Below are 136102 nucleotides of genomic sequence, written 5' to 3'. Positions count from 1 at the left end.
GTGCCAGCAACCCCTCCCCAAAAAGGTACATATTACTAGCCCTCACCTCTTTATGGTCTCCTTTGTATGGTTCTTCACTTTTTATGTCAGTCCTGGGACTTGAACTTGGGGCCTAGGCTCTGTCCCTGAGCTTTTTTGCTCAAGGTACACTCTACCGCTTGCACCACAGCTCCACTTCCAGCTTTTTAATAGTTAATTGGAGTTGAGAGTCTCGCAGACTTTGTCAAGGCTGGCTTTGAGCCATGATCCTTAGATCTCAGCTTCCTGAGTAGCTAGGATCACAGACGAGAGCAGCTGGTGTCTAGCTTCATGTGGTTATTTTCTCTAGTACCTGGAGAATGCTCTGCAACAGCTTGCAGAATTCATTCTTGCTTCAGAAACCAGCGTTGCTATTCGAAGTGTGCCATGGGCTGCATACTTCACTGTCTGCCTTTATTTCCTCCTCTATAGCCTGAAAGACTTTCTCTGGGCTGACACCCCATGACTGGAAAAGTCAGGGGTCAGCAAAGCATATCTGGGATCCCGCTGTTATTAAAAAGAGGGAGGTTGCACCTGTGTGTTTGAAAATTCACAGAGCGACAAAAACAGTGACCTGAAAAGATATTCCCACAAATTCTTTTACTGAATAAAGAGAAAGGACCTGAGCGGAGAGAAAGGGAAATTAAGGAACTTTCACAATAAAATACGTGTGTGTGTGTGTGTGCATTGTTCAATGTTTTCAAAATTAATTTAATACTTGGTAACTAGCTGGGCGCCAGTGGCTCATGCCTATAATCCTAGCTAGTCAGGAGGCTAAGATGTGATGATCACGGTTCAAAGTCAGCCCAGGGGGCTGGGACGGTGGCTCTGTGGTAGAATGCTTGCCTTGCATTCATGAGGCCCTGGGTTCGATTCCTCAGCACCACATAAGCAGAAAAAGCTGGAAGTGGCACTGTGGCTCAAGTAGTAGAGTGCTAGCCTTGAGCTGAAGAGCTGAGGGACAGTGCCCAGGCCCAGAGTTCAGGCCCCATGACCGACAAAGACAAAAACAAAATCAGCCCAAGCAGGAAAGTCCATGAAACTCTTATCTCCAATTAATCACAGAAAAAGCTATAGCTCAAGTGATCTAGCAAAAGGAGCTGAGGGACTGCGCCCAGGCCCAGAGTTCAAGGCCCAGGCCCAGAAAAAAAAAAAAAAGTGCTGCACCTGCTGGCAGAGCTCTGCGTCTTCCCCCTTGAGGTCCATCAGGATGAACCACTGAGTGAGGATTTGAGAACATCTCAGGAAGGAACCAGCGGCAACTTCAGACCATCTCTGCTTTCTTTTTTTTTTTTTTTGGTCGGTCGTGAGGCTTGAACTCTGGCCTTCTGGGTTTAGGCATTGTCCCTGCGCTCTTCAGCTCAAGGCGATAGCTCTACCGCTTGAGCCACAGCGCCACTTCCAGTTTTCTAGTGGTTAATTGGAGATAAGAGTCTCACGGACTTTTCTGCCGGGCTGGCTTTGAACCGTGATCCTCAGATCTCAGCCTCTTGAGTGGCTAGGATCCCAGGTATAAGCCACTAGTGCCAGGCTACATTTTTTTTCCTTAGGGCCAAGATACCTACACCCCCTCTGCTAACCCAGATGCCTCAGGAACTGTCTCCTTCCCATCCTTCCTCTCAGAAATCCACTTGCTCTTTGTTAATTAAGTTTCCTTCCATGGAAGGTGAGATCTCCCTCAAAGAGAATAGATGTGAGCTGGGCTTTCTTGATACCATGTCCTCTGCCCCAGGCTCTAACACGACAATTTGCCTTTGCCTACACAGATATTAAGTAATCTCATAACCTTATAAGCCAATAGGAGTCCTTGAAGCTGCTGGAATCCATCCTACACTGAGCCCCACCCACTCTTCGGTTTTTTTTATACCTATATTCATCTTCAGATTTAGGTCATAGAGAGAAGCAGCCTTTTTTTTTTCTTTTTTTCTTTTTTTTTTGGTGGGTTGTGGGGCTTGAACTCTGGGCTTGAGCGCTGTCTCTGTGCTATTCAGCTCAAGGCGAGCGCTCTACTGCTTGAGCCACAGCATCACTTCCAGTTTTCTAGTGGTTTTTATTGGAAGTAAGTCTCACGGACTTTCCTGCCCAGGCTGGCTTTGAACTGTGATCCTCAGATCTCAGCCTCCTGAGCTAGGATTACAGGCGTGAGCCACCGGCACCCGGCTGAAAGCAGTCTTTTCTATCAGTCACCATTTTGTACTTTTCTATTGCTTGTATCTCCTGAGATTGTGTGCTCCCTGACTTTCAACTAACTGTAACTGTCAGCCATGTCAAAGGTGTGAGTCCTTATCAACAGGGTTAAAAGAACAAACACTATATTCTTTCTAGCTTCCTTAAATCACCCCACCAGGGCTGGAAAGGTGGCTCAGTGGTAGTGCATGAGGCTCTGGGTTCTATTCCTCAGCACCACATAAGCAAAAAGAAAAAAGCTGGAAGTGGTGCTGTGGCTCAAGTGGTAGAACGCTAGCCTTGAGCTGAAGAGCTGAGGGACAGCAGCACCCAGGCCCAGAGTTCAGGCCTCACGACCAGACCCCCCCCCAAAAAAAAAAAATCACCCACCACTCTGATCGATGATCACAAACAGAATGTGAGATGGACTCCTACTGGAGAGGAGGAACAGCACATCTTGTGTCAGGATAGGACAGAAACCCAGTGGGCCGCCCCATGCCTGCTCGACTGTGGGTACAGTGGCTATACACTCTTCTGCACATGTCACTTGCCTTGTCTCCTTTGTCTCTTGTGTGTCTATTTTCTGACACTGTAGGCTGTTAATACAGCCAGCAATAAGGATAGAGACTGCGTCTTATTATTTAATAACACATCCATCCTCCAGTTTCCATCACAATGTCAAGCACACACAGGTGCTTAATATCTACCTGAACCAAAATCATCAGTACACAAAACCTACCCCATACACAAGAAGGAAAAAGAAAAAAGGAAGGGATGGAGGGAGAGAGAGAGAGAGAGAGAGCGCACACAGCATACAGTGGTAGGCAAGAATGAAGAGTGGAGAAGCCAGACAGGCTGGGCTGAGCCTCTGGTGATTATCTGTTACTCATAAGTAAATGTTTTCCTATTCAAAATAAGAGTAAGAACACTTACCACACAGAAATCAGGTGAGGTAGTGCAGAGCCCTGCAAGGTGCCATCCATAAACAACTTGTGGTTATTTTTATGCAGTGCTCTGTGCTGGATGTGAGATCAACGCAGAGATGACTAACATAGGCAAAAAATAAGAATAAAAAAATAAGCCCACTGATGCCTGACAAAAACAGGCACTCTAATTTGTATGAACCCCAGTGGAGGGAAGACCATGGGTGAGGGTTCTCCAAGCTGGCCAGGGAGGCCCTGAAGGACAAAATTTTATCCGTCCTTCTTTCCCTTCTGGGCCCTTGGCACCTGGTTAAATCTGACCTGACCCTGTGAGCCGTGCCAAGTGTGTGTGGCATCTTTGCAGCTCAGAACTGCCTCCTCTCCTGAGACTCCCTTTGCAGCTGCTACCAGTCTCGAGGACCCTCCAAATGGCTCTCAAGTGGTAGTAAAGAAGGCCATGGCGGCCCTCATCTGCCCTTCAAGGCAGAATGACAAGGACCGAAGCCTCTGGTTCCAAGATGAGTATTCCACACAACATAGAGCTCTGGAGCCTTCACCCACTACCCTGAGAATTAGCCCTGCTTCCAGGATATGCCGGTCCCTTCCCTGGGAAGGGCTGGAGCGAGTCTATACAGATACTGCTGCTATCTAGGACACCCTCGCCCCCAACTTACTCCCCCTCCATCTCCACAGCCCTCAACAAAGGACATTCCCAAGCCACCACTTCTAAAACCAAATCTTTATTCTCTAGTTTGAAAAGGAAGGTGAGTGGTTGTTCAGTTCTGATCCAGAGACAAAACAAAGCCCAGTGGGTAGAAATCACAGGAAAGCAGAATCTGATCATTATTAAGGGAGAATTTCTAACAATTATAATTATCCTACGATAGAACCAGGTGCTCAAGAGGCGACACTATCTGTCGACCCAAGAGCTTGGTTGGTTGGAAGCTGGCATCAAACCACTGATAACCATGGAATGGAAACTCACCCAGGCCCTGCCCAAAGACACGCCGAGCCGGAGGGAGCGCAGAGGGGCTGGGAAAGCAGCCAGGGAAGTGCTCAGCACAGGGACAGACCTTAGCTAAAGCCAGACCAGACCAAGGAGGAGAGGATCGGGCTTCGGGAGCACGTGTGGGATCACTGGCTTGCATACCACAATCAGTACCTGGGTGTCTTCGCAGGGACACCTAGGAAGGCGGCAGCGAGGAGGGGGAGCGGTAAGGGCGGCTCCGGCTCCCCGCCCCGGCGGCCTTCGCGGGCAGCAGGTTTCCCCCACGTGTCCCCAGCCCGTCCAGGTTCCCTCCCCGACCGTTCATTTCCTAAGGACTCTACCCCACCCACCTACTTCCAAAAGTGACCTGAAGTAACTCCTAGTAAAGACTGGGACATTAAGGCGTTAACACCAGAGGACGGAGAGGCTTCCTTCCGGCTGGCGGCTCCTCTAGCCGAGGGCTCTAAGGGTAAATAGAGCTGCTATTGCTACTTTTCCGGGGCGCAGGGCCGATCGTGGGGACCCTCGGAAGCCCCGGCGGCGGGCAGGCCCGGCCGCGCCCGCCGGTCCGCTCAGACGTCGTGCTTCTTCTGGTGGGCCAGGAGCCGCTCCTCGTCGTCGAAGGTCTGGCCGCAGATGGCGCAGCAGAAGGCGCCGTCGCGGATGTGGCTCTTGCGGTGAGTGATGAGGTTGGACTTCTGGCTGAAGCTGCGGTCGCAGTCGGGGCACGCGTAGGGCCGCTCACCGGTGTGGATGCGCCGGTGCGACACCAGGTTGGACTTCTGGCTGAAGGCCTTGCCGCAGTCGGGGCAGGCGTAGGGCCGCTCGCCGGTGTGGATGCGCCGGTGCGCGGCCAGGTAGGGCTTGTGGCGGAAGGCCTTGCCGCAGTCGGGGCACACGAAGGGGCGCTCGGGCGCGTGGTCCCGCCGGTGCGCCGCCAGGTGGCTGCCCTGGGAGAAGCGGCGGCCGCACTGCTCGCAGGCGAAGGGCCGCTCGCCCGAGTGCACGCGCGCGTGCGCCGCCAGGTGCGTCTTCTTGCCGAAGAGCTTCCCGCACTCGGCGCAGGCGAAGGGCCGCTCGGCCGAGTGCTGCCGCTGGTGCGCGCGCAGGAAGCGCTCCAGCCGGAAGCTTCGCCCGCACTCGGCGCAGGCGAACAGCGTGGAGGGGGCCTGCGCGAGCGCCCCGGGGCCCGCGGGCACCGGCCCCACCGCCGCCGGCTTCTCAGGGGCCGGGTCTGCGCGGGGCCCTGCGGCGGCCGCCGCCACCGCCGCCGGCAGCTGGGGGCTCCGGGGGCCGGGGCCCGGCGGCGCCGAGCCCTCGGATCGCCGGTGGATCTTGCTGTGCGACAGCAGGTTGGGTTTGTGGCGGAAGCGGCGGCCGCACTCGGTGCACGGGTAGGGCTTCTCCCCCGTGTGGATGCGCCGGTGCGAGGTCAGGTAGGGCTTGTTGGTGAAGCACTTCCCGCACTCGGGGCACTGGTGCGGCCGCTCGCCGGTGTGCACGCGGCGGTGGGCGATCAGGTTGGGCTTGTGGCGGAAGCGCTTGCCGCAGCAGGCGCACTGGAACGGCCGGTCCACGGCGTCCCCGCCGGGCCCGGGGGCGGTGACTGCGGGCCGGCCCCGAGGCCTCGGCCCCAGGGCCTTGGCCGCCGCCTCTTCCAGGGCCTCGGCCACGTGCACCCGCTTGTGGGCCACCAGCTGGTCCCACTGGGAGAAGCTCCGGCCACAGTTGCCACATATGAAGGGCCGGGCCTCGGGGGCCGGGGGGTGACAGCGCCGCAGGTGAACGCGGAGCTGCCTGTGCCGCCAGAAGCGTCTCTCACACTCGGGACAGGCGATGGGCCTCTTGGCGTCCGCGTGCGCCCGCAGGTGCAGCGCCAGGGCCACCCAGCCTCGGAAGAGCCCGCCGCAGAGGTGGCAGGCGAAGCCCGGGTCCGAGGTGGCGGCCGCATGGACCTGGCGGTGCAGCGCCAGGAAGGGCGCGTGGCGGAAGCGCCGGCCGCACTCGGGGCAGGGCAGTGGCAGCTGGGCCTGGCAGCGCCGGGCGTGCAGCCACAGGGCCACCCAGCCGGGGAAGTGCCGTCGACAGTGGGCACAGCGATGGACCCTGCGCGGGGCTTCGACGCTCGTTCGGGCCGCCGGAGCTCCTCGATGCCTCAGCCCGCTGGGCTCCTTCTCCGGGGCCTGCAGCGACTCCTGGGAAGGCCCTGAAGGGAGCCCCGGCTGGGTTGGGCCCATGGAGAGCCTCCTGCAGCGCTGTGCCAGCATGGGTCCGGCCTCTGCGGAGGGGAAAAGAGAGGGAGTCACACCAGGAGCCAAGGCCCTGCCCCAGTTCTTCCCCTACGACCCCGCCCCAAGGGCGGCCAGGGCCCTACACCAACCTAGGCCCTCTGTCTGAGTGCTGTGTATTATCCCAGTCTTGGGTTTCTAGGTAACATTTCAAGCTGTGTATCTTCTACCTTTATTGCCTTGGAAACTTGCATTAGGGAGAGAGATTGGCACTTCCTAGCTTCCCTCCCCTCTCCCCAACGCAGATACCCCAGCCCTAGCCATCAAATTTACCACAAAATGCGGTCACACGTCTGATAGTGCCAGACACAGTTTCCAAGCTTTCCTGCTGCCTTCTTGTGTCTGCTTCCTACCGCCCCGTGGCAGCTTGTGAGGCTGGCGGATCAGACACTGAGCTCCCCGTGTGAGAGAAAGCAATCTTTTTCTGTCAAACTAAAATGTCTCCATCTTATAACAAGTCACCAGGCTGTACTGATATTTCCTGGTACTGATACTTCCTGGAATTATTTGCGTCTTGACTTCCACTGTAACTATCATCTGTGTTATTTGTAATCAGCCAGCAATGTCAAGGGTATGAGTCCTTAACCAATGGAGTGGAGTTAAAGAATAGGATCCCCCTTCCCCAGTGCGAACTTTTCCATTGACTTTACCAACCTTTTCCAGATGCACGGGTCAGGGGCCTGTCCAGCCAGCCATGACCTCCAATAAGGTTACATGATAGCCCCTCCCCCAACCAGGGGCCTTTCACTGACAAGAGTATTTTCTAACTTCCTGTATTACCCCATCACACTGGTAACCAACTGTGAATAGAATGGGAGCCTGACTCTTTGACCAGGAGGGGCAGCTTGGGTTCAGATAAAAACTGAGCAGACCACCCTACCTGGTCTGTCTGCCTAACTGTGGGGAGAGTGGCTACACATCCTTCCATGCGGAAATAAACTGCTTTGAGGAGATCTATCTCCTTTCTCTCAATGTGTCTATTTTTTTCCCCTGACACTGGAAGGTCACGTGCTTTCCAACACCTGCTGGATGAAACAAATCAAGGAATTAAAAGATAATGAGACTTGCCACACAGTAACCCTAATAGCACAAAGAAGCAGGCCTGTCCTGGAGGTCCGTGTTCTTTCCTTTAGAATACCCGGTTGTGCAAACATCTTCCCAAAGAAATGGCCCAAGACATTGTGCCACGCCACAGCAGAGGCACGGGGCGCGGGCACTTCCGGGGCAGCAGCTGCAGGGCAGGGAGAAGAGCCTTTCTCCAGGACAGAGCTGGGGGGAGCTGACGCCTGTCCCAGCACTGCCGACTGCCAGGCCACTGCCTGTCCAGACTGCCCACATTCTGCCACCTGCCCTCTCCACCCCCGCAAGATTAGGGAACTCTATCCAAGGAACACCCACAGCCGGCGGCTCTGGGGGCCTTGATCCTTGGCTCTGCCTCCCTGGGGCGCGAGGGATTGTGGAGGCGAGAAGGGGGGGGCGAAGAAAAGATTATAATCCCTGTCCCCCGGCCCCGGTTGTGCCCCCGCCTGCCAGGGGCTGTCCCGAGTTTAGCTCTTCCACAACTCAAGGGAGTCCAGATTTCTGGAATCCTCCTGCACAGAGCGAGGGCAGGGTGTCAGTCCTTAGGGGCTCCCTGCGCCTACCCGACGCTCCCCAAGGACACAGCCTGCTCCGGATCAACTGGACAGAGTGGGGGGGGGGACCCCAGGCTGTGTAAAGGGATCCTTCCCTCCTGGGTCAGGGAGGCCTGGGCGCTCTGGGTACTTTGGGAACGCAACAAAGGGCAGACTCTACCCTGGAGACTGCAGAGCTGAGGATGAGGCTTTTTCAAGCTCCCCTGGGGATACTCGGGCCGCTGCAGCCGCAGCAGCGCCGGCTCCGAGAGCCCCTTGATGTCTGAGAAAACTGTAGCAATAAAGCCACCCCTACCCCATGGCAGAGGCCAGCCTTACCTGTGGGGAGGGGGCAGAGGGCACGTGAGAGGCCGGGCATCGTGGTGTCCAGGCTAGCCCAGCCTCGTGCTCCCCGCCAAAGCCACAGGCTTCAGCCCCCCCCTACCCCCGCGCTGGCAGAATGACCTCAATGGCCACTGGGCGAACGAGGGCGGCCCTGCACGGAGCAAGCACGCCGCCGCCTTTGAGGGCCGCCCCGCCGGCCCCGGGAAGGTCACCGAATGGTCCGTTCGGTGGCCGAGGGCGGGCGGCGAGCCCGGGGCCGCGGCCCCTCCCCCACGCGCCGGGGGGAATTCCAGGCCCGCTTCCCACGCGCTGCGCAGGACGCGCCGGGGGCCCCGGCCGAGGGGGCCGGGCGCCCGCACCCCGGGTCTGCGTCGGCGTGGGTCCCCGGTCCGCGCCCGCCCACTCCACCGCGGGCCAGGTCGGGCCCCGCGCAGCCCGCGGCGCCCGAGCGCAGGTGCGCGCGCCCCGCCGCCCCGCACGGCCCCGCGCCCCGCAGGTGGCGCCGCCCCAGCCGTACCTCTCCCGCGGGCTGAGCCCAGGCGCGGCGCCCGTCCATGGAGCCCCAGGCCGGCCTCCAGGGCCCGCTCCCGCCGGCCGCGGCGATAGCGGGGGGGTTCGAGTTCACAACCGCCAGGCCCGTCCCGGCCTCCCCCCCCCCCCCCCCGCCGGTTCCCAGCGCCACGTGACTACAGGAGCTGCGGAGGGTCAGTCCCGGGCGGGCGGGGGCGGGGCGCCGGTCACCCTCCGCGCGCCCCCGCCGGGGCGGCCGGCCGCGTTGCCATGGAGGCCGCGGCTCCGGCTCCCCGCCCCGGGCCGGGGCGCGAGTGGCGCCACCCTTTGTCCCTGGCCGAGGACGCGCCCGCGTGGCCGGCCTGTGGTCACCGAGTCCGGGGCGCTCGCTCCGGAGCCTGCCGGGAGGCCCAAGGGGCGCCGGCCGTCCCCGGAGCGCTGTCCCCGGCGGCGGGGCGGCCGCGGAGCAACGGGCAGCGCGCGCCGGACCCCGGGCTGGCCGCGGCGCACCTGGGTCGGCCGCCTCCGACTTGTTCCGGAGCCCGCGGAGGAAAGGCTCCGAGCGGGGGAACTTCGAAGGCCGGGGCCTGCCGAATCCGCGCGGCCGAGTCGCCCAGCGCGCGGGGCCTCCGGCCGGGGCCGCGCGCGGCTCCCTCGCCGGCGGCGGCGCGGGCGGGTGCGGGCCGGCCCCGGGCTCGCCGCGAGCAGGTGACCGTGGCTTTCCAAGCTCTCGGTGCCTCCAGCAAGAGCAGCTTGGACTGGTACGCTTCTCTTGAAAACGCTCTTTAAAAGTCTGCCGCGTAAACAGGAAGCGGGCGCCGCGAAGGCCCCGGGACTCGCACCCCGCGCAGCCCTGCCGGGGACCGCGCAGCCTGCCCGGGGCGTCTGGGAGCGAGTGCCTGCGAGGAACGCTGCCCTTCCTCCTCACCACCCGCCATCGCGCGGGTTCTTCCAGTTCACTCGATCTGCTTTCATACCAACTTTTTAAAAATGCTCTTGAAACACTGGCTCCCTGGGCAGCTCAGGCTGACCTCGAACTCATTCCTGCCGCCTGGTCCCCCACCTGCTCGGGCGACAGGCAGGCACCACCGCACCCGGCCCCACACCAGGGTTATTCATAGTTGCACGAGTGCACACGATTGTTTATTAATCTCCCATTTCTCTATATCCTTTCTCTATATCCTAGTTATTGACTGAGGGGTTAAAAAGAAGTTGTATTTTAAACATTTACAGTGATTTTCCAGGGAGATGTGTTAGTTTGCTCTAAGAAATGGCCATTTTTCTAGCTCCTTGATAACTTGGGCTATTTTTTTTTTCAAATTTAAAATGACTCTCATTGTTTTGCTTTGTGTTTCTTACATTACTAATCGAATAACTTTTTTCAACTATTTATTACCATCATGTCGTATCTTGTCATTGTGTTATATCTTGAGAATTGTTCATATCCCTTTGGCCGTTTTTCTGTTTACTCATTTTAAAAGTTGAGAAGTTGGTTTTATTGCATAGAGTAACCCTGATAACTTTCCATGTATGTTGTAATTGGCTTTCCTCAGAAAAACTTTAAACTTTGTACAATTCTTTTTTCTTTTTGGTCATGGGGCCTGAATTCTGGGCCTGGGCACCGTTCCTCAGCTCTTCAGCTCAAGGCTAGTGCTCTACCACTTGAGCCACAGCACCACTTCTGGCTTTTTCTGCGTGTGTGGTGCTGAGGAATCGAACCCAGGGCCTCATGCCTGCAAGGCAAGCATTCTACCACTGAGCCACCTTCCCAGCCCCCTAAAATTCTTTAAACTTTTTTTTTTTTTGCTTTGCTTTTGAGAGGGAGATAGTCTAACTAACGTGGCCCAGGCCAACCTCTCACTCTTGGTCTTCCTGACTTGACCTCCTAAGTAGTTAGGTAAGTAGGATTACAGGCACACACCTCTGTGTCCGACAAGTGCTTAATTTTTGAGGGAAAGTTAGGACATTTTGGTTTTATGGACTAAAACTGCCAGTCTTCTTTTTATGGTGTTGGGCCTTCAGATTTCTATTTAAAGCGGCCAGCTCCGCATCTAGGTTAGTTTCTGTTTGTAGTTGTTCCCCCAAGAAGAAGACCTGTATTATCTTTAACTGTTTGTATAAGGAATTTCAACTTGAACTTGTGAGTCTACTGCATGTCCATCGGTGTCACCATCCCCCGATCTTTCCCAACCCCACACTGCAAAAGCAAGTTTTAACTCCTTATACAGAATCATTCATTTATTCTTCCAGATGAACTTTAGAATTTTTGTCAGTAAATATGTATAATGTATATGTGTGTGTATATATATATACATGTATACACATATATATGTATGTGTGTGTCTGTGTATATATATATATATATATATATATATATATATACACACACACACACACACACATTCCTATTACTGAGACCAGAACAGTACCTCAGGCTCTTGCATGCATTTCCTACACACAAATGGCATTTGCTATTCAGGTTCCACCTAGTCCAGCTCTTTTGCTAGTTAATAGGAGATAGAAGTCTCAAAGGCCTTTCTTCCAGAACTGACTTGGGATTGTGACCCTCATATTGCAGCTTCTTAAGTAGCTAGCATTAAAGGCGTGAATGAGCCACTGGCACTTAGCTCATGTCAGTATTTTTAAAACCTTGTTTGTTTTTGATGAGAATAAAGATTCATGTCTCTCCATGTGTTCAGATCATATTTTACCTTTCACAGTGGAGCTTTTATTTACAGGTTAAATATATACTCTTGCTACTTCTATAAAATTTAAATTTATAAACATGAAGAATCTGTGTTGGCTCATACAGTCTGCCGGGGACAGCATATTGTGGAGCTATGCATAAAAGCAATCTTTTTCTGCCACACTACAGTGTCTCCGTCTTGTAACAAGTCACCATTCTGTACTGATATTTCCTGGAATTATTTGCTTCTTGACTTCCATCATAACTATTGTCAGTGTTGTTTGTAACCAGCCAGCCACGTCCAGGGTATGAGTCCTTACCAATGGAATTAGAGAAACAGACTCCCTACACACAGTGGGAACTTTCCATGACCTGACCAATCTCCTCCAACTGCAGCCATCAGCTGCCCCATGCCTAGCCCTGCGTCTGCCAGCCACGACGAGAGAGGACCCCTCTGAGGGGGAACTTCTCACTGCAGTTGCAGCTCTTTTGGACTTCCTTGTGTTGCTCCATCATCCTGGTAACCACTGCAGATAAGGAGGAGGGACAGGTTGGCATGGTATTAAAACCCAGCAGGATGGGACTGGGAAGGTGGCTCAGTGGTAGAGTGCTTGCCTTGTATGCATGAGGCCCTGGGTTTGATTCCTCAGTACCACATAAGCAAAAAGAAAAAAGCCGGAAGTGGCACTGTGGCTCAAGTGGTAGAGTGCTAGCCTTGAGCTGAAGAGCTGAGGGACAGCGCCCCAGGCCCAGAGTTCAGGCCCCATGACCGGACCCCCAAAAAAAAAAAGAAAAAACCAGCAGGCACCTGACCAGGGCAGCTGCCCAGCTTTAGGGCAGGTGGCTGCGCACATTTCTGTGCAGAAGTGAGTTGCTTTGATGGGATCTCCTTAGTCTCTCGCACGTCTGACACAAGAGACTCATGTGTTTCCAACAGAACATGTCCAGTGTGGTGGTCCAGAAGAATAGAGAACCCTCCTCTAGTTTTACCTGTGCCCTGTGAAAAGTCTTTATTTTGTGTCAGACTAGAAAACATGGTCTGGGGTGCTACATTTACCTAGGAAGCAAGTGAGACTCGGAGACGCTAAAAGCCTCACCCAAGGCCACACAGCTGCATACTGGCTGACTGGAGCCCAAGCAGGTGGAAGAAGTCCTTTCACTGTCACCTCCCGTCTCTGCCACCATCCAGTCTCCTGTCACCACCTAACAGAGTCGAGGATGCATCCATCCAGGCTCACCAGTAATGCAGGACAAATACAAACTAAAAAAAAAGATAAATTTGTGGTTACCGGGATTAGAATTCAGTGCCTCACATGGAATAGGTAGGTCCTCTACCACTTGAGCCGGACTCCCATCCTTTTTGCTTTAATTATTTTATAAATAGGGTCTCCTATTTTTCCACATGTCAGCCTGGACTATGATCTTCTTGTTTTATTCCTCCCACATAGCTAGGATCACAGGCATGTGCCATGGTGCCCGGCTTTATTGGCTGAGATGGGATCTCGTTAACATTTTGCCCTGGCTGGCTTCAAACGCATGGTTTGCTGAATCTCATGACTCCCGAGTAGCTGGAATTACAGGCATGAGTCACCATGCACCACAGAAAGATATATTTTTATTCTTCCTGGTGCAAAAAGGGAGACTCCCCGCTCCACCGCCTTATCCGCTTTGGTTTGCGCAATCGTGAGCTTTTCCATTTGAGATGTGTAAATCATTTTTCAAGCTAACTAAGCCCTTTGGCTGGTGCAGAGCCTGAGGGCTGGGGAGAAGGCAGCTCGTAGGTGAAGTCAGTTGCCAAAGAGGGTTGCCCTGGCTGCAAATGGCAAACACAGACAGGAGCACGTTTCCTCTTTGGATAAAGGCAATTACCAAACAAACAGGTGGCTCCTGCCATCACCAAGCTAATTTAGGGGACCCACTGTGACAAATGGGGCTGGCAGGTCTGTGTGCAGAATGGGGTGTGTGTGTGTGTGTGTTTTCTGCATTGCTGCAACAGAATTCTTGATGCCAGGTCACTTTTTTCTGTTTGTGACAAGGTCTTGCTGCATAGTCCAGGCCACCTTAAAATGAATGATGCGCATGCCTCCTCCTCCCAAGCACCGAGATTACAGGCATGTATCAATATGTCTGGCTGAAGACAGTGGAGAGTTTATAATGAAGACTAGAAATGTACTTCTTATCATTTTGAAGGTTGGAAGTCCAAGGCCAAAGGCCATCTGACAAACACCTTGCTGCTCTGGGAAAAAGCCATCTTTTCTGTCAAACTAAAATGTCTCTATCTTGTCAGTCACCATTCTGAACTGATATTTCCCGGTGCTAAGAGCTGCTGCTGGACTTCCACTGTAACCAGCCCGCCACGCCAAGGGCAGGAGCCCTTCCCCAGGGGAGTTAAAGAACATGACCCCGTGTACATTTTTTACCTGACTTGTGAAACGGTGACCCCTTTGTACAACACCTTATTCATATAATAAAAATTACTAATAAAATTATATATATCTATATAATAAAATTATATATATCTATATAATAAAATTATATATATATATATGTATATATATATATATATATATATACACACATATGTATGTATAAGACTAGGGCCCTCCCCACAATGGGAACTTCCCACTGGCTTTACCAACCTCCTCCAACTGTAACTGTCAGCAGCCCGGTTCCCAGCCAGCCCCAGCCATGACAAGAAGAATGTGCACCTTTGCCTCCGAAAGGAAGTCCCTCCCCCCCTTCCCCAGTAGAGACCTTTCACCCCATGGTTAGAGTGGCTCCCAACTTCCCTTAACCTCATTACTCTGTACTCAACTGTAAAACAAGCAAACAGAACCGAGGAGCCTGACTTCTTAGCAACCAGGAGAAAGGACATCACCTCTTGGGGTAGGATAAAAACCAGCAGACGTCCCGGGGAGAGTGGCAAAGCACCTTTTTGGACAGAAGTAAATTGCCTTGATGAAATTTCCCGCATCTCTTGTGTGTCTGTTCATTTTCTAACACCGAGGGTCCTGGGTTTGCACCACGCACGGTGCGCGCATGCGGGAGAGGAGAGGAAAAAGCACTCAACTCTTTTTTTTTTTTTTCAGTTGTGGAGTTTAAACTCGGGCCTTGCACTTGGTAGGCAGGCGGGCACTCTACCATTTGCACTGTGTCTCCAGCCTTTTTTTTCCTTTCATGATCTTTCTAATAGGGCCTGCCACTATTGCGACAAGCCTCCTATTGATGTTTCTCAAGAGGCTGGATGACCAACTTGGTGCCACCAGACTCAGTTTCTGAATTGGTTGAGATAAGGCATCTCCAGAACTATTTTGCCTGGGCCAGCCTTAAACCATGACTCATTCTTCCAATCTCAGCTTCCCAAATAGCCAGATTCACGGGTGTGAGGGACTGATCCAGGCTCCAGCTCATCCTTTTCTCAGGACCCAGTCCCAAGCTAACTAACCTATTCCCTTTTTGGGAGGTAAGAGGGTGGGGGTGGGGTCCTGGGGCTTGAACTCAGGGCCTGGGCTCTGTCCCTGAGCCTCTCTGTGCTCAGGGCTAGCCCCCTACCACTTGAACCACAGCACCACTTCCAGCTTTGTGTGTGTGTGTGTATGTGTCCGTGCGTGCGTGCGTAAGCGCGCACGCGCGCGGTACTGAGGAATCAAACCCAAAGCTTCATACATGCTAGGCAAGCCAACTTCCCAGCCCTAACCCATTCCTCTGATAACAACTTTAGTCCTTCCTGCAAGGCCTAATCGCCTCTTTAAAGGCCCCACCTCTCCACACTGCAGCGCAGGAGATCAAGTTTCCCACACCATGCTTTGGGGTTGTCACCCTGTGGCAGACTCAGGCTGCTTGGCTGTGTGAGAGGATCGTGAGTTTCTTTTTGGCTTTGCAGGGTCCTCATAGACTGCCTGTGATGCACATTTTATGCTGGCTTAATATTTAATAAGAAATAAAACTGTTGGGCTAGGAATGTGACTTCGTGATAGAGTGCTTGCCTCACATACATGAGGCCCTGGGTTTGACTCCTTGGTACCACATAAAAAACAAAACCAAACTGTGAAGCCAGGCTCCAGTGGCTCACACCCATAATCCTAGCTATTCAGGAAGCTGAGATCTGAGGATTGCATTTTGAAGCCAGCCCAAGCAGGAAAGCCTGTGATACTCTTACCTCCAATTAACCACCAAAAAGCTGAAAGTGGAACTGTGGAACTGTGGCTCAAGTTAGTAGCCAAGTGATAATGTGAGACCCTGAGTTGAATCCCAGTACCAGCACAGGACAAAACAAACAAACAAAAACAAAACACCACCACCGCCATCAAAAAAAACTTTCTCTCCTTTCTGCAGTGGTTTTCTGGATTAGCAGAATCTTTTGCTTTTAATTATATTTCCCTAAATCTAATTTCCTCATGTCAAAATTCTTAGATTTGTAAAATGTGTTTTGCTACAGAAGGGAACATTCCCAGACTCAAAGGATGAAGGGTCTGTTATTCAGCCCATTTCTACCCTGTTGCTTCCTCCTTCATTATTCTGCTTTATTATTCTTTTTGGTGCTAGCAGTGGGGCTTGAACTCAGGGCCTACACCTCTCACTTGGCTTTTTCACTCAAAGCTCTCTATCACTTGAGGCACACCTCCACTTCTGGCTTTTTTTGCTGGTTAATTGGAGATAAGAGTCTCTTAGATTCATCTGCCAGGGCTGGCTTCCAACTGAGATTTTCAGATCTCAGTCTCTTGAATAACTAGGATTATAGGCATAAGCCATCTGTACCTGACTTTATTGTTTGTTTTTGGTGCCATTCCTGAGTCTTGAACTCCAGGCTTGGGTGCTGTCCTTGAGCTTCTTTTGCTCTAGCCTGTGCTCTGTCACTTTGAGCCACAGCTCTACTTCCTGCTTTTTTTTTTTTTTTTTTTTTTTAGTAGTTTGGTGAAGAGGCTCACAACTTTCCCAGACAGGCTGGTTTCAGACCTTGATCCTCAGATCTCACCCTTCTGAGTAGCTAGGATTATAAGTGTGGCTGCTTTATTGTTCTTTATGACACCTATGCATAACAATCATTTACATGGCTGTTTTTCAGCTCCCCACCACAGATAAATCACACCTAGACAGAGATTCAGCCTGTGGCTCACAGTACAGCCAGTGTCTAGAAAGGTGCTGCTCAGAGTAGCCACTCAACAGGGTTTGGTGGCCAAACAAACGTGCAAGTTGAAGGCCCATCTCACAGTTCTGAATCTACGTCGATCACACTGGTCTGAGCAGCCGACAGCGCCGGCTTTCAGCAGTGGACCTCAAACTGTCTTCCTTGCTTTGCTAAGCAGGAGATGCGAGTGGGGAGGATCCGCAGGGAGAGGTGTCACCTTTTCACACCAAGAGTCGTCAGTACCTGAGCGAGACAAAGAACGAGAAGTTGTGAGTCTCTAATACCCTGAAGAACTCGGTCACAGGCCTTAAGCACAGCCTTGCTGCCTCAATTCTTATTTCTAAGTAAGGTTCTCAACCTTTTTTAGAAATCTCCTTTGTTATCCTTTCAAGGTCAAATCCCATGTATTTTTACAGTCTCATGTCTCATTCTATTTTGAGCTGGAATCCTGGTATATCTTTTTCAACTTAATTCAAAAGGTGGATTTAGAAGCCAGCGGGCACCTGTTCCTGCTTCAATACCTACAAAAAGCCAAGTTTGGTTGGGAGATGCAATGAAATTCTATACAGAATCTCTTCAGAGAGCCGCAGCAGGTGTAGCAGGCGGCTTTGTTTCCTGGGGGTGGCAGGTGGTGGTGATGACTGTAATGTTTTCCAAATAACCGTGGCTCATTCACTCCTGATGTGACTCGCTTTCTATAGAGCCGCCTAGGTGACTGGAAAGAGTTAACCTGGCTTCACTCTGCCCACTCTGGTCTGCTCCCAAGACCAAATCTGGGTCACACTTTAAACTCAGCACCTCCTTAGTTAGCTAGAAATCTCTGATCTCTGAATAAAAAGGGTGCCTTCATTGTCTTAGGACATGAGAAGAGACTATCCTCTCTGTAAGGTTCACTCCTGGATGGCGAGCAGACTCCACCCTCCTCGCAGCAAAGTCTCCACCCAGTACCTGCGTTACCTAGGCAACTGGGACACCTGGAAGAGGTCACATCTGAATTTGATGTGGCCACACCTTTCCCCGCCCATACCCTACATAAGGCCTAGCCCAGGCCCAGACGCTCTCTTTCTCTCTCTGTTCGTTTCTAGCTCTCTTGCTCTTCTTTTCTAGCTCTCTTGCTCTTGCTCTTCTTTTCTAGCTCTCTTGCTCTTCTTTTCTAGCTCTCTTGCTCTTGCTCTTCTTTTCTAGCTCTCTCTGCTCTCTCTCTGCTCTAGCTCTTTCCTCTCTTTCCCAGCCACGTGGAGTGCCAACCTTGCCTGGTCCCAGCAGGTCCACTGAATAAACCTACCCCTTACCTGAATACCACGTGAGTGCTACTGTTCTTACCCCTCTCTCTGCTCTTTTCTAGCTCTTTCCTCTCTTTCTCAGCTCTCTCTCCTTCCCAGGCCTTTCTCAGCCACATGGAGTGCCAACCTTGCCTGGTCCCAGCAGGTCTACTGAATAAACCTACCCCTTACCTGAATACCACGTGCGTGCTGGTGCAGTTTTTACTCGGTTACCTCTTTTTAAAAACCTAACACTCTCAACAGGACTGAAGATTTATTTGGGAGATATTATGACAAATTGCAACCAAGTGACATACTTAACTACATTCACTTAAGATTACATTCAACAAATCATACACTAAAATAGATTTTAATTAAAATGACAAATTTATTTTTATTCAGATGATACTGTTCCATAATATCTTAGTGTATTTTATAATATGCTAAAATTAATTTTTAAAAGACTAATGGGAAAATTCAGTTAATAGAACTTAAATTACTCTAATTGAAGCGCCACCTGCTGGCTGAGATGCTTCTAGAAAACCAATACAATAAACTGGCTTGATTTGGGATCAGGGTAGAATCAAGAGAAGTTCTTAAAGTTAAGTTACAAATCAGCAAGTGATGACAGACTATTGCAAGTACATAACATCAAAATAATTTCACAGCCTTGCCTGAAAAACTTAAGAACTCCCTGTTTGAAGAGTGACAGATACAATTCCTGTTCTGCATCTTCATCTAGTGGTCGACTATGTGTACTGCACTCCAAGCTCAGCTTGGTATCTGCATTCTGACCACTTCAATTTAGAAAAATATTTCTCACAAAGCTGACACATATTATGTACCTTATAATGGTCAATATTCTCTTTAATAGTGGTTGGGTTTTCTCAAAGGAATAATTACAGATTTTAAACTGTTAATCCACTTAATTTCCATTTCCTGTCACATTCATATGTTAAAAATAAAAAAAATTCAGCCTGGCACTGGTGACTCACGCCTGTAATCCTAGCTACTCAGGAGGCTGAGATCTGAGGGTCTCAGTTCAAAGCCAGCCTGGGCAGGAAAGGCCATGAGAGTTATCTCCAATAAACCACCAGAAAACTGGAAGTGGAGCTATGGCTCAAGTGGTAGAGCACTAGCCTTGAGCTGAAGAACTCGGGAACAATGCCCAGGCCTAGAGTCCAAGCCTCAAGACTGACAATCACCCCAAATGAGCTTTTTTACCTTAACTACCTCTTCAAAGATCCTTTCTCCAACTATTAGCATGTCCTTTGGTATTGGGGGTTAGTCTTGATTTTATTCTATCTTAGACTGTTTTGCAGGCACAGCTCTAAAGGCCTGAAAGTCTTAGTCCTGACAGCATCTGATGGGGAATTCTTGCCACCACACACAGCTATTAACCATCTGAGACACTGGTCTAAACATTCTTTGCTTATGGGTGAAACTGGCATTTATGGTATCTGTTTTTGTTTTTGTTTTTTTCCTGCTGTTCTCGTTTTAACTTGAGATTCTTTGTCTTTGAAAGTTGGGTTTCAACTCTTTTCCCCGTTTGGTATATTGATTGTTTTTTATACGATCATATAGCCAAACTCATCAAAATTATTAAAAATGTTTTTGGGGGGGCTGGGAAGGTGGCTCAGTGGTAGAGTGCTTGTTTGCCTTGCATGCGGTTCCTCAGCACCACATAAGCAAAAAGAAAAAAGCCGGAAGTGGCACTGTGGCTCAAGTGGTAGAGCGCTAGCCTTGAGCTGAAGAGCTGAGGGACAGTGCCAAGGCCCAGAGTTCAGGCCCCACGACCGGACCCAAAAAAAAAAATGTTTTTGAGGTTGGTGTTATTCAGCAAGTAAGCTCTTCAGTTGTCATCTAGTGTAATTATGTCCTTTATCTGGAATTGGTAATAGTGTACAAAGGGAAGGAAGGATGTCAGGCCCCCAGCTCCAATTAGCCTAAGCTACTCCATTTTGCTAAAGACTGCATGTCACTTGGTAGAAAGGTCATTTTACTTCATTTTTGCAAAATTTCTGAACACAAGCAGAAGGACCCTGCTCACATCCTGTTTTGACAATATATTCCTGGAAAGGATTATGCAAACTAATGCCACCTTGGCAAAAACACTGGCAAACTAACCACTCCAAGCAGCTTCTTGGAACAGAAAGCTGAATTACAAAGCACAGCTGTACATTCCTTTTATTCTGCTTATCGTCCAGGTAGGATCTTGCTGTATGCCGGGCAGGCCTGGCCTTTAATCCTCCTATTTGTGCATTCCTACATTGCCTGGGACGACAGCACTCCACTGCACCGGGCTCCTGTGCTTCCTCATGGCGAGGGTAACAGGCTTGAGTGACCACGTCCAGGTGCCGGTTGAGATGGAGTCTCAGGAACTTTTATGCCCAGCCTAGCCTCAAACTGATATCCCCCATTTATGGGGTAATACAAATTTTTCTCCTAAAAATTTAAAATGCAGCCTTTATCTTATATTACATTTCCTTACACATTTGGATTTATTTGTGTGTGTGGGTGGGTGGAGAGATGGCACTTAGGCTTGAACTCAGAGCCTGGGTGCTTGCTGTCATGTAGCTTTTCACTCAATTCTAGTACTCTAACACTTGAATCATACCTCTACTTATGCCTTTATAGTAGTTAATTGGAGATAAGAATTTCATAGACTTTTCTGCCTAGGCTAGTTCTGACACACAGCAATTTGAAATGGCTATTTTTAGACATTCTGAAATTTTATCCAGTTTCTCTTTGATCTGTGAGTTATTTGAATGAGGCATTTTGCTTTCTTTATGATCAAAAGTTTAGTTTTATTATCCTCTTAATCATATTTCATCAGAAATATATAAGAATTATATGCTGTGATTAAAAGTGGAGTCTCCAGGAGGCAGAGGTAGAAAATTATGGTTCAAGTCCAGCCTGAGCTAAAATTAGCAAGGCCCTACATTCAAAACAAGCTGGAGGAAAAGAATCCAGGGACAGAAAAGCTACCAGATTGTGAGGAGGAAGGGAGTGGAGGAAAGGAAAAGCTACATGGGGCCCAGGAGTTTACAGAGAAGCAATCACAGCAGAAGGAGAGCAGGGAGAAGTTTGGAGCCGTATCTGGCTCCCAGGTACGGACAGGAGGCTAAATGTAATGGTCAAAGGAGTCGCCAAACTAAGCTTCTGGAAAAACAAACCACAAGCCTCACTGCCAACTCAGGGACTTGAGAGCTGGGACTAATCTATGATGAGAAGCTGGACTATGGGAACAGAGCCTTTCTGACTCCCCTGTATCCAGAGTGACTGAGAACTGCCATCTGTTTATTCAGACCCTATCTGGAAATTAGTCTTCAAACAAATTGGGTGAGGCTCAAGGGGTATGCTTGCCCAGCAAACACAGGTAGAGTTCAGTCCTCAGTTCTGGGGGAACAAAAATGGAGTCTCAGGATTTAGCATTCAAAAATATCACTCATTGCTTGCCTCACATGCTGGAGGCCCTGGGTTCAATTCCTTAGCACCACATAAACAGAAGAAGCCGGAAGTGGTGCTGTGGCTCAGGTGGTAGAGTGCTACAGTGGGACAGTGCCCAGATCCAGAGTTCAAGCCCCATGACCAACACACACACACACACAGAGTCACTCCTGTTCAGTCTTTCCTGAGACACCTTATAGAGGGCAGCTGCATGTACTGTCAGCGCATTGGGTGTGGCTGCCATCTTGCTTACAGAAGACAGAACGTTGGAACTCCAGTTCTAGAGCAAACTGTGAGACAATTTGTTGTGCATCTATGCCCAGATGTGTATCTTTGCTAAATGAGCATTAGGAAAGATACTTCCCAGATTGCAAAAAGAAGAGAGAAAGAAGGACAAAAAGAAAGGAAAGGAAAAGGAAGAAAGAAAGGAATAAAAAAGGAAGGAAGGAAGAAAAGAGAGAAAGACAGGAAGAGCAAATCACAGGAATGAGCAGTCTTGTGAAATGGGAAACCTTATTGCTTCTGCTAGACTAGCTCCAGTTCTTGCTGCTGCTTCTGTACTCGACCCCTCCCTACTATCAGCATCTTCTCTTTATTCCTCTCTCAGCAAAGTAAGAAACATCACGACGCACCCTCCCTCTCCTGCTACACTCCCCTTCTCTTGCTAAGATCACCCCTGGCCTCCTTAGATTTGGTGTTTGCTGTCACAGTTCCTCATACCTCTGAACACACATGGCCTCATGCCTGCTCCTCCCCACAGAGTGACCCATGTGCTCCTGACTTGTCACCATGTCATTCTCCGCCTAGCCCTGTCATGTCCTCCTTCCGGGGCCTCCAGGACCCCCAACCTCCTCCCTGCTCTGATCTCCACCTTTAATCCCCATGACTCCCCCACGCCCAGCTTCTCCCTTGCAAGTGCTCAAAACTGCCACCCCGGGGGCTTCCTGTCCGCATTCTTACCTCCTTAAGCACCATCACCAATTTGGTGGTTGTTCAGGCTCATAGCCTGAGAATCTCTCCTGTTCCCCTGGCCACCAGCCCCACATCCACTCTCCTACCGCTCCCAGTGCTTCTATTCCCAGGGAAACTCTGGTGTTACTACTTTTCCCATGGTCACGGCCCATACTTTGAGTGTGTCAAAGCCACATTCATCTCCCATCTGGACAACTGCAACTATTCCTATAGAGGGGCTTTTCCTTCCCAGCCGCTCTCCATGAGGAATCTGGCAGGGGGGGGCCGAGGGGGCTGAGTCTGGGGCCCCACACTGAGCAGTGGTCAGCCATGTTTCGCTCTCCATGAGGAATCTGGCAGGGGGGGGCCGAGGGGGCTGAGTCTGGGGCCCCACACTGAGCAGCGGTCAGCCATGTTTCGTAGGCTTTGCCACCCTCAGCCTATGGTTTATGATCCTTGCAGAGAAGTTCAGAGGCCCTGGGCGAGCCTGGCTCGGGTGACCGGCTCAAGGCTGAATCTACACGAACGGTGTTGACCGTCATCAAACTGCAGTCCCACAGCGTGGCCTATTTGCAGGAGTTGAGCCAATATTTGGACAGTTTTCCCCTAACTTTCCACTTGCCTTATGAATCATCACCAGCACGGTGGGACAGGGGATTGCTGGGAAAGGCAGGGGGGGCGGGGGGGGGGGGGGGACACGCCTTAAGGTTTGCAGTGATTTGAGCGTGTCTACTTCGTAGACAAATGTCCTGAAATTAAAGCCTCAGTGATGCTGGAACCCCCATTTACTAGGGAAAACCTGGGGCAAGGTAGTTTCAGCGAGGCACCTGGGGCAGGCGCTGGGAGCCTGGGACAGTCCCTCAGCCTGAGGGAAGAGGCTTGGGCGGTGGAGTCAGCCAGAGGGAGGCTAGACCTCCGGTCGTGGTGATCAGCCTGCGCTGGTCAGGGCTGGGGTCACGGTCAGGGTCACGGTCAGGGTCCAGGTCAGGGCCCAGCCAGTAGGAGGGAGGTGGGTGGGACCCAGAGGGAAGGTGTGGGAGGCCAGGGCTTGGCCCAGTCCTGAGTGGGGAGGAGCCCAAATGCCTGGAGGGGACTCAGGAGGTGGGGTTTGGGGCTGCAGGGTTAAGAGCTGCCAGGAAGGGGCTGACAGCCTCACAGCGGTTTCTCTGCAGCAGCAGAGGAGAGGAGACTCCTGAGGCCGGAGGTGAGCAGGGGGCGGCATGGGGAGTGGCTGGGCAGCCCCGAGGAGCCAGGGAGCCGGCCCGAACGCCGGGCGTGGGACGCCCTTACTTCGTGGCTCCCTGCTCCCTAGGCCACCTGTGTAGCAGGGGTCTCCGGGCGGGCTCCCCACGGGAAGTCCTGCATCAAGGGTGGACTGACAGAGACAGGAGACCCCAGCAGAGGCGAAGGAGCCTGGATCTGCCCGGAGCTGGAGAGCCTAAGGCCAGACATGCAGAGAGCCCTCCATTTCTGGGGCTGGGAGCAGAGCTGCTGTCTGGCCCTGCTCGTGGGGGGTGGGAGGGCAGCTCTACAATGGGGGGGGGATCGGACAGCTCTGCAATCCCAATCCCCCCAACTCCGGGGCCCTCACACTTGTTTACACTCTGCAAAAGTATTCGCTTCCAGACTGCCTCCCTTGGTGCTCCAGTCCCAGCCTCTCCCTGGCTTTTGGCAGAGCCTGAGACTTGGGGAGGGGCAGGGACTCTGGGAGCCGGGAGATTCCAGACTAGGGGTGGGGGGCGGAGGCTAGGAAGGACTGGGGCGGGGGGGGGGGGGGGGGGGGGGTGGAAGCCGGGAAAGACTGGGCCAGAAAAGAGGCTCACAACAGGACTGCTTCCCAGACTGCCAGACTGTGGGCGACGCGCCTAAACCCCCACTGGCCGCGGTGAACAGCACAGCACTGGGCAGGCTAGAAGGGGCCAGGTGGACCCCAAGTGCTCTTCCCAGCAGGGCCATCCCCCTGGTGGTTACTCCACCTCTGCCCAAAGCCCTGTGGGCACGGGCCCCAGAAGCGCTGGGGGGGCGGGGGGGGGGGAGGAGGGAGGGTTGGGCCAGGCCACTGAGGACAGCACTCGCTCTATGCAGGCCAGAGTGACAGGCGAGGCCATGTGGCAGCTGCTGATCCCGCTGGCCCTGTGGCTGGGCACAGGATGGGCCCAGCTCCCCGAGACCCAGCTTTCGGAGACACAGCACAAGAGCCTGCAGGTGGCCCTGGAGGAATTCCACAAGCACCCCCTTGTACAGTGGGCCTTTCAGAAGACCAGCATCAACAGCGCCTTGGACATGGTGCGTGGCGTGTGGGGCCCCGAAAGCCTGGGCCCAGCCACCTCCAGGGCTGGGCTGCTCCACAGTAGGGGCAGGGGGTGGCAGGACGCTGTCACTTCCAACCTGGCCTCTGGCCTTGCTGCTTGTCTGTCCACAGCCCTTCCCCGCCGGCACCTTTGTGAAAATGGAATTCAACATCCAGCAGACCAACTGCCGCAAGAAGGACTGGAAGGAGGCCCGCTGCAAAGTCCTGCCCAAGGGGGTGAGGAGGGCCTGTGGATGGACAGGCCTGAGGCCGGGGTCCTCACCACGGCACACACCGCCAGGGCTGTGGGGAGGGAGGGGAAGCAGAGCAGGGGAGGGGCGTATCTCCACCAGTGGGTCCTTCCCTGTCCCGGGTGACAGCTCACTCATGAAAGACGTTCCTGGCATGGGGTTCACCCTGAACCTACATTAGGCCACAGCGGATTCATACAGCAGGGGTTCCGTCATCTGCCCCTTAGGGGTAAAGCTGCTGCTACGGGGTGGGGTGACCCCCTGATGAAGGACGGAGCCCGCTGGGTTCCAGTCCCTACTCTGTGCTCACCAGCTTTGTGGGTTCTAGTATGGCAGTTTATACCTGTAATCCCAGCAATTGGAGACTAAGGAAGATCGCCAATTCTATGCCAGCAAGAGCTACATACATACATACACACATACATGCATACACACATAGCACTTCTAGTTCAAAAACATCCACATTATTTGACCTCTAAAATGGCCCAGTCCTAGGGGGGCTGTGCCTGAGGCCAGCTGGCCTGTGCAGACCCTTGCCCAGCAACTCTGGAGCCTGCTAGGGGACCCTGTGCCCCAGCAGCTCGGCCCCCACTGCCCACACCTCTCACCCCTCTCCTCTGCTCTTCCAGAGGAAGCGCAGATGCCTGGCCTGCATCAAACTGGGTCCTGACAATCACGTTCTGGGACGGATGGTCCACTGCCCTGTTCAGCCACAAGGGCATCAGGTCAGAAGGGACAGAAAGGCCTGGGAGGAGGCTGGAGAGATGGGGAGAGGCTGAGTCTGCGGGAGAGGTAGAGAAAGCGTGGTGAGGAGGGGAGAGGGTGAAGATGGGGGGTGAGAGGGCACTCTGGGTATGGTCCAGAGCATTCCCTAGGGGGTGTGGAGGTGTCCCCCCTTCTGCACACTGTTGCCAGTAGCTGTTGGTGCTGACAGGAGACCCAGAGGCACCACTGCGCCAAGGTGGAACAGGCTGGTGAAGACAGCTTGTACCTCCCCGGACAATTTGCCTTCCTGAAATCTGGGGCCTCCAAATGAGCCCCAAATTGGTAGGTGGCCTGGGGCAGGGGCAGCCCCTGAGGTGGAGGCTGGACACTTGCTGGCTGTGGGAGGCAGGGAAGAGGTGGATCAAGACTGAATGAAGGCTAAGACCAGACCAGAACTGTCTCTGTCACATTCCAATCTGGTTCTCCTTCTCCACTAGAATTGTACCCCACTGAGGACAGCTGCATGCCGGAGCGGATGGCAGGCCCCGCCTGCCCAGACTGGAGGTTCCAGCTTCTTCTGGTCTAATAAACCTGTTCTCAGCACTTACCTACCTGCTCTGTTGTGTTGCTCTTCTGTAGCTCAATCTACTAAGGCCAGCTGAAAGGGGGAGGGTGGTGTGAGGGGGCGGGGGGCATGCAAGCCCCTTCCTGCTGGACCCCCAGGAAGAAACAATGGGGTGAGTGGAGCCTCTGGTCCGGACTTGAGTGACAGGCGGCGATGCAGATAAACACAAAGCCATTTAATGAGAGTAGATGAGAAGTAAGCTGGCCACGGAGCGGCTGTGAACGCAGGTCCGGGTGCACCCCACCTACATGGGGGTGGGGGGCAGTGTCCTCAGGGGGCCGCCGAGAGGCTGCGCTCAGGACAGGGAGAGAGGAACAGCTGGGGGTGCAGGGCGCCGGGCAAGTGCAGAGCAGGGAAGTGCCGGGCTCCTGGGCCTGGGCTGCATTCAGAAGAAGCGGCCCCAGCAGGGCTGAGCGTCTGCTGGGCCCGCGCGAGGCGGTCACTGGCCTGGCGGTCCAGGTCGAGGCACTCCTGCAGTGTGTCCTGGAACTGCCGGCAGGCCTCCTCCAGGATGGAGTTGCTCCGGGTGGGCCAGCTCTCCCAGTACCCAGGCTCTACCCAGGGCTGGGCCTCCGAGGCTCGGGGGCCTGGGCTGGAGCTGGGGCGCAGGGAGCTGTCCAGGTCTCGGCACAGCTGGTAGAACTCACTGCCGCGCCCGCTCACGCGCTCCCCGTCTAGGACCTTCAGGCCAGGCAGCAGCTCTCGGACCGCAGAATGGTAGGAGGGGCTGGCACACAGCGGGTTGCTGAGTCGGGCCAGTGGGTCCTGGAGCCGCAGGTGCTGGAGGCCCTGGAGCCCAGCCAGACACTGCAGCTGGCCCGGCGTGGCCAGCAGGTTGCCCGCTGCATTGAGACTCTGCAGGTTTTCACAGGCCGCCAGGGGCTCCAGCCCTGTCAGCCGGTTGTTGGAGACATTGAGCACGGCCAGCTGGTGCAAGGCGGCCAGCGGGCCCAGCTGGGTGAGGGCGTTGCCTGACAGGTCCAGCCACTCGAGGGCCAGGCACTCGCCCAGGCAGCCCAGGTCCACCAGCCCCAAGTCTCGCAGCTTCAGCAACAGAATGGACTCCAGGGCGAACTCGCCCGTGCGGGACTTCAGCAGCTGGGGTGTGATGCGCAGCCCCTCGGCCTCTCCTGGCTTCTCACCAGGAGGCTCCATGATATGGAGGTTGACAAGGTGGCCTGGGGCCTGGCAGCGCCACCACAGGAACCTGGGGACCACGAGCGGTCAGACGGCTGCTCCTCCTTCAACGCTCCTCAGCCCAGGGCTGGGAGGCCTGCTCCTGATGCCCTGGCCCAGGGCTCAAGGACCCTAAGGAGAGACAAACAGTCAGGAAGGCCTCCAGAGGATCCACCAGCCTTGGTCCTGAGGCAACCAGGCACACATGGCCTCCGCCCAGTCTGGCAGCAGCCTTAAGTGACCCCAGAACAAGAGAAGTGGCCGCACCAACAGGGGATGTATGTCCTCCATAACCAGCTCTGTCTACCTGCCAAATATGGACCATGGGCAGAAATCTCACTGTTTTCAGGAGCATGGCCACATCCCACGCCGCCAGGCCCCCTCGGCCATCCAAACAGTCAGAAATCCAAAGAAGAAACCATCAGGCAGCAGGACAGAACTATGACATCACTGCCCCAAGGCCAAGCGGGAGATGCTCTGCTTGAGAGTCAAAGCAGCTGTCTGGGAGGCGCGGGGACACTGAAGCTATCCGGGAAATGGAAGGGCACCCATGGCCAAGTGTGTGTGTGTGTGATATGCTGCTGGTGTGTGTGTGTAATATGCTGCTTGTGTGTGTGTGTAATATGCTGCTGATGTGTGTGTGTAATATGCTGCTGACGCTGCCCACACAGGGTGGGTCAAGGCAAACGAGCAGACCTCTGCTCTAAGTACAGCTTCCCAAACCTGCAGACTTTGGCCAGCCTCAGGCGTCTAAGCTAGGTGGACAGGGATGGCCTGCTAGGTCCTCAGGACTGCTGCCAATGCCACTTACAGGAGTATCAACCTCAACATCACTTTTTACCCCCTCAGCTCCCTCTTCACCTCCCCATCTGGCAAGGAGTTGGCCAGGCTGGAGATGGAGCTCACTTACCTCCCATCATCCCGTCCTTGAGATGCCCACCCCTCTCCCGGCTCCCCCAGCCTGCAACACTCCGGTGCCTTGTGTTTGTTATTGACACCTCGTATCCTTCCCAAAGGGGCTGGCAGCATTCACTGAGCGACCCAATCCCCTCAAAGCACACACAGCATGCCAGACTGAGCAGGGGGTGAAGCCACTGTGAATCCAATCACAACTGCAGGGGAGCACCAGGCACTAGACACCTGTGAATGTTCTAGAAACCTAAGAGCAATGGATCCAATCCAACCAGGGCACAGAGTGGCAGAGAGGAGGGAGAAGCTGGGATTTAGCTAGGTGAGGTGTGACATGATAGAACGAGGCAGGAGACTTGCACAGCATTCACAAGCACCGAGTTTGATTCTTAGACACTATCAGCAAGAGGTGGCCACTGGGGTCAGAAAGGACATTCAGGCCTCTTGAACTATCCGCAGGCCTCTCTCTCATCAGCAGGATCCACCTGCAAGAATCCCACAGAGAACGTGATGCAGAGGCCAGGGCTAGACTCCTGCAGCTGCCAAGTGAGCCTGGGAGGACACTGGAATGCAGCCTGGTGACTGAACCTGGCTAAGCCAAGGCCCAAAGCCTGGCTACCGTCTGTGTAGCCCCAGATGGAGATGAGGCCAAAGCTGGCCATGCAGGGCTGAATCAGGCTTTTCCAAGGGAAACGGTGTCACGAGGAGAGGCAGGGGAGTGGGCTGACAGAGGTGCTAGTCGGGCACACTCACCATGCCAAAGCTGCAAGGAGTTTCCAGGGGTCAAAAGACCCAGCTGGGACAGAAATCAGATCTGCTCCACCCCGGTGCCATGCATGTAAGACATGCATCCCCCATCCCCCGCTCCAGCTGTGCTGTGCTGTGCTGCCCTCTGAGACACAGGCCATCTGGGCTTTGGTGGCTGGATAAAATAAGGCACTATGGGTTGCTGCCAAACCCTCATCTTGTGGCAACTGAAGGTATGTCAAACCCATGAAACTGCCTGCTTCCTGGCGCAGGGCTCTAGACGGGGCTAGGACTATAGGCAGGGGGTCCAGGTGCAGCCCCCCTTCCGTGACGAACCTCACCTTCTGGGGGAGCTTGAGAGCATATCCCTACCATCCCCCATCCACTCCCAGCCCCTAGTGAAGAAGAAGCTCCAAGCAGCATTCAAATCCTACCACTCTCCCCACTGAATACACTCACACACTGTTGTTTACAAAATGCCACTGTTTATTGCTAAGACTGCCTACTAAATAGAGTATGGTCTTCAGGACCAATGTCAACGCACTGAGAGGCCGTCTCGATAGCATCAGTTACTCTGTCCTTCCTTGTACTTTCATCCAGTTCCCAGTTTTTTACTACCATAGTAGAAATACACAGCAGGTCAGAGGTGCCAGTCCGGGGAGAGGACGGCTTGTTCGCTTCAAGTATGCACGCTCCATCTCCCAGTCCATGCTAGCTGCCACCGTGCTCAGGAACCAGGCATCCTCAGGGCTGCCCCCAAATACTCCTGGCCCCTGCATTCCCTTCTGTCCAGCCCCACTCCTTCCTGAATCCCAGCATTCACATTCAGGTCTTGAAAACAATCCTACAGGAATTCTGGGCAATTTGTTCCAGTAGGCACTACACACTTCTATTCCAAATAAGGGACCTGCCCTACAAAAGTAGCCAGGAAGGGGCGGGAGGGTGGGGTGGGGCGGGGGGGTTATTGGCAGTAGAAGACCCAGCCACCCAGTGGTTAAGATGGGCTCGCTAGTCAGTTTCATTCATCAGGATTGCTCCTGGCCACACTAGCATTCCCAAGACTTTGTGTGTACACATCCCTCCCAAGATGGCTACTGGATCCAGGGTTTCTGCAGAAGCCCATGCATGCTCTTGGGGACTAAGCCAAGACCCCTTCAACAGCATGGCTTCTCTGTCCCTGGCTGCATTTTAGGAAGGCCTACAGCCACGTGTCCACATGGGCAAACAGTATTCAAGGCCCTGAATGCCCAGAATATTCCAACAAAGTGCTGTGCCTTATAAAACTACATGCTTGAACTCACTGCATGCCGACAGATACAAATGGATCTACCAGAGGGAATGGAAAATGACTTCACTCAAAAATGAGTGATCTATCAAGAATCATTCTCACCAAACAGGTGGGAGACTAATGATCAGGACACAGCTCCCAGCACCTCTCCCCCATCTGCTGAGGGGCTGGAAGGTTCTGAGGGCAGCAGACTGGGTGCCCCTGTAAGCTCTGAGGTATTTATGTGTACGTCTGAGTGCCCACGAGGCCAGGCAGTTAGGCTACAGGGTCTGCTCCCTGTTGGCAAGGCCAGGACTGGAGGTGAGGGGCGGTGGAGTGTAGTGGGGGAAGCTTTCCAGGTTGGTCTTCAGGAAGAGGAGGTGCTCGATGGTCTCCACCCTGAGAGGTGGGTTTGGTTCTGAGACTGTGGGGCTGCTCAGGGAGGCCAGCACCCTTTCAGAGAAGGCCCCTGTGGGTGGGCAGGACAGGTAGAGGGTGGCCAGGTGCGCCAGGGCCGGCCAGGTCTCACACTTCTTCTCCCAGTAGGCCAGTGGGTCCTGCTGGGCCCCGATGGTCTGGTTCTCCCGCAGGTACTTCCTGACGATGACACTAGCCAGGTGGTTCTCGGTGGAGAGGGAGGCTCCGTTCCTCTCAGAAGCCAACAGCCCCACGCTTTCCAGCTGCTCCAGCAGGCTCTTCTCCCTCTGCACCAGCAGGAAAGAGCTGGAGTCGCCAACGCCCTGCACGGACTCTCTGTGGCCTCTCCCTTTCACCCCAAGGCTCCGGGCTACCTTGCCCACACGTAAGCCCTTGGGACTCTTCAGTCTGCCCAAGGCAGGCAAGGGACCCTCCAATACCATGAGCTCCTTCACCTTGTACACGAGGACTTGCTTCCAGTGGTCGATGTCAGCCCCTGCGGGCAGGATGGCCTCGACCTTGCCCTTGAAGCGGGGGTCCAGCAAGGTGGCCAGCACAAACTCCTCCCGATGGAAGAGCTCGTTGAGCTGAGCATGTGTGGAGAGCTGCAGGGCCAGGCCCTCGGCTAGCCGCAGGGCCATAGCCGCCTCCCCGCCGCTTTGCTCCGTGAAGTGTCTGTGGACCTGCTCCAGGAAGATGTGGAGATAGCGCAGCTGGGGCAGCACCTGGCTTAGGGAAGCCTGCGCTGTGCTGGCCTCACGTAACACCATCTGGAAGGGCTGCAAGAGCTTAACAAGGCTGTCTGTCAGGCTCCAAAACATGGTAGACAGGGTGGTGCTGGCTTTGCCTGACTGCTGCTTCTCTGCATACGCCTGCAGGGCCTGCTTCTGCTCTATGATCCACTCCATCAAGCGGTACGCCGAGACCCAGTGGTCTGACAGCTCCTCAAAGGGCTGCTGCTGCAGTGGGAGGTTGAACTGTTGCTGGAGTTGGCCAAGGAGCCGCCGAGCCTCTGGGGAGCCTTGGAAATGGCTGAAGATGGCCCTGGCTGTTCCCAGGATGATCTGGACACTGTTATGGTGACACAGAAAGTTGTTCACCAGGGAGTCAAGGCAGTGGGCGAAACAAGGTATGTGGATAAAACCTTCGGTTCTCACCATCTGCTCCAGGCTGGGCCAGCCACCTGACACAAGAAAACCAGCCTTCAAGGAGCCTCGGCCCAGCCACAGGCTGATCTGCTCCAGCAGCTCCCGCTGCCGGTCCTCACCGACTGGTTCCCCGGGCAGGCCTCGGACCCACAGCACAGCTTGCTTCCTCATGCCCCCTGGTGTTACAAGCCTGCTGGGGGACCAGGCCGACACCCAGTGGGCAGTGATGGCCACGTAGGTGACCACTGAGTCCTGGGCTGACATGAAGGAGGTGAAGTGAACATGGCCGCCCTCAGCCCACTGCATCTCCTGCAACACCTGCTCTCGCATGGCTTCATGGAGCAGGGGTAGGGCCTTGTCAGAGAAGAAGCCTGGCGAGGGCAGGCGGTAGCTTGGGTCCACCTGGGACAGGAACCTTTTGAAGGGCTGGGAGGAAACAAAGGAGAGCGGCAGGGCCAGGCTACAGAGCAGCTCCGTGATGCTGTGGTTCCAGGCTGGTGTGCACAGCCGAGTGGAAGCATGTGAGCCACTCTGGTTGTCTCTGACAGCTTCAAAGGAAGCAGGCAGGTGTGAGGGGGCTGGGAGTGGGAGCAGCTGCTCACCGCCACCCAGCGCGGGTTCCCTGTCACTGCCTTCTGAAGATACAATGTCCAAGTGCCTCCTTGGAACAAATACGGTGGTCCCAGTGGGCAAGGCCATCAGCTGGGCCTGCTCTGCCCCACTCACCCCTGTGGCTGGCCTTCTTTCCCACTCCAGTCCATGCTTACTGGCCAAGTGGCGGATGAGGCCCGAGACTCGGGACCACCCCATGGTTTTACCCCTTCTGACACCAGAGTGACACAGGATACAGAGGATACGGCAGGATTTCTTCAGATCGACAGTGAAGAACTGTCTGATGTCTAGGTTGGGCTTGGGATCCATGGTGTGCAGAGGGCCCGGGGAAGGTGGAATAGAATCTAAGCCCTGGGTCCCTGCTTTTACAGCTTGGATACGCCTCTCCACGCAGGGAGACTCCTGGAGGCTCAGCTCCGCCCCCGCCTTCTCCTTCCTGCCAGGAAGCAAGTGCTTTTTCTTCCATTTCTTCAGGTGCTGTAGGTCTGCAACTAGATGGTTCGTGAGAGTGTCAGCTCGCCTCGTCTCCTCTTGCTCCCTGCACTGGCTCAGCTCTAACCTGTCCAGTCTGTCCCTTCTAACCACCTGGGGGGCCTGGGGACTGGGCTGGCCCTGAGCTGAGGTAGATGGGGCAGGGCCAGTGGTCGTCATCTTTCCTGCCTCCTCTCCTCCTCTCCTCCCACATGCCTTGCGCCTGGATGCTGTTCTCCTCTCAGGTCGCACAGGGTGTTCCTGCCTAGGCACCAGTCTGTGGCCATGGGTTCCGGAGTCTCCTTTCAGCTTACTCTGCCCAGGGCTGTTTGGACACTTTGTATGGAAGGTGACAGGCCTGCTCAGAGAGTGGGATTTTCTCTTCCTGCTGTGGGCATGCAAGTCAAGGGCACTGTCTGCCTGTTTCTCCAAGGAAATTTGGTTCAGGTCAGGCAAAGAGACCACTAGCTCCCTAGGCAGGGGGTAGGGGCTGCTCCTCTGCAGGGTTAAGTCCTTTTCTTGCTTCTTTTGAGAGCCAAAGGGTCTAATTTTCCTCCCGTGGCAACCATCAGCCTTTTCCTCTAGGTCCACAAGCTCAAGTTTGACCCCAGTATCCAGCAGGCCCTCCCCAGCAGCCTGACCCATCCGACAGGGAGTGTTGGTAGCTTTGGTGTTGCTGTCAGAACGGGGACAAGCTGGGGTAGCAGCTGGGCTCTTAGGTCTAGTCACAGGGGAGGTGGCATGCACACAGAGCTCTTGCCCAACTGATTCTGAGGGTGGCTGTTTCTTGGGGGTCTTTTTGACTTTTTCCATTTCCAACATGCTTGGAAACTTGGGGAAATGAGAAGATGGACCTGGGCTGCAAGGCAAGATAAAAAGAACGGCTCTCAGTCACTTAACTCTGGGGAAAGGCCAGACAGGAGAGAACAGGGGAGAAGCAGCAAGACGGAGCAAGGTGGTGAGAGATCAGCCCCAGAACAAAAGCCCCCATTTGACAGCCCCCTTGGAAAGGGGCGACCTTCACCCCTGAGCCCTCAGCCAGACCTCTACATATTTGTGATTTCTGGGTCCTTCTTCACCACACTGTCTGATCTCTGACTTTCTTCCTTCAGTGTTTGAAAATGCAAGAAGTACTCGATCTTTCTTGTGTCATGGACATAGAAGAGGGCAAGACCCCTGTGTTCACTCACAACACACAGAACTACAGCCATGCTGAGGGCACAAAGGACCCCGTCAGGGAGGAGGTGGATCTCGCCAAGGGAGAAGCCTCAGAAGCTTCTGGGGGAGCAGCTAGCCTTTCCAGTTTGGGTGCTGGTCAGGAGAGGGAGGAGCTCTTAGTCTCTGTGTCCTGAGCACCGGGAAGGCATCATACAGTGAAATGCAGCTCAGTATTTGTAAATAAAGCAGCCTATACCATACTAAGCCAGAGGTTTTGCTCATTCTTCCTGAAATGTCCTGTATAAAAGCCAGTCTCCTGCAAACAACCTATTGGGACAGCTCCCCAACATCAATGACTTCAAGCTCCTTTCATGTTCCTTTCTCTGCCACAGACAAACCTCCTCTCTTTTCCTTTCAAAACTCACTCCTTGGCTGGGCCCTGGTAGCTCATGCCTGTAATCCTAAGTAATTAGAAGGCTGGGATCTGAGGATCACAGTTCAAACTCAACTTGGGTAGAAAAATCCATCAGATTCTCATCTCCAACTAGTCTGCAGGAGCTGGAAGTGGAGCTGTTGCTCAAGTGGTAGAGTGCTAGCCCTGAGCACAAAGAGCTAATGCCAGAGCAAAACAACAACTAAAACTTACTCCTCCCTGGCTCTTACACTGGCCTGGGGTCCACCTTGCCACTAACACAATGGGCTTCTCTGTAACACACTGAGAAACCCCAGGCTGTTTCCCTGCCTTAGAATGTTCCTTCCCTGGGCCCTAGAGCACATTTTCTTGGTTTACCTCACACCTTTGACTCCTGCTTGGTCTCTTTTCTGGTGCCCTCCTCCGCTGAGTATCTGTGAATGATGGTCCCTGGGCTGCCTCGATGGGCCCTCTAAGCTCACTGCACAATCTCCAGGCTGCTCTGCATTCCTCCACTGTCAGTTCTCTCCCAGGCTCACGACTCTTTAGTCAGCCTTCCTTGCCTGCCCTTCCTGCGTTCAACTTGACCTTGGCAAATCAGACACCCAGCCACTCAGATGCTCCAATACCAAACCTAGATGGGATCCTCAACACCATTCCCCTCATTCACTTCTCTAGACATCAGATCATGTGCAGGGTTATGAATAGAAGACACACAGGAAAAAGGAAGAAAATGATAAAGAAAGAAGTGTTCACTGAGCCAAGATGTGTATCCTCGCGATGGAGGCGACATCTCCGCACACCACAACCAGGTAAAATTATAGAGGGAGACTAAGATCAAGTACCTAGAAATTCCCCTCCCTCTCTTCTTCCCTTTCCTTTTCTTCTTTCTGTACAGGTACTGTGGCTCACACTCAGGGCCTTGTGCTCTTGCTCAGCTTGCTTAACTCATGGTTGGCACTCTACCACCTGAGCCACATATTGTGCATCATGAGATGGCAGTGCTGCTTCTAACAGGTGACAAGCTGCAGAGGTAGCTCTAAGGCTGCTGGGAAGAAGCTCCTTCCAATCACAAGAATCTTAGAGGGCTAAGAGCAAGCAGCTATTGCTGGAACTCAGCCAGCCACCAAGACATCAAATGAATGACACGATGTCACATGAGGTGACAGTGGAAGAGCTGGAGAAAGCAGAATCAAATGTAAGACACTGTTCTAGACTGAAAAGAACTGCTCCAGATGGCAGACCCGCAAGGACTTACCTCAGCTTTTATTTCACGACTGAAGAGACTGCAAGCCAGACTGTCAGTCCAAGCTTCCAGAAGCAGAAGCCTCCAGGCACCCCAGGCTGTATCACTAGCAATGAAGACAAAGGACAAAAAATTAAAGAAAGACCAAGGTATAGAACATGGCATCAACAATAGTAAAGAAAAGGGAAAAGCCTGTAGCTGGAGCTGCAGCCTGAGCAAACCCTCGATCCTTCGTCTCAAGACATATTCACTTATCTCAGGCACCAATCCTGTTCTGTTTCTTAATTACCTAATCTTACCAGGGCTCTAAACTCTACAGATACTGGGATACATTCAGTTGTTTAACATGGATCCATAAAACATCTCCTCTAGGCCAGTGCTGTACCCTCTGGTTGGTACTTGGGGCTCAGGCTGAGAAAACTTGGAAATGAAGAGCTGGAGATGTAGTTCAGTGGTACACCTCTTGCCTAGCAAGCACAAGGCTAGGGGTTTAATCTTCTGCACCACAAAGGGGAAAACAACTTGTAATTGAGGAATAAGCTGTAGCACATGGAGGCTTCCCACAAGACATCTCACTTGACTTAAAGATAGACTGAGTCTTCTACAATGAGCAGCTTATATCCTGTAAAGAGTTGTCTACTTAGCTTTAGGATCATTAATTCCTGACAGCATGATTGGGGGATCTTGGATAGGAATCACTGGTACAATAGTAACATCACCCCATTCTTTCCCACTGGAGCACATCAGGACAGTGGGCTGATGTTGTTAGGGGCAACCTCAAATCTAAATGAATCTAACATGGAAATCTTAAAAAGAAAATCATCCACAAGTATTTTGATATGGCATGTCACCGTGGGTAACAAACACAGGGGACTGTAAGCACAAGCCAGTATATAAGTCTTTCTAGGCTGAGGAGCCTTGGTGCAGAGCCTGTGGTGGTCACATGAGAAGCAGACTGGAAAGCAACTCCAGACAAGGTAGCCAGAAGAATCACTTGGAAGGAAGCAGGAGGTAAAGCAGGGTTGGAGCAGATCAAGGTGGGAGAGGAGGCCACTGAAGAGCCATCCAGGGGTAGAATATACTGAATTGGGATGTGGAAGAAGGGTAGAGCACAATTTCCTGGTGATCCTATTATCTTTCACAGGTCTATCTGGATATACTGAGCTTGAGGTTCTTGAAGAATCCCAAGGAACAAGCCTTTAGGCATGTTTCTACAGAAAATAAGCAGATGCACCAGGAGTGGAGGGTAGCTACCCAGGAAGTGCTGCAAGTATGAGAGAACAGAGGATGAGCAGATGTCAAAGATGACAGAGAAGCAAAGGGAAGAAACACAGAAAAACTAGAGAAGACACTAATTTTCTTTTGGGGAAGCCAAGGCTAGAGAAACCAAGGGGAGAGACTTTTCGGAAGTGTGGTCAGCAGAATTAGTGGATGAGAATGATAGCACCTGTGTAGTATAGTGACGGGGAGGGAGAAGCAAGTAGAGCTGCAACAGTATCTACGGGGGAAGGGATCCAGGACTCCCCTAGACACCAAACTCTACGGGTAAACAAGTCCCTTATATAAACCAAGCACACCTTCCCTTACACTTTAAGTCATGTGTACAATATCTCTGTAATATCCAGTATCTGTATTTCCATAGTATCTACTACAATGCAAATGCTTTGTGAATTAGTTACTACATTGCAGTGCTTAGGAAATAATACCAAGAAAAAAAGTCTGTACAAGTTCAATTCAGTCTCCTGCCCGCTCAAAATTCGATTTTCCTCTTGATGACTCTCTGGTGAAGAGAGGGAAAGAGAAAAGCTTGGATGTGTCCCTAAATGTTACCAGGTGCATGCCACAGGAAGACAGGTAAGGTGGGGCAAGTGTTTGGGGGCGTAGCCTTGGAGTCAGGAAGAAATCTTGTTTTTCTTCCTTCTTTTTTCCCTTTGGTGCCAGTGCTGGGGCTTGAGGTCAGGTCAGGGCCTGAGCACTGGCCTTTAGCTTCTTTCACTCAAAGTTGGCACTCTACCACTTGAGCCACAGCTCCACTTCTGGCTTTTCTGCTCATTAATCGAGACTCTTCTGCAACGGTGATCCTCAGATCTCAGACTCCTGAGTAGCTAGGAGTGCAGGCGTGAGCCACGGGCCCGCGATTATTATTTTTTTCTTAGAGAGAAGGATGGATGGGTCTGGTAGCAAGCAAGTCCTTCACCTGGGCTGGGGAGAAAACGGAGGCCGTTTCCGCCGGCAGTTCTCCAGCAGAAACCACGCAGTTCTGCGTGAACAGGCAGCAGTCTTCGCACAGGAACGACGACTTTCCTTCCCACTCGCGCGCGGGGAAGGGCAGCGGCCACGCTCTCGTCTGGCGCACCCGGGACATTAAATAATCCCCCCGGACCTTTGCCCCGTCCTCGGTCTGCCAGGCGGTCCGCCCCCCCCCCCGCCCCCAGCCTCATTCCTCCCCCATCTGCACACCTCACGCGGGGCGGCCGGCCGGACCCCGGCCCTTCGCTGGGAGGGCACGGTGAGGGCTCGCGAGAGCGGAAGCGGCGAGCGCCCGGGCCTCGCGCCGCGCGCCCCGGGCCCCACGGCGAGGGGCTGAGGGCAGCCCGCGCAGGGCCCTGTCGGCAACGGCTCGTGCCGAGTTCCCGGCGCACGGGGAGGGAGGGCTGCGGGCTGCCTGCCCGAGGAGACTCCGGCCTCCCGGGTGTGCGGGGCGCTGGGAAGAGAAAGGCCGGCGGACCGAGGGCCCCCCCCCCCCCCCGCGCCGGCCGGCAGACCCGGGCCGCCCCCCACCCCCCCCCCCCCGCGCCGGCCGGCGGACCCGGGCCGCCTCCCACGCCCCCCCCCCCGCGCCGGCCGGCGGGCCCCGCGACGCGTGGCTTACCTTAGGCCGCGCGGGGGGCCTGGGTTGGGGCCGAGCACCCGCCGAGACCGCACCCGAAGCTCCGCGGGACCGAGCGAGCGAGGCCCGGATCCAGGCCGCAGCAACCGGCGGCGCGCGCCCCGCGATCACCACCCACGGCCGCCGAGTCCGCGAGCTGCTGGCTGCGGTCCCAGGTCGCGCCAACGGGCTGTCAGAGGCGGGGGGTCTCCGAGGCGCGCCAGGACCGGCCCCTGGCGGAGGTCTCCGCACACACCCCCGTCCGCGCTGGTTGGTACATTCCTCCGGGCGCCGGCGGGCCCCAGCGCGCAGGCGCCGACAGCCGCATCCGGCACGCAGTTCCTCCGGCCGGAAGTCGCGGACAGCTCCGCGCTGAGACGGGCTGAGCCTGGCGCTTGGAGTCAGGATCTGGGCGCTGTCCCCAGTCTTCAAGGCTGGCGCTCTACCGCTTGAGCCACGGCTCCACCTCCAGCTTTCTCTGGTGCTTAATTGGAGATGAGGGGCACGGACTCTCCTGCCCGGCCTGGCTTTGAACCGCCCGCGATCCTCAGATCTCAGCCTCCCGAGTAGCTGGGATTCCAGGCGTGAGCCACCGGAGCTCACTGAGACGTGCTTCGTGGCGGTCACCCTGTGCCTGGCGCCGGGCCGATCGTCCCCAGTGCCCTGCCCGCGTCTCGTTGGCGCGCAGACGGCAAGGCTTACCCGTCCTTCAGACCCACCCGCGTGCCTCCTGCCCGGGGCTGCCCTCCGAAGCCTGGCACCTGGCCCATCGACACTTGACTTCTGCCGACTGCCAATCTGCAGACCACACTGTCCAAGGCAGGGGAAATGCGCCTGTCTCCTGGGTGCCAGAAGGAGACCCAAGCGCACAGCTTTGCTTCACAGGCGACCTGTCGCTCGTCTTCCAGCAGAAGCAGGCAATTTTCAGGCTTTTGTGTTGCTAGCTCTTTCCAACGCTCCAGTCCCAACCAAATCTATACTCCGGGCTTAGCTGGGTCCTACAGATTGGGCTAATATTGGGAGCACTGCAACCAGTGTATATATTTTTGTCTTTGCACTTCATCAGTTTTCAGTCTCGTTTTGAGGTCAGAGAGATCAGGGAAAATGAGGTTTAGAAAACAGCAGCCAGAAATTCAGAGACAAACACTTTGAGTAATTTTATGAGTAGCTTGTTCCTTTTCATCTCTCTAGGGCTAGCTTCGGAGCGTCTGTCTCCCAGCCACACTGCCACTTCTATTCTCTCTTGCTCAGCCAGCTGATCTGGAGTTTTGAGGGTTAGAGAAAATGAAGGCATTCTAAGTCCTAGCTTTGAACCCCTCTTAGACCTTTGTTTTCCTTTATATTCTACCCATCTGGCTTTCCTCTTGCCTTAATTGTTCCCAGCCTTTCAAACCCACCTTGGAATCCCTGGCATTCCTTGGGGGTGTATTCTGGGCCTTTCTCACTTTGGACCCCATGCATGACTCCCATCCCTCAGAAATCAAGTCATTTTGTTGATGTCTTCACTGCTCCACTAAAGATTCCAAGTCTTTCTCATCTCAGTCCACCCATCCAAGCGTCTACTGGAGATTTCAACTTTGCAGGAAATAAAGGAAACCCCTAACTTGTCACATCACTCTGCAAGTTGCTCCTGCTCCTGCTCTGTGCCAAGCTGCTCAGGACAACCAGGGACTCAGGATCCTCCTTCACCCTGGGGACCCTCTGTCAGAGCAACTGGGTCACAAGTCAGGCCCTGCCCACACTTCCAGGTCCCACCTCATTTTCTTTTCTGGCCTCACTCCACCTGGTCCCTTATCAGATATCCAACTGGTCTTTTGTTCATTGTGCATCTTGTAGAGCATTCTAGAAATTAAGGTGGGCCACATTACTTCTTTACTTTAAAACCTTTTTGCGATTTACCATAAGCCTCCCCCCTGGCTCCACTTCATTTCTTCCCAGTTCTCCCAGCACTTCCCACCCCACCCCACCTCCCTGCCCTCCACAGAACAGACTTCCTTCAGCTCTTCCCTGAAGTGGCCTTGGCGCACCTGTTTCTCTTGGCTCCCTAGCCTCAGACAGGAAGCTGAGCAGCCTTCTGATATGTAAGCAGGGGCAGGCCGTGCTCTGGTGATAGTGGGGACTTAGTTTGCTGCACAACCTGTGAGGCGTGCATCTGGATAGAACAGTGGTCAGGTTCTACACCTTCCCCCTCCTCCTCCTGCCAGGCCTGGTTTAGGCCAAATCCAGGGCAGTCACTAGGGACCCAGATTTTCTTCCAGGTCTGAAAAACATGTCCCCTGAGTGCAGCTCCAGGGGTGTCAGCTGCTAGCCCCCTTTCCATCTCCCCAGATCCACTACCAAAGAAATGGCAATCAGGTGGCAGATAGCAAACTTAATGGAGGCTGAGGTTTAGTCACCAAATCACGGTCTTGCATCACCACTATTTATTAGACAGGAATCAGGTTTTCAGTATAAGTCATGCTCACCATACTCCACTCCACAGGAGAGCTACTGAGGTCAGGGTAGAAAGGGACCGGGGGTGTCCATGAAGGCCCCAACCTGAGCTGTGAGGCTGGCAAGGCCAGGACCATGGAGCCTAGATAGGACGCCTCATTTTACTGCAGCTGAAGACAATGCCTACATGAGAAGGAGTGCCAATAAATAGTCAATAAATAAGCAGGCTGGCTTTCTTCCCACGCAGAGGCAATGTGGATGGGCGGTTGGCTCAGAACCAGGAGAGGTGGTGAGGGCTGACTTACCTCTGGCAGCTCATGCAAGAGTGCATATTCTCACTTACTCTCCTGGAGGGGAGGGCCTGGGCTGGGGCTCCTAGAACCCCCCAATCTGTGTATATGAACTGCACTATTTTTTCCTCACCCTCCCCAGCAGAGCTGGGTGTGCTTGGGGGACTGGCAGAGGGAGGTCTGGTTAGTGCCAAGCTCAGAAGCCAGAAGAGGCCTGGGACCTGCAGTGCCATTCAAACATTATCTCTGTCTGATTCTCCTCATCCCAGTTCTGGGTCCCTTGGATGCTACTGTGAGAGGCTCTGGGATCTACCCCAGAGTGAAAGCCTTTCCGCACAGGAGGCTTGCTCAGATGGACAGGCTCTGGGGAGGGGGTGGGAGCGTATCTACAGAGGGGGTCAGCCCTCTCAGGGCAGGAGATAGAACGGGACACTATGAGGAGACACAACTTTTTTTTTCTTTTGTCAGTTGTGGGACCTGGACGCTGTCCTTCAGCTTTTCAGCTCAAGGCTAGAACTCTACCACTTGAGCCACAGCGTCACTTCCAGCCTTTTTTTCTTATGTGGTGCTGAGGAATCAAACCCAGGGCCTCATGCATGCGAGGCAAGCGCTCTACCACTGAGCCACCTTCCCAGCTCTAAGACACAACTTTCAGAGCAAGCCATCAAACAACTTGGATGTTACAAAGGACCTAGGTTTCAATCTCCACCTAAAGATACTTGGTGGATTTCTTGGCATGAATGTTTCTCTATAGTCAACATTTTCAGAAATTTTACATTTGCGAGTGTATGACAATTTAAGACTATCCCGGGAGGTCACGGCTGGAGAAGGTCCCTGCGTGGCACAGCGGGGTGGGGACAGAGTTGGTGACTGCACCTGCATGAGCACATCCCTGCCCCTTCTCCACAAGAATGCCTTTCTTTCCTGGGTCAGGGATGCATCCTGACTCCCACCCCATATTCAGACCCCATTCACCCGTGCCTCGTCCAGGAGCTGCTGGGGAGAGGCAGAAAGCTCTGGAGCCGTGGGAGTTTGCAGGCAGGAGAACCCCCGCTCGAGCCTGCCTGAACTCAGGGCTTTCTCCCAGGGTCCCAAGGTGCTGACAAGGGAGTGCAGAGGGCCCAGGACAGCTGGGGAGGGTGGGGACGACGAAGGGTTGACAAGGACGCTGAGCCAGGGCTATCCAGAGAGCAGGGCACCTGAAAAGCACATCACATTAAGAGTCACCCCCTGGCTCTGGAGACCCCGCCTTCCCTGGCTCCCTGGGGGCCCCTTGGCACTGCCCCTCCCTCACATCCCGCTGTCTGGGCTACTATCTTGCTCCACACAGGCGCTAGCCTCACCCAACCTGAGACAGATTCTGTGGCCATCCTCACCCACTGTGCTCTGGCAATCAGTTCTGCAGCTGAGGCGGTGCACGTGCCCTGGAGGGAGCTCTCTGAGGACAGGGTTCTCTCCTCTGCCGCTGCACTGTGCAGGCACAGCTGATGCTCACAACCTTCCCCCCAGGCCCCCTTCCATTTACCAAGCAAATGAATTCCTAAATCCAGAGACTTCTTTGCGCCTGTCTTTCCTTCCCCTCCCCCTCCCCGCAGACCCTCAGCTCCCACACCTGCCATCTTCCAGGTACCTGGGGCAGAAGCCACAGCTGGTCACTCCCACAGGAAGCGCACGTACCAGATGGTCTCATTCTTCAGCTGGGGCCCAAACAGGGGGTTCAGCTGGGCCAGGATGGTGATGAGCCAGCTGCCAGAGATAGCAAAGTGAGGAGGGCTGGGTGCCCACAGGACTGCGCCCCCCCCTGCCCCCATCAAAAGAAGCCTTGGTCCCTCCTCTCCTTCTAGGGAGCAAGTCGCAAGCCCGAACATGAATGAATGTCCTCAGGAATGAAGAGTCCTAGGGAGCCAACCTACTCAGCAGGCATTGACGTGTGTGTGTGTGTGTGTTTTAAGGTGTGTGTGTGTGTTTTAAGATGTCCCTTGTGTGTGTGTGTGTGTGTGTGTTTTAAGATGTCCCTTGTCCTCCACTTCTGTATGCATCTAATCTGTAGTGGGTTTGCTCTTTCCCACACAATATTTGTTAATTGTAATTATAACACATCTTGTTTACACCGTCTCCCCGATTCACAGCCATCAGTCTTCACATCCTGACGTCTGAGTGATCAATTCCAAGACTCTCTGTCTGAGCCCTCTCTGCGACTCCAAAGGACCAAGAAACAGCCCAAGAAAAGGGCCTTTGAGATGCTTCATCCAAAGAGAATTCTGGAAAAACCCACACGTCCCCATGTATCTAGCATTTATTTATGTTTGTTGTTTAGTGCTAGTACTGGGGCTTTAACTCAGGACCTTATACCCTCACTTGTTTTATGGTGTTTTTTTAATTCCCCTTAAGGCTGGTTGGCTCTCTACCACTTGAGCCACATCTCCACTTTTGGGTTTTTGTTGGTTCATTGTAGATAAGAGTCTCTTGGGACTTTTCTACCCTGGCTGGCTTTGAACCACAGTCCTCTCAGATCTCAGCCTTCTGAGTAGCTAAGCTTATACATGTGGGTGTTATGCATGGATCACCAGTACCTGGACTGTCATTATTATTTTTAACAAATTTTATTTTTTGTAAGGAGGAGGTAGGTTCCTAAGGTAAAATAATAGAAAATTAATTAATAGGAGTAAACCATTCATGACCTAAGCAGACAAATGGGTTTAAAGTGATAATTTTAAGCAATTTCTTTTTTTTTCTTTTTGCTTATGTGGTGCTGAGGAATCGAACCCAGGGCCTCATGCATGCAAGGCAAGCGCTCTACCACTGAGCCACCTTCCCAGCCCCTTAAGCAATTTCATAGATTTAAAAAAAAAACTGTTTCAAAATAGAAAATAAATACTGCTGTTTTTAAGGACCTCATGAATGTAAGAAGCTATAATCTCTCATATCTCATTGAAAAGGCAGTTGGAGGAGACTTGCGGCACACATTGAAGTTAACTGTTGTTTCTTGCAACATGTACTCATTTTGAAAGTCTGAACAGCAAGCTTAAAATAAAACATCATGAAGGACCGAGAAAATTATGACATGAACCAAATCTGAAATCAACCAACTAAATTTTTTAATGTGGATTTTGAAAAATTGAGCCAGATGGTGGTGGCTCACATCTGTAATCCTAGCAATTCAGGAGGCTGAGATCTGAGGACAGTGGTTCAAAGCCAGCTGGGGTAGGAGAGCCTTTGAGACTCTTATCTCCATTAACTACCAAATAGCCAGAAGTGAAGTTGTGGTTTAAGAGTAGAGTGTCACTTTTGAGCAAAAACCAAGGAACAGCACCCAAGCCCTGAGTTCAAGCCCCAGTTCCAACACACACACACACACACACACACACACACACACACACACACACACACACACACACACACGCACGCACACACGCACGCGCGTACACATACACACACACACACACACACACACACACACACACACACACACACAATTGGCAGACTTGGAAACAGACCTGTTGTCCTTAATTAATGAACTTGAAGAATCCAGGCCATAATTGCCTTTTAAAGAATGGGTAGGCTTCTAGCTAGGTGCCAGTGTCTCACACCTGTAATCCTAACTGAAATCCTGAGGACTGTGTTTTGAAGCCAGCCTGGACAGAAAAGTCTTTGGAGACAGGGCTCAAGGGGTAGAGTGGCAAGTAAGCAAGCAAGCAATCACAAAGCTCTGAGCTCAAACTCTAGTATCATCCTCCCATCCAAAAAAAAAACTGTTAATGTTTAAAGACTAAACTCTACTAAGACCAAGAGTTTACTTCATCTGTCCCCCTTGTGTCCTACTTGTTTGAATTCTGATCACCAAGCTATGTCGTGCTTAGCCTACAGAAATAGAGGGCACAAGAAGATGGGACAATGTACTAAAGTCTAGCAGCATGTTAACAATCAGAGTTTGCCCCCAAACTAGAACTTGATTTGACATTCTGGCTGAAGTGAATGAACACAGAAGTATTGGACAGGATGGAAGGATGTCTTCCTGTCCTGGTATACAAGAATGGCTTAGACATCAAAGGCCAGGAGTTATTCCCTCACGTTGACCAGGCCCTTGCAACCCTTAGGAAGTTCTTCTGTATCTCCAGGGTACCGTTCTCAAGTTTCAAGAGTGTTGCTCTCATCTACCATTTCTGGTTGCCTTCTAGTCACCTGGGGGGCCCTTGTTAAAAAACAAAAACGGTTCCCAGCTGCAGACCTGACTACTGTGATCTGCTAGATCTACAGAGGATCCCTAAAGCTGTTTCCGAACAGTCTACTTACCAGGAGATGCCAATGCCCAAGCAGACAGACACCACTGAGCTGGCACAACACATGCATTCACAGGTGAGTAAAGAGCCCATGGGCATCACAAAGCACATGGGTGGCAGAGCCCCCTACAAACCTTTCACAAGGCCTCCACTTGTGTGCATCACAGATTTAGCTTTGGAAATGTGTTCATTAGCAGGACAAAAGGGGAACAAGGGAGGACTAAGCTGGGGAGGGCAGTACTTCCGAGGAGGGCAGTACTTACAAGAGGTAGCAGCAGACTGCAGTGGCAATGAGCATGGTAATGATCACTCTGCAAAAGAGGGGGACAACAGGTCAAGACAGATGGAAGCAGCATCCTCGGAAAGTCTGGCTAGGGCTATAAAAGGAGCTCCTGGTGGTCACCTATGTTCCCACCAGAACATTTTCTTATGCTGGTAGTAGGACTTGAACTCAGGGGCTGGGTGCTGTCCCTTAGCTTTTTTTCCTCAAGGCTGGTGCTCTACCACTTGAACCGCACTTCAACTTCCAGCTTTTTGCTGGTTAATTGGAGATAAGAGTCTCACAAGCTTTCCTGTCTGGGCTGGCTTTAAACCATGATTTTCAGATCACAGTCTTCTTGAGTAGCTAGGATTACACAAGTGCCTGGCAGCTGGGTTGTTAGAAAGAGAACAGAGCCTAGGTAGATTCCTTTTTTTAAATGTATTTTTATTTTTTCAAATTCTTTATTGTGATTAAGTGATTACATAATTTCCCAAATTTCACAGTATTGTGGGATAATGATGCTTAGTTAAAATCACAAACACATTCTAACTTTCATGGGGCAAATTGTCGTGTTCTATTACATTTATGAGTTCTAGGAGCTTTGCAATACAGTTATTTCTTCCACATTGGGTGATGTGTACATTTCTTTTGTTTTGCATAGCATCAGCTGTTCCCTCTTTCCCACTCATTCCCTCCCTCCCATCACTGCCATTGAGTTGCTTAGTTCATTTTGGTCAATGGCCAGTGCAGCTGATGGGTCCCGCTGTTGTATGTTTTCCCCTAATTCCCTCTAGTTTTGTGTCCTCCTCCTGGTTTCCCTCCTGTGTGCACATATACCATATATGTGATCAGCAGCATGGGGTTATTTAGTAGTGATTTGACCAGATGAGTGGAAGTCTAGGTAGATTCTTTGTGCCCACTCAGATATCAAAGAGAGAGGCTTAAACACAGCATAAGAGACATCAGTCAGGCTGAAGAAAGAATTCACCAGGATTTGCAAGAGAGGTGACCCTAGAATGATTTACAGAATGAAACCGTAGAATCCTTGAGCCCTGTGGGTTTTCTAAGAACAAAGACAACACTCACTTCTCCAGCCTCCAGCCAAACTAATCCAAAGCAGAGCCTACAAGCTCCGATCTAAAGCACTTACAGTGGTGCGGGAGAGATTAACACTCCCTTCCTTCAACGTGGACTAAGCAGCTTGGCCCAGGGCTCCTGGGCACTGGGAAGACAGAACTGGGAAGCCGGGGAGGCGGTGATGAGAATTTCAAACCAGAGTGTAGAAATCGGCTAAAACCAGGGCACAAAACGTAATTTAGGCGCATTATTTCGGGCAATCCTCGGGGCAGCAAGGCTGCTCACCGTCCCCATTTTACCTGCGGAGAAACGGAGGCGCGGCGCGTGCCGTCCCCCTCCCCTCGGGCCCGCCCTGCGCCCGGGCCCGCCTGCCCGGGGTGAGACCTCAGGAAACGCGGGAGCGGAGGCAGAGGCGGCCACCGGCAGCCAGGGCCCTTCTTACCCGCGGTTGGGTCCTTTGGGCACGAACCAGGGCCCGGCGATGCCGATGAGGCCCCAGAACGTGGTAAAGATGATGACCGGGAGGGCAAAGGAATGGGCCGTCATCGCTGAGCGCCGCTGGATGTCCAGGCGGAACGCGGGGCCGAGACACGGACGCCGCCCCCGGCGCGGGTCCAGCTGGGCAGTGGGCGGTGGGCAGTGCGCAAGCGCAGGGAACGCGCGCTGGAGAGGCGTCCGGCCGAGACAATCTGCGCACGCGCGGGTTTTGATCTAGCCGGGTGGGAACACAGAGAGCCCGGCGAGACGTCACTCATGGGCAGGGGAGGCGGGCCTTCCGAGGATCCCATTCCTTGATTGGCTGGGTCGGGCTGCGGACCGAGAGAATCGAGCGGATCTGGAATAGTGGGTCTGCCAGATTCCAGGGATCCGGCTTCGAGTCGCCAGCGCCTGCTGCGTGGTATTTTCTTAATCCCCCTAGCCCCCCTGGAACTCCGGAGCCCACCCTGAGGTCATCCCCGGCCTCCCCTCGCGCTGCACCAGGTCAGCAGGACCTAGGCTGGCGCTACGGCGCCCTCTGCTGGCACCACGCGGTCGCAAGCCCAGAAGGGACTTGGGGATTCGATGCCGACTCCTCGCACAAACAGCTACGGATTGATTCCATATGAAACGACAATTCGGACGAGATCGCTAGCATAGTAGGTAGGGCCCGTACTTCCTTCTGTCCAGTTTCCTCTTTGAACTTTTTAGTTCCCACATCCCCTGTTCAGTGATCACTGGGATCTCCCGGTCCGTTTTCTATGTACATCCCTTCTTTAGAGGTCTGTGGCTCCAGGTTACCTAGCAGCAGGTTCTTCCCCAAGGAACCTGACATACATTTGCCCTGGCTTTAGTGATTGCACAGCCCAGAAAAATGAAGCTAAGACCCACGTGATTCAGAAGAGAAATGTGCCTGTCCTTGTACTGATCCCTAACAGCCTGTGTTTCTCTTTCCCAAAGCAGAGACTTACATTCATCTTATCCATTCTCTAGTTAAGACTTCCTTATTCGTCCTTTCAACCTTCATGCGAGTTGGAGATGGGAAAGGAGGTAGTACACAAAGATCTTAGCTGTAAAATGTCACCCTAGTTTTTTAGGAGTTTCTAATCCACTTGGGTGAGTGATATGTGGAGAACGCAAATAGTATAATTCTCTGGAAAGACTAAGTCAAAGCCTAACAAAATGAGCACTAAGAAATGGGTACTTGGGAGGGGTGTCAAGAGGAAGGGAGTAGTAAATGAACGGGGGAAATGAGTAGGATGCAAGCAAGAATGCACTATATAATGCTACAGAACCAAGAAAAGTAAGGGAAGAAGTGTGTGTAAGGGTGTGTGTGTGTGTAGATATTGAAGCGATGACAGATCAAGATGCATTATATACATAAATTGCTTTGTTAAATGGCAAAAATTCAATATATAACCTATCAATTAAGAAAAACAAGGGCAGGCTGGGAAGGTGGCTCAGTGGTAGAGCGCTTGCCTTGCATGTATGAGGCCCTGGGTTCGATTCCTCAGCACCACATAAGCAAAAAGAAAAAAGCCGGAAGTGGTGCTGTGGCTCAAGTGGTAGAGCGCTGTCCTTGAGCTGAAGAGCTGAGGGACAGCGCCCAGGCCCAGAGTTCAGGCCCCACGATCAGACCCCCCCCCCCCAAAAAAAAAAGCAAGGGAATGGGTAGGTGGGGAGGGGTGGGTGAGTATTGAAAGGGGTGACATTGATCAAGAGGCACTGTCTTCATAAACAGCTTTGTTGAATGACAACTCCTTTGTGCAACTACCTAAAGAAAATGTAATTCAAAAAAATTCCACAAGGTTGGCCATACTGAGTTAAGAACCTTCTGGTCATAATAATCAATTCCCATTATGAGAAATCAAAAGGTGGAGTGATCAGAAAAGACTCTGTAGAGACAGTGAGATGTGTTAGATCATAAAGAACAACCAGGCCTCCCATCAAGAGTGGGCACCATTGAGAGCACTGACCCAGAATAAAGGTGCACTTGGCATCCATGGAATGGAACAAAACAGACGGGCTCAATACTATTCACAAGCTCCCACAAAGGCTCATCTCTCCGTAGCTCATAAAAAGACCTGCTTGGTCCAGAAGAGCAAGGATCAGCTCTCCCTGTGTTCACCACTGTGTCATCAGAATATGAGAACATGGTCTTCATTCAGCATGCAATTCTGTATTGTCCCTATGTTTAGGGATCATCTTTTATTACTAACATTCTATATACTAGGCAAACTTAAAGATGAAACTTAAATGAACAATACTGTTAATGATAATAGCCTGGTAGTGACATTGTAGTATAGGTTTATAAGATGTTATCATTGGGGGAAATGGCGTAAAGTGATATGTAGGATCTCTTTGTACTATTTCTTACAACTTCTTACCTTTAATTATCTTAAAGTAAAAAGTCTAATAAAAAAAAAGACCTAGGAAGTGGTGCTGTGGCTCAAGTGGTAGAGCGTTCGCCCTGAGCTGAAGAGCGCAGGGACAGCGCCCAGGCCCAGAGTTCAAGCCCCACGACTGACAAAACAAAACAAAAGACCTAGCTGGGCGCCAGTGGTTCATGCCTGTAAGCATAACTACTCAGGAAGGTGAGATCGAAGGATTATGGTTCGAAGCCAGCCCAGGCAGGAAAGTCCATGAGATTTCAATTACTCATAGAAAAAGAGAGAAGTGGTGCTGTGGCTCTAGTTGTAGATTGCTAACTTTGAGCAAAAGGAGTCCAGGACAGCACTGAGGCCCAGAGTTCAAGCCCCAGAACCAGAAAAAGGAAGGAAGAAAGGGAGGGAGGAAGGGAGGGAGAGATGGGGGAGGGAAGGAGAGGAGGGGGGGGAGAGAGAGAGAGAGGAGAAAAAGACCTATTTCCTAGCATTTTGTTTCAGGTTTGTTTGGCTGGAACCAGAGCCATTGTTCAGCTTAAACAGTAGCTCAGATTAGGTGCTGGTAACTTCTACTCTCTGTTCCTTTTCTGGTCTGTGTCATTTCTTGCCTATCCTGATGTGCATCTGGTTGTCTGGCCACCATCTGTTTGGCATTTCTGTGACTGCCTGTAGTCTGGGAGGTCAAAGGTATGAACTGGCACTCCAACCAGAGCAGCCTTAGCTGTGCCCCCAGCTCCTACTGCTCCTCGAACATGACTTAATGATGGGCACTTGAGGTGGGTGCTTCATTTCCAAGGGTAAACTGTCCACACAGTTCAGCAGTTCATTTTTGTTTCATAGAGCTTTGTTTTTGGTGAGAAGTGTCTTAGAAGCTAAGGTAATGCGTTCGTTTTGCAGGCGATCAAACAGGCTGAGTGTTGAAGCAACTTGTCTGAGGCCACCCAGTTCATGAATAAGAGAACAGGAACCCAAGGCCTGATCAACCCCCTCTCCCGTGGGGACCTCAGCTTGACAATGGCTCCACTCAGTACACTGCTGTGGCCTTGGGGGCGCACTGACCTGTTTCCATGGAAACTCCCAGAGAGAAGGATGCTGATGCTGGTGACACGAGGTTTAAGCTTTTCATAGATTCAGGAACCCATAAACTCCTACAAAAGACAGAAGTGGGAACAATGAGAGGTCTTTAAAATGTCCCTGAAGGGGCTGGGAAGGTGGCTTTGTGGTAGAGCGCTTGCCTCAAGCACATGAGGTCCTGGGTTCCATTCTCAGCACCACATAAACAGAAAAAGCCACAAGTGGTGCTGTGGCTTGAGTGGTAGAGCACTCCTCCAGAGTTCGAGCCCCACGACTGAAAAAAAAAAAGGTAAAATGTCCCTGAAACTTCTCTGTGTGGAAGAATGGGAGCTCCAGGCATGTCCTAATATGCCCTGTCCACAGGGCATGTGTTGGGGGTGGGGATACAACTCTGGGTGTCTGTGGGTAAGGCCTCATGACATTTAGGGATATAACCATGAACTTCTCTTCTCACCAGAGAGCAGGTGGTGCCAGCTGAGGAGTAGAGGAATGTACTGGAATGAGAAGGAATAACGGGGAGCCCCAGGAGTAAGGCTGTGGGCCTCTTGCTTGCTGTGGAGCTGGGGCTTCTTTCTGGCTGTCAAGGTCAAGAAGACCTAGCCTGGAGCAGGGCGGCCTCTGTCACTGGTGTTTTCCTCAAGCCTCTGGAAGTGGGAAAACATGACGCTTGTTTTATTCAGTTCCTACACTTCTGAAGTGATCTAGAAGCAACTCCAATCCTCCCATGTGTTTCTAGAGTGCTCTTAAAAGTGTAAGTGGAGTATAAGTTACTCCACTGTCCTGCCCAATAAAGTGAGCCCAGGCATTTCACTGCGGTGTGCAAATCAGGCTTCAGACACACGGAGCCTCATTCACATGTGCGTGATTAGGATAAGCAAGGTTGTTTTCCCACAGCGCGCACTGTTGCCAAAGTCCTGCAACAGCATCTTGTAGAACTCCTGCGCCGGGCTCCTCACAATCACCACATACCCCTACTTTTTCTTTCTTTTCTTCCTTCCTACCTTCCTTCCTTTCTTCCTTCCTTCCCCTCCTTTCCTTCCTTCCTTCCTCTCTCTCTCTTTCTTTCTTTCTTTTCTTTGTCCATCATGGGGCTTGAACTCAGGGCCTAGGCTCTGTCTCTGAGCTCTTTTGCTCAAGGCTAGCACTCTACCACAGCAGCAATTCTGGTTTTCTGGTGGTTCATTAGAGGTAAGAGTCTCACAGACTTTGCAGCCTGTGCTGGTTTCGAACTGCAGTCTTAGATCTCAGCCTCCTAAGTAGCTAGAATTACAGGCATGAGCCACCAGTACCAAGCCCCTACTTTCTCTCTTGCTGGAACAACTCAGCTCACTCCAGGCCAGGGAGAAACAATCCAGACAACAAAAGGTACACACTGTCCCCTCTAGCCAGGCTATCCCATCTGGCTTCTGCTGGCTCCTGGTTCTTGCTTAGGGACTTACGGGACAGACAGACACATATGTGGAAATAAGCTTTTATTCAGATAGCAAAAGGTCGGGAACCAAACATGTTTTTTTAAAGCCTCGTTTGCACATTGTTGAAACCAGAAGCAGCCCAGATGTTCCTGGCCAGCCACACGGGTTTCTTCACTCCAAGGATGAGGACACATGACAGAACTGGTGGCCTCTGCCCTGTCCTGGTCCACACGTAGCACCCTAGAAATTTGCCCTTTGTAGGACAGAGAGGCCAAGTGTGGAGTTGGTCGCACTGCAGTGTTGGGCAGGACAGGGGCTAGGTGCTCTCGTGCCCTCAGCTTTTAAGGCTCTAGAAAGTAAAGTGCAGGTACAGTGCTGGTTACTTGGAATTTCAGCCCCACTGGGCGTCAGTCATTGGGGAAGGGGGATAAGTGCCAGATGCATATATCGAGGTGCTGTCAAGATTACTGGTAGGGCTAGGATCTGTAGTGCACACCTGTAATCCCAGCATGTGGGAGGTGGAGGTGCGAGGAGCTTGAGTTCCAGGCCAGCCTGGAAAACAGTGAGTTTCTGTCTCAAACAAACAACAACCAACAAAGTACTTTAGGTAGAGAAGGAGGTGGAGACAATAGCCAGGCTCAAAGAAAAGTGCTTCCTCCCCCCCTCCCATAGGGTCCTCCAGCCTCTTTTCTTTCTTTCTTTCTTTCTTTTTGTCAGTCATGGGGCTTGAACTCTGAGCCTGGGCGCTGTCCCTCAGCTCTTCAACTCAAGGCTAGCACTCTACCACTTGAGCCACAGCGCCACCTCTGGTTTTCTGAGTGGTTAACTAGAGATGAGAGTTTCACGGCTTTCCTGCCCAGGCTGGCTTTGAACTGTGATCCTCAGATCTCAGCCTCCTGCGTAGCTAGGATTACAAGTGTGAGCCACCAGCACCAGGCTCAGCTTCTTTGCTTGAGAGGCAAAAATAGGAATGTCTCCCAGGAGGCCCTGAAGTCTGGAACGCTGCTCTGGGGTCTGAAACGCAAGCAGCTCACAGAACAAAGGCTGGGTGACCGGGCTCTCATGTAAATGTGCTCACATGTCCACCCCAGGGCACCTACCAAGCAAGACCCTCCTCATCTTCCTCGTTTTTTTGCCTGGAGCTGGCCAAGGGGCATGGGTGCACACCTGTGCCTCTGGGGAAACCGGGGTAGGGCAAACGCAGGGTAAAAATCACGTGCAGTTGCCCTGCTTTAAGGACCAACTTTGTCTCCATGGACAAAATGTGGAGATAAAGAGCGGATATGCCCAGCAGGTGTGGGCCTCGGCTCCCAGGCCGGTCACAGCAGCCCCCTGCCTGGCCCGCATGCGTGGTGCTGCTGAGAGGCGGGGGAGGAAGCCACGGAGATGCATTGCTGGGAAAGCACCTCAGTCTGGAGTGTGACCTGACAAGTCCTTCAACTCCATAGAAACTTACAGAGGGACGGAGACCCTTGCTTCATGTGGGACCGTGCCTGAGCCATGCGCCCTTTAGCCTCGGCCCATGGGGCAGGGGGGAGGCCTCTCCTTAGGACAGAGGCGGAGGAGGGAAGGCCATTCTGATATGAGCGGGGAAAGGCAGGTCTGTAGCTAGGTTCCCTACGTGTGGCAGGCGGGAGGCTGGGCACAATGAGGCGTCGGGCACTGCTGGAGTAAGTGGACAGGACGCTGGTCGGGCGCCGAGCCTGGCACTTGCAGCACAGAACCAGGGGCCTGCCTGCAGGCTGGCAGCACTCAACCCAACAGGGCGAGCCCTGAAGGAGAACTTCACTCAGGTGGAAGGGGACAGGTAGAAGGGGGGGGGCGGTAGTGAGAAAGCGCAGCCCAAGTCCAGCGTGGGGGATGTGCTTGCACGTGTCTGGGATGGGACACAGGTGGCAGTCTGGGCGAAGTCCCCAGGGCAGCCTGCACAGTGAGCACAGCTGTCCTGAGGGCGGCACCTGAGAGGGGGCCTCTGCTGGCAGCAGGACTGGGGCAGCAACAGTCACGCCTGTCCCGACAGAGGTGAAGGCCCTGGGCCTGCTCTCAAGGAGTAGGCTCTCTGCTCTGCTAGTGCTATGGTGGACCGGGAGCCAGCAGGCACTTGGATTCTCTGCTGCTGTATGCAAAGGGAAACAGGCATGGAAAAGGAAGGCTTCACCATGGGCAGACCACTGCCTTCCACAGAGCTGGGTTGGTCCTCAAGCCCCCCAACTCCAACCTGGGTCCTGCAGCCTCTTTGGGAAAATGGCTCGGCATGGTGGTGGCCAAGCGCAAGGGCTCTGGCAGGGGCGGCCCCGGCTCTTCCAGGGCAGGCACTGTCTCGTGGCCCGGAGTTTTCTGGTGCTCTGCACAAAGGCTTTCTGTCTGTTTCCTCCTGAAGGCAGTGCTGATGGAGGCAGAGAAATTCACCAGACCCATTTCCCACAGTCAAAAGCTCCCTGGCTTCTGCCATGGGAGCTGGGGTCAGCCGTCTGCAATGGCCGCTCCTGGAGTTCCTCCAAGCCAGGGTCCCCAAGGTGACTTCCCCTGTAGGCCACCTCCCCAGCATGCTGCCACAGGTGAGGAGGGTTCCTGAGCTCTCCCCAGCCTCCACCAACTGTCTCCCCACTTCGGGGAAGTTCTGTCATCAGTGCAAGTGTGGCGACGACTTGCTCATGACAGGACTCTTTCTTGGAGCACCTTAAAAGGAGACTTGAGATAACCACCTTCCCAGGTTACTTTTGTGCTAGTGGGTATTGCTGAGCTTAAAGAGGCCCCCGGGTGACAGGTGCTGTCTCCTGCCTTGTCCCTCATTGTCTCACTGCCAGCATCCCGGGCTTATGAGATACCCCAAACAAGACAGCTAGCCTCTCCCCATGACCACCGGGACAAGGCCATGTGGGGTTCCCCAAAGGCTTCTTCAGGCCACCTCTCCTCAGGACCCTGGTGGACCCCTGGGCTGGTAGGGGGCAAGTCTTAGACGCTGAATATGACCTTCAGAATGCCCACGGCTCCCCAGGTGGTGTCACAAGCATCTTCTGGGTCACAGATTTCTCTGAGCAGAGTGCTCCCACCACCTCCTCCTTCTTGAGCTCTGTGCCTGCACAGAAGGAAAGAGAATGACAAGTAGATGAAGCAAAGGGTGAGTACCTCCCCACAACCAGTGCGGTCCTTGGGGCTGTGTGCTGCAGACAGCTGTCCCCTGCAGCCTTGGCTTTACGCAGTCCCTGGAAACATCTGGCAATGTTTGGCCTAGTCGGGCGCTGGTGGCTCACACCTGTAATCCTAGCTACTCAGGTAGCTGAGATCTGAAGATCACAATTCAAAGCCAGCCCAGGCAGCAAAATCCATGAGACTCTTATCTCCAATAAACCACCAGAAAACCAGAAATGGTGCTGCAGCTCAAGTGGTAGAGTGCTCGCCTTGAGCTGAAGAGCGCAGGGACAGCACTTAGGCCCGGAGTTCAAGCCCCACAACTGACAAAGTATGTGTGTGTGTGGGGGGGGGGGTAGGAAGACATAAATGGCTCTGTCCTTGCTGAGTAAACAAGCAGCTGCAGAACCCCCAGTGACTGCTGAAGAGGGGTTTCTTGTTGAAGTCCATCACTGATTACCCTTGGGCCTGTCAGCAATGCCAGCCCTGGCTCCTATGCTCCATGGGATTTCCTGCCTGTCACCTCCCTTCCAGGTCACTCTGACTCTGACTCATGCTGTGAAAAGCCCTGCAGGGCCCAGAGTGGCCCAGACTGGGTCCCCCCCTGCTTCCCACCCGGTGTGATGCCCTGGTGTGATGCCCCAGTGTGGCCCTCCTGCCCTCTTGCCTGATTTCTGGCAGTGGCCATCACGTCAGAATGACTGGCTCTGCTGGCCAGGCTGCTCTGAGCATTCCAAGTGTGTTAACTCGCTGGCAGAGGAAAGCTGCCTTGTGCCACAGCTAGTTGGGCAGCAGAGCGAGACGTGGAACTAGGGCAGGCTCCTGAACTGCACAGTCTCCATACTCGGCCTGCCGCCCTGATCTGCACCTGCTCTCTCTAGCCACATGCTCCTCCAGCGGAGTACCGTGTCTCCAGCACACGTGCTGGGCACCCTGCAGCAGCTCCACTCACCTCTGGCTCAGCATGGGACTGGGCAGCTATGGCTTCGTGCTTTATATCCCACATCGAGAGAACTGGGCCTATGGACTCACCTGCCCGGGAGCGGGCTGGCAGCTGGGTGCAGGCGTAGACGTGGCTGAAGCGCCGGCCCGAGGAGGTCAGGTACCAGCGCTGGATGGCAGGCTGGGGGTCGTACTCTGTCACCGCCACTCCGTTCACTGCCGTCATCATGAGCGTGTTGAGTACCTCGTTGGAGAGTTTGGTTCTTTCATTGGTCCTGATCCTGTTCATGGCTCTGAAGCCCCGCTCACAGCAGGAATTGGAGATGGGCACGCAGATCACCACGGCCATGAGCTTGCTCAGCAAGGGGAAGCGCTGCTGCTGGGCCAGGGTGTTCTTACACAGCATGGAGAACGGGAGATTCTGAGCAGAGACCTTCAGGTCCAGCCACTCCTCCCGCAGCACTTCCTCACTGTACCCTGTGGGCAGGGAGAGATCGAAATACCTGGCAAGGCTGAGAATGTTATCATTCCCGAAGTGGGCCAGGTCAGCGCCACCTGGCCAGGCCATGGTGTCGAACACCTCCATGTGCTTGAGTGGCGGGGGGCGGGCTGTGTCAAACCTGTGCCGGAGGTACTCCAAGCCAGTCAGGATTGTCCTCTCCCTGTCCTCCTGGAACCGCTGCTCTGCCATTTCCATCCTGGCCAGCAAGATGCCATGAAGCTGCCCATCCTGGAAGCTGGCATTGAACTCTTCCTCTGTGGGCCCCGCCCCGTGACGGAGGGTCTCCAGGGCTACATAGGCATGCCCCAGCGTGGAGTTCACCTCTGTGATCAGCACCATGTCTTGCTGGCACACCTCAGACAGAGCTCTAAAGATGCTCAGGAAGTCCAGAAGGAAGTGGCAGAACTTGATGAAATGGAAGCCCTTTACCAGCCTCAGTATGCCCTTGGCCCTCTGCCCAACTGGGCCCCCTGCATCAGCCACACTCTGGAGGTGCCTAGCCAGCGTGGGCCAGCTCACGATGAGCGCGTTCAGTGTGCGCCTCTTGCTGGCCACCCATCTGACAGCGTTCAAGTCCTTCAGACGGACGATTTCCTGCTCCAGGGGAGCCGCGCCGTCCCGCAGCTCGCTCAGCCTCTTGTTGGAGGACTGATAGAACTTGAAGATGGTTCGCAGGTGCCGGTCACATTTCCTTACCAGGTCGATGTTCCTACAAGCGTCCACCACAGCCAGGTGCAGCCGGTGGGCCACACAGTGGACGGGCAGCAGCTGGGGGATGAGCTCCTGGAACTTCTCCACAAGGCCTCCCTTGCCGCTCAGCATGGTGGAGCCATCAGTGCCCAGGCCCACCACCCAGCCAGGCTTCCGGAAAGGGATGTCCAGCTCGTCCAAGGCAGCAATGATGGTCTCAAAGTACCCGTCCACTGTCTCGCTGTAGAGGGGGGCGAGGGTGATGTACGACTCCTTCACCTCCATCTGCTTGAAGTAGCGAATGTAAATCCCCACACAGGCCTGGTCCGAGGAGTCCGTGCAGCTGTCTAGCAGCACGCTCACGCATGGGGAGCTCCGGAGTTCACTGAGGATCTCCTTCCTCAGCGTCTCGGAGATGTATCTGATGAACTGAGTGCATGCGGTACGGTTTTGGTACTTGCCTAAGATCACAGTGCCGGTGCTCTGCAGAAGCTGCAGGACCTTCTCAAAGTCATTCAGGGGCCTGGAGTGGTAGGCGATGGAGTAGGCGGCATTGAAGAAGTGCTCCATGTTGGCCATGAGGTCGCTGGAGATCTCTGGAGCGAGAGCGGCATGAGGGCTGCCGCCGTCTTGGCTTTCCACGGTGTTGACGCAGAGCTGGTGGGCCTTGCTGACTTCGTGGTATTTTAAAGTCTCCACTTTGAAAGGCCCAGTGTAACCCTGGACTAACCGCGATGATTTGTCGTGGACACTAGGTCGTTCTTTGCAGACTGAGCAGAACAGCTTGGTCTCTTGGGGGTCAATGACTAGCCAGGGGAACTGCTCAAACCATGCCCTCTGGATGGAACGAGGTCTATAAGTCCTGCTGACTTTCTGAGGTCTGCCCTCGTCTACTTCATGCATACTGGCAGGGCAGTAGGAGGGCCATGTCTCCATGGGCAGAGCTGGAAGCGGTGTAGATTCTGCAGCTGAGACCTGGGTGTCTGCCTTGCTTACGGTCATCGCCTTCTTTTTCACTTTGGAGAAAATGAAATGGCGCTGAGTTTTGCTGTCCCAAGTTCCACAGGCTTCTGCCAGTTCAATACTGCGTTCAGTGAGTGCTGCAGGTGAAGACGCCCCGCCCACCCGGGAAGTGCAGAAGAGGTTATTGGTGATCTACTTAAACCTTTCTCCATCACTTTTTGAAACCCATTCTGGCTTCCCCAGAGTGCTGGCAGATACTAGTGGCTTCTTTTTTTTTTTTTTTTGGGTCCAGTCGTGGGGCCTGAACTCTGGGCCTGGGCGCTGTCCCTCAGCTCTTCAGCTCAAGGCTAGCGCTCTACCACTTGAGCCACAGCACCACTTCCGGCTTTTTTCTTTTTGCTTATGTGGTGCTGAGGAATCGAACCCATGGCCTCAGGCATGCAAGGCAAGCGCTCTACCACTGAGCCACCTTCCCAGCCCCACTAGTGGCTTCTTTAGCTGCCTTCCCAGCCCCATCTCCCCAGCTATGCAGGAATCAGATACTAATAAGCTTAACCACTCCCAAACACAGATGTCATTAGATAAAACAGGAGGCTTTAATCCTTTAAGAAATCAGGTTAAACATCTGTTTCCTAACAGCCTCCTAAAGAAGGCATAGACAGAAGGAAACACAGAGCTTCTGTGTACTAGGCTATGAGCTGAGATGTGCAAAGCAGAGATTCACGCAGACTGTAGAGCTGCCGGTGCAGGGACTGCCCAGGAGGAAGAGAGAGGATCGCCTCTCAGCCCCGCAGCAGCCTCCCCGCTGTGGATCCCACTTACCTCCTCTCATCAGCTCCACCATGGCTCCCTTCGCACTCCAGCTCATTCAGGGACCTCATCTTTCCCATCATGTGTTTCCCAGACCAGTCTTGGGTAGATTAAATTTCTTATTTATCTTTGTCTACCCAAAGCCCAGTGAATAACTGGTCCAAGATGAGCATGGCTAAATCAATGTCACGTGACCTTCAGAACTTTGTGTCTGACTCACCTGAGGGGTGGCCTTTCCCTGACTTTAGCTGGTTTGGGTCCTTGATCCAGGGCGTAGCTCTCCGTTCCAGTTTTGAGATCAAGTCTGGCTTGGCAGCAGCAGGCCCTAGCACAGAAATGAAGTAATGCTGCTATCACTGCTGTGGACTGGCAGTCACATGCCCGCCTCGAGCTAGATCCGGCCCTGCGATTTGCAGGGATGGCTGGGGTTGGCCTTGGCAATCAGGTCATCAGAGCAGGCTGAGCGCACACCTATCCAGATGAGCCATACCCATGCAGGATGCCAGCGAGGAGGTCAGAGATGGCGGAGGCCCTGACAGGGGTGGATCATTTCTGTAGTTCCATCAGTCAGCCAAGGGGGCTAGGAACCAGAGAGATGCAGCCACAAGAGGAAGAAGGAAACAAGAGGAAACACAAAGTCAGAGATGAAAAGGAAAGGAGTGGAAACCACTGTCCCACCCATGCGCCCCCGGCTTGGCCAGCCTTTGTGCAAGTGGCTATCTGCACAGGCTTGCCAAGGAGTGCTTAAAGTGACCTTGAAAATACCTACCACCTACCATGAGCCCTGAACTCTGATTAAAGGGGCCTTTGGAGTAAGCAATGCCCTTTACTTAAAATATGGCTATTATTATTCAGGGATATACACATAAACTACTTCCTTTAAGATAAAATTCATAAAATTCATTACTACTTCTTTATATGCCTTAATGTGTAGGTAAAGGTGTATATAGACTTTTTCTTTCTTTCTTTTGTCAGTTGTGGGTCTTGAACTCCTGGCGCTGTCCCTCAGCTCTTCAGCTCAAGGCCAGTACTCTACCACTTGAGCCATAGAACCACTTCTGGTTTTCTGGCCATTCACTGGAGATAAGAGTCTCATGGACATTCCTGCCCAGGCTGGCTTTGAACTGTGATCCTCAAATCTCAGCCTCCTAAGTAGCTAGGATTACAAGCATGAGCCACTGGCTGTGATGTGAGATCACCATTCAAAGCCAGCCGGAGCAGGAAAGTCCAAGAAACTCAACTCCAATTAACAAACAGAAAACTGGAAGTGGTGCTGTGGCTTAACATGGTAGAGCATTAGCCTTGAGCAAAAAGTTCAGGGACAGTGCCCAGGCCCTGAGTTTAAGCCCCACAACTGAAGAAAAGGTGTGTGTGTGGGGGGGACTATCACCTACATCTTCCAAACTGCATTGTAGAGATACATTTAGAAAGAGAATAACCCTTTTCCTTGCCTGTGAAGAAGGCATCAAAGAGATGAAATGGAAGAAAGTTAAGTATTAGAGTTTTTGGAGAAGGTGGCCAAGTGGATTTTGAGCCCTTCCCCTACTACAGGAAAGGTAGTTTCTTTTTTTTTTTTTGCTTATGTGGTGCTGAGGAATCGAACCCAGGGCCTCTGGCATGCAAGGCATGCGCTCTACCACTGAGCCACCTTCCCAGCCCGAAAGGTAGTTTCTTATCCTGTAACCATAAGCCTGATGAGAACAGTATCCTGAGCCATGTTCTCTGGGGCTGTGAGGCTGACAGCACACGTCCCAGCAAAGGCTATGCACGTGTTTTTCATGATGTAGGCCTGAGCCAATACAAGGAAGGGAAGAGGCTGGAGCTGTCCTGAAGGGACTCTGCTCACAGCTGTCTCTTGGTGTGACTCCCCCATGGAGGATCCTACAACAGGGGCAGAGGCAAGGAGGGCATTCATCCAAGACACTGAGGGGACAGCATGTGAGAGGTCCCAGTGGTGACGAAGGGGGTGGACCCCCACAGCACCCACTCATGAGCGAATGAAGAATCTGCCTTAAACAGACACCGCTAGTAATCGCTGATGTCTGACACAGGCTAAGACTTCTCTTGTACCTTTGCTATTCACCCATCCATCACCCTATCTTTCCTCAATGTGTCAATCCTGGAAGCAGTTGGTGGGCAGAGAATCCCTCTCTTCCCACTGCCTGGCTTCAGATTCCAGAGCTAAAGCAGGTGGAGGTGAGAAGGTCAAGTTCTGGCATTAAATGAAGTCTAGGTATTTTACTGTTACACAGGCCTGAACGTTTGTTCTCAAAGGTGTAGGTAGAACAGAAGCCCAGCCTGATGAAGGTGAGTGTCACCCTTGGGAGTGACACACAGGACATCACTGCAGTGATCACTTGCAAGTGACAAAAGGTAGTCACCCAGGTGGCTTTGGGAAGCCCTAAAGCTGGATGCATTCTCCATTTGGTAGGGAATCCATAGTCAAAGCACAGGCCTACTCCACACACTGTTGCCTAAGGCTGGAGTGTCACAGAGAAAGGACTAGCGAGCTGTGCCAATGACCAAGAAGAAAACCAGGCCCTTAGTTCCACGGCTACAAGGACCCAGATTCTACCACCAACTTACACAGGCTTCCAGCCATCCCTTCCCAAGGCTTCCAGGTAAGAGTCCAATCTCCTCCCAGTCCCAGCCCAGCACCCCAACTTTGGCCCTGAGAAACCTGAAGCAGAAAAGGCAGCCAAGCCTACCTGGACTTCTGACCTACAGGCTTCCTGCCCTAGCTGGCTTTGAACCATGATCCTTAGATCTCAGCCTCCTGAGTAGCCAGGATGACAGATATGAGACAACAAATTAGTTCGTGGGACTTTGTTATATAGTAACAGAAAACAAGTATGTCCTATACACATAAGTAAATGATCAAAACTCAAAAATTTACCATTGATATAAATACTATAATCACAACCTACAACTAAATTTCTTCAATTTATTCCTAAATGTTTTTTATCTCTATCTCTGTATTTCTAAGCCAACAGCAGCTAGGCTATCCTTTAAATTCAATATGCAATAGTTAGCTGTGTTCTTGTAAATCAGAAGATCTAACTCTGAAGAATCTGGTTCTGGGCATTTTGCTCATGGCCTGGCGGCCATTCTGTTATCTGTGGATGGCTAGAAAAAGAGTCCTGTCCTAGGCTGACCCAGAGATGAGCAGGGAGAGCCCCAGCACCGGAGTGAATCAGAGTTAAGGGGACGGAAGCTATTTGCTCTGTGCTTCTGCTAAAGTCATTGCTTCTGGTAAAACATGTAATATATTATTTAGAAATAAGAAGTCAGCTGGGCGCCGGTGGCTCACGCCTGTAATCCTAGCTACTCAGGAGGCTGAGATCTGAGGATCACGGTTCAAAGCCAGCCCGGGCAAGAAAGTCCAAGAAACTCTTATCTCCAATAAACCACTCAAAAACCGGAAGTGGCGCTGTGGCTCAAGTGGTAGAGTGCTAGCCTTGAGCTGATGAGCTGAGGGACAGCACCCAAGCCCAGAGTTCAAGCCCCACAACTGACAAAAAAAAAAAAAGGAAGTCAGCTTATGGAAAGACTTCTGAGAGGAAGACAGCATCAAGGTGCAACAGGGGACTGGCACTGTAGTATGGAAGCTACTCTGATTAGAAAATATAATTAAGAACTATTTTTTAAGCCTGGCATTGGTGGCTCATGCCTGTAATCCTAGCTACTCAGGAGGCTGAGATCTGATGATCATGGTTTGAAGCCAGCCCAGGCAGGAAAGTCCGTGAGACTCTTATCTCCAATTAACCACTAGAAAACCACCATAAGTGGCGCTGTGACTCAAGTGGTAGAGCACTGGCCTTGAGCTGAAGAGCTGAGGGGTAACGCCCAGGCCCAGAGTTAAAGCCCTACGACCGCAAAAAACAAAAACAGAAACAACCAACTATTTTTCAAAGAATAATTAAAAACAAATGGAATGTCCTCAAATCAGTTTGCCTGAGATTATATTCTCTTTGGGAACTGGCCACCTTCTGGTCCCAGGAGGATGGTACCCTGATCAAACCTCTTTGAAGCTGTGGCTTGTTACCACAACCACACCACCTCCTTCTCCTCCTCTTCCTTCTCCTCTTCCTCCTTCTTCTCCTCTTCTTCTCTTCCTTCTTCTTCTTTCTTTCTCTCTTTTTTTCTCTCCCTCCCTTCCTCCCTTCCTTCCTTCCTTCCTTCCTTCCTCCCTTTCTTCCTTCCTTCCTTCCTTCCTTCCTTCCTTCCTTCCTTCCTTCCTTCCTTCCTTCCTTCCTTCCTCCCTTTCTTCCTTCCTTCCTTCCTTCCTTCCTTCCTTTCTTTCTTTTGATGCTGGTCCTGGGGAATTAAACTTGGGGCCTGGGAACTATCCCTGAACTTTTCCCCTCAAGGCTAGTACTCTGCCACAGCTCTTCTTTACCTTTTTTGGGGTGCTTAAGTGGAGGTAAGATTCTTATGGACTTTCCTGCTCTGGCTTTGAACTATGATCCTCAGATCTTAGCCTCCTGAGTAGCTAGGATTACAGGTTTAAGCCACTGGCACCTGGCAAAACCTCTTCTTTTTTGTTTCCTTCAGAACAGGTGACATAGAAGGGGATTTCCAAGCAGTGTTTTTTGTGCCTTAGCAATGGAAAAGGACTGAGGGGACATAACCACAGCAAGTGCACACATGCGCGCGTGCGCACACACACACACAGAGGCTATTAACCACATTCCATAAACATCCACAGAAATGGCTTGGCTTACAATTAGCTCCTACCTCCCCCCCTCACCCCCCCAGGCACAGTCACATGACCCATGCAGAAGCAGGCCTCTTGATGTCTTCTGCCTGATCCTAGCTCTCCTGCTCATGTCCTTGTGGCTTCCCATAAGGGGCCCTGCCCACTTACCATATGACAACACCTTTCCTAATAAAAAACAGAGGTACCCACACCATCACTGATGTTTCTGTTATTGACCAATACTAGTTTGTTAACAGTAGAATATACATGAGATTTCTAGGGAAATCTTAGTTTATAGGGAAAACAAGAGACCTCATCAAATATAGTTGATGTCTGAAACCAGAGTTTAAAAATGGAAATAAAACAATAAAGCTCTACAGAATGATAGGCATAACAGTCCTAAATAAATCAACATTAAAGATATAACAAGGGCTGGGAAGGTGGCTCAGAGTTAAAGTGCTTGCCTTGCAAGCATGAGGCCCTGGGTTTGATTCCTCAGTACCACATAAGCAGAAAAAGCTGGAAGTGGCGCTGTGGCCCAAGTGGTAGCTTGAGCTGAAGAGCTGAGGGACAGTGCCCAGGCCCAGAGTCAGGCCCCACAACTGACAAAAAAAAAGATATAACAAAAATTAAATTGCTGATGACCCTTTTCTGTAATCCTAGCTACTGAGATCTAGAGGACCATACTTGAAAGCCATCCTGAGTAGAAAAAGCTGCAAGACTCCATCTTCAAATCATTAGCAAAAAGCTGGACCGGAGACATATATCAAGTGGTAAAACACAAGTCAAACAAATATGAGGCCCTGAGTTCATACACACACACACACACACACACACACACACACACACACACACACAGAAATGTAAATCTGTTAAGAAGCTTCAGTATATGCCATTTAATTGCTAAATGGATAGAAATTAATATTAAATTCAACTGCATCAAGTTGAAATAAATCTACTTAAAGAAACAGGTAAAATAAGCCAGGCACTGGTGGCTCACGCCTATAATCCTAGCTACTCAGGAGGTTGAGATCTGATGATCACTGTTTGAAGCCAACCTGGGCAGAAAAAGCTGTCCAATAAAACTACTCAGAAAAAGCCAAAATGGCACCGTGGTTCAAGCAGTAGAGCACTAGCCTTGAGCAAAATGATCTCACAGACAGCACCCAGTTCCTGAGTTCAAGCCCCAGGACTGAAAAAAATGTGTACAAGGTGTACTAGGATTTATCCCCAGAACTGCAAAACACAAAAACCAAGCAAAAACCAGGTTCAATAATTGTAAAACCTAAAATAAATGTTTTCAGTTCTAATTCTGTCTTTTCAGTTGTAAACAATTATAGGAAAATAAGCTGGCTTTTCTCAAATGGTAAGAACAGAAGTATGATGTCCACAAAGACCCACGGCGGGCTGAGCCTTGCCACATAACCTGATGAGCCCAGGCGGCCAGTCTCGTTTCCCCATCCAGTTCTCAGTGAGGCCCGAGAGCCAACAATGACCTACATGGGAATTGTGACTGCCAGAACAAACCTTACAAGTCAGACTGCAGACTAAAAGAGACAGGAAAGAATCATTTCTAAAAGTAAATTTTTTTTGGTCGGTCATGGGGCTTGAACTCTGGGCCTGGGCACTGTCTCAGCTCAAGGCGAGCGCTCTACCACTGAGCCACAACACCACTTCCAGTTCTTTGGTGGTTTACTGGAGATAAGAGTCTCACGGACTTTCCTGCCCGGGTTGGCTTTGAACCACGATCCTCAGATCTCAGCCTCCTGAGTAGCTAGGATGACAGGCATGAGCCACCAGTGCTCGGTTCTAAAAATAAATCTTATACTTATTATTTAATCTCAACAATGTTAGTATTGAGCTTGATTCTAAAAGACAGAGAATTTAATTAGTAATAAACATACACAAAGTTTTTTTTGAGTCTAGTGAATTCTCAATAGGCACGATCAGCTTAGACATTCAACAGCTAAATAACTAGGATCTTCTGAAAAGTGATATTACTATTTAGTTCCTGCTGCTGAAAGTGAAGGACAAAGTGAAGGGGCCAGAGTAAAGAATGAGAACCATTGCAGAGAGGATACAAAAGCCACTACCGCCCTCCGAGTCTCTGAAGCCCAGGCCTAATGACACCAGTGTCCGAAGTTGCCACCCCGCGCTTGTACCTGGGCAAGATGGAGGACCTCAGCACCAAAGTGTGCAAAACTCCCTGAGAGGCCCATTAACCTCCATGCCACGCTCAAGCTGCTCCAGTTCTCCATGGAGCTGCCCTTCCTCCTCCTTAGAAACAGTTCCTCTCTGCCAACCACAGGCCCCTCCCTCCCCCATTTGACAGAATCAGGAGTTCAGTTCCAGGGCTCTCCTATGTAACTCCTATAGTCTGAAAGTTCCTCACGCCAATGCCTGCCTCTCCCACACACCTACCAGCCTTCTGAAGCCACACCTCCACTCTTCCTGCATTTGTAGGTATTCGGTAAATGTCAGGTGCAGGATGGACAGACAGGTGGACAAGAAGAAGGATGAGGAGGCAGTACAGTATCTCAAAGCAGGGAGTGTTCTGGGGACAGACGGCAGGATCACTCTGCCAGGACAAGGAGAAGGCAGAAATGGGAAGGCGTTGAGCGCCACAGCTGCTCCTGTGGAGTCCTCAGTCAAATGATGGCGGCATATGAAAGGCTGGGGAAGCTTTACCCAGAGAAGCCAGGAGCTCATAGTTCATCCGCATCACATCTCTGTACAGGCACTTCTGCCGCTTGTCCATCAGGCCCCACTCCTCCTGGGTGAAATACACAGCCACGTCCTCAAACACCACTGGGGGTTCTGCCACCACCACCGTAGCCTCTGGTGACCTCTCCTCAGGAGGTTCCTGCAACAGAGAGCAGCGTCACTCAGCCCACACTGCAAGCCAGACACCCCACACCGCTTCCCATGGCCTTCGAGGATCCTTTATTCCAGGGAAGCCCACAGAGACTTAGATGCACTCAGAGGAATTTATTCCTCACTGAGAGTTAAAGAATCATTCAGGAGGCAGAGATCAGGAGGAAAGCAATTTGAAGCTGGCCCAGGCAAAGCTAGTTAAGACTATATATATTTTTTTGGGGGGTCCAGTAATGGGGCCTGAACTCGGCCTGGGCACTGTCCCTCAGCTCTTCAGCTCAAGGCTAGCGCTCTACCATTTGAGCCACAGCGCCACTTCTGGCTTTTTTCTTTTTGCTTATGTGGTGCTGAGGAATCGAACCCAGGGCCTCATGCATGCAAGACAAGCACTCTACCTCCAAGCCACCTTCCCAGCCCAAGTCTGTATTTCAAACAGTAGCTCATCTCCCTCATCCCAGCAATACCACAGGAAACATAAGTAGCAAGACTGTGGTCTAGGCTGACAAAGCGTAAGACCCTATTTGAAAAATAACTAACAGCAAAAAGCCAGGGGGAGGCATGGCTCAAGTGGTAGAATGCCTGCCGAGCAAGTGCACAAGGCCATGTGCTTATTTGGCTGGTACTCTACCATTTGAGCCATCCCTTCAGTCCTGCCTTCCACTCAATATTTTGGAGACTGAGCCTGGAAGGAGTTTTCTGCCTTGGCGGGCCCTGAACCATAGTCCTCCAGATCTCAGCCTCCTGAGTGGCTAGAATTATAAGCATGAGACACTTGAGTCAAACTTAAAATTTAAAAATTTTCAATACTGTTTACTAATTCAATTAATGGTCCTTATATGACCAGGAATTATTTCTTGAGTTCTGTGGTTGTTTTAGATTCTGGGTAAAGATGATCATTCTTTATATATCAGAAATTCAAATGTACTGTCCCACTAATAATACTCTGTAACCTTTAAAAAATGGAGATATGCTGGGAGAGTGGTCTTAAATAAGATGCTACCTGCACACGGTTCATCAGAAGCATGTGAGCTCGCGAAGACGCCACAGTGTTAACACCTGGCTATTGCTGTTATTCCTTTTGCATCTTCATCATGCAACATGTGCTATTCCCAATATACACTCCCTCAGTAAGATGCAGCCATCGTTGTAAACACACTACTACCTGGCTGCAGGGTTCAACAGCATCATTACATAAAAGGTTCGCATCTGAGGAGCTGTGGATGCCAGTGGTGACTTCTTTTTGCCTCAAATCTGACAGGCAATCTTGATGCAATGAAGGGAGGGCTCCACACCGTCCAGTTTCCTCTGGTTCAGCTCTTGAGCTTGGCAGGAGCTCACTCATGCTACCTAAGTCTCCTAGAGACCTTGAAGGGAAGAACACAGGATAATCCGCAGGGAAGAAGTGCTTGGAGTTGGTCAGGATATCTGCAGATCTATCTCTGATGCTCTGAAACCGGGCTGCCCAGATGGGGTCCCTGGTGGCCAAAGCATTGACACAGAACATGTGGGCATTGCTTTTGGCATGGTACTTCAGCGTCTCCACCTTGAACGGTCCTGTATAGCCTTCTATTAGCCTTGACCGTTTGTCCCTGACTGATGGGTATTCTCGACAGGCAGAGCAAAACAGAGCTGTCTGTTCCTCGTTCATGATCAGCCAGGGAAACTGTGCAAACCAGGACTTCTGGATAGAGCGGGGCTTCACGGATTTCTTGCTTTCTCCCCTCCAGACTCGCTGGATGATGCCACTCTCTGCCCTGATGGAGGCCAGGCAGGCTTCCTTCTGAGGTGGTGGGGACTGGCCACTCTCCCTGGAAGGTCCCCGCACATCCGTTTCCTCCATGCAGCCCATCTGGTTTTTCCCTTTAAAAGAGAGACAAATGGAATTCGCTTTGAAATCCTATGGTCAGAGCCACTGCGACTCACAGCCAAAGGCAGTCAGGATCCACAGGTGGAGCTGGGACAATGAGACCAGACTTGCAACGCTGCAAATCTGGTGATCTTTCCACCGCTATTTACTTCTATTTATTTCCTCCATGGTCCTGAGGCTCCACAGATTCCCCAGGCTCTGACATTGTGTGGTAAGCAGAAGGCATGCAAGGGACAGATTTTAAGGTCACTCCTTGGCATGCTAGATTTTTCTACCTGTCTTGACCAATTTAAGGGGAGAAGGGCTGTTCCACTGTATACAATAATGCAAGCTATGGGATTGAAAAGATGGGCAGTGTTGCCTAGAAAAATGGTAGGATTCCAGAACATTCCCTAGCATGACCTGGCCCAGAAAAGGTTGGAGAAGATGATCTAGACTGACATGCAGGAGACATACAGGATCTATACCTAGGGGTGCCATCAGCTTATCAGAATCACAGAGGCCCTTCGGTTGCTGACTCAGCAGCATCCATTCCTCCTGGAGCAAGTACACTGTGATGTCATCAAACGTCACAGGAGTCTGGAAGGAAAATAACACCTGTGAGCATCAACTTCTTCCTGAGATGTGTCTTCCACATCCATCAGTGTTCAGGATCATCTGAGGGAGCCTCTGCTCTGAGAATTTACCAGGTTGAGGCAGAGAGGAAAAGGTATTATCTCATCACACAGATCATCTGTGTGATGAGATAATGTAATTACTCCATGTCTTGAAAATCAGTGAGAATGAGATCCATTCTTCTAGGATGTGCCATCCACCAAAACAAGTCACAAGGAATGTTACAACTGGGGAAATTTTATATCTTTTCCTCTATGTTCTTCACCTGGCTTCTCCCCAACCCCACTCCTCAACCAGTGGCTCAGCAGCAATGTATGGCACTTGAAACAGGATGAATCTTCACTTGGGGAGATGTAGCAGATGTCCAGAAACAGTTAAAAGTTATTTACAGCTGGGTGCTGATGGCTTTAGAGCTGGAATCAACATCCCATCTGGCTTTCAAAGAGATTAAAATAAGTCAGGGCTGGGGTTATAATTCAGGCAGAAAAGTCCATTAGACTCTTAGCTCCAAAAATAGTCAACAAAAAGCAAGGCTGGAGGCTTGACTCAAATGGCAGAGCACCGGCCAAGCCAGCCAACTAAGTTTGAGACAATTACTGTTAATACTTAGCATGTCACCTCCAAGTATTTTGTTATGAATCTACAAAATGCAAGCTTTAAGAACAAAAATGGAGTTGTATTACAAAATGTATGCTTTAGTAACTATCTGTAATTAGTCTTCTAAAGCCTAGCGTGATTAGTTTTCCAAAAGCTACTGAAAAATGGGCTCCATTAAAAGGAGGCATATACCGCCAGGAACAGGGACACATAAAGACAGTCAGCAGAACTAAGTGGGGAGGAGGGGATTTGAACCAAGATGCTGTTGAAGGCAGGTTCCAGGATGAATGCTGGACTTGCAGGCCATCTGTTTCATTGGTACAGGTTAAAGCACTCATAGCCAAGGCAGAGAAGGGTTCCTGTTGACACCTTTTCTCAAGCTAACGAGGGAATGGGTCTTTCACCCTAGTGCACAATGCACGAGGAGTGTGGCCAGGACTGAATTGGGATGACACAGAAGTATCTTCTCAGATCTACCTGACAGCCCTGTCTTAAACATTATAAGAGCCTTCAGCTTCAAGTGATTACAACATAAAGAAAACACACTCTGCTTGAATAAAAGGAATCCCTTCCATAGTAGAGTGCTAGGAGTATTTCTGGAAGTTCTCTGTGCTAACATCCAAATTCCCTGTATCTGAAACTCAGCCTTTTCTGTCTTGTCCACGTGAAATCTTCGCTCTGCTGCTCAGCAGAGCAGTAATTATCTTTGAAGCATTGTCCAAATGTCACACTTTAGATCCCAGGCTGTTTATTTCCTCTAGTTCCTTAGAGGTTAGGCAGCCATCAGGAATCTACTTCCCAGTCCACTTCTTTCTTGAAGGATTTCTTAACTGCATTGCTTTCCTGAGCTAGGAAGTATGGATTTCCATCCTAGTGCTTGGCACTTGAGAACTGTACGCTGGTAGCTTTTTTTTTTTTGTCAGTCCTGGGGTTTGAACTCAGGGCGTTGGCACTGCCCCTGAGCTTCTTTTGCTCAAGACTAGCACTCTACCACTTGAGCCACAGTGCCACTACCAACTTTTTCTGTTTATGTCATACTGAGGAATTGAAGCTGGGCTTCAAGCATGCTAGACCACACTCTGCCACTAAGCCACATTCCCAGCCCGAAAGCTTATTTTTTTCACCAGTACCACCCCTCTCTCAACTGCCATGGTATATAGAAAGAATTTCATAGGCATTCAACTCCTTGTTTCATTTGACATACATTTATTATTTAAGTTTTGGTGATACAAAGAAAAACAGATTTAAAATCAACAAGATTAAATTCTTATAACATAGTAACAGACAACTATGATACATAAATACAGAAACAGAATAATGATGTTTAACATAGGGCTTGGCGTGCTTTAGTTCACTTTAGGTTCTGTTGAGCTTTATTGTCTTGGTCTAGAAAGCATGTCACTGTAGGTTGGGGAAGGAGGGGAGGATGGAAAGAGGGCTTAAAACAAGAAGTAACTACTTTTGTGAGCTGGAGGCCTTCCTAGGAAAAACTACAGCACTAAAATATCCCCCCTTATCCTTTTTTCTCTGGTGGATGGATGGCCTATTCCAGTCTGGTCCAAGTTATTGAAGAGCTTGGGGACAGCACTCAATGCAAACTGCCAAGCACAAATGCTTATTCAGTGAACACCCTTTTAATGAATAGACTCAATAAGCTCTTGAAAATATTGGGGAATCTCCTCTGTACCAAAATGAGAAATAAGCCTGGAGAATTGGCTGCAAGAACTGGGTACCAGTGGCTCATGCCTGTAATCCTTCCTAACTCAGGAGGCTGAGGCTCTGAGGACCACGGTTTGAAACCAGCCCTAGCAGGAAAGTCTGAGACTCATATCACTAATTAACCACCTAAAGCAATTGGTAGAGTGCCAGCCTCAAGCAAAAAAAGATAAGGGACAGTGCCCAGGTTCTGAGTTTTAAAAGACAAAAATCAATAAATAATTGGCTATAAGAGCTGGGGATTTATTTCACTAGATAGAGCACTTGCCTAGCAGACACAGGCCCCATCCACACCAAGGGACTACCTACAAGTACATCCAGAAAGTTCTCCAGATAGATCTCCAAAGGGCTGTGTCCTAGTCAGTATCCACACACAATCACGCTGGTCTTTGCTGACAATGCCTTGGAACTCTAGCCATCCTGTCAAACCATCTTAACTACTCCCAAGCACTTTCCCTCCACCTCATCTTCCAACTCACATCTTCTTCTTGCCCAAAGCCTCAAGGAAACTTGTGGAATACTTCCAAGCAATGCCCAGATGCCTCCATGGAACAGATAGCCTTGAAGAGGGCAAAAGCTAGATGTCTCACACCTGGAACCCTAGCTCCTCAGGAGGCGGAGGGAGATCTGACAATCACTGTTCAAAGTCAACAGAAGAGTCCGAGAGACTTCTCCCCAATCAACCACCCCAAAAGCCCAAAGTGGAGGTGTGGCTCAAGTGCTAAAGCACCAGCCTTAAGCGAGAGAATAAGACCATGAGTTGAAACCCCAGTACTGGCACAACAAAAGAGAGAAAAGTGGGCAGGAACTATGTCTGATGCTGCTTCTTTTCAGCCCTCCCTGGGTTAGGTGAATTTGGGCGGGCCGGGCTCCCACCAGGCCTCCCAGTCCCCACCCGCCAGACTTCAGATGGAGCCGGATCTCCCCAGAGCCCCCGCGGTGGGCGGGGCCGCAGGAGCGCGCAGGCGCCGGGGCGCGGGGCAGGCGGGCTCAGGCGCTTCCCCGCCAGGCGGTCGCCGCTGCGGGCCCCGCGCCCGTCCGGCCCGCCCACCGCGCCGGGGCCCCGGCCCGGGCTCCGCCGGAAGGGAGTGGGGGTCCCCCGGCCCTTCCAGTCCTACCTTCCCCGACTCCCCCGGCTCCATGGCCCCGCTTTCGCGGCCCGTGCGGACCCCGCCACTGCCGCCAGGCCGCCCCCTCCCCCCGGGGCCTGGCCTGAGGATGCCGCCGCGACCCACTTGGGGACCCCGGCTCCGGGAGTGTGGCGCCCCGGCGGGGAGGAAGCGCGCCCGGGAACTCGGCGCTCCCACGTCAGCGCGCGGGGACCAGGGTCGTGCGAGGGAACTGCTTTACGGCTGCCGCCTCACCACGGGAAGTGTTGTGCGGCCTGGGTGAGGGGCTCTCGAAGCTCCTATTGGCTCCCTGAATGCGAGGTTCTGATTGGTTGCGGAGCAGCTCGCTCTTCGTGATTGGACGCTGAGCAGTTCGCGTTCTCGGCTCTCTGCATCTTTCCCGCGTGGTTACTAGGCAACATCCTGGGGGTGTTCTCCCGACCTGACAGTAAGAGCTGCAGATGCTAACGAGGCTGTGCCAATGTCAACCAGGTAAAGGAGATTCTAGGTTTTAGTTAATCAAGGAGGATACTTTTTGCTAATTTTTTTTAGACCAGGTCTCATTAATCTTGTAGCACAGGCAGTCTTCAAACTCAAAATCCCCTCTGCCTCAGGAGGATTGTATGCTTGCATTACAGACAAGCATCATCTTTGGAGTGCTTAGATTACATGCCTGCACTACCACTCCGGGCCCGGTCTTAAAGGTTGCCTGCCACGTGCCAAGAACTGTACTAGATTTTTCAGAGCATGCAGTTGAATGAGACGACACTCTTACCTTTAAAGAACTCATCTATCAGAGAAACAGACAAGAAATTGAATTACAGCATTTAAAAAAATTCCAAAAAGGGCTGGGAATGTGGCTTCGTGGTAGAGTGCTTGCCTGGCATGCATGTTAGACGTCTTAACCGGATAAAGTAGACCACACATGTCCAAGCGGGGAGGAAAAGTTTAATACCAGCAAGGCTGTGAGGCTGTGCCCATCAGAATAAGCCATTTAGCTAGGGGAGTAGTTATAGAGGAAGAAGCCTGCAAGAAGAGGAACTCAGAAACTTCATAGTCAGTGAGATATAATTAGGACATTTATGGTAAGGGGGTTGATGCTCCTGGTCAGGCCAGGTCAGGAAGACCTTGAAACTCAGATGGCCAGGCAGAACAAGCCACCAGGCCCCAGAAAGTTGGCCGCCAACCAACAATGCATGAAGCCCTGGGTTCGATTCCTCAGTACCAAATAATCAGTAAAGGCCAGAATGGCACTGTGGCTCAAGTGGCAGAGTGCTAACCTTGAATGAAAGAAGTTCAGGGACAGTGCCCAGGCCCTGAAGTCAAGCCTCACGTCTTGTTAAAAAAAAAAAATCTAAAGAAATAAATGAGGACATCGCAGGATTAAGGCAGTCTTGGTCATCTTCTTGTGAGGTGGTGAAGAAATAGTACCTGAACTGAATTAAAATAAGAGGTAGGAATTAACCAGGTAAAGGAGATGGTATGGACCTGTCACCTCTGCTGGTGCTTCTGTGGAAATTTCCCTTGTGATGGTATTTGGAGGTGGGTCTTTGGGAGGTCATTAGATTTAGATGAAGTCAGGAAGGCAAGACTCTCATGATGGGATGAGTGACCTTTTGAGAAGAGACACAAGAGAACTTGCTTTGTCTCCACCATGTGAGGTCACAGTGACAAGGTGGCCTTCTGTAAGCTGGACAAAGAACCCTGGCCAGAGCCTAACCATGCTGGCATCCACGCTATGGCACTTTCTTCTGACAAAACAGATCAAGATAGGAAGGGGAGAATAGTGTCACAAGAAAGAGCAATTAGGTATAAGAAACTTGATGAGTAAAGCAAGGGAAGAGACAGCAGTGGCAGTGCGTAAGACAGAAAGTGACAGGAAGCGATACTGGAGAAATGCACAAGACCATATGGGAGGCGATGCACACCACCTTTCAGAATTTGATATGAGCTTTAAGGGGATGAATTGCATGGGAAAATTTAGGTGGATCAGTCCAATCGCACAATAGATGACATTAAAAAAGAGAAAGACTTAGGTCCGGGAATGGTGTGGTTCAGCACTAGAGTGTTTCTAGCATGTAACAAGCCCAGCACAGAAAGAGAGAAAAGTAGGCAGCAGAGACTAGAAGAAGGAAGATGTCTGTTTTTGATGCTATAACAAAATTCCCGAGACTGGGAAATTTATAAGAAAAACAAGTTTATTTTCTCATAGATTTGGAAGCTGGGAAGTCAAAGAGCAAGGCACTAGTAAATTTGGTATCCAGTAAGGAATGTTCTCTGTGTCTAAGATGGAGACTTTTTTTCCTGTGCTGGGGTACAGTCCAGGGCCTTGGGAAAAGATGCCCTCACGTTGCAGGAGGGGCAGACAGACCTGTCACAATTCAAACACTGATAACTGAATTTATGAGAACTAAAGAGACAGGGGAAATGCTATGATTTGAATGTATGTGTTCTTCCAAAGTTTTCATGTTGGAAAATAGTATTAAGAGGTGAGGGCAATAGTATTCAGAAGTGGGGCATTTAGGAGTTTATTAGGCCTGTATACCATCCGTACCCATTGGTTAGTGCCTTTCTGGCAGGGACCCCAGGGAACAGAATAGTTCCACGTGCCCTTTGGTCCTTCCATCTCTTCCATCATAGGAGGATGAAGAGTACCCAGCCCCACCAGGCAGGTTTCCCCAGATTGATCATGGATTTTTATCTTGAACTTTTTCGTCTCCAGAACTGTGAGAAGTAAATTTCTTTCTTTATTTCTTTTTGGTCAGTTGAGGGGCTTGAATTCTGGGCCTGGGAGCTGTCCTTCAGCTCTTTAGTTCAAGGCAAGCGCTTTAACCACTTGAGCCACAGCACCACTTTCAGTTTTCTGGTTGTTTATTGGCGATAAGAGTCTCACGGACTTTCCTGCCTGGGCTAGCTTTGAACCATGATCCTTAGATCTCAGCCTCCTGAGTAGCTAGGATTACAGGTATGAGCCACCAGTGCCAGGCTGTTAGAAGTAAATTTTTATTGCTTATAAGTTACCCAGTCTCAGGTACTTTGTCATAGCAGCACAAATGGTCCAAGACAAAGACATGTATGTGTGTTTTCTTATTTCTTTAAAAGACATTAAAAGTATGTAATCATCAAAACAGTTTGCTTCATTTTTAATATATATAGAGATATCTAAAATGATAACACAAAGACAAACAACAGACTGGAGAAGATTTTACCAGTAATACATTCAGCAAAGACCTAATATCCAAAATGTACAAGGAGCTCAAGACACTAACCCCTCCAAACCTAATAAACCAATCACTAAGTAGGCAAAGGAACTAAAGAGAGACTTCTCAGAAGGAGAGGTAAGAATGGCAAAGAAACACATGAGGAAATGCTCAACATCCCTTTCCATAAAGGAAATGCAAATCAAAACAATTCTAAGACACCATCTCACCCCAGTTAGACTGGCCAACATTGTGAATTCAAACACCAACATATGTTGATGGGCATGTGGGAGAAAAGGAACCCTATTACACTGCTGGTGGGAATGTAAACTATACAACCACTCTGGATAGCCGTCTGGAAGTTCCTCAAAAATACTAAACAAAGACCTTCCCTAAGACCCAGCCATACCACTCCTGGGCATCTACCCCAAACATCACAAGCCAAGATACTGTAAACACACTGGCACATCCATGTTTGTTGCTGCACTATTCACAAGAACCAAGTTATGGAAACAGCTCAGATGCCCGTGATAGATGAGCAGATCCAAAAAAATGTGGTAGCTATACATAATGGAATTTTACCCAGCCTCTAGAAAGAATATTATATCATTTTCAGGAAAATCGATGGACCTAGAACAAATCATTTTAAATGAGGTAAGATAAGCTCAGAGAGACAAACAGCGCATGTTTTCTGACATATGTGAAAGCTAGATCTAAAAAGACACCAAGACATGATAAATTATTTAGGACACTAGGTACACACAGTGAGACCTAAGGAGGATACTCTTAGGGGAGGAACCCAAAGGTACAATGTCTATGTGCCTCTGATCATATAAAATAATATATATTGAAATTAACTCCACGAAATGCAAATAAGAGGTTATTATTATTATTATTGCTGTTGTTGTTTTCTTCCCATTTTTTCCTATTTACTCATTTATCTGTCTTTGGGAGGGTAAGGGGGCACAGAAACAGAGGGCAAAGGGTGAACAAATGCAGCAGTGATACTCACTGGACACTGTTGAAAATGAACTATACAACTTGCAGGTGGGAATGGGAGGGGAAAACTGGGACCATGTAGCCCCAAGTCAAATCAGATATAGTCAGTGTTGAGCACTCCACAAAGATAATTATAACTATTGCCAAACATATGGAGAAACTGGAACTCTTGTGCAATGCTGGTGGGAATGCAAAATGATACAGTTGTTTTAGAAAAGTTTCTTAAAAAAATGCCAGGCACCAGTGGCTTGTGCCTGTAAGCTTAGCCATTCAGGAGGGTGAGATTTGAGGAATGTGATTCCAAGCCAGCCCCAGCAGGAGAGCTCATGAGACTCTTATCTCTAATCACCAAAAAGCCAGAAAGTGGTACAGTGCCAATCTTGAGCAGAGAAAGCTACCTAAGGGACAGTGGCCAGACTTTGAGTTCAAGCCCCAGTACTGGCACAAAGGAGCAAAAATTAACTTGTAAAGTTAACATATGACCCAGAAAAAGTTATCATATAATCTAGAAATTTTACTTATAATATATGGGAGAGAAATAAAAACCTAAGCCCATATAGGTTCATGTAAAAATGTTAGTTATAGCTTTATTCATAATAGACCCTCTCCCCCAAAGAACCTGAATGTCCATCAACTGGTAACTGGATAGAAAATGTATTAAATAGTTAAAACAGTAAAATAGTTAAACATTACTGTTTCAGCACTATAAAGAAGCAAAGTGTCGTATGTTGTCATGTGAATGAATCTCAAAACCATCAGGGTAAGTGAAAGACTCTGGACACAAAATGTCCAGAATAGGCAAATTTGTGGAACTGGAATTCAGTTTAGTGGTTTTTCATGTGCAGGAAGTGGAAGAGATTGGTTGCAAATGGGCATGAAATGATGGAAATATTCTAAAATTGAATTGTGGTGATTGTGTAAAATTCACTTTCTATAAAAGTCATTGAAGCGTAAACTTAAAATGAGTGTGTTTCTTACTATGTAAGTTACACTTTAATAAAACTGTTGTGAAAAAGAGGAGGAGGAGGAGCAGAGGGAGGAAATCTCAGCCTGAGTTACCATGATATTATCTGCCATGTGGCAGCTGGATGGACAGATAGGACGTGGGGCACTAGAGATGTCTAATACAACAGATCTCACACTTCATATTCAACCTTGTCCTTTTCCAGACCGGAAACAGGCAGTTATGGGACGTGACCTTCCCGGGCTCACTAGTCATGATGGGCATCCCAGTGAATCTAGAGTGGATTCAGAGGGGACACAGAAGGCAAAGTCCTTGCACAGACCCAAGCAAGACTAGACCCCAGAATGAAGACTACACACACACTTGCTGCCAGTGTTACTTTATTTGGGCATGCTACTGCCCGAGCATGGATCTGCTGGGAAGTGGGCAACTGGGCAGTGGAAGAAGGGATCAGTGTTAACGAGCCCTCTGGCCCCACGAGGGACAGCAGTGGATGCAACTGGCAGAGCCTGTCAGTGCTTTGAGAAGTCACCTCCTAGGGGACAAGAGACAGAGAGATGGGTTAGTAAGGAGGCCGTGAGATGCAGTGGGGAAAAGCTGAAGGCCAGTGTGAAGGTAAAGCTGCCAGGGGGAAGCACAGAGCCAATCCAGCTCTTCCACTGTGCTCCACTTGAGTGGAGCCGTGCCCTTCCCTCAGCAGCCGCACAGCACGGTTTCAGTTCTCAAACACAGTCACCGATGAGCAGCATGGCGCACCTGCCAGGTACTTCACACGCATGCATCCCCTCCCAAGGCCCCCATCTAAAAGATGAGGTCACCAGGACTCAACAAGGGAACAGATGGGCTGGCACTTGAACCAGATATGATTTACTCCAAACATCCAGGTTTATGTATGATCGGAGAAGAAATCATCCTGGTGTGGAGAAAACGGCAGGGCTCAGATGGGAGGGAACTGAGGAAGAAGGGGGTGAGGTACTCTGTGTGTGCTCCTGAGAAGTTTTACTCCTATCCTGCCAGCCACTTCCCACGCTGCAGAGCCCGCCTCTGACCAGGCCCCACCCCCCCCTCCAGGAGCTCCTCCCTCCCCCAGACCCACCTTGGCAGGCACTGCACTGGCAGCTGTGGATGACAGGTAACACCACTGGCTCTGTGCGGCCGCCAGGACAGCGCAGGTTCAGGATCCTCACTGGGCTGTCTGGGTCCAGGCGGTAGCTACAGCAGTCGCACTGGCTGTGTAGGTACGGCTCCTGGGTGAGAAGAAGTGGCTGAACTGGAGAGGGGTTCAGTTGAGTTTCCCTCCCCTCAAACAGGAGGGCCACATCACAGTCCTCAGCCAAGCCGGCCTCCGGAGGACTCCGACTCCTCCACTCCCCTCCAGCCTGAATGTATACTGACTGCAATTTAAACAAATACCATGGTTCACACCTGCAATCCTAGCTACTCAGGAGCCTGAGATGTGAGGATCACCCTTCAAAATCAGCCTGTGGCAGGAAAGCCCAGGAGGCTTTTATCTCCAACTAAACACCAGAGAGCCCGAAGTGGAGCTGTACCTCAATCGTAGAGTGCTAGCCTTGAGCAAAAAGCTACAGGGACGGTGCCTTGAGTTCAAGCCCCAGCATTGGCACAAAAGAAACAAATGAGCAAATAATCACAGGCAGCAAGTTGCCATCCTAAGTACCAAGAGAGCTCTCCTGAGCAGACGCTCCTGCCCTGAAGCTACAGAGCCCCTTTTGTGAATCCCAGGAGCTCGAGATAATTTTACCTGCAACTGTATTTACAGCTCTGCTTTGGGACAGGTATCAACTCACACAACACCAGGCACAAAACGATTCTATCTCCAAGCCGCTTGCTTTTCCTCACTAAGGGGCTTAAGAAAGCATCCACAAGGGAGTGCAGGCACCCAGAAGAGCAGCAGTGGGACCGAGGAGTCAGGGGCAGGGTCTCCAGGTGGGCAGAGGCAGGAGAATTGCCTCTGAGTAAAGGTGAGGAGAGGCGGAGCTCCGGGAGCTTCCAGAGGGTGGGCTGGGTCTCCATCCAGAGAGAACACTGGTAATATATGTCACAGCTCTTCGGGCTCAGGGATAGAGGGGTCAGGGCCAGAGGCCCCTAAGCAGATTCTAACCGTGGGTGGGCTTGCTTCTGGGTCTTAAGAGAGCTTGCGCAGAGTGTCAGCTTCTGAACCTTTGGCTCTCAGTGTGAGGGACTCTGACTCCAGAGTTTGTCTCCAACCTCCAGGTTTTTCTTTAGGGTGTCCTGAGTTGTCTTCTTCCTTTCTTTCTTTCTTTCTTTCTTTCTTTCTTTCTTTCTTTCTTTCTTTCTTTCTTTCTTTCTTTCTTTCTTTCTTTCTTTCTTTCCCTCCCTCCCTCCCTCCTTCCCTCCCTCCCTCCCTCCCTCCCTTCTTCCCTCCCTCCCTCCCTTCCTTCTGGTGCCAGTACTGGGGCTTGAACTCACAGACTGGGCTCTGTCCCTTAGCCTTTCCACTTAAGGCTGGCACTTACCATTTGAGCTACAACTCCATTTTTGGACTTTTTGGTGGTTAACTGGAGATAGGCCTCACAGACTTTCCTGCCTGGGCTGGCTTTGAACCATGATCCTCAGATCTCAGCCTCCTGAGTAGCTAGGATGACAGGCGTGAGCCACCATTGCTCAGCCTAGCTTGTCTTCAGAGGCACAGTGGGCGGAGGGGATTGTGTGAGGTCACTGTAGGTATCAAACCCCTCCCCCCCACACACCTTGGTGGAAGGCTCTGGCCCTCTGTAGCCCCTCGCGACTGTAAGCTCTGTGAGAGTGGGCCCTATCTCTCGTGTTCTCTGGGCTTTCCCAGGTCTGAAGCTGGCAGTATGTCCTCGGCGCTCGGGGTGACCCCTCCCAGGCCCCTGTAGCAGCCCCCGCTCACCTCAGGCATGACGTTGGTGCTGGATGGGCAGTGCCCACTGCAGTAGCTCACTTCTACCTGGTCCAGGTGGCAGGGTCCCTTGGTGAGGTTGCGAAGCTCTGTGAGGTGCCGGCAAGAGGCCAGCTGCTCCTCTGCGAGTAAGGAGAGCCACATGGGCAGGAGGAAGGGGCAAGGCCGAGGGGGGGGGGGCTGTGACTGAGGGGGTCCTGGGTGGCAGCAGCGGCTGGGGCTGCTGGAGTCCATGGAGGACGGGAGGCCAGCCACGACAGGATAGCCCTGAGACGTTCCCCTGCCAAGCCCTGGAGGAAGGCAGGCCCAGGCCCGTCTAGAAAGGCTGGGTGTAAGGACAGTTGGAAGGATCCAGAACCAGGGAGAGACAAAGTAGGAGCAGCCAATGCCCTCCATACCCAGGGTCTTCCGGTGACAGGCGGGACAACAGCGCCCAGGCTCCTGGACCAGCGCTTCCTCCTACAGAGGAAGCCCTCCATGAGGGTGTGCCGGCATCCCCGCACTGACTTTTCTCACTCTAGGACCAGCTCTGGAGGAGGACCTCAGGGAGGAGCCCGGGACCAGCCAGGAGGCCACAAGGCTACCATGGTACCTGAGCACAGGCCAGGCGGGGACAGTGCTGGCTGCAGATACTCTTCCCACCAAGGCAACGGCAGCGCTCACAGGCTTCCTCCCATTCAGATCCAGGCTGGGGAGAAGGGGGAGGGGGGAGCTTCCTCTTGGTCTCTCCCAATTTCCCATAATGCCCTGATGCTTGGGGGGGGGAGGGGGGGGCGAGTCCCACCAGGAAAATGAACTAGGACTGGAGTGTGGCAGTGAGAATCTCAGGAAGCAATGCAATGGGCTAGAGCAAGATCCAAACACTGTCCCACGAGAGAGAATGCCAACCCGCCCCCTGCCCCAACTGCTGTGGAGTGGAATAAGGGACGTCAAGATGGGAGGCCTGAGGTCTGGAAGGGGAGGCTGGCAACAGGGGTGGAGTGTCTCACCAGATGGGCGTGCCCGTGGTGCCAGCACTCGCAGTGGTCTGCAGGGACGCAGGGGCCTGCCCGGCTGCGGAAGTACCCTTTCCGACACACACAGGCCGAGACCAGTAAGCCACTGCAGTTGCTCTGCGCCTCGGTGGCGTTTATCTCGGCGCAAGTCCGCTCACAGGGCCCCAGACCGCCGGGGGCCACCTGCTGCCACATTTCCCCAGGGGGGCACTCTGCAGAGAAGACCATCCACCCGCTCTGCTCTCCGATCAGCCTGAGAGCCAGCCTAGATCCCTCCCTCCTCTCCTCCTCCCCCTGCCTTCTGGGCTCTGGCAGCCCTCAGCCATACCTCTTACTCTGATCCACCCCCAAATACTAGGATCCAGTCAAGGTGTCACCGCCTGATCAACCCACCAACCCTGACCTCTGAATTCCCGGGGCCCACGTGGATTCCTGGGGCCTATGAGCACCTCCTGCTTGGCAGACACTCTGAGTCACCCATCCTCAGCCAGGGGCTAGCCAGGGCATGCCTGAACTCACAGGACCCAGCATGGCAGTGGTGGGCACACAGTGTGGCAACACCACATTGGGTGAATACACCAGGCCTGGGGTCTGGCAGGCTCAGCTCCTTGTTTCTGCTTACTGCTCTGCGGGAAAGAACCTTCCACTTGTTGGCCCTCCGCAGCCCTGGCTTCGTGAGCAAAACCCTAGTTGGTGAATGCCCCCATGAGCAGGTGGACACACTGACTGTCCAGGCAGCACTGGGCCTCAGCAGTCAGGGAGGGAGAAAAGTTTCCAAATGGAGGTAGCTTAGTGTGGGTCACAGACGAGACCCCACTCCCCTGCTCCAGGCCTGACCTTGACTTTGACCTTGATGTGCACAGCCTTACCCTGACAGTCAGTGGGGGAGCAGCTGAAGGCTCCAGCTTGGCAGATGCTGAGAAGACAGAAAGCACAGCTCAGTGAACCCCTGGCCCTCTTCCCCATGCCTCTGTCCGCGGCCTGCCCCCCTCCCCCGCTCTAGCCCTGGGCCTCACCAGCGCGTGCAGTCCCGGGTGAGCACAGTCCCTGCGGGCAGCTCCTGGGCTTGCTCTTGGGGAGGGACAGTGAGGCCCCAGGGCAGAGAAAGCTGGGTGCAGGGGCAGGCTTCGGGGGGCACACAGGTGCCATTGAGCAGCAGCTGAGTTTGGGAGGCTGTTAGACTCAGATCACCGTCCCCTGCTTCCTCCCCGCCTCCCCCGCAAGGAACCAGGACCCAACCCCAGCTCTCACCTGTCCCCTGGGGCAGCCACAGCCAAGCTGGCAGGGTCCCCGCTCACAGGCAGTGCCCGGCTGCAGGTGTGAGCAGAGGCTCGGGCACACGGTGGCACAGGCACTGAGCACCTGGCCAGGGGGACACTCTGTGGGAGCACACGGGAAAAGTCTGCCGCTGAACCTCTTCTCCCGCCTCCCAACCTCAGAGCCTGGACCCAGGAGCAATGGGGGACGGGCACAATGCAGGCCCGGGAGCTCACCAGGACAGGGCTGCAGGTTACACTCCTGCTGCTGTTCTGTGACCTGGGCTTGGCATGGTGCCCCCGAAGGATGTTCCTCACAGCTCCGGTGGCGTTCCATGGTGCCCCCACCACAGGAGGCCGAGCACGGGCTCCAGGCTGACCAAGGGCCTAGGTCTGGACATTCTTGGTGTGTGCACAGCAAGGACCCATTGACGCAGGTGCTGTGCACAGTGCAGCAAGGGCTCAGGCTCCGCATTGGAGGACAGAGCTGCAGCTCACAGGGGTGCCCGCGGCCCCACCCTGCCCCGGGCCTCCCACCCCAGAAGTCCCCAGCCCCGCTGGCCATCACAGCAGCATACCAGTTCCGGCAGTCTAGCTGGACCACCTGGGCAGGAGCCAGCTCCGATGATGCATTGGTGCTGGGGAGACCACAGCGGCAAGAGGAGATGGGCACACAATGTCCATCCTGCACCAGCTGCCCAGGGGGACATCGGCAGCCTGGGGGCAGGAGAGGGAAGGAGAAGCAGGATGCAGAGTTTGAGCCAGGTGCTGGTGGCTCACACCTGTACTCCTAATCTCCGGAGGCTGAGATCTGAGGATCGTGGTTTGACACCACATCTTATGAACAGGAAAGTCTGTAAGACTCTTATCTCCAATGAGCCACCAAAAAGCCAGAAGTGGAGCTGTGGTTCAAGTGGTAGAGTGCCAGCTATGGTTGATAAAGCTAAAGAGACAATGCCCAGGCCCTGAATTCAAGCCCCAGTACTAGCATACACACGCAAAGAAAAAGAAGAAGGGAAAAGAGCCAGTGCTTGTAAAGAACATGAAAGTAGAAGTGAAGAGAAAGGACATTAGGGAAGAGAAAGAACATGGGGGTGGTGAGAGAAGGCAAAAGGGAAGGTGGGTATGATCAAAGTTCATTACATAATATACATATGCATGAAAATATCACACAAAGCCATTATTTATACACCCATTAAAGGATTTATACACCAATAAAAAGGATTCAGTGCTGGGCAAGGCTTATTGTGGGGTCCCTCTGGACTGGGTCCAATACCTGGTCTCCCTTGGTGGCCCTGTGTGAGAGTAGCCTCTCTACTCCCCATGTGGGAGGGGCCTCTCTACCCCCCATGTGGGAGGGGCCTCTCTACCCCGCCCCCATGTGGGAGGGGCCTCTCTACCCTGCCCCCATGTGGGAGGGGCCTCTCTACCCCCCCATGTGGGAGGGGCCTCTCTACTCCCCATGTGGGAGGGGCCTCTCTACCCCGCCCCCATGTGGGAGGGGCCTCTCTAGCCAGCCCTGTGTACCCTCTGCACACTGCATGGACACTACATTTCACTCTGTGTACCACTCAGAGCCAGTCGCTGAAAGTGACCCAAGGCCTCATTTTCCTGCTTTTATAATGATCTGGGGTTCTGAGCCTTCCCCGGCTCTGCCTCTGCCCACCCCCACTGCCCACACACTTTCTGGCCAGCTACCTGGGCTGCACGGTCCTTGCAGACACTGCACCCGGTCCCAGAGGTCGATGCAGCTGCGAGGGCACTTGTTGGCACAGTCAAGGGTGGACACCGAACCCCGAGTCTCACAGGTCTCCCCTGGGGTTCAGAAATCTGTGTGTGGGACACTCCTGGTCCCCAGGAAGTACCCGCCCCTTCCAACACACATCTCCAGGGCAGTGGCACCAACTCCTTCAGATGCATTTCCAGTGTTCCAGTCCTGGTGCCCCCTGGATGACGGGACGGTGGTTACCTGGGCAGGACCCCATATTGCAGCTCTCGGTCTGACCCCATGGCCCTCGGCAGCCTCCCCCAGGGGGCGCCCCTGCCTCTCTCCAGCGCAGCCGGAACCCTCCATTGCAGGGCACCTGGCAGGAGCTCCAGGGCCCCCAGGGATTCCACTGGCATAAGTCTGAGGAAAACAAAATGGAAGTCAGGGCCAAGGCCCCACCGACCCTCTGGCATCCTGTGTCCACCCCACGCCTGCACGGATGCCCCCGCCCCCAGCTCCCCTTCTTTTCCGCTGCTGCTTGGCCTCTACCTCAGCCTCGCAGAAGGGTTTTTCAGGTTGGCCGACTGCTGCCCATGGGTGAGGCTGTCAGCCCTCCTGACCCCCAGGAGTTCCAGGTCCCCTCTTGCTGGTTGGCTTCACCCCTCCTCGTTACCGTGGCAGGCATCCGGGTCAGAGCAGACACGGTGCTGGCTGAGGGGTGCCGTGCATAGGTGCGGGTCCCCGGTCCAGGGCAACCCTGTTTCAGGGTCCAGGCAGAGGCGGTGTCGGTGCTGCTCCGAAGCCAGCAGAGGGGTGGAGGCTGGAGAGGCGTCTGTTGTGTTCGGAGGCCAGTGAGCCCCCAGAGTGATCCTGGAGACTGAGGCCAGGGCACTTCGGGGTAGGCAAGGCCCACAGGGCGACCACTCGGACCAGCCACTCAGAGGCAGAAGACCTAGAAGGGCAGGGCGTCAGTTCCCTCAACCCGGAAACCCCAGAAGGCAGGTAGTCAAGAGGGCTCAGGGCTATGACCAAGATGAATCAGAAATATGGCTGGGCACCAATGGCTTACACTTGTAATCCTAGCGACTCAGATGGCTGAGTTCTGAGGATCACGGTTCAAAGCCAGCTGAATACCAGAAGTGGAGCTGTAGAGTGTAGTGGTAGAGTGCTAGCCTTGAGCAAAAAGAACTCAGGGACAGTGCCTGGACCCTGAGTTTAAGCCTCAGAACTGACCAATAAATAAATAAATAAAAACAGAATAGGAAATAGGAAGGGAGGGGGTCTGAGAGGGGCTGGGTAGGGTCCCTGTTTGTATGATGGTCCTGGTTTTAGCCTGGAAAGTTCCATGTCCTGAAGCCCTGAGCCCTGAATGAATATGGACTGTGGTGTCCAGAGACCAGTTACCTTCACAGCCCCGGCTGATACACTGCAGCTCGCCACGCCGGCATTCGCTGTGGGAGGGGACAGCAGGGTTGGCGCTGGGAGGCAGGACCCAGCCCAAAGCTGGAGGGTAGGGGTGTATTTAGGGGAGCCTGAGCTCAAGGTATATTGAAGCAGGATGAGGGAAGACCAACATCCGGCATCTTGGGCCATTTGCTCCTAGGCTGGGCTGGGCCCAAGGGATTTAGCTGGGCTCTGCGGTCAGGCTGGTCCTCAGGTCCCCGGCCTCTTCCCGTGGCCTTACCCTTTGTCTCCCTTTTCTCCCATCACTCACCATTCCTTACAGCCCAGCTGGAGTCGTTCTCCGGGGGCCAGAGTCACTGCGGTCCCCTCTTCTGAGGTGTGCCAACAGTTACACTGTTCTGGGAGAATACAGCCCCCAGCCTGCTCCAGCAGCCCCTGCGCAGAAGGACAGACACATCAGGACAGCGTGGGGGATATGAGGTAAGCCGGACTGCACATGTTGCTGAATGGATAGACAGGGCAGTGAAGATGGGGTCACCATGGCAAGGGACAGTATGGGTGGACAGAGAGCGCCCTTGTCCTAGCCCTCACCTTGGGGCAGTAGCAACCAGGCTGGCAGGGTGGCAGGTCCTGGCAGAGTTGGCCACGCAGGTGTGTGGTACAGAGCCCGGCACAGGGGGAGCCGCAGGCCTGGAACTCAAAAGGAGGGGTGCAGCCATCTTCTGGGAAGGGGAGGAGAAGCTGGCTGGTAAGGGGACAGCCAGGGAGGGACACCTTCCTGTACTTCAGCAAATGCTTCCTGGGCCTCCCCTGGGGAGAGAACACTACTGCCCCCTGCTGGCTGCCACAGGACAGACATGTCCCTGCCCCTCCCCATGTGGCACCTGTTCAACTTCTGTGTGTGTGTGTGTGTGTGTGTGTGTGTGTGGTGGGAGGGGGGGGGGAAGGGGGGAGGAGGGGGGAAGGGCAGCATGGAGGGAGGGAACTTCAAGAGTTAGGGGATTGGTGGGTGCTCCTAGAATTGGCAGATGGTCTGTGTGTGTTTAAGGGCAAGACAGTGGCCAGTTTCAATAGAAGCTAGCCAACTCATGCTGTCCTGTGAGCACACAGGACACACAGTGGGGACCAGCAACTGCAAAGCAAGAAGATGGTGCTGAACAGCTATGAGAATTAGGGAGCCCAGGGGGCCACTGGATGCGGAGGGCCAGGCTCAGTGAGGCCTGGGGTACTGGATCTGTGTAAGGGAACTGCTACTGGCCCTGTTCAGCTCCCTGGCTTCTGCTACTGGGCCTCACCTGAGCAGTTGCTGATGGGGCAGGGCCGGAAATGGCCATCGAGACGTGTGCAAGGGGCGCCCTCGCCAGCCAGGCTGGGCACCGGTCTCTGGTGCCGGTAGCGCTGCTGCACCAACACCTGGCATGAGCAGCGGGTCCAGCTGCTCCAGCTGCTCCACACACAGTCCTCTGGGGCAGGGTGGGATGTCAGTTGGGCCGGGGCCCTCTGGGCTCCCCCAGGACCTCCCTTCCTACTACCCAAGCTGGGACTAAGGCTTCAGAAAGGCCTGTTTTGGCTGAACTCCTCTCATCTGGCAAGGAGGCCACGTGCTAAAGGCTTTTGAAGGGAAGAGATGGCAGAGAGAGGAAAGGAATCAGGCAAGATGTTGGGGGACTAGGGATAGGGTGGGGCCAGGCAACATACGATTCCCTGAATTGCCAACATAGGAAACTGCGGGAGGGGCCCCATTTCTGGGTCACGCTCACCCCGGCAGGGCCCTGGGTAGCAGGCCTGGGTGTCCAGGTGCAGGAAGGTGCCGTTGCACCCAGGGTCAGACTCTGTCAGCAGGCAAGGGCAGGACCCAGAGCGGGAGGCCAGGCCTGGGCCACAGGTGCGGGAACAGGGTCCCCATGGGCCCCAGGAGCAGGCCTCCAGCAGCCGCAGACACGGCTGCTGCCCACAGCGCTGGGTCTGGGTGTCCGGACCCTGGCACGGAGAGTCCCTGTGGTGAGGGGCTGTTACCACGCAGGCGCGGGTGCGGACTTGGTTTCCACCTCCGCAGGAGACAGGACAGTCAGACCAAGGGGACCACAGTGTCCAGCCCCCAGGCACTGTGGGAGGGCAAAGTAAAGTCAGCGGAGAAACGCCAAAATCAGAGGGTTGGGTTTGGGGTAGCAGGTTGGGGGGGGGGGTAACAGGACACACAGAGGATGGCCTGCCAGGCCTGAGGCCAGCGGGATGGACAGGGCTAAGGGTGGGGATGAACCACAGACCTGCACACTGGGTGTCTTCACAGATCACGCCCTCAGGGGTGCAGGAGCTGGGGAGGAATACAGACTCAAGAACTGTTCTCCAGCAAGTCACACTCCCCTCCCTTCCCCTCCCCTCCCCTCCCCTCTCCTCCCCTGCACTCACCACCGCTGACACTCTCCTTGCAGCCAGCTGTCTCCCAGGACGCGGGGTTGGGCATCATGCAGACACAGGGGTGGGCACGGGGGCTGGGGACAGGGCTGGCTCTGTGACTGTTCGTCCTGACACTCCAGGGCCCATGATCCTGACGTGGAGGACCTGGGCAGGGCCATGGGCATGGGAGGAGAGAAACAGCTTAGGCCCTTCATCAGCCTCTGGCTCCTGGGTGACCCCTCCCCCCCCCCACGCATGCACTCAGGGTGAGCCTTGGATGGGGGAGGCTGGAAATGGGGGTTAGGGGATGGAGTGGAGTGAAGTCATTCACTGGTGAGAGTGAGGCCCAGGGATGCTCTCAGGGAGGGAACCACACCTGGCAGAGGAAGAGAGGAGCAGAGAGGAGGCACCTAGCCTGGCAGCCCGTACCTGAATCGGCTCTGCCGCCCTGCAGGTCCGCATGAGTGGCTACAAGGACTCCAGGTGGACCAGCGACTCCAGGCGCAGTGGGCGGGCGGTGGGCAGAGCTGAGTGGTGCAGGAGAGCTGTCCGGCCCGGCAGGAGCAGTTGTTGCAGCCATCCTGGTGCTGGCTCCCTGGGGCCCAGCTGTGCCCCTGGGCATCTGTGCACTCACAGTGCCTAATAGGCACACAGCCCCCATCCTGTTCCAGGAACCCTGTGGAGAGGTGCTCCTCAGAGGCTAGCGCTGGCCCCTGAGCTACCCTGATATGTATAAAGGGCCTGTAACAGCCCGTCACCGGTGGCTCACGCCTGTAACCCTAGCTACTTAGGAGGCTGAGATGTGAGGATCGCAGTTCAAAGCCAGCCCAGGCAGCAAAGTCCATGAGACTCTTTTATTTTTGGGTCCGGTTGTGGGGCCTGAACTCTGGGCCTGGGCATGTCAGCTCTTCAGCTCGAGGCTAGCGCTCTACCACTTGAGCCACAGCGCCACTTCCGGCTTTTTTCTTTTTGCTTATGTGGTGCTGAAGAATCGAACCCAGGGCCTCATGCATGCAAGGCAAGCGCTCTACCACTGAGCCACCTTCCCAGCCCCGTCCATGAGACTCTTATCTCCAATGAGCCACCAAACACCCCAGAAGTGGCACTGTGACTCAAAGTGGGAGCACACGAGAGCAAAAAAGCTGACTGACAGTGCCTAGGCCCTGAGTTTAAGACCCATAACCAAAAACTCAAAAAATGTGTGTGTGTGTGTGTGTGTGTGTGTGTGTGTATCTGTGTGTGTGACAAGAACCTTCAGAGCAGCGGCATCCTGGCTGGCAGGGCTGGCCGTCATGACACACAACTCCATCCTGCAGGTCTGAGCAGCGGCGCGGGCAGCGGTTGGCACAGGTGACCAGCTCCATACCTGCTGGGCAGCCCTCCTCTGGGAGGAGAGGAGGAGGAGGCCTAGGGTCAAGAGGGTGTCGACTCTCTTGACCTTCCCCCCCCTCTTTTGGGCTCCAAGACTCATCTTTCCCTTTGTGTGCCCACAGAAACACTGAATTTTGGGAGACCTTGGAAATGGAACTTTTTTTTTGTCTGTCCTGGGGCTTGAAATCAGGGCCTGCGAGCTGTCCCTGAGCTTATTTTCTCAAGACGAGTGCTCTACCACTTTGAGCTCCATTTCTGGTTTTTAGGGGGTTAATTGGAGAGACAGGTCTCATGGACTTTGCTGCCCAGGATGGCTTCAAACCGTGATCCTCAGATCTCAGCCTCCTGAGTAGCTAGGATTACAGGTGTGAGCCACCGGCACTCAGCTTGGGAATGGGATAGTCCAAGTGTACAGCAAGCTCCTCTGACCCACTAGAGAGTTCTCAGCACCTAGTTGGTACGCAGGAAAATGTTAGCTGAGCTGGACTGCATTGATGAAGTATCAGAAGGCAACGCTCTCACCTAGCTCTCCAACACTGTGCCAAGGAGCCAGAAGTGGTCGTATGGCGAGGATTTCCTAATAGACTGGGTCAAGGCCCCTGGGGGTGGGGGCTACCCAAGGAGCAATGAAAGGGAGAGCTAGAGTAGGGTGGAGCGTGAGGTTCGGTTGACATCTGCAAAGACCAGGCAGGCTTCTGACAGGGTCACCTCCAAATTCTCTGAACCCCTTGACTGGTCTGAGTAGTTCTCCAGTAGTTAGAGGGCAGAGAAAGCTTAGAACGAGTTCTACCCCAGAGTGGGGAGGGCAGACAGTGAGCCCTGGGCTTTTAGGTCCTAGACACACAGGAAGTCCCCACTCAGCTGCCAATCAAGCCATGTCCCTCCCACTTCCCAGGGCGGGTCTGTTTCCTTAACTGACCAATGAGGTGGCAGCCTGTCCCACCTTGTGAGGATAAAGTTAGAGGTGGAAATGGAGAGAGCTCTGCAGAAAGGAGCCTCGTAGAGAGACGGAAGGGGCTGCCATGGCTATGTACGTACCACAGGCCATAGGGTTACAGAGCCGGACCTGGTGTCTCCGCCCAACACAGGGAGCACCCCCATTCTTGGGCGGAGGACTGGAACAGCTTCGACTCCTCAAAGACTGGCCTCCTCCACAGCTGCGGTCGCACGAGGACCAGGGACTCCAGCGTGACCAGCCTCCAGGCACTGTCAGGAAGAGGACAGCCCCACCAGCTGGGTCAGCTCCGACACAGGAGCCCTCCAGGTCCCCCGAGGCTTGGCCCAAGTCCGGTGTGACGGAGGGGTGTGGTGTGTCGGCGGAACAGGTGTCTGGTGAGGAGCAAACATGCCAGGGCCTCCTTGGGAGCACCACTGGGGAGGAGCGTGGCGAAGGCCTTCGTACCCGGGCAAGCACGCAGGTTGCAGAACCGGTGCTCCCGGTAGGCGGTGAGGATGTCCGGGCACCAGTGGCCACCGGGCCCAGGAGGATGGTACGCTCGCAGGCGGCGCTGCTGGCCCACTCCGCAGCTGCGCGAGCATGCCTCCCACGGGGCCCACGAGGTCCAGGAACAGTTCCCTGGCACACAGCCAGGGCCAGGACAGCCAGGCAGCTCTGCCGGGACAAAGCCAAGCTGGAGCCGGTGGACTTCCTCCACCGAGGCGGGCTGTGACCCCCCTCCCGTCCCCCCTCCGGGCCCTCCTCCTGGATCAGGTCCTGACAGTGGCTTTGGCAGCCAAGCCTCATGTCCCCTCATCAACTCACAGGCTGCGGAGGGACTGGGGTGTGGCTTGTGGGGAGTGCTTGGCACATCTCTGTGTAAAGCACAGGGAATCTGTTAGCGGTTGGCGGGGAGTGCTAGCAGCTGCTGGGGTTGGCCGAGAGAACCAGCCAGACCTCTACTCCAGACCAGATGCTGGGGTGAGAAATGAAGACTGGCGGTCTGGGGGCAGGCGCTGACCGTGGCCAGAACGCATCGTGTGAGTGCAATGCTGAGGGTGGAGTCAGGAGCTCACGTGGACCTGTGCACGAGGGCAGGTTGCAGGGGCGCGCCTGCGAGGGGTCCCCCGAGGTGCAGTTCGCCAGGCAGAGGCGTGCGCGGCTGCGCCAGGCAGGGCGGGCAGGGTCGGTGCAGCTGTGAGAGCAGGGGGACCACAGCGACCATGGGCCCCAGGCACCTGTGGGGCGGGGGGGAGAGGGGAGAGGAAGGGGTGAGGGAGGGGGTCTCCTGATGAGTCGGCCTGTGCCAGGGCAGGGGAGGGAGGGGGCCCTGGGTGGTGCTTCCCAAAGGGTCTAGGGCTACCTGGAAGGTCGCTCGCTGGCTCCACGGTGGATGTTTCGGCCCCTGTGCCGAAGAAGACTCCGATCAGACAGGTTTCCAAGTCTGCGATGCGCCAGGACCAGGCAGTCCGTGCTGCTCGTCGGCGCTATCTGGCCCAGCCTTCCTTCACCTTGATTATCTCACACGGGCATGCTAGGCCAGGAGCTCAAGGCCTCTGCTCAAGTTGTCCCCGCACCCTGGCATTCTTTCTCTTCCAGTGCTCATTAGAGCTCTCTTCATTCATCCACAGACACCCTATCCTCCCTTGTCCAGGAAGCTCTCCTGGATTAATCCTCTAGGAGAAGTCCCTCCACCCCCAATTTGCTATATATAGCACGTGAGCTATCTGAGTTCCTAGATTCTGAGACCAGGGTCTCCCCCACCCCCAAGTGTGTTGAATCTCCCCAAATCTCCAGAAGCCCTGGGCAAACATACCCAAAGTGAAGTGCAGAGAGCTGGAAGGAAGATTCTAAGACAGACATAGGACCGGACAGATACAGGAGGGGACCAAGAGTGACGAGCCAGCCCCAGCCTGCCGATCATCTGCCCAGAGCCTTCCCAGCCCCAGCCCTGCCCTCCACCTTTCCCGCTTCCCTTACCAGGGCAGTCTGGGCTGGGGCAGAATTCCCAGTCCTGGAGGGGCCCGCGGCAGGCCAGGCCACCAGGAGTGGGCATGGGGTGCAGACAGAGGCGGCCGCGGCTGCGCGTACCCAGCGCCCCACAGGACTGAGAGCACGGGCCCCACGGACCCCACGGGCTGAAGCCACTCCCAGCGGTGGAGCAGTCGTCCCTGGAACAGGAGAGCTGTCCGTGCACACAGGAGCTGGGGAGGGGACAGTGAAAGGGGCAGCATGGGCAGACGGAGAAAAGGCCACAGGCCTCCAAGGGCAGGGACACATGGGTGGGCAGAAGCAGAGGGCAGCCCAGGGTCCTGTCCTGTCATCCCTCCCTTCCTGCGCCCCAGGCCTCCGTCCTCCCCTCCCCACCCCCCCATGTGGTTTGGACCTGTTCCCACCCTTGGTGATCCCCTCACCAGTTCCTGCAGCCTATGCGGAGCATCTGGCCTGAGCCCAGCTCATCTCCAGGCACCAGAGGCTGCTCCCCTTCTCCTAGGAAGGGCGGGTGCGTCCCCAGGACAGGGCTGGCAGCCCCCAGCTGGTGAAGCAGCACCGCTGTCAGTACACAGGGGCACTCCTGGGTGGGTGGGCAGAGGAGACAGTGATGTCACAAGCCAGCCACACACTGGGCACCAGTACAGGAGAGAAGGAATGGGAGGATGAGGGCCTGGAGGAGGGTTCTGGGCCTGTGGAGGGCATTTCCTGCAGGCGGGACCAGGGGCATGAACACCCTATGAGAGGCAGATGGGCTGTGGGTGTGGCCTGAGGGGCCAGCGCACTTCCTGCATGGAGCACTTAGCAGTGTCAACAGAAGCCCCAAGAAGACAGGACTGGAGGAGGCAACAGGAGTCTCTGCCAGCAACAGAAGGAATCGGGCTGCCTGGGTTCCATCCAACTCTGCCACCACTAACTTTCTGTGTCCGTTCCCCTCTCTGGGCCTGGGGTCAGCAGGTGCGCAGCTCCCCTCGGATCATGCATTCTCTAGAACTGACCGCAAGAAGCCACCGGGTTTAGAAAAGGAATCTGTTGGGCCCAGGAGAGCAGAGCTGGCACCTGCCTGCCAATCAGCCCCACACCCAAGATGAGAGACTGGGCTCAGGTAGAGGGAAGGCGAAGCAGTGATCTTCCCTACAAAGGATGGACAGGAAAAGGGGGCACGGAGAAGACCCCTAGTGGTGGAGGACAGGGTGAGAGGCGGGGGGCGGGGCAGCATGGGAGAGCCCAGGGTCTGGAGGAACCATCCTTGGCTGTCAGGAGGACGGGAGTTGAGCATGGAGGTACATAGACAATATGCAGTAGGACACCATCAGAGCCAGGGACAGCCTGTCAGAGAGCCCCGCCCCGCCCAGGAAGTGCGCCGTTGGGTGAGGGGTAGGGAGGACCGGCCCTGGGCTCCTGGGTGGCTGAGTTCTGACCTGAACACAGGCCAAGTGATGCTGGAAGGTTCCTTCGGGACAGTGGCAGCCCTCCTCACAGGCATCAGAGAGGCAGGCCCGCTGCCCTGTGATGTGGGTGCAGGAGAAGGGGCATCCTCTGCCAGGCTGGCATTCACGATACAGGCGGTCGGCAGGACAGCCGGTCTCTGAAGCAATACCCAAATCAGTGCCTGCCTCCGTGTCCACCTGTCCTGCAATCTGGAAATCACCGTGCCCCATCCCCGGGCAATACCCCTCCCCACAACCTGGCTGCTTCCTCTTTTATTTACACATCACAGGGGGGAGAGGGGAGTGGGAAAGGTCTGAAGGCATTCAGGGTTCAGGTGAAGGGATTCAGAGGTAAAGGGGATGATGGACAGAGTCTCTCTGAGCTCACCTTTGCAGACCTGCGTGTGGCAGGGGCGGCTCTGGCGGGCCAGCCCAGAACAGGGAGGTCGGGCACAGCGCCGGGAACGGGGCTGCTCCCCTCCCCCACAGGAAACGCTGCAGACTTCCCAGGGACCCCAGGAGCTCCACACACCAGCCCCTGGGCAGCCAGGCACCTTGTGGCACTGGAGGATGCCTGCCACACAGGTACTGGGGACAAGGGAGCGTGCTTCAGACCCCAGGGCCTGGCCTCTTCCCACAGGGGGCTTCTACCTGCTCCTCAATGGCCCCTCCCCCTTACCAGTTGTCACAGGGCCCAAGCACCATCTCTCCAGGTTCCAGGCTCTCCCAGGAGCTGAACCTGGATCCTGCAGACCGGCTCTGGTTCTGAGCCATCCCTGGAGGGTGCAAAAGTGATGGTAGAGACTCACACAGTTCCATGTCCTCCATAAACACTTCATCCTACATCCTATGTCCTGGAGGAAGGAGATGGAGCCCAGACAGCCCAGGGTGCAGGTGGTGCACAGTTTGCAGAGGGAGCTGGGAGCCAGCAGGGGGCAGCGCAGGGGTCAGCAGGTTGCTGGGTGAGGGAGAGGAAGGCACTGACCCATGGCTCCAGGCTGGTACTGGCAGCGGCACCGAGCTGGGGGCACACAGAGCCCATCCTGGGAGAGTTGACCCGTAGGGCACCCACAGCTGGGCTGGCAGCTTCCAAAGCCTGGCTGGCACACACTGCCAGGGGACAGGTCCTGGCAGGAGCGAGGGCAGGGCCATCCACAGGGCAGCAGAACCTGACCACCCCCACAGTCTAGGGCAGAAAGGAAGCACAAGAACAGGTGCTGAGAGACAAGAGCCCTCCTGCCGTGCCCGCCACCTGCCATGCCCGCCACCTGCCACCTGGCCAGGAACGTGGGCAGCCGAGTTGAGGGCTGTCCCCCTTCAGGAAATGGTATCGACCAGTGCGTGAGGGGTCACAGGTCAGAGCCAAGGGTTCTCTGGACCCCGCCCCCACTCCCAGGCCCAGCCAAGTTCTCACCTGCACATTGTGTGGTATTCTCCTGACAAGGGCGACTCTGTTCGTGACCCCCAGGGCAGGGCCTGCCCCCGTCAGAAGTAGGGGGCTGGCTGCATGTCCGGCTCCTCTGGGACTGGCCCAAGCACACATCGCAGGGAGACCAAGGTCCCCAGGGGCTCCAGGCTCCTTCCACTGCACCAGGAAGACAGAATCACTCTTGTCAGGAGGCCCCAGGGACCTCTGGTTATTGGGACTGGGCGGGGTGCTGCGGGCCCAGTGGGAACATCACACCTGGGCATTCTTCAGGGCTGGAGCAGGCCTCCTTCTGAAGCTGGGCTCCTGCCTCTCCAGGGCACGGGGCGCCCCCATGCTGGGGGGCTGGGCACACACAGGCCCTGGAGCGGGACCTTGTCTGGCCCACACAGGGCTGGGAGCATGCCGTCCACTCTGACCACGGGCACCAGCCTCCGGGTACTGCGCAAGAATGGTGGGCACTGGGTGTTCCGGATCCCCTCCCCCTGCCCCTCCCCGGTCCAAGTCCTGCTTTGCCTCCCCTCCCCTGACCACCCATGGCGTGTACCTGGGCAGGGCAGGTCTGTGCAGTTCAGCTTCCCCTCCGAGCAGGTGCTGGGGCCAGGGTGCAGGCCCAGGTGGAAAAGTCAGCATCTCAGCGACTCCCGCCCACCCCCTTCACCCCTACCCCCACCTCCTCTCCAGTGCCCCATGCTTGGCCTCTGGAGATGTCACAGCTGGTGTGTTCCACGTGGGAGTGCCCAGGGTGAGGCTGGGCAGGGAGAGCAGATGGCTTCTCTGTTGTTTGTCTACCCCACCCCCCCGCCCTGCTCCTCCCCAGACAGAGATGACTGCCTCAGTTTCCCCACCTATCACATAGGGATGACAGGGCCTGCCCTACATCTTTCTGGAAATGGAGGGGGCCAATGTGTGCATTGGCCAAGACTTAGGGCTCAGACACGAGATTGGGGTGACCCTGGCGGCTGCCCTGCCTCCTGCCTCGGTGCTGGAGCTACTCACCAGTGGTTGCAGCCATCTTGCTTTGCCAACTGAGCGCCTGGAGGGTGCCGCTGCCCCGTGAGCAGGTCCAGGCAGTCACAGTGACCCGGCGGCACACAGACCGCCCCGTCGGCACTCAGCACCTGGCCCGGGGGACAGTAGCACCCTGGCTGGCAGTGCCACTCGCAGTGCTGGGGACAGCAAGGGAGGGCTCTGGTCAGCAGGACACAGGGCCTGAGGGGCGAGGGAGTCTGTGCAGGCTGCCTGGCAGGGAGGAGGAGGGGGGGAGGGAGAGGAGAGCCTGACCTTCAGCTCAGGTTTCCCTTTCTCTCTCTCTCTCTCTCTCTCTCTCTCTCTCTCTCTCTCGCTCTCTCTTTTCAGTCGTGGGGCTTGAACTCGGGCCTGGGCGCTGTCCCTCAGCTCTTCAGCTCAAGGCCAGTGCTCTACCACTTGAGCCACAGCGCCACTTCCAGTTTTCTGGTGGTTTATTGGAGATGAGAGTCTCACGGACTTTCCTGCCCAGGCTGGCTTAGAACTGTGATCCCCAGATCTCAGCCCCCTGTGTAGCTAGGATTGCAAGCACCAGCCACTGGCGCCCAGGATGTTGTAAACTGTTTTGAGGACATTTGCTGTATGGACACCAAAGGCTGCACTGGATGCCAGCTCCCCGCTTGGTTATAAACCAAAGCCTAGGACCCCCCCCCCCACTGCCCCCTCCCATCCCATTCGCATGGGGCTGGCTGCCAGCACCAGGCAAGAACAAGCGATGAGCCCGCAGTCTGCCGACCCCACTACGGGGTCACAGCAGGGGTCAGCCCAGGGTGCAGACTCACCGCGAGGTCCTCACAGGAGCGAGGGCAAGGAGGCCCACAGGGGCTGTACTCCGCTCCTTCCATGGCTGTGCAGTTGGTCCCTGGGAGGACGGGTGGGCTGAGGGCGGGGTGGCATTCCTGCGCTGCCTCCCCCAGCTGCTCCCGGTGTGCTCCCCGCCCCGCCCCACCCCACAGGTACCTGGGCACGGCCGGGTCTGGCAGGCCTCCCCCTGGGCCTGGGGCCCCTCGCAGAAAGCCCCTAGGCCCTGGGGTGGTGGCTGATGGCAGGCTCGGCTCCGGCTCCGCAGGCCACCCCCACAGCTCCGACTACAGCTGGACCAGGGTCCCCAGACACCCCAGCCCCCTGCTCCTGCACAAACAGCGCAGGAAGGCTGGTGAGGGCCCAAGGGTAGCTGGGACTCAGGGGGCCAGCCCCACCCCCAGGTCAGCCAAGGGCACTGCAGGTCACTCACGGTCACACCCTGGTAGGAGGCACGGCTCCTCCTCAGCCTCCGGGCCAGGGCAGAAGGCTGTGGGCATGGCCGATGGGGGCAGCAGAGTCAGACGAGAGGGTGCCATGCCAATGGTCTTGGCACAAAATCGGTGCCGGTGGCGTAGGGCGGGGCCACAGGAAGCCGAGCACTCACTCCAAGGGGTCCAGGGTGACCACGCAGGCTGGCCTGGGGGGGGGGGCATGTTGGCACAGAGGGGTGGGAAGCACAGGTTGGGCAGAGCAGGAGGCTCATCTTGAGGTGCTCCTCTCCCACTGCCATCTCAGCCCAGGGGCACCCCAGGCCCACCCCGGGGCACCCCAGGCCCAGCCCAGGCCCAGCCCAGGCCCAGCCCAGGGGCAGGAGGCAGGCAGAGTCTCTCACCCTCCTCACAAGGCCGGGAGCTGCAGTTGACAATGAGCCCAGAGCTGCAGGAGCTTCAAGGAAAGAGCGGAGGGCTGGGTTGCCTTAGGACCGGACAGAGAGCCCTGTCTCCTTGTCTTCACGCTCTCGCCCCACACCTACACCTGTCACCTTATTTGGACAGTGGGTCTTTCTAGTAGCAGCCAAGCTAAAGCCAGGCAATTAGGGTTGGCCCTGAATGCTGTTCTTCTGGGAAGAACACAGACGCTCACCGAGCCATGATGGGAAGAGACCTGAGAAGACGGCAGAAATGCCAGATGGCTGGCAAGGCACCGGAGAGGAGAGGCAAGGGAACAGTCCCCCTTGGGCCGCACAAGGGACCAATTCCAGCCATACCTTGATACCCAGCTTCTAGCGTCTAGCACAAACATCAGTGTTGTTGTTAAGCCCTCTAGAGTGTGTGTGTGTGTGTGTGTGTGTGTGTGTGTGTGTGTGTGTGTGTATCTGTCTGTCTGTATGTGAGACTTTGCTACAGAAGCCATGGAAAGTAACACAGGTCGGAGGAGAGAAGACAGTGCTGGCGACAGAACCCAGGGCCTTGAACACGCTGGAAAGTGCTCTACCTAGCTATGCCCCTGGCCCTGAAGTACAGATGGGGATGGCAGAAGGAGGGGTGCTGCTGGCAGGTTTGGCCTGGGAGGGCTGGGGGGTCATGCCTGAGGAGGGGCATGCATCTGTGTGTCGTCTGCTGCTGGGGACAGCTGCATGCTGTGTGCTCCCGGGTCCCGGGATCAATGCAGGAGGAGGTGGAGGGACTCACCAGGTCTCACAGGGACGATGCACAGCACTGCCAGGGGGGTGGAGGTGCCCTCCGTGGGCACAGGGGCAGTCCTGGGCTGGCACACACACATTGTTCTGGAATTAAAACGTCCCCAATCATCTCCAGTTCCAGTCAAAGCCAGCAGCAATTCCTCAGCTGTCCTCAACTGCTAATCCTGATCTTTGCAAACGCAGCTCCCTCTTCGCAGCTCACTTCCGTTGTAAATGCAGCCCCTCAGCTGCGGGGCACAGCGGGGCACGGATTCCATGCCACTGGTGAAAAAGATCATCTTCCATTGCACACATATTTGTATCATCGTACATATTATATGTATTTCCTGTGAAATATGTAATTTGTACAGCAATAGTGTAAAAAGGAAACAAATTTTCATCAGGGGCCATGCTTAGCTCCAGCTGGAACCAGCAAGTGACCTTGGATAAATCTCCAGCCCAAGGCTGAGCATACACTTAGCACTTAATAAATAATCGATGAGCCAGGGTGCCAATGGATCATATCTGTAATCTTGATTATTCAGGAGGCTGAGAATCTGAGGCTCACAGTTCAAAGCCAGCCTGGGCAGAAAAGTCCCCATGAGGCTCTTATCTCCAATTAACCACTCAAAAACCAGAAGTGGTGCTGTGGCTCAAAGTGGTAGAGCACGAACCCTGAGCAAAACAGCTCAGAGAAAGAGCCCAGGCCCTGAGTTCAAGCCCCAAGACTGACCAAAACAACAACAAAAAAATGTAAATAAATATATAACTGGTGGTAGATAAAAGGGCAGAGTTCTTGGTGACAGGTGATTGATAAAGCCTTTCTAGACCCAATCACCGTTTTGCAGACAGAGCAGAGGTCCTGGGAGGGACAGCAAGGCTCACCCAGGGTCGCCCAGGATCACTGCTGTTCCCGCCCCAGCTGAGCTGCAGTCCAGTGTCCTTTCCTCAACTCTCCAGCCCCAAACCTTTGGCTCAGCCTCTGCTGAGGTCCTGCGTGTCCCTTCCCTGCTGGGTGAGGAGGCCCCGCTGAGGTCCCGCGGGCTACGCACCAGCAGAAGCGCCCCCGGAGGGCAGTAGCAGCCGGGGTGGCAGGTCTGGTTATCCTCTCTCAGGGAGCTGAGCTCTGCACAGGAGGCGGGGCCCTGGGCGCAGTCCAGCCACTGCTGTCCTCTGGGACACACACCAGCCACTGGCCCTGGGGACAGTGTCGGCTGAGCCCAGCACTGGGCTCTCTCCCCAGTGCTCCCAGCCTGGGAGAGGCAGCAGCTCTGAGCCGGATGGGGTTGTCATAGGGGAGAGGCTGCGGGGAGGGGGAGGACAGAGGGAGGGCAGGGCAGGTCCGGGGCGGCCCTCACCTGCACAGGGCTGCGGGCTGCAGGTGGAGAACTCCACCGGGCTGTGTGGGCTCCAGCCTCGGGTGCGGTTCCTGTAGCCTCCTCCACAAGGCACGGAGCAGGGGGCCCAGGGACCCCACTCCCCTGGGGGTGGGACCTGGGTCACTGCAGGCCCTGCCCCCCACATCCAGTACACTGTCCCCCACACACCCTAGTGCCCCCCTCCCTTCTCAAACCCTCTGGCCCCTCCTCTTGCCTCCTGGGGAGGAGGTCCTGGAAGTGGGTGGCCCCTAGGGAGGGGCTCTCTTCGGAATTGGACGCATAGGGTCCCTTGGGACCATCTCTTAGCAGCACCTCTTAGGGAAGTCCCTTGCCCATCTCAGGGGATGCGCGGCGTGGGGGAGGGAGAAAGGATTTTTGGCTGTTTTCGAGAAGGTTCTTTAAGGAGGTCTCAGGACCTGCTCTTACCTCGACATGGCTGCAGGCTGCAGAATTCAGCCTCCATGTTAGAACCCTGGCACTCATCCCCCCCAAAGGCCGCGGGAGGTGCGGTGCCTGCTCGGAAACGCCGCCGGATGCCCACATTGCAACTGCGGCTGCAGGGGCTCCATGGGGTCCAGGGGCTCCAGCCACAGGCCACTGCCAGGGTGAGGGCACAGGGTGAGGGCGCATGGCAAGGAACATAGGGCAAGGGCACAGGGCAAGGGCAAGAGGAGAGGGTGCCCGGCGAGGAGCGTGGGGCGTAGGGCGCAGGGCAAGGAACATAGGGTGAGGGCACAGGGCGCGGGGCGCGGGGCGCAGGGCGAGGGCGCAGAGCAAGGGCACAGGGTGAGGGCGAGGGACAAGGATGCAGGGCGCGGGGTGCAGGGCTCAGGGCGAGGGCGCGGGGTGTAGAGTGAGGGCGCGGGGTGCAGGGCTCAGGGCGAGGGCGCGGGGTGTAGAGTGAGGGCGCGGGGAGCAGGGCGAGGGCGCGGGGCGAGTGGTGCAGGGTGAGGGCGCGGGGTGCAGGGCTCAGGGCGAGGGCGTGGGGTGTAGAGTGAGGGCGCAGGGCGCAGGGCGCAGGGCGCAGGGCGAGTGGTGCAGGGCGAGGGCGCGGGGTGTAGAGTGAGTGCGCGGGGCGCGGGGCGAGTGGTGCAGGGCGAGGGCGCGGGGCGCAGGGCGCAGGGCGAGTGGTGCAGGGCGAGGGCGCGGGGCGAGGGCGCGGGGCGCAGGGCGCAGGGCGAGTGGTGCAGGGCGAGGGCGCGGGGCGCAGGGCGCAGGGCGAGTGGTGCAGGGCGAGGGCGCGGGGTGTAGAGTGCGCGGGGCGCGGGGCGAGTGGTGCAGGGCGAGGGCGCGGGGCGCAGGGCGAGGGCGCGGGGCGCAGGGCGAGGGCGCGGGGCGAGTGGTGCAGGGTGAGGGCGCGGGGTGCAGGGCTCAGGGCGAGGGCGCAGGGTGTAGAGTGAGGGCGCAGGGCGAGGGCGTGGGGCGAGTGGTGCAGGGTGAGGGCGCGGGGCGCAGGGCGAGGGCGCGGGGCGCAGGGCGAGGGCGAGTGGTGCAGGGCGAGGGCGCGGGGCGCAGGGCGAGGGCGCGGGGCGCAGGGCGAGGGCGCGGGGCGCAGGGTGAGGGCGCGGGGTGTAAAGTGAGTGCGCGGGGTGCGGGGCGAGTGGTGCAGGGTGAGGGCGAGGGGCACAGGGTGAGCGCGGGGCCAGGACGCAGGGCGAGGGGCACAGGGGTACCTGGACAGAGCTCCAAGGTGCACACCATCTCACCAGAGACACAGGTGCTGCAGAGAGAGGGGCCATAGGGCCATGGACACCTGCCCTTCCAGCACCACCTACTGCCCCAAGGGGCAGCATGCAGGACACTGTTCCATCAAATTCATGAAATTCTCCCTCTGAGGGCGTCCCCCCAAATCCACCCTGGGTAAGTTCCACAGCACCCCAGACATCATGCTGCCCGTGTCACATTAAAAAAAAATCAGGAGACACTTTGTGTGTGTGCCTGAAGTAGGACTTGAACTCAGACCTTCATATTCTCACATGATGCTCTACCACTTGAGACACACTTTGGAGATATGAGTCTCACGGATTTTCCTGCTTGGGCTGGCTCTGAACCTCGGATCTCAGCCTCCCGAGTAGCTAGGATGTCAGGCGTGACCTTTTACACTTTCATTCCGTTTGTTTTTACTAAGCACCACTTGGAGATATCCTGAGTGACAGGCATAGGCGGGAGCAATCCAGAAAGAGCTAGAGTTCTAGGAGGAAGAGCTGGGTAATTTTCCTCACCCTTTGTTTCCTTAAAAAAAAAATTTTTTTTTGGTTGGTCGTGGGACTTGAACTCTGAGCTTCAGTGCTGTCCTTGTGCTGTTCAGCTCAAGGCCAGCGCTCTACTGCTTGAGCCACAGCACCACTTCTGGTTTTCTAGCGGTTTATTGGAGATAAGAGTCTCTCGAACTTTCCTGCCCGGGCTGGCTTTGAACCTCGACCCTCAGATCTCAGCCTCCTGAGTAGCTAGGATTACAGGCGTGAGCCACCAGCGCCTGGCTTCCTTCAATATATTTTTAAAGCCTAATTGTCAAATATTGGAGGTTCTAGCAAAATAATCTAAGAGAGAAAACACAGTTGGGTGGAAGAACAATAAAGGAGATATTTAAAGGAGGAACTGGGAACTAAAAGGTAAAAGTAAGAATGAGGCAGAGATGGAGATGAAAGGAGGTGGGTAGGGATGGTGATGTGGATGAGAGCGCCCTCTGCTGGCACAGCCTGGTGTCAGCTTTGAGTACTGGGCACGAGGAAGGGTCTGAGCAGAAATTCAACGGTCCCAGGTAGGGAATTTATTCAGGAAACAGGAAGCTGGGGGAGCAGGGGAGGGGGGAGAGGGTAAAATCTCCTCTGCAGTTCTTCTGTTGCATCCTACATCACCCCACCCATCCGACATTCAGTTTTCTCATTAAGTAAATGGAGTGATCAGTCCTTGCAGACACCCGGGAATGATCAGGGAACATCTCATCCACTGTAGTCTTTCCAGGACCCACGCCTGGCACTTACCGCTGTGGCCATGCTTGCAGAATGGAGGCATGCTGAACCTCTGGTGTGTGTGTGTGTGTGTGTGTGTGTGTGTGTGTGTGTGTGTGTGTGTGTGTGTGTGTGTGTGTGTGTGTGTGTCCCTATGGCTGCCCTCCTCTGGAACCCTTCCTCTAGTACCCCCTCCCAACTTCTGCTTGCTCCCCCTGCCCTTGGCCTACCAGTTGTTGCAGGAGTCCAGGTGGGCCACCGCTCCTGGTGCATAGAGACGCCCATGCAGCTGACAGGGGCACTGGCTGCGGGGCAGGCAGCTAGCATTGTGCAGGAAGAGGCCAGGAGGGCAGCTGCAGCCGGGGGTGCAGGAGCCTGTGCACTCCACCCCAGGGTCCTGGGCCAGGCACAGCCGAGGACACGGACCCCCCTCCTGGTGGCACTGCTCCGCTGAACGGAACACCATGTCCCCTGGGCACTGGGCTAGAAAGGAAGGCACAGCAGGTCTGGCAGGGGCCGAGGGAGGAGAGGAGAGGAGAGGGGAGGGGAGGGGAGGGAAGGGAAGGGAAGGGAAGGGAAGGGAAGGGAAGGGAAGGGAAGGGGGCAGATCTGAAGGGAATCTGCACAGAGTGCAGGTGGCAGCCTGTGGGCAGGACCGAGCTGGGGAAGCCCCTCCCTCCTTTCTCCTTGCCCACTGGTTCTAGTGCCTGGGATGTCCCTGCAAAGGGCCACAGCTTTGATAGAAGCATGGCTTGATACACTCTGTGTGTGTGTGTGTGTGTGTGTGTGTGTGTGTGTGTGTGTGTGTGTGTGTGTGAGAGAGAGAGAGAGAGAGAGAGAGAGAGACTGGGATTTGAATTCAGGGCCTCATGCTTTCTAGGCTTTCTAGGCATGCTTTCTTGAGACACATCCCTAGTCTTTTTTTTTTTTTTTCTTCTAAACCTGGAGCTGTTTTTGAGGTTGGCTCTCACATTCCACAATCCCCCTGCTGGTTAGCACCAGTTTTTCTTTGCTGAGTTGGAAGTCTTACAACTCTTTTACCTAGGGTTGGCCTTGAACCGCGATCCTCCCAACCTCCATCTGCAGAGTAGCTGGGATTAGAAGCCTAAGGGTCGGGAGTGGCTCCCGGGGCCAGGCTGGGCGGGATGGCTGCAGAGCAGGGTGCAGAGGGGCTGCGGTACCTGCGCAGGGCTGTGGATTGCAGTCCCGTGTCTGGCTGTGGGGTCCTGGACAGGTGGAATTCCCAGGCACGAAAGCAGAGCAGTGCCGCCCTCGCGTCTGGATGCCGCCATTACAGGGAGCTGAGCAGGGGGACCAGGAAGCCCACAGGCCCCAGCCGCTGGGCGCTGTGGGGACCAGAGGTAAAGGCACGGGCAGGCAGGAGGAGGGAGGTGTCAGCGTTGTGGGGCCCGTGGGCATCCCCATCCACTCCTTGAACATTGTTCATCATGGCTGGCTTCCTGGAGGGAGGGCTGAGGCCATCTCGGCTTAAGGACAGGAGCCAGCCTTGCTCCCCCCCCTCCTTCCCTACCCTGGACGGCAGGAAGCTGCTCCAGGGCCTCTGACCCTCCCCTGGTCCCTGACACTCCAGGAATGGTGGGGTGGCACCTGCGCACAGAGCGGGGCTGCACGGCTCCTCCTGGGCGGCCTCCCCGGGGCAGGCCGTGTCTGCGGGGCCAGGGCAGAGCCGGAAACGCTGCCGCCGGCCTGGGCTCCCGCCGGGGAGGAGGCAGCTCTGGGAGCAGGAAGACCACGGCATCCAGGGTGTCCAGCCCAGCACCTCTGCAGGGGACACAAGACAGGACCCTCGCCAGGGGCCCGGGAAGGCTGCAGAGCCTGGGCAGGACTGAGAAGCCAAGAGGCAAGGCCACAAGCACAGCACACTGATTGCTCTGTGGGCACAGCCTACGTCCCCCCGAAGTATGGGGGTCCCCCACTCTCCAGCCCTCCCCAATGGGTGGCCAAGAGGAGAGCATCCCACAGAACCTGCCCAGCTCCCTACCACATCACACAAACCAGCTAGCCCGACACACCCTCACACTCCCCCCCCCCCGCCCCCCGTCAACTCTTCTAGAATGTTCTATGTGGGAAACGTCCGTGTCCCAGTGCACTACAGCTAGTATATCACCAGCCCGCTATAGGAAGATCTTGATCCAGCATCCCTGGTCCCCACACCACAGCTGCCTGCTCCATCTCCTCTATATTCAGTCCTATTGGTCTTGACTCTTATCGGGCAAAGCCTGCTCGGTGAACCTCCACAGGGACAGGCCCAGCCTGGGGGATTCCCAGTCCACGAGAATGGAAACGCTTTGGCACTTCGTCTGGTTTCTAAGTGCTCTGTGTCTGAGACCCCCGTCTGACACCCACAGCCAGCCAGGCGGCCTTATCTGCTCGTGTTCTGTACACACTTGCGCAGACATGTCTCTGGTCAGCATCTGACCCATCCATGTGGGAGTTTATCCTCCTCCCCACCAAAGCCCACCCACTCAGGCCAATGAAGACTATCTTGCAGCCAAGCACTGGTGCTCACTCCTGTAATCCTAGCTACTCAGGATGCTGAGATCTGCGGACCACAGTTCAAAGCCAGCCTGGGCAGGAAAGTCTATTAACCACCAGAAAACTGGAAGTGGCGCTGTGGCTCAAAGTGGGAGAGCACTAGCCTTGAGCAAAAAAGTTTAGGGAAAGTGCCCAGGCTCCAACTTCAAGCCCCACCACTACCACCACCAACAAACAACAAAGACTGCCTCTCTGGATACGTGTCTCACGCCTGTAATCTTAGCTATTCAGGAGGCTGAGATCTGAAGATCACAATTCAAAGCCAGCCAGGTCAGAAAAGTCCACGAGACTCTTAATCTCCAATTAACTACCAAAAGACCAGAAGTGGAGCTGTGGCTCAAGTGGAAAAAGCTAAGGGCTCAGACTCTGAGTTCAAGCCCTAGTACCAGCAAAAGCAAATACTTGAAATAAAACAAGGTAAATAGTGCCGTTTCTGCTGGGAAGGCGTCACCGGCCGCCCACCCAGGGTACCAGGGGTCCCACCCCCAAGTGCTCTGGGCACGTGCAATTGGAAGAGGGCGGACCCCTATTACAGTACCTGTCTCACACTCTGTGTGGCAGGCCTGTAGTTCCTGCCTGTCACCCTCACATGAGGCACCCCCAAAAGCCGCGGGAGGGTTGGAAGGAGACCTGGGGAGAGAGACAGCCCTAGGCACCTGTTCCCCTCCCTCCTTCCCAGCCCTCCTGCTGCTCTGTCCTCTTTCCTGCCTTCCCATTCAGGGCAGACCCCTCCTGCGCCCCATTCCTCCTCCACCCCATTTCCTCCCCTACTTAACTCCTCACCTGAACCTGGTCCTCACTCCGGAGCCGCAGGAGCGGTCGCAGGGAGTCCAGGGCGACCAGGCTGACCAGCCGCAGGCCTGGGGGCAGCCCGCTGCTTGGCACAGCAGCGCACCCTTCTCGCAAGTGCTGCAGGGGAGGAGGGAGAAGCTGAGCGGCGGCGGGGGTGGAGGCCCCGCCCAGCGCCCGCCCTCGGCCCAGCGCCTCACCACTGGCTGCAGTTGTCCAGGAGGAAGGCGGGTCCTGGTGGGCGGAGCTCTACATCCACCAGGCAGGGACAGTCGGAGAGGGGAAGGCAGTGTGAGTCCTGCAGGAGGAGCCCCGGGGGACAGCGGCATCCTGGGCGTGTGATGGAGGAGAGCACTCAGTCCCGGGACAGCAGGGTGGGAACTGAGGGCGGGGCCTGGGGAGGCTAAGGGGTACCCCACCTTCCACACACTGTCCACCACAGCTTCTGTTGGCCTGGGAGTCCGGGCAGGAGGGCGGGCACGGGGGCACTAGCCCCTTCCGGCACAGCTCAGCTGTCACAAGCACACGGCCCAGCCCGCAGTCTGAGGGAGGGAGGCGGACATGGGTGGAGTGGGCACTGGGCAGAGGAAGGCCCAGAGACCTGCTCATGGGGTGCTATGACAGCTCCCCCTTACCTCTGTCGCCAGGGCAGGGCTGTAACCCACAGGGTACCCTCTCTCCGGACGCCCCAGGGCAGGGGTCACCGCCATTCTTGGGAGGGGGGTCCACGCAGCTTCTCTGACGACTCTGGTGGCCACCCCCACAGGAGACACTGCAGGGGCCCCAGGGGCCCCAGTCTGCCCAGGCCCCAGCCACTGTAGGGAGAAATAGCATCTAAGGAAGATCCCCGAGAGACAGTGTTAGAGAGGGAGGGGCAGAATGAGGGAGGGCCCCGGAAAATACTGGCGTTCTGCTGCTTCCTCCACCTGTCATCCACAGGTTGGGGGACCATAAGGGGAAGACACCTCGAGGGGTCTCTTGGACCTTGGGAAGGGCTGTGACAGCAGAGCCTGGCGTGGGTCCCATCCAGAGCCAGGATGGACGTCTGGGGTGGGACGGGACCAGGGGAGCAGGTTTCCTGACAAGGCTGTGACATCAGAGGAGCGGCCTCTTCCTAGAGTCCCAGAGAAGAAGGCTGGGCATTGGGGTTCCCCGTGGAGTGCAGAGGCCGCCTCCTTAGTGAGGGTCTTGGATATGAGCCAACCCAGATCTCCCACATAAAGGGGTCTGCAATCAACCCCACGTCCGTCTGGGGCCCGGGTACCTGGGCAGGCCTGCAGGAAGCAGGGCTTGCTGTGGAGCTGCTCTGCCGAGCAGCCGCCCCCGGGCAGCGGAGGCCGCAGCAGCTCCCGGCGCCGGACAGTGAGTCCCAGGCCACAGCTGCGGCTGCAGCCGCTCCAGCCAGACCAGGGTGTGAGCACGCAGTCCGCTGCCGGGATGGGTGGGCGGGGCTCAGAGGCGGCTGGGGCGGGACCACGTCCCTCAGGGCCGCCCCTCACCCAGCAGGTGCATACCACAGTCTTCCTCATCGGAGCCGTCCTGGCAGTCTCGGTGCAGGTCACAGCGCCGCTCAGCGGGCAGGCATTCCCCACTGGCACAGCTCAGCTGGCTGGACGAGCAGAGGTTTCTCGAGGAGGGCAGCCCAGGCACGGCTGTGGCAGGCACGGTGAAGGGCACAGCACTCGCTGCCCACCAGTGCAGGAAGAGGAGAAAGGAGAAATCACGGAAGTGATTTGTGGCTGGATGATCAACGGAACCCTTTCAATCTGGGATAGAGCTTGCTAGCTAGAGTCCCTGACCTCGCCTTCCTCCCAAAACTTCCCACAGCCTGCGTCCGGAGCACGCTTGCTTCCTCTGCATGTGGATGAGGTCCACCCAGGGTCTTTGAGCCACCCAGATCTCACACAATCTCTGTGCTTGTCAAAGATTCCGGGAGTGGAGGTGTGGCTCAAGTGGTAGAGTGCCAGCCTTGAGTGATACAGCCAAGCGAGAGTCTGAGACCCTGTGTTCAAGTCCCAGTACTAGCATCAAAAACAAAGATTCTTGGAGTGCCAAGAAGCCAAAGCATGAAGAAGAACAGTTAATCCCCTTTGGTTACCTTTTTCCTGAATGGGTACTCCTACTCCCTGGGGTGACCCTTCTTGCAACTGGGGAACACTATTCCTCTTCGGATTGGAAGATCACTCTTTGATCAACTTTGGATGGATGGATGGATGGATGGACAGATGGATGGACAGATCGATGGATGGATAGGTAGAGGGATAGATGGATGAGGTAAGTAGATGGATAAATGGATGGATAGATTAGTGTGGTGAGTAAATGGGTGGATAGATTAGGTAGATAGATAGATAGGCAGACAGATGGACAGAATAGGTAAATGAATAACTAGATTGGTAGATTGATGGGTGGGATGAATAGATGGGTGATGGATGAGTAGATGATAGGTGGATGAATGGATGGTTGGATGGATGGATGGATGGACAAGTGTATGAGAGCCTGGATGGATGGATAGGTGGGTGGATGGATGGACCTTCTCAAAGGCCATCTGACAGGCCTCTCCCTTCTCCCTCTTCATCTTCTCGAAAGGCACTCCTGGTTGTTTTGGCACATTCAGCTCCTCTATGCTCCTTACTGCACCATTCTCTCCCAAGCCTTTTCCATATGGGTTAGAAACGGGAGCAAGGAATCCCACCACCCTCCCGCCATGCGCAGTGTGTGACGCTGGCCTGCCCGCTCACCACAGTGCCCCTCATCAGAGCCATCGAGACAGTCCTCCTTCCCATCACACAGCTGGTCCTGCCGCACACAGCCCAGCTCCTCACACGGCGTCTGGCCGGGGCCGCAACGCATGGGCGGGAAGGGCCTCGGGGGGATGCTGTGACCTGTGGGTACCACCGCAGTCAGCTGACCAGGAACCCAGTCGTCCTACTTTTCTTCCTTGATCATAGCACAGTAGGGGGACCTGACTGCCTGCCTCTCTTGGGAGAATGGGAAAGGATGGACTGGGTCAGGAAACAGGGCTTAGATCTGGTTCTACGAGAAAATGAGCTATGAGACTTTGAGCAAAGGGATCTCTGTCCCCTCTGGCTTCCGGCCCTTCAGAGAGAATTGGCCTGCCAGGTTTTGCATCCAGACAGAGAGCTGAGTCTTACCAGCAGTGGTTCCTACAGGGTGTGGGGACAGCAAGGCCGCCGCTCCTGGTTGCAGATTCTCGGTCCCAGGAGGGTAGGTGGGGGTGATGGCTGTTGGCTGCATGGGATGAGGAGCTGGAGAAATTGAGGCAGGGCTCATCGGACTCTTCCCTGGGGGGGAGGGGGAAGGGAGGGGATGACTGCCCGCTGCTCTAACCCCCAGAGCAAGTGAGGTGGAGAGTGAATCTTAGGCTTGATCATAGGTGCCCTAGACTCCACCCACCCCAGAGGACCTTCAGGTCGAAAAGTCAGTTGACATTGGTAGGCGAAGAAGCACAAGAGCAGTGTTAAGGGAAAGTAAAGAAAAGTTCTGACCAGCGATTCATTTCATGAAAACTCTCAATTAGCTGCTGGCTCATGCCTGTAATGCTAGCTACTCAGGAGACTGAGGTCTGAGGGTTGAGGTTCAAAGCCAGCGCCAGCAGAAAAGCCCGAGAGATGTTTTGTTGTTGTTGTTAGTTGTGGGGCTTGAACTCAGAGCCTGGGCATTGTCCCTGAGCTCTTTTGCTCAAGGTGAGTGCTCTACCACTTTGAGCCACAGCGCCACTGCTGGTTTTTGAGCCGTTAATTGGAGAGAACAGGCCTGTTGGGACTTTTTTCACAGGGGAGGGGCACAGGGTGTGCACATACCTGTGAGAGGCATGGATGACCCCCACTTTGAATGACTGGGCTCCGTTTCTGCTAGACCCTGCAAGGAGAGAGGGCTCAGCCTCCACGTGCAGCCCCGGCCCTGGGGAAGGCTCCACATGGTCCCCCAGCTTCCAGCCTCTTGTTCCCACACAGGATGCAGATACATCCACCATCTCCCCACCTCCTCTGCCTCCCAAAGCTTGGGCCAAGGATGGAGCTGTCTCCTCCCCCAGAGCCAATGGGCTGCCCCTCCCCTGTGGGGAGAGGTCTCCACCAGGGACTCAGGACTCTCCAGCCCTGTGCTTTTCTGCACCTCGGTCCATCCCCTCAGCCCCCATCCCTCCCCCTCACACCGAGCTGGCCTCCAGAAGGCTCCAGGTTGAAGGCTTGACAGAGGAGGAAATGAACGTGTGAGAGGGAGGAAGACACAGGTGCAGGTGCAGGAGCAGCACCAGTGAGACAGTGAGGCCCAGGGCCCTGTCCTTTGTACACCTTCTGGGGGACTTGGAGCTTCCCACTCACCTCCCTGGGTTGAGGGGAAAGCTGTTCCGGAGGGGAGGAGGGGGAAGCTGGAGTCACGGCTGTGGAAGGGACACTGGGAAGAAAAAAACACCAAGGGGGAGTTAGGGGTTTCCCTAGCCCCGGAGCCCCTCATCTAGGATGGATGGGAGTGGTGGGCTGAGGTGGGGCATTCAAGCGGAGCGACGCCTGCTCAGGCTGGACAGGGGTTCTCAGCCCGCCATGATGGCAGGCACACACGGAGGGCCCCGGCTGCAGGGCCCCGGCTGCTCCTCCCCACGCTGTCCCCTCCCAGTCCAGGCTGAGACCAGGCCCTACCTGCCAGTGTGGGCAGGCCAGGGCCCGCAGCCCTGCTCATCAGAGCCGTCCTCGCAGTCCACAACCCCGTCACACCGGCTGCCCGTCAGGACGCACTCACCACTGGCGCAGAGGTGCCCAGCTTCTGGGCACAGAGGCGCTGGGGAGAGGCTATTGCTAAGAGCCTCTGCCATGCTCCGCCCACTCCCGCTGCTCCCACTCCCACACCAGCCTGTACCTGGCTCACAGCCCAGTAGCTCCGCCCACAGGAAGGGGCGGGGCTGGACAGCACCGTGCAGGGCATGGTGTGGCCACATCCTGACGTACCTCGCCTGCACTACCTGGCCAAACATCCATGCCTCCAGGTCCACATTGGCCCAGTTCTCAGGGAGAGCCTGCAGAAGAGGATGCCTGCTTACTCAGACCTGCCTGGTGCTCAGGCTGCCTCTGTGGGTCCTTCCTGGAGCCCCCCCCCCCCCCCGTTTCTGCCTGTCCAGGTACCTTGCTGGAGCCCATGCCCACCCAGCAGTAGACAAGGCATCCTCAAGGCCAGAGAAAGGCCTGGCTTCTGGTCTAAGCCCCGCCCCCTGGTCTGGCAGTGCCTGAGGGCAGGGGTGAAGCTGTGCCCACAGCGGGCTCCTCAGGACCATCCTAGCTTTGGCCCAGAGCAGAGGTTCCTGAGATAGCTAAGAGCAAACACCTGTGTAGACTGGGCCCTGTCTCCCTGGGAGGCCTCTGTGGGGCCTAGTTCCCTAAAGCCCTCCATGAACTTAGGGTCTCCCACCCCTTCTCCTTCCCAGGTTGCCATAGTGCTCCAAAGACCAGAGCCAGATGGAGGTTTTCCAGTGTCCACTTGCGTTCCATAAGCATCGAAGGCAGGGCTAGCCCTTGGAGAGACAAAGCCCCTTGGGGACAAAAATGGTGTGGACTCACTGGGTGCTGGTGGCTCATGCCTGTCATCCTAGCTACTCAGGAGGCTGAGATCTGAGGATCACGGTTCAAAGCCAGCCGGGGCAGGAAAGTCTGGGAGACTCTTATCTCCAACAAACCACTCAGAAAACCGGAAATGGTGCTGTGGCTCAAGTGGTAGAGCGCTCACCTTGAGCTGTAAGAGCTGAGTGCCCAAGCCCAGAGTTCAAACCCCATGACCAAAAAAACAAAACACTAAAACAAAAACAAAACCAAACCCCTGTGGGCTCCACACAGGGGTGCGGTGAGGCCTTGGGCATTTGGTACCTGGGCTGAGGGCAAGGTGCCGGGCAGGATGTCATGGTAGTTGTGCCAGTGTCGACCATCACTGCTGAACTGGAGCGAGAAGCTGGCGGCGTTCGTGGGGGAGGAACGAGCCCCCTGCACGATGATGCCTGGGGGGAGGGGTGCGGGACAAAGAGAGGGTCAGCCCCACGGGAGCCACTCCTGCCATGGCCACTCCTGCCATGGCCGGCCCCTCTTCCCCACTCACCAGTCAGGTTCCGGGGCCTCAGAAGGTGCAGCTGCAGGTAGGGCGGCCGGGTGTGCCACTCGGCATGGTCTCCGAGGCCAGGCCCCTCAGTGGGAGCTCCTGGGGGCGCAGTCGAGGTGAGGGGCTCCTGCGCTGGGCTCCCCTTGGGCAGCTGGGCCAGGCCCAGGGGAGAATAGCAGGGATCTGGATAGAGAAGAGACAGAGCAGGGCACGACAGGAGTGCTGGGGTCCCCCAGAGTGACCTTAGCACAAGACAGAAGGGCAGGGCATGGCAGGGCATGGCAGGGCATGGACAAGCTCCAGTGCATGGGGCACAGGACCAGCCCAGCAGTCTCGTGCCCTCCACGCCAGCCAGCCCTGCCCGGGACACTGAGCCCCTTCTTAGCGTCCATCTCAACGGTATGTGCCTTACCTCCCCGTGGAGGCAGGACATAGGTAACCAGAGGAGCTCCAATCTGCGAGCTGGGGGCTGGAGCAGGCGCAGGAGGGGCCACCAGGGGCTCAGCCTGGTTCTCTTCTGTGGGGGAAGACCCGAGGCTCAGGAGGAAGCGACCAAGGGTCACTCACACCAGTCCTCCCAGCCACGCTCACTGCTTGGATCCCCCCTCTCATGACTTCCCAGGAAAACCCTGGCATTGGGGAGGACTCCTCCTTCCCTCTGTGTGAATTGGGTTTGTTTTGCTTCCACTGTGTATTTAGGGGAATAGTCTGTCATTCCAAAGCAACTATCAGAACTGGATGGAGCAGGTGCAGGTCTCAAGCCAGGCCTGCTGTCATTCACATGGAAGCAGCCTTGTTAGCTGGAGTCCAGCTGCATGCATGGATACTGCTGCATGCGTGAACACAGCTGCATGCATGTATTCAGCTGCATGTATACATAAGCTGCATGCATGTATAAGCTGCATGTGTGTACAGCCACATGTGTACAGCTGCATATGTGTACACAGCTACATGGATGAACACAGCTGCATGCATGTATAAACTGCATGCGTGTGTGCAGCCACATATGTACAGCTGCATGCACGTGTGCAGCTGCTTGCACGTGCACAGCCGCATGTATGTATACAGTTGCATGTATGTATATAGCTGTGTGCATGTGTCCAGCTGCGTGGGTTATGTCCAGCTGCATGTGTGTGTACAGCTGTGTGCATGTGTACGGCTGCATGTGTGTATATAGCTGTGTGTACAGCTGTGAATAGGTGTTGTATTCAGTCCTGGCCTCATCACCCATGAACACCTTTCAGGACAAGGAAGCCAGACCACCCCAGCTCGCTCTCAAGGCCCAGGGGATTCTCCTCTCCTTGGGATCCCTCTGCTGCCACCCCCAGCCTCACTCACCGGGCGGGGCACAGTAGCAGCATGATTCTCCTGCTCCCTCCACCAGGCCCCATCCCTGTGGGGCACAGAAGTCAGGTCGCTTGGCCGCTTCTGACCCACCCACGTGTCTCCCAAGCTTGAGGCGTCCACATCACCCTCCAGACTGCCACGCCCACTCCCGGGCCCTCACCTGAGGGCAGCTGCCTAGGGGGCAGTAGGGGGAGCAGCTTGTGGTGCCATTGTGCATGCACTGGCACACGCGGCACGGGCCCTCACGCCAGCGCTCCCCCACGCGATGCTCAAGGCCCTGCTGCGCACAGCCCACGCATGGCTCTGTCTGGCACCTGGAAGGGATGAGCAACACCCTTGTGCTGGATGGAGGGCAGGCCTGGGGCTCAGGAGGGAGGGCCTGGGGCTCAGGAGGGAGGGCCTGGGGCTCAGGGGGGATGGGCCTGGGGCTCAGGAAGGTGGGCCTGGGGCTCAGGGGGGCAGGCCTGGAGCTCAGGAGGGCAGGCCTGGGGCTCAGGAGTGAGGGCCTGGGGCTCAGGAGGGAGGGCCTGGGGCTCAGGAGGGCGGGCCTGGGGCCCAGGGGGATGGGCCTGGGGCTCAGGAGGGAGGGCCTGGGGCTCAGGACTTTCAGCGAGAAGATGGGGGGGAGGAGAAAGGGGGTGGGGGGGTCCGGACTGAATTGTCACCTTATCACCTCGCCCAGTCCTACATCTGGGACATCGGAAGTGGCCCAAAGAGGGGTGAGGTAGCAGTGTGTGCAACACCGCAGCCCGTCCCAAAGCAACTGGACAGGCACAGGAGGCTGTGTCCCCCACACCCCACCCCCAGAGCCTCCACACAATTCCAGCCCCTGGAATTGTCAGGCTGTGCTTGTGAGCTCTTTCTGCCCCCCCTAGAAATAGAAGGTTGGGGTCCCCAGGGAGTCTGGGGATGTAGCCAGAGAAGGAGCAGAGTAAGATTTTTGGGAGTCAACTGAAGACATGAGTCTCATGGACTTTCCTGCCTAGGCTGGCTTTAAGTCTTGATCTTCAGATCTCAGCCTCCCGAGTGGCTAGGATTCCAGGTGTGTGTGTGCCACTGGTGCCTGGCACAAAGGAAGGTCTTAATTTTGGGTCTGAGTGTATATGAAGTACCTACAGGAGAAGGAGTCACCCAAGAAGCCACCTAAGCGGGAGGCAGAGCTGAGGGCAGGATCCCGGCAGCTACCTGCGGGCCTTGCGGTGGATGCCACGGCACTGCTGGCCTCGACCGGAGAGGCGTGGGTTTGTGGGGCTCCGGAAGGACCACTGGACACTCTGGCTGCCGCAGGGACCCAGGCACTCTGCCCAGGGGGACCAGGAGGACCAGCCACAGTCCACTGAGACAGAGAGAGAGAGGGGGAGGAAGAGAGAGCAGGAGTCAGGGTAGAGTACCCAGCTGGGTGGGGGAAGGGCGGGACTCCTGAGGGAGGGGCCAGGGAAGAGGGGGCTCACCTGCACAGTCAGGGTTGGGCCTGCAGCGTCTCGGCTGCCCGTGCTGGCAGATGCACAGCTGGCAGTCCCACTTGATCCGCTGCCCAGACCAGTAGCGGGCGCCCTCCACCAGGCAGGGGCAGTCCTGGGGCCGCACGCAGCGCCCCTCACTGCCCCTCACCTGGCCTTCTGGGCACCAGCAGCCTAAGAAAGGCCCAAGGTGAGTCTTCCATGCAGACAAGGTGGCTCCACAGCCCCTGTGCCCAGAGCCCCCTTTACCTGGGCTGCTACACGGCCTGTCAGGCGAGCACGTGGCCTGGCCAGAGATGTCCTCGCAGGTCAAAGGGCAAGGGGCACAGCGCCAGAACACCAGCCCCCCAGAGCAGGTGGCATTGGGACAGCCCTCCAGGGGGCAGGGCTCTGAGAACAGGCCGGACCCAAGGTCAGAGGTCAGTGTCCCACTGGCAGATCGGCCATTTCTTCCCCGCGCCCCCAGGGTCTGGTGGCAATCCCTCCACCACCCCGACCGGCTCCCTTCCACTCACGGGTCTGGTGGGCGCTGTGGGGGTCGCCAGGCAGCAGGCCGCAGGCCCGGCCCCCGTTCTGGGGCGGGTGGCACTGGCGGTGCCGCAGCATGGTGCCCCCACACGGCTCAGAGCACAGGGACCAGGGAGACCAGGAGCTCCATCGGCCGTCCACTGCCAGCACAGGGGCCGTGAGCAGAGCGGGAGGCCTGGGGCCTTCCCCTCCCCTCCTCTCCCCCACCCTGCGTGTGCCACAGCCCCTCACCTGGGCAGGCCTCGGTGAAGCAGGCCTGAGACTCCTGCCTGGGCCCCTGGCAGAGCTGCAGGGCTGGGAGGTGGACTGGGGAGCACTGGCGGCTCCGGCTCTGCACTCCAGGCCCACAGGTGTGGCTGCACGGTTCCCACGGGCTCCAGGAACCCCAGGCCCCACAGCCCTGCTCTTCTGGGGAGAGCTCTGCTTCACCCGCCAACTCACAGTCCGCACGCCCGTCACACACCTGCAGAGAGGACAGCTCGGCTCCTGCCCCACGGGTGCACAACGCCCCTGCCATCCCCACCCCGGGTCCCCACCCTCACCAGCTGGAAACCAACGCAGGTGCCATTCGGGCATGCGTATTCTGGGCACGGTGTCCCGGTCTCGTTGGGGCCTTGTGGGGCTGACAGCTTGTCTGGGAAAGAAAGGAGAATACAGCGAGTGAGGAATGAGAGCCAGCTCCTAGCCCAGGCCAGCAACTGCTCCCCTCCGCCCTCCTCTTCCCCCTGCAAAGTGTTCATACCACAGCCCAGCTCATCTTCGCCCTGGGGACACTCAGCGGTCCCATCACAGTGTTGCTCGGGACTCAGGCACAGCCAGGGAGCCGAACGACAGGGGAGGAGCCCTTGGCATGGGGGCAGCTGGGTAGAGCCTGTGGATAGGTTGAGAAATGTCTGCAGTGCTCACACCTTGCCGGCCAGGAGAGGAAGGCAGGCACTGGAGGAGGAAGGCAGGCATGAGGCACGGGATCCGCCCCTTTTCTAGGGGTTCTGGAGGGGAAGGCCCTGAGTTTGGGGCCTGTGGGCCTCCTCTCCAGAGAGGCGGCCAGGGCCTGAAGGACTGACTTGCAGGGTTCTGCTCTGATGGGGGGGGGTAGGTGAGAAGGCTCTGCACACAGACCCCTCTCCATGCCCTCGGAATCGCCCTCCACCCGTGAGCAGAGACTACATTTTGCCCCTTCCCCCTCTCTCCTGGGCCTGCAGGGAAGCGCAAAAGAAAAATGTTATTTTAAAGCTTCATGAGAGAAGATCAAAGGAGCTCAAGGGTCACTTGGTCTCTGAGGTCCTCAGCCCTGGGTCCCTGTCCGAGCGGCCCAGGGGCCAAGGCGGTGGTGCTCGGGGAGCGACGTGCCCGGCACGCGGAGCCGCCCAGGGCGGGGGCTGCCGCACTCACCACAGGTGTCTGGGTGCTCGTCCCAGCCGTTGGGGCACTGTGCCAGGCCGTCGCACAGCTGCTCCGGGGACACGCAGTGGGGGCCGTGGGCACAGGGCACGTGGGGCGGAGCACAGGGCTCCCGGCAGCCCAGCTCATCGCTGCCATCTTCGCAGTCCTCCTCCTGGTCACACTGCCAGCCCCGTGGGGCACATTCGCCGCTGCCGCACCGGAACTCCAAGGGGCCGCAGGGGGGCGCTGCAACGGGCACCTGTGCTGGCTCTTGGCGGGAGCAGACAGGTCCCGCCGGCCTGGCTCATCCCTACATCTCAGGAGACCCTCTTCCGCCCCAGAAGCCCATGCTCCTGGAGTCCGAGCCCTCTTGAAGTGGGCTGTTGGGGTTTTGTTTTGCTTTGTTTTGTCAGACATGGAGCTCAAACTCAGGGCCTGGGCACTATCCCTGAGCTTTTTTGCTCAAGGCTAGCACTCTACCACTTTGAACCACAGCACCACTTTTGGGTTTTAGGTAGTTGATTGGAGATTAGAGTCTCATGAAGTTTTCTGCCTGGGCTGGCTTTGAACCACAATCCTCAGATCTCAGCCTCCAGGGTAGCTAGGATTACAGGCCTGAGCCACCAGTGCCAGGCTTGGACTGTTGGTTTTCTGAAAGCCTTCTTGTCCAAAAATTTCCGTTAGATTCCCTCTCAGAAGGAGGCCTTGAATGCCAAGAAATTAAGTCTGGTCCCTGAATCCCTCTCAAATACCTTCAACTCCCGATTGTAGCATCTGCAGCCCCAGAGTGTGGCCGTTCCCTCTGAGACGTTCCCTCCTGTCCCTCCTGGCAGACCCTCAGCCCTTCAGCTTCCGCACCCCCATCTCCTCGAGGAGACTCACCAGGACTGGCACTGCCCCAGGGACTTGAAGTGGAGGGGCTGGGCACGGTATCTGCAGGAGGCGTGGGCAGAGAGGGCAGGAGGCAGTGCCCAGGCCCCTCATCCGCTCCATCCGGGCAGTCCCAGACGCCATCACACAACCGGAGGGCGTCTATGCAACCTCCATCAATGCAGGACACCTGCCCCGGGGCACAGTTTACCCGGCCTGCGGTCGGAGAGAGGAGGTAGTCCCCGGATACTGCCCCTGCTTTCAGTTTAGGGTGCAGGTGCCAACTTGCCAAAGAGGAGCGGGGGGGGGGGGGGGGGGGAGGGCAGGCTCCACCAGGAGCTGGGCCTTGTGGGAAAGGCGCCCTGGGGACTAGTGTAGGGTCGAGACAGCTCACCCAGACAGGACTCCTCATCCGCGGCGTCTGGACAATCCGCATGACCGTCACACAGCAGGGCCAGGGGCAGGCAGCGCCCGTCAGCACAGGCCGGGGAGCCGGAGGGGCACGGGCAGCCTTGCTCATCGGTGCCATCTCCACAGTCATCCTGTCCATCGCAGAGCAGGGCCAGGGGCAGGCAGTGGCCGGAGTGGCAGGACATTTGTCCCTCCCCACAGCCTGGTGTGGCGCAGCCTGGCACAAGACAGGAGGGCAGAGGCCGGGTGCTCCAGTGTCAGAGGGTTGCAGAGAATCCCCCGGGCTCAGAAGAATCAGCGCATCCTCCCATAGCTCCTGGCAATGGAAGCAGCTGCCCGGGAAGCCACCCCCGGGGCGAAGGCACGCACCCTCCTCATCCGACCCATCGCCACAGTCGTCCTGGTTGTCACAAAGCCACTCGAGGGGCACACAGTGGCCACTCTCCTGGCACGGCACCTCTCCCTCGGCGCAGCTGGGCACCGGCTCTTCACAGGTGGCACTGTCTTCCTCACAGTGCCACTGACTCTCCCGACACGTGCTGAGCACAGGGGCCGGGAGTCAGCCACAAGCTGGGCTAGGCCAGTCCGGGGGGGGGGGCCTAAGCTGCCCCCAGGCACCCCCACTTACCAGTTCCCGCAGTCCTTGTGTAGCACAGCGCCCGGCGGGAAGAAGCTGTCCCCCCACGCGCAGGGACAGGCGGCCGGCTCCACGCAGGCGCCTCCTGAAGGCACAGCACAGAGAGGAATGTGCACCTGCGCCGCCCCGGCCCACCGCCCCGGCCCCGCGGCCTCTCCCCAGCCTGTGTCCTTGACCCTCTGCCCACCTGACTACCTACCGTGCAGCAGCGTCCCCTCGGGACAGAAGCAGCCCTCCACACAGGCCACAGCTTGGCAGTGCCATCCAGGCTCTGGACGGAGGTTGTGGCAGGTGGGGGGACACGTGGGACCACAGGCTTCGTACACCTGTCCCCCTTCACACTGCAGGGCTAAACGGACAGGAGAGAGAGAACCATGGCTCACTGAGGCCTGAGGACACCAGACTGCAGGGCCACAGCCCCGGGAGCTGAGTAACTAAATGGCTGGCGGGACAGGACAGGCACCTTTCAAGAGGTGCACTCACAGCTGGGCACTGGTGGCTCACGCCTGCCATCCTAGCTACTCAGGAGGCTGAGATCTGAGGATCACGGTTCAAAGCCAGCCCAGGCAGGAAAGTCCGTAAGACTCTGATCTCCAATGAACCACCAGAAAACTGGAAGTGGCACTGTGGCTCACGTGGTAGAGCGCTCGCCTTGAGCTGAAGAGCTGAGGGACAGCGCCCAGGCCCAGAGTTCAAGCCCCACGACTGACAAAAATCCCAGGAGGCACACTCACGGCAGAGCTCCTGGCTGCGCCAGCGCACATGGCATCCATGCCGGGCACACTCGTCAGCATAGGTGGCGATGGCCGAGCACAGGCACTCACAGTCACCGCCAGAGTCACAGCTGCGAGGGGGAGCAGTGAGCCCAGGGGCCCTCTCTGCCCTCGGTGCGCCCCCGTCCACGCCCTTGGCGGGTCCTCCTCACCTGCAGGCATCGTACACACACCACTCGTAGTACTGCTGCGGGGACACCTCGGCGTGACAAGGGGCAAAGAGTGGGTGCAGCATCGCTCCACAGCGGGCCCGGGCCCAGGGCGCTCGCTGGCCGTTCACCTGCGGCGGGAGGCGGGAGGTGTGTCCTGGACACCACCCCAGCCCTCTGCTCTGGGGAGGGCTCCCACCTCCCTTCCTCCCACCCGTGCTCACGGTGCAGGGGTGCGGTAGGTCTCCTGGCTCTGGGCAGAGGGGGTTGAGGCGCCAGGAATGGGCAGCCAGCTCCGCCACGGGCTCCAGGGCTCCCTGGCGGCTCCGCAGGTCGTTACTGGCATCGCCGTCGAAGTCTCCACACAGCCCGGCCACGCGGCCACGGAAGCGGGGGCTCAGCTGTATCAGTACTCGGGTGCCTAGTGACATCATTAGAAAAGTTACTCCGCTAGCAGGGTGCGGTGGCTCACACCTGTCATCCTAGCTACTCAGGAGGCTGAGATCTGAGGATCACAGTTCAAAACCAGCCAGGCAGGAAAGACCAGGAGACTCTTATCTCCAATAAACCACCAGAAAACCAGAAGTGGTGCTGTGGCTCATGTGGTAGAGTACTCGCCTTGAGCTGAAGAGCTGAGGGACAGCGCCCAGGCCCAGAGTTCAAGCTCCACGACCAACAACAATAAAAATATTCCACTGGCCCTCAGCCAGAGTGGGGGTTGAGGGAAAGTCCAGGGGCATAACACCATCCTTTGCAGACACCCCCACCCAACAGGGGGTATTGGCTCCTTTGGGGAGAGGGGTAACTTTCGGTATCAAATGAAGAGACCAATATTTGGGGGGATAAACTAGAAGCCTGCTTCCCTAAGGAAACTTCTTTGGGAGCGGAATCCCAGTGGCTCACGCTTGCAATCCTAACTACTCAGGAGTCTGAAATCTCAGGATCAGGGTTCAAAGCCAGCCCAGACAGGGAAGTCCATGAGACTCTTATCTCCAATTAACCAGCAAAAAGCTGGAAGTGGAGGTGTGGTGCAAGTAGCAGAGCATCAGGTTTGAGGAAAAAAGCTAAGTGACATCACCCAGATCCCAAGTTCAAGTCCCAGGACTGGTACTAAACAAATAAACTGCTTTTGGGGAGCCAGGAATCTTCTGTCAGGCCAGATTCTGGCTGGGAAACAAATATGAGAATACCTCTCTCTCTCTCTCTCTCTCTCTCTCTCTCACACACACACACACACACACACACTCACATACAACACACACATATACCACACGCTCACACACATCACACTCATACCACACCCACATATACTACACACATACCATACACACTCATTCACACACATACCATTCACATTGGTACATTCACCACACATATACCCATACACACAAACCACACACACTCCACACTCATGCACACACATACCTCACACACTCATATACCACACACATACTCATACACCACACACACACAAACCACACACATACCACACACACTCATTCACACACATACCTCACACACTCACATACCACACACATACTCATACACCACACACACACAAACCACACATACCTCACACACTCACATACCACACACACTCATACCTCATACACATACCACACACATACCTCATACACTCACATATCGCACACATACCCACACACCACACACACATACAGATACATACCACACACACACTCATGCCACACACACACACAGAGCTAGCCAGAAGCCCCGGGCAGCCCAGCTGCACAGTACCAAGTCCATACAGTTATTTTGGTTTCTCTCAAATTCTCACTAACAGTTACACTTCCAAGATGCCAACTGCTTGTGTTTGGGTGGTAGGATGTTAGGAGATCTATTTTCATTTCTTCTTCCTAAAACTTGGTGTTTTCTCTGTGTTTCTTGGGTGAGCTGGTATTGCTTTCATAATGAAGGAAAACAGAACCATAAAAACACAATTTGGAAACTCTGGGTCATTTGTCCTGGCTGAGACCCGGGGAAGGTACTGGGTGTGAGGAGCACTGGGGAGGGCACTAGCGGTCTGGCTGCCACACTGGAAATCTGCCCTGTGGGGGAAGTCAGGAGGCGGGCCTGACCTCTGGGCTGGAGCAGGCATTGGCCGGGGTTGGGAAGAGGCCCTGCCTTGCTGGTGCAGTGCATGAGGGCAGCTCTGACCTCCATCCCAGAGCAGGGTGAGGCCCAGGCGCGTGGTCAGCAGCAGGAAGAGGCCGGCGTGGCGCAAGCTCAGCCCTGGGCCTGTGTAGACCTTGGGGAGTCTGACGCTCACCCCATTCACCATCACTGCCCTGCCTGTGGAAGAGGAGAGGAAGTCAGCCCCTGCCCGCAGCCACGACTCTTCTAGGTTCTTGTGGGGGCACAGTCAGCCTTCCCTCCCAACTTCTCTACCTCCGTGACTTTGGGCAAGTCATGAGGCTTCTCTAAGCTTTGATTGCTTGGAGGCTTCCAGAATGATGATTCCTGCCAAGCCCACCACACTGAGGACAACTGGGCTAATGGGGAGCCAGCTCGGAGAATCCGGGCTCCAGCCACACAGCGGTGCCCCTTGCCCACTGGCAATGCCCCCCGCCCCGGCATTGCCACAGCCACCTCTGAGCAGGTGCACGGCAGTGTTCTCCACACGGACAACCAGGGACTTGGTACAGGTGAGGCCACTGGTCCCGCAGGGCAGGTTCTGGGCGGAGACGCTGAAATGGCCGCTGACCTCTCGCAGCAGCAGGTACTCACAGGCCCCCGGGAAGGTGAAGGCCAACCCATCAAACGTCACATAGTGGGGGGCACCCGAGGCCTGGCACCGTCCGCTGCACCGATGGCCTGTGCAATGCCACTGCCGACCCTGGCACCCGCTGTGGGCAAGGGACGGGGACAGTTATTGAGAACAGAGCTAACTCTGGCACGGGGGGATCCTCGAGGGTCCCTAGGATCCAAGCCAGTCTGGAGACCCCCATCTCAACCTCTTCTAGCACCTGGGTACCTAGTGGCGGGTGGGCAGGCATGATATCTGGGGAATCAAGGGTCCCAAGGTCAGAAGGTAACAGGTCACAGGGATGGGGCATACCAAGTGTTGCAGTCCTCCTGGATGGTGGCATTAGGCGGGTACCACTGCCCACTGTGCCGGCAGGGACAGAGCTCCGGAGGCACACAGCGCTCAGCCTGGGCAGAGGATCGGGACATGGTTTGAGAGCCGCTATGGGGACGGGAAGCGCACTGATACAGGAAAGGCCTCCTCGTTGCCTCTTCCTGGACTTACCAGTAGCACAGTGCCCGGGGGGCAGACACAGCCGTCCGTGCTGCCAGCTGGGCAGCTCTGGTTGGCACTGGGGCTGTCGCAGGTAAGGAGGCAGGCACCGGGAGCATAGATGAGCTCCTGGGGACAGAAGACTGTCTGCAGTGGGGGGCAGTGGTGAGCTGTGCAATTCCAGAGGCCTCTTTCCTGACAGATGCTGCCAGGGGGTGGGAGACAGGGAGTGAGAGGAAGGCCCAGCAGGGACACAAACTCCAGGCCTCTGGCTCACCCCGGAAGCAGCCATCCTAGGAATCCATATTCCATGAACCCCCAGGTAGGCCGATCTGCTCGTATGGAATAGAAACCAGATCAACTTTTCCTGCCCAGCTCCCAAGTGCTCCTTCTCAGAGATCTGGCCCTGCCTCCTCAGGCCTAAACCTGCCTCTGCTTCTCAGCCACAAGCCGTTGAGGTTACCTGAGCCTCAGTTTCCTCATCTGCCAAGTGGGAACAATTCTTCCATTTCTCACTTCACTGCTTTATCGTCAAGAGGGTAAAACTCAATAGAGACAGAACTCGACCAAGCTCCGGGACCCGGCCGGGCTCCATCTTGGAGAGGGCCTGTCAGTGTGGCAAGCACAGCCCACCCACTCCCTCACCACCCTCCCTCCCCTCCCCCCCCTGCCGCCCTCACCAGTGGTTGCAGTCCCTCACGGTGACACTGCCAGAGGCATAGCGGCGTGCTCCAAGCTGGCAGGAGCATAAGTTGGGAGGCACACACTGGCCCTCAGGGTCCCACAGAAGCCCCGGGGGGCAGTTACAGCCTGCCACACAGCCACCCAGCTCCTCACAATCCTCTGGCTCCCCGCAGTGGTTACCGCACGTGGGGCCACACTCCCGGTACTCCTGGCCACCGGGACACACGACAGCTGGACACAAGAGACACACAAGCGCGCGTGTCTTCTAGGAGAAGCAGCCATCCAGTTCCCCAAGATCAGAGGGCCCGCCTACTCCCACTCCTTCTAGAAGGAGGCTGGGGGAGGGGAAGGGGAAGGGACTCACGGCACAGAGTCTGGTTCCTCCAACGCAGCCGGGCCCCCTCTTGGGCACAGCGGTGCGCGTAGGCGGACAGCACGGTGCACAGGCATTCCCGGCCAGGGGCGCAGCCCCACACAGCCACCAGGCAGCGCAGCCGGAACGGCTCCCTGTCTACCAGCCCATGGCACTCCTGGGCAGAGAGGAAAAGGGTCAGCCCTTCCTCTTGGGTTCCCTGTGGCTGCCTTCCTGTGGCTGGCAGCTTGGCCCTGGATCTGGTCCCTTGTTCTCAACAGGTGCGGGACGGGACGAGCTGGCTACCTGGAAGGCTGGGCCGTGTAGGATGGCACAGGCCGCCTCCGCTTGTGGGAGGTGCTGCGGGTGGGTGTTGTAAGGAGCAAGCAGGGTACTGTCCGTGGAGGGGCAGCTTCCATCACCGGACACTTGGAACTTGCTAGCAAAGGCGGGGATGCTGGTCTCCATGTCCCCAGCGGGCGTCAGGAAGTCATCTTGCTGGTTCCAGGTGAAGGTGCCACACAGCCCCAGCACCTAGGCCAAGGAGGACATGAGGGAGGTTAAATCCATGGCCCCCCACAGGCACACCCCGCCCCTGACCTGCCGCCTAGCACACCCGGTGGGCGTGGCGGGGATGGAGGGTGATGTAGACAGCAGGGCTGGCTACTCCCCAGAGGACCCGAGCTCCAGGCCAGCGTAGCTGCAGGAAGGCGGAGGAGGCGTGGGAGGCCCGGACACCCCCAGCACCAGACCAGGGCAAGTGGACATCTTGCCCATCCACCAGCACGGCACCTAGATGGAACAGAGGGAATTATGGGGGGGTGGCAGTGATGAGGCTACCAGGAGCAAGGACTTGGAAGGGAGCTTGTTTTAGGGTTGGCTGTGGGGACCGCTGGAGTGTCCCCCCAAGTGGGCACCTATACCACTTGAGACCTGCCCATTCCAAAAACATCCTGCCCGCTTATCATCGCCCAATTTTGCATATCCTTTGCATGGCCTCCATGGCTGGAACGGGGCAGAGCCCCAGCAGCTGTGTCAGACATGGGCGCGTTGAAGGGACAGTGGCCGGGAGGAGCTGGCCTGGCTGCTCCTGCTTTCAGACCCTCATGAGTGTAGGATGGGTGTTTCCCCCCCCGTATGGGAGCAGAAGATGGCTTGGAGAATGACCTCGGGATGGTGTATCTGTCCCCAGAGAGGGGAGGGCCAGGGTGCTGGCAGTGAGTGACTTGAGCTGCTGGAGTCGGGGGGGGGGGGGGGGAGGAAGTGTTGTTGGGCCCCAACGCGTGAAGGAGCATGAGGGGAGGCGTAGAGTCTATAGGGCAAAGAAAGGGGGACACTAGGCCTGGTCAGCACCCCAAGGAGGAGGGGCTGAGGCTACCTGAGTCCCTGAGCTGGATGTGAGTGTCACCCAGGGAGACAGAGAGGGCGTGGAGGCAGCTCCCAGAGTCACAGGCCCCGTGCTCCAGCACGATCCGCAGCTGGCCTTGCACAGAGTCCTGGGGGACACAGAGGAAGCAGGGATGGGGCAGACCCTCGGGGCCCCACAAGCCCCTTCAGCCTCACCGGAAGGCAGCGCCCACCCAGCACCTTCCAGCCAGCCAGACTGCGAAGTAAGAGTTGGTGTATATGATGATGTGTGTGTATGTGTGCAGGCAAGTTTGTGTGTGGAGGTGTGTGCATGCAGGTGTGTGCACACATGTGTCTGTGTACGTAAGCCTGAGTGTGCATGTGGGCAGGGGCTGTAGAATTTGGGCAGTGCTCCGACTTTGTGGGGGAGGGCTGATGTGGCAGTGGGGAGGGGGGCTTCTCTCCCCGGGGCTGTGTTGTGGACGTGGCCTGAGACTGTGAGGTGGGTTTAGTTCTAGGCTGCCACCTCTGCAGGGGTGGAGCCGGCAGAGATGCCACATATGTGGCATGCTCTCGCTGGGCTTCCCTGCAGGACCCTGTGTCCTCAGTTATCCCGGGATCCTGGTGAGGCCACACCCCCTTCTCAGAGTTTACCCTCTGCCCACCTGCACTAGGCTGTAGCGGCAGCCTGGGCCGCTGCGGAAGGAGAAGCTCCGCCCATCGAAGGTGAAGTAATGTCCATCACCACCTACGGCACACTCGGCAAGGCACAGAGCCTGGGTACAGTGCCAGCGGCCCTCCTGGCAGACACTGTGGACACATGGGAAGGGACAGTGTGTTGTGACATCTGCCCTTAACTGGAGCCAAAGGTTGAGTGGGGTGAGAGGGGGAGAATGATCCTGCACACCCTGGTTCTCCTCCCCCACACCCCTCCCTTCCCTGAAGGGGTGAGAGGGCAGCTGGCCAGGTATTTAAACGGGGCTATTAATCATACCAAGAGAGGTCATACGCCACACACAGGTCAGTGTGAAGGAGGCCTTGGAGTAAGATGCCAATTTGGGGGATGCAGGTTTGGAGACAGCATAGGGTCGGGGTCAGGGGAAGCCGGTTGGCTTTGACCCCAGCAAGCCAGAGGACCCACCATGGGTTGCAGAGCTGGTGTACGACGTCCCCGGGGGCGTAGCGCTGGCGCCGGTGGTAGCAAGGGCAGCGGGCAGCGGGCACGCAGAGGGCACCGTCCCAGAAGAGGCCAGGAGGGCACACACAGCCACTCACACATTCTTCCCCGCAGGACTCCTCCTCGCCCGGGCCCACGGCGGAGCAGCTGGGTGGGCAGGGTGAGACGCAGTCCGAGTAGAGCTGGCCTCCTGGGCACAGGCGTTCTGTGGGTACAGGAAGGGCCGGTGAGACTCTTGAGGAGCAGAGGCTGTGGGAAGCAGCTGGGCGAGCACTCGGGTGGCAGTGCCCTGGGGAAACGAGGACCTGCCAGGTCCCTGGGTCAGAGCCTTGGGCAGGGCAGGGCGGGCTGTGCTGTACCGCAGAAGCCAGGCGTCCTCCAGTGCAGGTAGATACGCTGTCTGGCACAGGCCTGGGCATAGTTGGCAAAGGTGTCGCACACAGCCGAGCGCCGGCTCTCTCGGTCACCGCCCGCTGTGGCTCCGGCACAGTAGGAGAAGAGGCAGGCCTCGTGGTACTCATCCGGGGAAACCTGCCAAGAAGGAAGCCCTCAGCCAGCAAACGCCTTTGTCACCAGCAGCACCTCCCACCCCTAACTTCCTTCACACCCTGACTTAGAATCAAACAGAACGAGCCAGAGAATGCTTAGAATACACAGAGATGCCACTCTGTTCCCACTTGGTGTCCAAAGACAACACCCAGGACAGGGAGGCGATGGCTTGGCTGATTCTGCCCAGGTCACCCATGGGCCCCTCTCTCTCTGGGGCGCGTCACTACCCGCCCCTCCCCCCCTACCTGTGCATGGCATTGCTGGAATGGAGCCTCCAGCAGCTGGTGGCATACATCCTGGGCTTCGGCCTGCAGCCGGCCAACTTCCATGCCTGCCTCTGTGCCCCCCAGAGGGCCCGCACATCCCTGGGCCACCTCCACTGCGTCCGGACACTCAGGCTGGGGACCCATGGAGCCAGAGCAGGAGGCAGTGATAAGGGACATCAGGAAGGTGATGGCGACCCTAGTTGCTTCAAGGCCCCACCATCATGTCCACTAGCTGACATCCTCCCGAGTCACTAAGGCAAGCAATCGGCCAGCTTCGGGGGACAGGGTGGACAGAGGAGTCAGAGTCACAGGCAGGAGCTAGACAACTGGCTAAAGGGCCAAAGCTGGTCAGTGACCTGTGTGTGTGTGTGTGTGTGTGTGTGTGTGTGTGTGTGAGATTATTTACAGCAAGTAGCTGGGATGTGGGTGGCATCTGACACCAAGTTTCCTAAGGGACCTGGGGCCTGCCCCCTCTACCCTTGGGGACCTCCCCTGGGGTGGGGGGCCCAGGACAGGGGTCTTACCTCAGAGCCAGGAACCCTCCAGGAATTCCCAAAGGTGGCAGCTAGCATGGCCAGGCCCCCACTAGGCTCCCAAAAGTCATCTGAGGAAGGACGAGGCAGGTGCTGGACCTGGAGTCCTGTCTCCCCTTCCTCCCAACACGTCACCAGGCTGCATGCCACCTACCCTCAGGCCGGCCATTGTAGAGCCCACAGAGGCCCTGCGTTTGTCCCCAGAGTTCAGAGTCCACAGAGATGGAGATGGAACTGGACCTGTCCAGCCGCACAACAACCCCTAGGCCTCCGGACAGCACCAGCCAGTCTCCCTGCCACTGCAGGCTGAGCCCTGGGAAGAAGAAGTCACCCCCAGCCTCCCATAGCCACATTCCCACCCCCCACTGCGGGGGTCCCCACTGTCCAGGGGAGGGGAGGGGAGGGAGGGAATCCTCACAGCTCTGTGTTCTCATGTGGACACTCCGGTGAGGACAAACTACAAAACACACAGCACCCACACACACATATACACCCCCATACGCACCCCACATATACAACATAAACCTACCATAGCTGTCATATATATGCATCAAATGTGCACTATATACACCCATACACACCACACATACATAAACACATACCACCACAAGGATACACACATACCCAGTCCATATACACATAATACACATATCATACATGAACACATGCCACACCATATACACGTATCACATATGTGCCACACAAAGCATATATACATTCCATATACATACCCAATGTCTATACACACCACACAGCCCCATACACCACACTCACCACACACACACACCATACACATGCTCCATATACACACCCAATATGTGTATGCAAACGCATACACTCATTCTGTCCCAACTACAGTAACACTGCCCTGGGGCAGGAAGGGAAACTGAGGAGGTTAGGCAGAGGAACTTTTCTGAGTCACCCTTGGAGGGGCGGGGATCGGAAGACCAGGTCCACATCCTCCTGGATCCTTGGTTCCAAAGCCCTCCTGACAGCAAGAGGGGGCAGCAGCTACCCTTCAGACCCAAGGGGGAGAGTAGGTTGTCCCAGAGGAGGGACTAGCCCTCACCGTGGAGCAGCCGTGGTTCCCCACTGGGTACGAGCTGCCCGTTCACAGAGACGTTTCCAGCCTGGACCAGCACCTCATCTGAACCCATCGTCACCTGGACCTGGAGAGGTGAGCCAAGGATGAGGTGAGACGCTACTGTCTGTGTGTCCAGCCCTCCGAGGATCTCATCGCCCTCCCTCACCAGCTGACAGGACTCAGGCTGGGGGCAGTGGCTCCCAGGCCTGAGGTGCACCATCCAGGAGGAATCCACAGCGCCCGCCAGCAGGTAGGTGCAGCGGCCCAGGAAGTGGTAATGACGCCCATCAAAAGTGCGATAGTGGAAACCGGACCAGGTGGCACAGGTGGCCAAGGGATGCTGGTGCTGGCTCCGGAGCTGGCCCACAGCCCCGGCAAGGGGCTGCAGGAGGGCTGCGGAGGAGCTGTTGCCTGGGAGGGAGACCACGCGTGAGCCTCCGAGCGCAGGGACAGAGGGCTAGGGGAGAGGAGGAGGAAAGATCGCAGGCCCCTGACAGCCGGTGTGGCACAGGCAGGGCCCTGCAGAAAAGTCAGAGTTGGGAGGGTCAACACAGGCCTGTCTTGTGGCTGAGATCCGCAGACCCACCTGGAAGGCGCGGGCTGGAACAGCGGAGGCAGGCCTGGGAACCCCCGTCCCACCAGCTGCGACCCCAGGAATGGGCACAGCACTCCCCCAGGCTTCCCGCCGAAGCGTTCGTGGAGTCTGCCAGAGGCTGGCACTGCCGTGTGGCAAAGCAGTGGCTGTCATTCCTGGCTTCAGCAACGGCTGTGGTGGGTGGAGGAGAGAATGGGGCACGCCCAGACGGTGAGCAGAGAGGACAGCCACCTCCCCTCCACCCCACGTGGGCTCCCCTAGACGGGGTGCCTACCCTCAGTGCAGTGGGTGCCTCCCCAGCCTGGGCAGCAAACCCTCACTGTACGGTTCCGTGTGACAGGCCGGGTTTCGGGGGGCCTGCATCCCCCAAGCAAGGAGCAAAGCAAGAAGACATAAAGTTCCAGCCCCGTCCCATCACGAGGAAAGGTCTGGGACTTTCTGCCTGTTTCTGACCATCTACCACATCACGCCCCCTCCTGACCCTCATCTCTCCACCTGCACGATCAGAATGCTGCTGAAGGCCGCAAACGTTGTACCTCTGCTTGCTCTGCCCACCATGATGCCCTTTCCGCCTCCCACCCCATCCCTCAGTCTCCACCCTTCCCCAAACCACCCAAGACCTACTTCCCTAGTGCCTGCTCATGCCAGGCCCTCCCTGACTCAGGATGTCCGGCCATCACTCCTTTCCTTTCCTGCTCAGCAGACTGAGCCTCACTCACTTGTAGATGGTACAGAGCCCAGCCGCCGGGGGCCTGGTGAGCCCCGATCCGCTACTCCAAGGCAGGTCCAGCCTCCAGCCGAGGCGGCTGTAATAGTAGAGGCTGGTACAGGGCACCACATCCTCCTGACGAGGGGCTACTTCTTCTTCCACGTGGATGGTCTCTGTCCGTTCACACCACCGCCTGTCCATCGATAGGAAACCACAGCTGCTGCCCCTGTCCCCTCGGTCACCAGGAAGCCCTGTCCTATGATGCTAGGCCCTTAAAAGCTAACTCCCAGAGGAGATCCCTCAAGCAAGGAGAACAGGAGAGAAACTGAGGGGAGGGGAGTCTGATACCCCAGAGGGTCCCTGGACATGGGTTTCAATGGAGGGCCGTAGCCAAGAGGTCTTGGGTTGCTCACCCATCAGCCAGTGCCCATAGCATCCCAAAAAGGGCAGCGAGCAGCATGGTGCCCACGCCCGAGTCACCTTGGGCTTGGGCAGTGTTCTGGACACCTTCACCCACCCACCCACACTGCTGCCTACTATGGCCTTCCACTGGAGAGGCTTTATTCCAGTCGTCTGCCCCCGGGTACCAGCTGCGTATAACTGGATTGGACCAGACTGCACTTTCCCCTCTGCGGTCCATTCTCCCTGGAAACAGGCTCCTTCCTGCCCCTCCTGGTGCGTGTCAACCGGGACCACACAGCAGACGCGCAGGGCCTGGGCTACTCCATGCTCTCACACACAACCACAAATTAACAGGAATCTTGGGGCAAGCCACTCTCCCTTTCTGAGCTTCTGTTTCTTTACCAGTGAAAACTTCAGGGACTTCCCGCCGAATGTGCTGTTGGGACTTGAGGACTCAGTGAGTTCTTCGGCATGGCATGTGTACACGGTTTTGTTACTTCAGTTCCGAGGGGGTCATGGTCCCCTGAGACTGTCGGGGTCTTGCAGCCCCTAAAAAGCTTACAAGGATGTTCTAGGGAGAACATCCTTTTCCTGCCTTCTCCTGTTCCCTTTCAGGCCAGGCACCCCGGCAGTGAGGTCCCGCGAGGCCCCGCGAGGTCACTGGAGTGCTTCTGAGTGGGTAGACAAGCGGGCGTGTTCCATTTTCTTTTGGGCATCTGACTTCTGATGGTGATTGTGTGTATCTAGATGGGGTCACATGGTGTCCTGCAAAGTTCTCTTGGGCTCCCAAGGTGCTTGAGGACTGAGAGGAACCAGGAAGGCGTGGCTGGGTGGGGAGTGGGGGAAGGGCTGGGAGCCCACTGCCCCCAGCTCCAGGGCAGAGCTGAGCCGGATGCAATAATCCCAGTGTCCGGTTGAGAGGGGGCAGCTACAGGCTCCATGCTCCACCAGGGATCCTGGTGACATCCTGGTTACCAGCAGAGCTCCAAGGACACCATGAGTGAAATGTAGCACTGCTCAACCCCTAAGCGCGGTGTCCCACTGGGCATCCTGCGTGGGCATCCACCTGGGTCAAGCCAGAGCCCAACCAGGCATTCCGTCTCCTGAGCCTACTGATGGGCATGGACTAAGAGAACCCAGCGTGAGTCCTGACGGCTGGAGCTAGCCCCCAGACTAAGAATTCTGGCAAAGAACCTGCATCTGGAGTGGATACACGGCCTTTCCAGTGTCTCTCTCAAACCCACACATGTACATGTCCCTTCAGGTCCTAGGCTAGCCCCCCCCCCCCCCCATGCCAAGTCCTAGGATCACCTGCGATGCAGCCCAGCTTGCTCAGCCCCAGGGCTCTCCCTCATCCTGCCGAGGCCCTCGTTCTAACTATCCACGAATGTGGAGGGCAATGTGTACAGGGAACTGACCCTCTCCAAGGCCAGCCTTGGGTCACCCCGTGCTAATTCCACAGGCAGTCACCATCTGGTGACGGGGTTCGGTCCTGGCCAGCAATGCCCATTCACAGCACCATTCCCCAGCTCTGTGGAGACTCACTCCCAGCTCTGAGTTCCAATGCGGCTGAGAGGAAGCACACACTACGGGGGGCCAGAACCCAGGGGAGTTCGCGGAGATGACCCCGCATCACAAGCCCAGACGCAGCTCGGGGAAGACAGGAAAGGGGGGCTTCGCGGGGGGCGGTGGCGGGGCCAGGCCGAGGAGAGGCTGCAGGGGGCAGGCCTGGGGGGAATCTGGGTCCCAAGGCTGAGGCGCAGCTCCCCACCTGGGGGAGAGGTCCCCGGGCCTGCAGGCCCCCCCTCCCCGCCGTGCCAGGAGCCGCCCCTCTCCCGGCCCCTGGCCTCCCCAGCCCAGCCCAGCCCGGCCCGCCTCACCCTTCGCAGCCGAGCCCCGACTCCCGGGGCCCAGGCTCCCAAAGTCTCCTCCTACTTTCTACTCGGAGGGGCCCAGCGCCCTTCCGTCCGGGCCCGAGCCTCCGACGGAGTGCTCCGCGGCCCCGAGCCGGAGGGGGTGACGCTGGGTGGACCCGGATGGGATCCGGGTGGAGAGCGGTGGAGCCCGGCCGAGTTTCCTGATCTCCACCCCGTCCCACCCCACCCCACCCCTGCTCCCGAGCGAGCGGCCGCCGCCGGACCTCGGCGCTGCACCCGCGCCTCCGAGACGGCCGGGCGCGCACGGCCCCGCCGCCCGCCCCGAACACGCCCCCTCCCCGCCCGGCTCCCCTCCCTCCCCGCCCGGCTCCCCTCCCTCCCCGCCCGGCTCCCCTCCCTCCCCGCCCGGCTCCCCTCCCTCCCGCGCCTCCACCTTTTCCCAGCACCTCCCCCCAGCCCTCCCTCCCCAGCCTCCTCTCCCTCCTCCCAGCCCTCCCTCCTCTCCCCTTCCCGCGTTCCGAGCTCCCACTTCCCTCCTCCTCCTCCTCCTCCTCCTCCACCTCCTCCTCCTCCTCCTCCTCCGGGCGTCCGGCCGCCGGCCGCCACCTGCGCGCCCGGCCCCGCGGCGCGCCCTCCCTGCCCTCCCTCCCCAGCCCTCTCCCCCGCTCCCTCCCCGCCCTCCCCAGCCCGGTGCCCGCGAGCCCGGCTCCCCCGGCTCGGCCCCGCCCCCCGCGCGGCGCCCTCCCCCTCCCCCTCCCCTGCCCGCCCCTCCCCGCGAAGTTTGGGAGCTGTCAGTCTGTCAGTCTCTCGGGCAGCCCGCACCCGAGCTGCAGGCTGCGGGCGCCATTGTGCGCGGACCTAGCCGGGGCCGGAGGCCGGGGCGCCGGGGTCCCCGCCGCGGGCGGCGGGCGGCCAGGTAGGGGCGGGAGGCCGAGCGCCGCGCCCCGCCCGCCGCCCGCGCCCCGCGCGCTCCCCGCGGTGCAGGTGACAGCCCCGGGGAAGGGGCGGCGCGGGGCGGGGAGGGCAGCGGAGGGAGGGCCCGGGGCGGGGCGCGCGCGGGGGAGGTCGGGGGCGCCGCGGGAGCCCGGGACCCGCGGGGGGGGGAGTCGGGAGGAGGGGCCGTCGGGGAGGGGAGCGGGGCGCTGGGAGCGGCGGGGAGGGCGCGGACAGGTGAGCTCCGAGGGGCGGCCGGGCGGACCGGGAGCCGACGGGGACGGGAGGGAGGGGCCCGGCCCGCAGGAGAACTCGGGGGGATGGCGGGTCTGTGGGGGGCCGTACGTGGGGACCGGGGGGGGGGCGCCGAGAGGGGGCGCGTTGGAAGAAAAGGGGGTCTGAGCCGCGGCGGTGGAGGGGCCGAGCGGGGGGGGGGGGCGAGGAGCGGGGTCAGCCTCGAGGGCCCGGCCCGGGGTGTGGAGAGACCCGGGAGGACCGGGTGGGGAGGGAGGGGGGAGGGGAGGCGCGGAGGGGGGCGGAGCGGGAGCCCGCCGGGGAGGCGGCGGGGGAGGGGAGGCGGGGGCCGCGGAGGGGAAGGAGAGCGGCTGCGGGAGGGAGGAGGGGGAGGGGAGCTGGGAGGAGGGGGAGGGAGGGAACCGAGGTGCTGGGAGGAAAGGAGAAGGAAGAGAAACCGGAGTGGGGGAGGAGAGCGGGAGGGGAGGGGCGAGCGAGCAGGGTGAGCGAGACCGAGCGAGAGGGGGAGGGAGGGCGGCGGAGGGGAGAGGAAGGAAAAGAGGAGGGGAAAGGAAGCAGGGGAGTGTGCGGCGGGGCCAGTGGACGGCGCTGCTCGGGGTGAGTGGAGCAGGCTGGGGGGGAAGGGCTGGGAGGGGGAGGGGAGGGGAGGGGAAGCGGGAGGGGAGGGGGAGAGCTGCCGCGAGCTGAGGGTCAGTGGAGGGGGGGGGAGGAGAGGGGTTGGTCTTGCCCTTGGGGGTAGGGAAGGAGCCGGAGGGGCGGGGCAGGGGGAGGAGTCCCAGTAGGCAGCCGGAGTTGGTGGGGAGAGAGGGCGGAAACCAGAGGGAGCCGAGAGGGGAGGGAGCGGGGAGAGGGGAGGCCGAGGGAAAGGCTGCTTGGGAGGGGGAGGGGAGGCTGCTGGGGAGGGGCAGGGAGCTCACAGGAGGAGGAATGGAGCGGGAAAGGGGGCATAGCAGGGAGTGTGTGTGTGTGTGTGTGTGTGTACCAGCCTTGGGAAGCAACACGAGGAGGGGGGTGATTTTGCCCTAGGTTTAGGGAAGGGAAGTCGGGAGCCATTTACTACCTTGAGTGCAGACCCTTCTCAGAGGGCCTTCTTCCCAGGACCTAAAGTGACAGCTCTGCGTGGGGACTGGCTTACCAGCTCCTACAGTGACAGCTGGAGCACCCAGGACATGAAGTTCCCCGCTGCCCACCCTGGTCTCCCACCCTCTCTGGGATGCACCTTCCCCCCCCCCCCCCCAGGGCCTGAGGGGCGGGACTGCTAACTGGCAGGCCAGGGCTGGCTCTGAGACCTCCCAGCTGGGCAGGGCAGGCAGATTTCTAGAGCTAGCAGAAATGGTTTCCAGACCTCCTTGGACCCCTTGGAGAGGGGTTCCTTATCCATCCCCCATAGTGTCACCTGTGGAACTGGGGAGGAGAGCTGATGGAGATGGAGCTGAGGGGCGGAGCGGAGGAGGCCTGCGGAAAGCGTCAGAAG

At 55.6% G+C, this 136102-nt stretch overlaps 8 protein-coding genes across 13 annotated transcripts in view; 2 read left to right on the top strand and 6 right to left on the bottom strand.

Annotated features, from left to right (window-relative positions):
- Window positions 1-3831: 3831 nt before the first annotated feature.
- Window positions 3832-9011, bottom strand: Repin1 (replication initiator 1). 5 transcript variants are annotated; one of them, XM_042677253.1, is made up of 3 exons: window positions 8859-9011; window positions 7264-7408; window positions 3832-6373 (listed from the first exon to the last, which is right to left on the bottom strand). In XM_042677253.1, the coding sequence occupies exon 3, from the start codon at window positions 6360-6362 to the stop codon at window positions 4668-4670; it is 1695 nt and encodes a 564-aa protein (XP_042533187.1). In that variant the 5' UTR covers window positions 6363-6373; window positions 7264-7408; window positions 8859-9011; the 3' UTR covers window positions 3832-4667. The 5 variants fall into 5 exon arrangements, 3 of the variants coding, with proteins under 3 accessions (XP_042533187.1, XP_042533186.1, XP_042533185.1); XM_042677252.1 differs by lacking the exon at window positions 7264-7408; XM_042677251.1 differs by lacking the exons at window positions 7264-7408; window positions 8859-9011 and adding an exon at window positions 8336-8460.
- A 7569-nt stretch (window positions 9012-16580) lies between these two features.
- On the bottom strand, window positions 16581-35865 carry Lrrc61 (leucine rich repeat containing 61). Its single transcript, XM_042677164.1, has 3 exons — window positions 35775-35865; window positions 26187-27507; window positions 16581-16908 (listed from the first exon to the last, which is right to left on the bottom strand). The coding sequence occupies exon 2, from the start codon at window positions 27352-27354 to the stop codon at window positions 26470-26472; it is 885 nt and encodes a 294-aa protein (XP_042533098.1). The 5' UTR covers window positions 27355-27507; window positions 35775-35865; the 3' UTR covers window positions 16581-16908; window positions 26187-26469.
- On the top strand, window positions 23436-26181 carry Rarres2 (retinoic acid receptor responder 2). Its single transcript, XM_042677165.1, has 6 exons — window positions 23436-23533; window positions 24412-24614; window positions 24751-24855; window positions 25499-25594; window positions 25804-25916; window positions 26072-26181. Exons 2-5 carry the CDS (start codon window positions 24435-24437, stop codon window positions 25903-25905), a joined length of 483 nt encoding a protein of 160 aa, XP_042533099.1. The 5' UTR covers window positions 23436-23533; window positions 24412-24434; the 3' UTR covers window positions 25906-25916; window positions 26072-26181.
- Zbed6cl (ZBED6 C-terminal like) lies at window positions 29497-35858 on the bottom strand. Its single transcript, XM_042677163.1, has 2 exons — window positions 35775-35858; window positions 29497-33805 (listed from the first exon to the last, which is right to left on the bottom strand). The coding sequence occupies exon 2, from the start codon at window positions 33766-33768 to the stop codon at window positions 30580-30582; it is 3189 nt and encodes a 1062-aa protein (XP_042533097.1). The 5' UTR covers window positions 33769-33805; window positions 35775-35858; the 3' UTR covers window positions 29497-30579.
- A 6065-nt stretch (window positions 35866-41930) lies between the features above and the next one.
- Window positions 41931-47610, bottom strand: Atp6v0e2 (ATPase H+ transporting V0 subunit e2). Its single transcript, XM_042677210.1, has 4 exons — window positions 47416-47610; window positions 45898-45945; window positions 42985-43100; window positions 41931-42553 (listed from the first exon to the last, which is right to left on the bottom strand). Exons 1-3 carry the CDS (start codon window positions 47517-47519, stop codon window positions 43007-43009), a joined length of 246 nt encoding a protein of 81 aa, XP_042533144.1. The 5' UTR covers window positions 47520-47610; the 3' UTR covers window positions 41931-42553; window positions 42985-43006.
- Window positions 47611-54666: 7056 nt separating this feature from the next.
- Window positions 54667-73039, bottom strand: Znf862 (zinc finger protein 862). Its single transcript, XM_042677103.1, has 7 exons — window positions 72846-73039; window positions 69267-69378; window positions 68095-68792; window positions 66747-66921; window positions 59580-59684; window positions 56485-58686; window positions 54667-55399 (listed from the first exon to the last, which is right to left on the bottom strand). Exons 1-7 carry the CDS (start codon window positions 72867-72869, stop codon window positions 55296-55298), a joined length of 3420 nt encoding a protein of 1139 aa, XP_042533037.1. The 5' UTR covers window positions 72870-73039; the 3' UTR covers window positions 54667-55295.
- A 5336-nt stretch (window positions 73040-78375) lies between these two features.
- LOC122105986 (SCO-spondin-like) lies at window positions 78376-131621 on the bottom strand. The gene is made up of 104 exons (XM_042677298.1): window positions 131575-131621; window positions 131172-131354; window positions 130727-130809; window positions 130444-130623; window positions 130024-130268; window positions 129843-129942; window positions 128928-129086; window positions 128765-128844; window positions 128220-128372; window positions 127785-127956; window positions 127390-127630; window positions 126914-127058; window positions 126280-126397; window positions 125518-125693; window positions 125208-125435; window positions 124914-125079; window positions 124546-124780; window positions 123878-124070; window positions 123686-123780; window positions 123217-123473; window positions 122785-122919; window positions 120831-121027; window positions 120610-120737; window positions 120419-120528; window positions 119884-120033; window positions 119676-119769; window positions 119417-119586; window positions 119031-119264; window positions 118649-118852; window positions 117776-118012; window positions 116926-117017; window positions 116615-116846; window positions 116371-116523; window positions 116105-116245; window positions 115847-116029; window positions 115581-115731; window positions 114556-114709; window positions 114387-114441; window positions 113461-113565; window positions 113049-113231; window positions 112823-112950; window positions 111825-111981; window positions 111614-111746; window positions 111129-111204; window positions 110767-110828; window positions 110628-110639; window positions 110118-110244; window positions 109688-109853; window positions 108464-108634; window positions 108214-108378; window positions 107585-107764; window positions 107369-107491; window positions 107150-107279; window positions 106944-107069; window positions 106699-106790; window positions 105213-105386; window positions 104786-104950; window positions 103835-104087; window positions 102327-102373; window positions 101080-101250; window positions 100633-100785; window positions 100327-100472; window positions 99285-99379; window positions 98486-98538; window positions 98084-98290; window positions 97810-97980; window positions 97632-97711; window positions 96820-96989; window positions 96368-96414; window positions 96079-96261; window positions 95809-95979; window positions 95380-95580; window positions 95074-95170; window positions 94783-94982; window positions 94386-94552; window positions 93387-93547; window positions 92953-93176; window positions 92336-92377; window positions 92055-92210; window positions 91438-91647; window positions 91074-91241; window positions 89917-90048; window positions 89094-89340; window positions 88677-88829; window positions 88535-88581; window positions 88028-88372; window positions 87563-87730; window positions 86859-86989; window positions 86578-86702; window positions 86268-86314; window positions 85537-85815; window positions 85125-85283; window positions 84854-84970; window positions 83734-83872; window positions 83393-83595; window positions 83151-83278; window positions 82916-83058; window positions 82769-82815; window positions 81894-82111; window positions 81497-81592; window positions 81294-81363; window positions 80896-81026; window positions 79096-79246; window positions 78376-78534 (listed from the first exon to the last, which is right to left on the bottom strand). The coding sequence occupies exons 1-104, from the start codon at window positions 131619-131621 to the stop codon at window positions 78512-78514; spliced, it is 15423 nt and encodes a 5140-aa protein (XP_042533232.1). The 3' UTR covers window positions 78376-78511.
- A 2973-nt stretch (window positions 131622-134594) lies between these two features.
- Znf467 (zinc finger protein 467) overlaps window positions 134595-136102 on the top strand; it is a 7204-nt gene continuing 5696 nt past the window's right edge. The window contains exon 1 of one of the 2 annotated variants that reach the window (XM_042677306.1): window positions 134595-134610. The gene's annotated coding sequence lies outside the window, so the exon portion shown is untranslated. Of the gene's footprint in view, window positions 134611-135178; window positions 135226-136102 lie in introns of those variants that run through there. The other variant, XM_042677305.1, reaches the window with a different exon arrangement.

The sequence above is a fragment of the Dipodomys spectabilis genome, unplaced genomic scaffold (genome assembly GCF_019054845.1).
Source record: "Dipodomys spectabilis isolate Male_0828 unplaced genomic scaffold, ASM1905484v1 ptg000034l, whole genome shotgun sequence".
Classification (NCBI taxonomy): Eukaryota; Metazoa; Chordata; class Mammalia; order Rodentia; family Heteromyidae; genus Dipodomys; species Dipodomys spectabilis.
Note: the sequence above shows the minus strand (reverse complement) of the source record. Positions and strands in the feature narration are given on the sequence as shown.

Excerpts from the sequence above, each read along its gene's own strand:
- Zbed6cl (XM_042677163.1), bottom strand. The coding sequence starts at position 33,768 with ATGTTGGAAATGGAAAAAGTCAAAAAGACCCCCAAGAAACAGCCACCC.
- Repin1 (XM_042677251.1), bottom strand. The coding sequence starts at position 8,375 with ATGCCCGGCCTCTCACGTGCCCTCTGCCCCCTCCCCACAG. Across the intron at positions 6,374-8,335 it reads CCTCTGCCCCCTCCCCACAG|AGGCCGGACCCATGCTGGCA; the intron begins GTAAGGCTGGCC and ends TCCCCTCCGCAG.
- LOC122105986 (XM_042677298.1), bottom strand. The coding sequence starts at position 131,621 with ATGCTGCTCGCTGCCCTTTTTGGGATGCTATGGGCACTGGCTGATGG. Across the intron at positions 124,781-124,913 it reads GAGGAACCAGACTCTGTGCC|CTGTCGTGTGTCCCGGTGGC; the intron begins GTGAGTCCCTTC and ends TCTTGTGTCCAG. Across the intron at positions 88,582-88,676 it reads CAAGGAGAGTGTCAGCGGTG|CTCCTGCACCCCTGAGGGCG; the intron begins GTGAGTGCAGGG and ends ATTCCTCCCCAG.
- Rarres2 (XM_042677165.1), top strand. The coding sequence starts at position 24,435 with ATGTGGCAGCTGCTGATCCCGCTGGCCCTGTGGCTGGGCACAGGATGG. Across the intron at positions 24,615-24,750 it reads TCAACAGCGCCTTGGACATG|CCCTTCCCCGCCGGCACCTT; the intron begins GTGCGTGGCGTG and ends GTCTGTCCACAG. Across the intron at positions 25,595-25,803 it reads TTCAGCCACAAGGGCATCAG|GAGACCCAGAGGCACCACTG; the intron begins GTCAGAAGGGAC and ends TGGTGCTGACAG.
- Znf862 (XM_042677103.1), bottom strand. The coding sequence starts at position 72,869 with ATGGAGCCGGGGGAGTCGGGGAAG. Across the intron at positions 69,379-72,845 it reads AGCCGGGGGAGTCGGGGAAG|ACTCCTGTGACGTTTGATGA; the intron begins GTAGGACTGGAA and ends TTTTCCTTCCAG. Across the intron at positions 68,793-69,266 it reads TAAGCTGATGGCACCCCTAG|GGAAAAACCAGATGGGCTGC; the intron begins GTATAGATCCTG and ends TCTCTTTTAAAG.
- Atp6v0e2 (XM_042677210.1), bottom strand. The coding sequence starts at position 47,519 with ATGACGGCCCATTCCTTTGCCCTCCCGGTCATCATCTTTACCACGTTC. Across the intron at positions 45,946-47,415 it reads CCCAAAGGACCCAACCGCGG|AGTGATCATTACCATGCTCA; the intron begins GTAAGAAGGGCC and ends CCTCTTTTGCAG. Across the intron at positions 43,101-45,897 it reads GCAGTCTGCTGCTACCTCTT|CTGGCTCATCACCATCCTGG; the intron begins GTAAGTACTGCC and ends TATCTCTGGCAG.
- Lrrc61 (XM_042677164.1), bottom strand. The coding sequence starts at position 27,354 with ATGGAGCCTCCTGGTGAGAAGCCAGGAGAGGCCGAGGGGCTGCGCATC.